Raw genomic sequence first — 104,683 nt, forward strand, 5'->3', positions numbered from 1 at the left:
TTGATACTTGTTTGATTGTTTTCAAGAGTTACCTCCCTGCAAATTGTCTCCTCTTTATCAGGGTCGAGCCGTTCAAAAACTGTTGAATTCCTTTTTGCGCTAGTTCCACATTGAAAAGGCCAAATAATTACAGATGGTCATTTATAGAGTTAATATCGCTTCTTGCCGTTTGTTATTCTCTTGAAAACGTTTGGTTATGAACTGTACATTTCTCATTTAACACGTCAAACGAGACTGTTCGTTTCGCAAAGCGCCATTCTACAGCTATACACGTATCTCTGCCTGAGAAATGCCCCGGACTTAAAGTCGAATCTCCAATTTTAAATTCATGGGGATAATTGTGAAAGTAGTCAACTGTTAATGAACGAAGAGTGGGAATGTCATATCATAACGATGTAAAAGGTGTCGGTGTCACAATTTTACAATTCGAAATCCTGCTGAGAAATATTTGGGGAAGTGGTATGTGTGTGTGGTGGTGGTGGTGGGGTGTGGGAGGGGGAGGGGGCAGGGGATGCAGAGTACCAGAGAGAAAACGCGATGGGATAGGATGGCCACATGGCTCGGTATCAGACATTACGAGCCAATATCATCTTTTTAAGAAAATACTGAAGATAAAGAAATAAGAAATATATTCAGACTTATGGGAGAGAATCGGTGCTATCTTAAGTTAATCTTGGGCGAGGCAGCTACAAGTCTGGATTCTATCTGGCGACAGGGGGGGTGGGGTGGGGTGGGGGTGGGGGGGTGGGGGGCTAAACGGGGAAGGGGGTGAAGTGGCTGAGGGACAGGGTGAAAGGGCCGTTGTAGAAGGAGGGCAATACGATATATAGAAGTTACTAACTGCATTGATTCCCCAACCGTATCTCTTTACTCAAACAGCAAACACAGCATCTAAGATATCGAGAAAGTAGCCGTCATTTGGAACCTTCATTGTGTAAGAATGTACTGTTTATTTAATGCATTTGTATCTTATAACAAAGGCTGTAAAGTACTAAAGTTAGCTGTTGAAATGACTTGGTCCCAGTTTCATGAAGCAATCTTAGCGTTACGACTGACGCACATGTGGGGCTTTGTTAAGCTATGGCAATTAGAACAGTGGCATTGCTATCATTGCTTTAGGCTGCGTTCACAGAGTGCGGATTATAGCTCCCGTTTGAGATCAGACAGCGCTACGACACGAAAAGTGAAAAAGTTTGATTACAAGCCTCAATGATGTAGGTGTCCTATCATTGGCTGAACGCAGTCGTATACGTTCGTAACAGAGTCCTGTGGATCGGGAAAGGTTCAGAGAGGTCGGCCAAGCACTCCCAACAGTTTGGTGCGTCCCGTAACATTCGGGAAACTCAGCCGATTTTGTCTAGTCGGATTACAATCGTGACTATGTCGTGACAGATTCTGCTGTATCGGATCAAAATCGTAACAATGTCCTGTGTTGTCTGGACGGTGTCCTGTGGATCGGGACGCTGTCGTGATGAAGGGGCATCATTTTGAGAAATTGTTCATTGCCGTAATTTGTTGATTGAGTCCAGATTGCGTTCAGATCTTGCCGAATGCGAACCGTCTTTGTCGGTTCACTGTCCGGTCACTCTCTGATCTCTGTTGGATCGCATTCGGGAGAATCGGGAAGCTGTCGGGAGAGATTCGGTCGTTTTTTACCATGCGGAAGATACAAATGGGATCAGTTTCGGATTGAGAACTGGAGAATCAGGACGAATTCGGCTTCAAACGACTGAATCGGGACGCTTCCTGAAAAATATCTGATTGTTGTCGTGATTAAAAAAATGTTCTTACAAATTTGTGAATTTCCGCCACGAATCATAGGATCTTGACCCGACATTTGACAGATTTAAATCGGGAACGGTCCTATCAAGGATAGCAGTAAAAATCCTGAATGTGTGACTGAGCCCTTAGAAATGGTCCTATCAAGGACAGCAGTAAAAATCCTGAATGTGTGACTGAACCCTTAGGAATGGTCCTATCAAAGACGGCAGTAAAAATCCTGAATGTGTGACTGAGCCCTTAGGAATTGTCCTATCAAGGACAGCAGTAAAAATCCTGAATGTGTGACTGAACCCTTAGGAATGGTCCTATCAAGGACAGCAGTAAAAATCATGAATGTGTGACTGAACCCTTAGGAATGGTCCTATCAAGGACAGCAGTATAAATCCTGAGTATGTGACTGAACCCTTAGGAATGGTCCTATCAAGGACAGCAGTAAAAATCCTGAATGTGTGACTGAACCCTTAGGAATTGTCCTATCAAGGACAGCAGTAAAAATCCTAAATGTGTGACTGAACCCTTAGGAATGGTCCTATCAAGGACAGCAGTATAAATCCTGAATATGTGACTGAACCCTTAGGAATTGTCCTATCAAGGACAGCAGTAAAAATCATGAATGTGTGACTGAACCCTTAGGAATGGTCCTATCAAGGACAGCAGTAAAAATCCTGAATGTGTGACTGAGCCCTTAGGAATGGTCCTATCAAGGACAGCAGTATAAATCCTGAATGTGTGAATGAGCCCTCAGGAATGGTCCTATCAAGGACAGCAGTAAAAATCCTGAATGTGTGACTGAACCCTTAGGAATTGTCCTATCAAGGACAGCAGTATAAATCCTAAATGTGTGACTGAACCCTTAGGAATGGTCCTATCAAAGACGGCAGTAAAAATCCTGAATGTGTGACTGAGCCCTTAGGAATGGTCCTATCAAAGACGGCAGTAAAAATCCTGAATGTGTGACAGAGCCCTTAGTTTAAGTATTTTAGATGATGCCAAGCTAATTCATCACTGACAACATACTACGGTCCAGTTACCGATAAATCACACATACTGATTATGTCAATTAAGCTAAAAGTACATGTCTCAGGATATTGGGAATGGCTGTCCCTCGATTGTCTCCTGGCTTAATTGAAAGCAGCACTAAAAAAACAAAGATGTCTTTGATTGTTTCATGGTTTTTTTTCATCAAGTGGAGTTTTCCGCATAAACATGGTGAAATACACAGTCACATTATTTAATGATTTAAAACCAACCATAAAACTGACGTAGGGACGCCACTGGACGCGGAGACAACAATCAAGTAAAGCTGAAGGAGATGCGTCAGACATGAAATCGATCACAGGTCAAAATGTCTGCAATAATGTTTAACATCCGTGGTAAATATTTATGAACGCCCAAACGTGCCTTGACACACATTTAACACAGAATATCATTTATATTAAGAATTTGTTTTATTTACCTCTGTGTTATATTGTGCATGTTTTGTATGATTGCATAAATTGTTCCTATGGCTTTATGGCTGAAATATTGCCGATATGATGTTTATTAAGTCACTGTCAGAAACACAAACACGGCCATTAAGAGAACTAAGAACCAAAACTACATACAATATATCAATAACCAACACGGCCGGTTATGTAAGCTTAATAAGAGAACTTTGAAATAAATGCACGAAAGATCTTCAACACGACAAACAGTTGTTCCAATTAATTATGTGAAATACAATTCATTTATGTTTTCCGCATATACAGAGTTGACGACGTCTGTGAGTGAATACATGTTTAACGCTATCGCCACACTAGTCAAACACAGCAAGCGAAATACCCGTTGTAACCTACATATACTTCATGTTATCACACACATGTCCATATCTCATACAGATCTTGTGATGCTCCAAACGGAAACCAAGTAGTGCGCATGTGTATGACCGGAGTTCAGTATACGCCCCACTCCTGTAGACAGTCAAAGGTTCAAGTTTGTATAACACAGAAGGTGAGGACAATTTATGCTGGAGTAACATCACTAGGTGAGTGGCGTGTTGTTGTTGAAGGCCACACTTAGGTGCTATTCCAGCTTTATGCTTGTATGCTTGTTTGTTTTTTTGTTTAGCGACATCCCCGGCACTATTCCAGCAGTAGGTTTGTTTGTTGTTTAACAACTACCTACTGACAGACCACGTGTAATAACTGGGACAACGAGCAGGCTCTGTAGCTGACAGACCACGTGTAATAACTGGGACAACGAGCAGGGTAATAACTGTGGCAACAAGCTGGCTATGTAGCTGACAGACCACGGGTAATAACTGGGACAACGAGCAGGGTATGTAGCTGACAGACAACGTTTAATAATAACTTGGGCAACAAGCTGGCTATGTAGCTGACAGACCACGTGTGATAACTGGGACAACGAGCAGGATAATAACTTGGGCAACAAGCAGGCTATGTAGCTGACAGACCGCGGGTAATAACTGGGACAACGAGCAGGGTATGTAGCTGACAGACCACGGGTAATAACTTGGACAACGAGCAGGGTATGTAGCTGACAGACCACGGGTAATAACTGGGACAACGAGCAGGGTAATAACTGGGACAACAAGCTGGCTATGTAGCTGACAGACCACGTGTGATAACTGGGACAACGAGCAGGATAATAACTTGGGCAACAAGCAGGCTATGTAGCTGACAGACCACGGGTAATAACTGGGACAACGAGCAGGGTATGTAGCTAACAGACCACGGGTAATAACTGGGTCAGCAGGGTATGTAGCTGACAGACCACGGGTAATAACTGGGTCAGCGAGCAGGCTATGTAGCTGACAGACCACGGGTAATAACTGAGACAACGAGCAGGGTATGTAGCTGACAGACCACGGGTAATAACTGGGACAACGAGCAGGGTATGTAGCTGACAGACCACGGGTAATAACTGGGTCAGCGAGCAGGCTATGTAGCTGACAGACCACGGGTAATAACTGGGACAGCGAGCAGGGTATGTAGCTGACAGACCACGGGTAATAACTGGGTCAGCGAGCAGGGTATGTAGCTGACAGACCACGGGTAATAACTGGGACAACGAGCAGGGTATGTAGCTGACAGACCACGGGTAATAACTGGGACAACGAGCAGGCTATGTAGCTGACAGACCACGGGTAATAACTGGGACAACGAGCAGGCTATGTAGCTGACAGACCACGGGTAATAACTGGGACAACGAGCAGGGTATGTAGCTGACAGACCACGGGTAATAACTGGGACAACGAGCAGGCTATGTAGCTGACAGACCACGGGTAATAACTGGGACAACGAGCAGGGTATGTAGCTGACAGACCACGGGTAATAACTGGGACAACGAGCTGGGTATGTAGCTGACAGACCACGTGTAATAACTGGGACAACGAGCTGGGTATGTAGCTGACAGACCACGTGTAATAACTGGGACAACGAGCAGGCTATGTAGCTGACAGACCACGTGTAATAACTGGGACAACGAGCACGGTATTTAGCTGACTGACCTAGGACTGAACGTGTTCGCCTTACCCGCTGTGATATTCCACATTACACCGGAATTTGATCATAGATATGCCAAGATTTAAAGTCAATAATTGTTCCTCGACTCGTCATCAGTCAGTAGTTGGGAGTTGTACTTTCTTTCCTGGAACACTGATTTTGATTACCTACACTGATTATCAAAACAAAAGCAGATAGATGAAAAGAGAGACATCATATATTCTAATTATACAGTTCTTAAGTTAACTTGTTCTCCTAACTCGGTGGATATTGCACCACCTTCCCCTGACACTAGCGATATGAAGCTGTTTATCAACTGTCTCGGACAGCCACACGTTTATCGGTCTGTAAGAGGCCTCACTGTGCTGATATGTGACCACTTGTATCAACGACACCCCACATGGTTTGATCGAAGTCCGATGTTTATATCTGACCTACTTGTCTATCGTATGAGACACACATCATGTTAATTTGTCATAACGGATGGTTCTAATGAAAGTAGCTCCTGCGCATGTGCAGATAAGGCGTAGGTCTCTGTCATGTGTGTAGACGTCTCCTGTATAGCCCTCTCTACTGTCATTTCTCGTGAAGTAAGAACGTTTATCAACCTGATGATAATTACTTGTCTTTGTGAAGGGATTAAACAACGTTTGTTTTTTGTAGCATCATTACTTTTTGAATAGTGATTTAAAAGGTTGATATGAATCTCGAGTGACATCCTGCTATGTGTCTCTGTGTTTGGATTTACATGATTTCTTTAGATGTTTTTGTAAAATTTAATAAATAGGATTGACTCTGTGTCTGTTTTTCTGTTAACTGAAGTATGAATCAAATAATCGATGTGAAGATATTTGTAAGAATCTGCTATGGATTCATACAGTTAGCACACAAGTATTTCTATTCATTCCTCAAAGACTTGAAACAAATATGCTGTCAATCCTTAAGTACTTTAGTATGAAAATAATGTTTTATGGATAGATCATACATTGTCTGTCAGAAACTACCACACTCATACCTTGTAAATATAACATACTGTAGTATTGCCGTTTTCTGGTAAATTAAACAATTAAAAACAAACCTTTTAAAAAACACAATGACGTATTCTGCAAGAGAATGTTCTTGTGAGATAACGTGAACTGGAGCGAATATGTTGCAGGTAAATTGTGAGTGAGTGAGTGAGTGAGTGAGTATGGTTGTATGCCACTTTATGCAACATTCCGGATATATCAAGGCAGGGGACACCAAATAATACCTTCACACCTTGGAATCGTTCTGTACGGTGGTAACAAAGGACACAGTTAATGATCTGTCCATGAAACAAAATTTTCACAAAGTGGTCTTTTGGGTATTTTACACCACAAGCGGAAACTGTTTAAAAAGGGCTCTTCTCCGACTTAAGTTACGCCAGTGAGACCGGTATCTGTGGTATTACAGAATATTAGTAAACATGTTAATTCGTCAGTCATTTTGCTTTTTTTTACAAAAACGTTGTTTTTTATCACCCAAGAAGGAACTAAGTTAATCACGGAAGGCTCTCCAGGAGGGAGGATGGAACCATTGCAAGACCAAGACCAAACTGATCGTGATGTTGGTCTACTTCTGACAGAAGTTTTAGACGAAATAGATAGAGGCCCACAACAGGGGCGACACCCCACTTCTACATCTTCCACACAACACAACTATTGTAAGTTCTTGTTTGTCATGACACAACAGGTTTAAAAACAAGTTATTAATCATCTTTTTGATTGTGTGCGTACAACAGTGTGCGTTGTATTGTAATCTCCATGATAGTAAACTCTGTACTTGTGACATGGCACATCTAAATAAACTACATTTTCGTGTGTAGTTTTAGGGCAACTGAAAATTAAAAGTAATATTTGTAGGAATATGACTTTCTGAACGTGCTATTATTACATTTGCATTTGCTCTCATATATCCAACAATGTCAGCTGTGTTTGTAACCGGGAAGGAATGGTTTCTGTGTTCCAGATCAGTGTCCAGTGTCCCAGACTAACATCTCTAATGCCTCTAATGTTTCTGTTGGGGATCTGGCACACAGGGGTTGTCTCTCACAGGGTAAGAACGTTAGTACTCTCAATGATAACTGCAGAAGTAGTGTGCACTGGCAATAAGTACTATATATTTGTAATGTATCATTTTTCTTCTTCTACAAACACTTGTTATCACAGTGTCATATCAAGAATGTTTGTACGCTATCGCAGGCTTCCTGGTGTTTGATATCAGTACTGCAAGTCGCTTTTCTTTTCTTGATGAGATGGTTTTTAATACTCTTTCTTCACAGAATATGTATGGTTTGATACATGAATTTTCACTTATCGTAAGGCAAACAGTAGCACTGTGACTCTTCAGAATGATTTTACAAAAAGATCTCTGTTCACTGCAAAGAGGTTACCAATCAGAACAAAGAGTTTTTCATTCACAAGTCTCTTTCAAATGTACACAAAAAGGATGCAAAACAATACGTATGCATGAAATGTATGGAATCTAAAGATATATGTTCATTTAAGACCTGTCTACTCCCGTTAGTAAGTGAGAGAGAGTAGTAAATATACACTGCTTTAAACATTTAAATAAGTTATACCACACGTCAGCTTTATTTAGGACACACGTCCATAGAGATGTAAATCTTAGAAGTTTACACCTTTTGTGAAACCCACGAGCAAGACACGTTCTTCTTTATTTCTTCATTTGATTCCTCATAAGTAGAATAGAATTACAGACAGCATGATACAAAATTGTGAGAAAGAGGGAAGTTTAATTAAATCCGCCACTTTCTTTTCAGAAAACCTCACAACAAGGATAGACAATCTGAAAAAGGAATTTATTCACGTCCATGCTCTAGAAGTGGCAGAGGAGTTGCTGAAAAAGAACAGACATATTGCCATCAACGGAGCTCCAGGGGATGGGAAAACCAGCATCGCTTTAATGCTTTGTGATACATATCTAAAGAAAAGTCATAGCGTATTGTTCGTAGAAAACGTTGACCACTTTGATGTTAACCTGATCATCAAAAGGAACAATGATATGCTTGTTGTCTTTGACGACATGTTTGGTTCTGTTACATTACCGTCAAGTTTAGAAGCTATCCACAAAGTGTTCAGCGCCCTGGTTGAATCTCTGTGTGTCTTGAGTGTGTCACAACCAGATAAAATTACTTCAGGACAGACATTCAAGCTTCACTTTCTTTTCACATCACGAACCAACAACTGGAATGAGGGATGTTCAAGACTGCATCAGTTCAAAGGCAGCCTCTTCAGTTCACAAGTTGTCGTTGATTTGACAAAAACAGGCCTTTCAGAAAAAGAAAAGGAATCCATTCTCACATCCTTCATGAGGGGAAATTCACATTTCGACATTTCTCAGGAGGATATGAAAGCTATTACACAGATACAAAACAGCATGTTTGGATTCCCATTGACCTGTAGACTGTACGTCCAGAACACAGTCTTCCACATGAAGACTCGAGACTTTTTCCAGCACCCTGTGACCTACTTGAGAGGCGACCTTGACAACATTGTCAGAGAACAGAGTAGCAGATCATTTGCTCTTATTCTTCTCATCCTGTGTGGTGGGAAACTGGACCTTGTTTCCTTTCAACTAGGAACTAGAGGAGCCTACACCGCCCTGTTTCATGCTGTACAGGAGGTGGTGCCATTGTGTACTCCAACGGACATTGGTAACGAAATCAGAAATTTCATTGGCTCCTACTGTAGAGTGGAGAATAATGTAGCTTCCTTCTCACATCCATCCATCTATGATGCGGCAGCATGTGCCCTTGGTAATATCAACCCTGTGTTGTTGTTAAAGCATTGTTCTATGAAGTTTTTGTATGAAAGAGTAAGACAGGGTAAGAACGATCAACAACTGTCAACAGACACCAATGATGTCACAAATATGATCTACATCACGTCTCGACTATTCCCAATAGTAGTGAACAGGCTGGTGGAAGGCATACAACAAGGATGTTTCAGATGGACACTCACCTATCCTCTTTTGAGGGATGCCCGATTTGCCTCCTTACTTCAACAAGAACTGGCTGATCACTTGCAACACATAGTTACAAAGAAGGACAATGATTCTGGAGAATGTTTCTTTTATTATGTGTCACTGTCAGATAATGATATTCTTTTTACCAAGTCATTGGAAATACTTGGTAGAAGGGAAAACATCCAAGTTCTTTCAGTGGAGAATAGAAACTACCTCTATGATGGTTTATTTGCCTGTGTGCTATGGTATAAGCTCAGACACCTTCAAGATATTATAAATATGCTTCAGGAAGGTCATAGGTTCGATGTCAACTGGAGAAAGGGAGATAGAACCCTGCTGATGTTTGCTGCAGAGTCAGGGCATTTGGATGTGTTCAACGTATTGTTAAACTTGAAAGCAGACGTTTTACTTACTGACAAGAATGGATATACTTGTCTTCACCACGCTTGTAAATCAGGGAGCAAAGATGTCAGTATAGCTATTGTAAAGCTTTGTCCTGATTTGATGAATGTATTTGCCGAGAAAGGCCTGACAGCTGCTATGTTGTGTTGTTTGTCAGGTCAGAATGAAGTTCTGAAAGAACTTGTGCGGCTAGGAGCAAATCTCAGTCTCACCGACAACAAAGGTAGAAACTGTCTTCATTTGGTTTGTGAAAGTGGACCCCCATCTACAGTGAAATATTTGATGTCTCTGAAAACAACTGATATCAATACTAAAGGATGGCTCGGGCAGACACCGGCGATGATTGCAGCACTAAATGGGCATTTTGATGTCTATAACCTGCTTGTATCAGAGGGTGCTGATCTGTCACATACTGATGGTAACAACAATGATTGTCTGATGTTGGCATGCATGGGAGGCAGCATGCCTATTGTGAAACACCTCTTGCCCTTGAAACTGTTTGACATCAATAAGAGAGAAGGGTTAAACAAGACAGTTTTGTTGGCAGCAGAGAGAGGACACTCAGATGTTTATAATCTTCTTGTGTCAGAGGGGGCTGATCTGTCGCTCACTGATGATTACAAACATGATTGTCTGATGTTGGCTTGTATGGGAGGTAGCATGCCTATAGTGAAACACCTCTTGTCCTTGAAAACATTTGACATCAATGCAAGACAATGGTGCAACAAGACACCAGTTATGTTGGCAGCTCAGAGAGGACATGTAGATGTTTATAATCTTCTTGTATCAGAGGGTGCTGATTTTATGAACAAAGATTGTTTGATGTTGGCATGTGAGGGAGGTAGCATGCCTATTGTGAAACACCTCTTGTCCTTGAAAACATTTGACATCAATAGGAAAGGAAAATTTACCAAGACACCAGTTATGTTGGCAGCAATGAGAGGACATTTAGATTTATATAATCTTCTTGTATCAGAGGGGGCTGATCTGTCACTTACTGATAAGGAGACCAATGATTGTCTGAAGTTGGCTTGTGAGAGAGGTAGCCTACCTATTGTGAAACACCTCTTGTCCTTGAAAACATTTGACATCAATAGGACAGGCTGGTTCAATCAGACACCAGTTATGTCGGCAGCATACAGTGGACATTTAGATGTATATAATCTTCTTGTATCAGAGGGGGCTAATCTGCAACTTACTGATGCGCTGGGCAAAGATTGTCTGATGTTGGCATGTGTAGGGGGTAGCATGCCTATTGTGAAACACCTCTTGTCCTTGAAAACGTTTGACATCAATAGGAGAGGAAGGTCTAACCAGACACCAGTTATGTTGGCAGCAGAGATGGGACATGTTGACGTAAGCAACCTTCTTGTATCAGAGGGGGCTGATCTGTCACTTACTGATGATTACAACAATGATTGTCTGATGTTTGCTTGTGAGGGCGGTAACATGCCTCTTGTGAAATACCTATTATCCTTGAAAACATTTGACATCAATAGGAGAGGAAGGTCTAACCAGACACCAGTTATGTTGGCAGCAGAGAAAGGACATGTTGATGTAAGCAATCTTCTTGTATCAGAGGGTGCTGATCTGTCACTTACTGATGATAACAACAATGATTGTCTGATGTTGGCATGTAAGAGAGGGAACATGCTTATTGTGAAACACCTGTTGTCCTTGAAAACATTTGACATCAACAGGAGGGGATGGTTAAGAAAGACACCGGTTATATTTGCAGCAGAGATGGGACATGTTGATGTTCGTGATCTTCTTGTATCAGAGGGTGCAGATCTGACACTTACTGCAATACATATCCCCCATGAGTACTCTGTATAACTAAACTGATGTATTAAAGAGGACGTTGTCTTTCCAAGTTAAGTAAATGACGCTACATCTCCGAAGAAAATGAATACATGGTTAAACCGGACACCAGTTATGTTGGCAGCATCGGAAGGACATGTTGATGTGTATAATCTTCTTGTATCAGAGGGGGCCGATCTGTGACTTTCTGCATCACTTGTCCCCATTTGGCAACTCTGCATAACTGTAGAGAAGAAAAAGTATTGTCTATAGTAATTACTGTGTAATTAGCAAGCTGCCATCTTCAATACATATATGCTACAGAGGCCCGTTACATACAGTCTCACATTAAGAATCATTATGGATAGAACATATTGATAACTAGTTTGTTCTCCGACTGCCCACTGTTCTCTTGTGCACACACAGGAGCTCCACGAGATTGGCTCTTCTCTTAATAATCTACGGTAATGATTGAGTCATCCTAATTGTCTCACTGTCCAGCTTTGTTTAGCCTCGTTTGAGACAAGGAAAACCACAACCGAGATGTGGGGATAACTATCCAGACAAATACGGTCTCAAGATGATTGTCTTAGAAGATAATGATAATAAAAGCACTAAAACCCTTTCCATATTCAATAGCTAAAAGCTGAGTCGATTGCACCATTCCGACTATATCAAGAGCTTTTGTTAATGAATCACTCTCAAATAGTGATGATACCAGGTGTTCTCGAAAAGGCGAGTGTAATCTGCTCCAAGGGTGGAACCTGTCACAAACACATGACAACACAAGTCAACACGAGAACAGATGGTACAAGTCAAGTTCTTCCGGAAGTTGTCCCTTACTGATCCGCTCACTGATGATTACAAACATGATTGTCTGATGCTGGCTTGTATGGGAGGTAGCATGCCTATTGTGAAACATCTCTTGTCCTTGAAATCATTTGACATCAATGCGAGACAATGGTTCAACAAGATGCCAGTTATGTTGGCAGCACAGAGGACATGTTGATGTTTATAATCTTCTTGTATCAGAGGATGCCGATCTGTCACTAACTGATTTGATGAACAAACATTGTCTGATGTGGGCATGTGAGGGAGATAGAATGTCTATTGTGAAACTCCTCTTATCCTTTAAAACATTTGACATCAATAGGAGAGGATAGTTTAACCAGACACCAGTAATGTTGGCAGCAAAGAGAGGACAGATTGATGTTTTCAATCTTCTTATATCAGAGGGTGCTGATCTGTCCCTTAATGATGAAAACAACGATGATTGTTTGATGTTGGCATATGAAGGAGGTAGCATGCATATTGTGAAAAAGCTCTTATCCTTGAAAACATTTGACATCAATAAAAAAGGAACGTTTAACTTGACACCTGTTATGTTGGCAGCAGTGAAACAACATGTTGATGTATATAATTTTCTTCTATCAGAGGGGTCAGATCTGTCAATTACTGATTTCTTCATTGATTGGCATTTAGAAGTTGGAGTACTAAGTAAGGAAAAGAATTTATGGATAAACAACTTCTTTATTACAATTAAGAGCGACGTTTCGGTGTAGGTTCTAACATCGTTATCAAGCAAGTGATATACAGATAGATATTGTTATACTGGAGTAGAGAAGCCTGTTATGTATATACAAGGGTAGTGATGACAATCATCAGTGAAGTCAGTAACATAAATAAAGGATGAAACCAGTAATATAAACAATCGGATTTTGGCTGATTGGGGTCTTTGATATCGGGGGTATGTAATAGCCTTGGTCACGTTTGATTGGCGACTGGGATCTTTTGATGTTGATGGCTTCTTGTAGTTTCCTGATCTTGAAGTCTTTGAGGTTGGTGGTAAGGGCTGTGACTCTCTCCCACTGAATGCTTAGGCTTGGATTGTTACGTATGTGGTCTGATAGAGCTGATTAAGAGTCATATTTGGAGACTGAGCTTTGCTGTCCTTTTATTCGTGTTTTTGCGGGGCCTAGATGTTTCTCCTATGTAAGCTGTCCACATTTGCACAATTGAGAGAGTTGCGTTTGGATGCCGAGCAGTGCAGACGTGTTTTCCTGGCTCTCGCGATTGAGAAGTTACGTGGCGTAACTGGGCTAAATGGTGCAGCGAACTGGTCATATCTCTATAATATAGACAAATCGCCCTGATTATGACATCTCTAACATCCCAAGGATTTACTCAACAACTGACTACCCCACCAATAACACTGGGAAATACACAGGACATGGACCAGTCAAGCCAGTTGAACATATCGGGATCTCAGAGTCAGGTCAGTGTTGATCCGAATAGTACTAGCTGGGTCAAGACATTGTTTGATCAGATGCGTCACCTGGCTAGCATGGTACACTATGTACAGCAGAAAGTGCAGCGAGTAGACAGCATTGATGATAAACTCACAATGATTGATGGTAAACTGACCTTGCTTGAAAATAACCTGCAGCAGACCATCACAAGGGTAAACTTGTGTCTTGTGTCCAGAATTGTGTCTCAGCAAACCTAGAACTTAAATCTGAAAGCACTAAATAACGAAAGCGGCTGACAGAGCATATATCGTCGTAATGTACTAGAATCGGTAGTTGTTGTTGCATTAAGTGTTCAAGAGGTCGCCTTCTGCCTAAGCAATTTCGGCTGACCTGTCCCTCTTTGGGACTCCTGTGTGTGAGTAGGGTACACATATCTATTGTTTGGTATTCACATAATTTCTGTTTTTGTATTGATATGACTTCTATTTTCTTATATTGATATGACTTCTATTTTCTTATATTGATATGATTTCATTTTTATCCTTGGCTGCTCTGTTTATATACGTTAGAGTAGCTGTCCATCTCTCAGAAATAAAGTTAGTTTGGTCTTCGCTATTGCATCTCTTGGCTTTGGGAGATCTATGACAGATAGCAGATCTAACTGCAATTCTTGTTTTAACCTAGCCCGGGCTGGGGCATGGTCTTGACATTCTAGTAACACGTGATCAATGGTTTCAACCTATTTGCAAGATGAACAAACCTTGTCACAGTGCTTTTTGTGACCGAGTCTGAGGCGTGAAATAGTAATTTCAATTTTCCTTTCATTTGAGTATTTGTTTGGCTTTTGTCGGACCTTGGGTTGAATTTTGTATAGCCATCTGCCGATCTTACTTGCGTCCCATTCGGCTTGCCATCTTTCTGCCATGGAGGCTTCGATTTTACTTTTTATCTCTAGTTTACTAAAGGGAATAGGCTGTATATCCGCTTTGTCTAGAGCTAGCTTCGCCAGTGAGTCTGCTTTTTCATTTCCATGAATATCTATGTGAGAGGGGATCCAACACAGTTCCCCCTGGGATTTTTACAGCTAGGGCTTTATCTCGAGTGTTTTTGTCTTGACATATCTTTTTAACCAAAGGGTTTGATGTTCGTCCCCAGAACGATAATATTGCCTGCTCTCTTCTTAGTTTCAATGGGAGTTCTCCCGTTACTACTTGTAGTGCTTCTAGTGAGGTGCCTGTTGCTGCGCCTGTGGCCAGCATTAGGGCTTTGTATTGTATTCTGTCTAGGCACCTCAAGACAGTATTTGATGCTGAATGAAAGGCCTCACAACCATAGTCAATTTTTGATCTGATAAGAGATTTGTAGAGGTCCAGCTGAGTTTCCCTCAATGTGCCCCAAGATGTGCCTGAAATTGCCCGTAATACGTTTAGGTCTTTTTGGCATCTATTTTCCACATATTCTATATGTTTACGCCAAGTGAGGTGTTGATCAAGGATCACCCTAAGAAATATTGCAGATTTTTCGAATTTGATAGGTTTGCCTTTCATGGAGACACGGGGTATCATAGCATCTTTCCCCCGGCGTTTGAACATAACTCCAACAGGTTTTTTTTCACTTGAAAGGGAACGATCGGTAGGGATGTGGATGATATATATTACGATGTAGACTCCCCATACCAACAACAGAGGGATATGAAAGAGGCTGTAGTGGATCTCAAAGTGAGCTTAATGAGAGACAACCTCCTGTTTCATGGTATACCAGAAATGATTGGTGAAGAGCCGAAAGATATCATAAAGGACTTCGTTAAGCGGAAGATGAAGTGTAACACAGAGATTAACCTTGTGAGAGTTCATAGAATGGGACCACGAGATGGAACGTTCTAACCAGTGCGAAGAACCTCAAGGACACAAAGTTTGGTGTTAGTGAACAGTTCCCACCTGAAATTGTTGAACGGTGACGAGAGCTTCTCCCTTTGCAGAAAGAGGCTAAAAGCGGGGGACTTAAGGCAAGTCTAACTGTTGATAGACTGTTTATTAACAATAGAAGGTGTTTCCCTGGTGAGAATCAGTTCGAAGATTCGAGACAGTCTATGTGGTCACTATGACCTTTGTATGCCAATGTTGTTGAACATTCCCGAGATAAACAACCATGCAAGACGCGACGAATCGAAGAGGATCGTGACATAACACATCTCTAGGCATACAATGAACGTAGACCGAACACTGTAAATGCAAATGACAATGTAAATATTTCGCTAAATGTTGTGTGTGAAGACCATTGTGATGTGTATGTTACAAATAACAATAATGTGTCACCCATCAACAAAAAAGCATGTGAATCTAATTATGACGATATTCGGGTACATGCACAACAGAGCAGCCTGTGTATGAGCCCTCGCCAACAGACGCTTTCATATCACATAACAGTGAGGGTTCTCATTTTAAACTGATTTACTTAAATGTGTGTGGTTTGAAATCGAGATTACTTATTCCTGAATTTACGAATTTGATTTCAAACTATGAAATGTTATGCTTTGTTGAAACAAAACTAGATGAATTTGATTGTATTGACATTCCTGGATATGCAATGTTTTATAAACCTAGAATTACAAGTGCAGAAAATCAGGCGGTATAGCCGTTGCTATGAAACATGAATATGTACAGCATTTCCAAAGAATAGCCGAATCCTCGGAATATGCTATATGGTTTCTCGCTTCCCATGAAATATTAAATGTACCCTGTAATGAAGATATATATATATATATTGGTATCTCATATATCCCACCAGAGGGTTCACCATATTACTCTGACGAAACATTTCCCAAACTACATAATGAAATCTCGTGTAAATTATCAGTAGATTGCGACAATAGTATTTTTATATTTGGTGACTTCAATACAAAAACATGTACTTTGTCAGATTTTATTACAACTAACCCAAGCTCTATCAACGAAGATATATTCCCCGACGATTTTGTTGACTATATGAATGATGTTGAAAGATTAAAATATGCTAATGTTTTGTTAGAAAGGTCAAGTCAGGATGTTAGGATGCCAACCTCACATGGTTATAAGCTAGTTGATTTATGTAAAAACAACAATATATACATTGTTAATGGCCGAGTTGGACATGACAAAAACGTTGGCAAAGTTACATGTAAAGGAGTAAGCTTGGTTGATTATGCTGTAGCGAGCGCTAATGTTTTCCCAACAATAGAAGATTTCGAGGTCCTGGATTTGGAACCATTCTTCTCAGATATCCACTCACCTATCACTGTAACACTAACAAAAAACTTTGATAAGCCTGTTACAGCCCAAACGTTGAGACCAGAGAACGACACAAGCCCCCGCCTTAGAAAATGGAATAGGACGCTTGCTCCTGAATATGTCGACTCTATTGACAAGGAGGTTATACAATCCATTGATTCTGAGCTACTTTGTGCTGGTTATTGTAAGCTAACTGATGTTATAACAAACGTGAATGACAAAATAAGTGATGTGCTTCTTCGTACTGCTGGCAAAGTGTTCGGATTTGTTAAAAAGAGTAAGAGAAAATCAACACCCCACAAGCGCTCTAAAATTTGGTTTGGTAAACAAGGTAAAATCGCCCGTGGAAAATACTTTGAGGCCAAGAGATATTTCAAACGTAGTCAAACATTCCAAAATAAACAACGACTAGTTAATGCAAGTAAAATTTATAAAAAATGCATTCATAAATTGTCAAATATGCATTTAAAAAAACTTCAAGACAAAGTTTATAATGTTGATAGAAATGACCCCCGTTCATTTTGGAAACTTCTTAAGCGAAGGCAGTCTGGCGATGAAAACCTACCAGATAGTGAAGCATTATTCAGCTTTTTAAATCTTTAAATGAAGTTTCGGCAGATGACGACTTGATATTGATAATCTACATAAAGTAAACATGGACGAAAGCACAATACTTAATGCAGCTATAAAAAGAGGTGAAATTATAAACTGTGTGCAGAATTTAAAATATAACAAAGCAGCTGGTCTTGATAATATAATTAACGAATACATTTCAAGCACAATTGATGTCTTCATAGATATTTAAATCAAACTTTTTAACATGGTTCTTGATACTGGTACATTCCCAGAAAAATGGTTAATAGATGTTACCAAACCCATTTTTAAGGGTAAAGGTGACCCACAAAACCCCGAAAATTACACACCTATCACCCTGCTAAGCTGTTTTGGTAAGCTTTTCACAGCAGTTTTAAATAACCGTTTACAAACATTCATCAAAACGAACTCCGTATTGTCGGAAGCTCAGGCAAGTTTCAGAAGGGTTATTCTACCAGTGATCACATCTTTGCTCTATATAACCTCATGGAATTATTAAAAGGTAGAAAAAAGAAATTATTTTGTGCATTTGTAGATTTTCAGAAAGCATTTGACACAGTTTGGCGATTAGGACTTTGGCAAAAACTATTACAAAATAACATATCTGGAAACAGTTTTAACGTTATTTATAATATGTACCAGAATATCAAGTCATGTGTAATGGTTATTTAACAGGTTTCTTTTCATGTAAATCTGGAGTAAGACAAGGAGAAAACCTGTCGCCTGTCTTGTTTGCAAAATAGTCTTCAAAAGGCACAAGGTATAGTATCATAAACAATGAGTGCCTAAATTTTGAATATCATTTAAACGTACTGCAGGCGAGTCTTACTTAAGTTTAGAACTTGTAATCATAATCTACCTATTGAAACCGGGAGATGGATAAAAATACCTTTAACCGAAAGGAAATGCCAACTTTGCAAATTATCTGACATAGGTGATGAATTTCATTATTTGTTTATTTGTCCATCTTTAGAAAACGAAAGAAAACATTTTTTAAAAGATTCTACTTCATTAAACCCAATATGCATAAAATGAATTTACTTTTCAATAATTCACGACTAGGAACATTGAGAAAACTGTCCTAATTCTGTAAAATCATCATGTCATTGTTGCTACCATAGTAAATCTGTATAAATATGCATTCATACTCGGCAAATATGTTTTTGTATATCTTCTATATTTATATGTATATGTATTATGTTGTTGAAATAATTTTGTACCTCAGATGCCGCTGACAGCGGCCTGAGCGTAAATAAAGTTCAGTTCACGGGATGTGGTACACTGCTCCTGATGGTTCTAGCTTGTGGCTGGATGGTGGTTTCCCTGTGGCTTTAATTGTGTTCTGAATGGGATGACTTCTCTTGAAAACTACATCAATGTTGGTCTGTTTCTTTAAGAGTGTCTGGATTTTGTGGCTAACTATTCCAAAGTAGGGGAGGCTGATCACAAAGGGTGCAGACTGTTGACGTGGGGATTTCTGAGATTTCTTGGTGATGTAAACTTGACCAAACAACACTGTTTGACATTTTGATAGAGAGAGCTCGTTTGTACATGATTAATGGGATTGAGCTGTAGGAATATTGCTCGACAAAAAAGGTAAAGTTATTGGAAAGTTGAAGTCTGCCCTCTTTTCATACAGCCTTGCGGAGAGTGTTTTGTCACTCTGAACCTTTATAGATCTGAATAAAAGGGACAGAACAGAGGAAGCGGTCTCACTGGTCGCCTTTATTTCTAGTTCAGGTGCTAAATCAGGAAGAGGCTGAACACGGACGATTGCGGCCCACATTTCCTGCGGCGCCTGCTGGTTAAAATTTGCGTACAAATGCGCATCAAGATCATAGCTTCTTTTTCTGACAATGATTAAGCACATGCAGTTCTACTTTATTGAGATAATGTCATGTTCAATCATAAAGTGTATCCTCCTGATTTTACATCCATGACAATGAATAAATGTATAGTTTGATTTTCTTTAAATATCCACAAATTTGGCTGTATGTACAAGCGAGGGCACGTTCGTCTGGCTGCACTGGTGTATCGTCATACTCCGACATCGTGAATAAACATTCTTAATTTACAGGCAGCTGTTATTATTGTGTTTTATATAACCTTCAGATTTATAACGGCTTGAAGCACTTTAATGATACAATGTATTTATTACACGTGTTTAATAAAGGTACATGGTTGAAACTTACCTGTTCTTTAATTCTGTTGGTGGATTTGACGCTGGCTTGGCAACAGTCCATGACCCACTGTGCCATTGCTGCCTGCTGTCCAGCACGACGTCAATACAACTGTTGCCACGTGGCCTTGACCCGGAAAAAGATTGTCGGTGAACTCACGTAATTGTTGACAAGAATGATTTCATAATTTGAATGGTTATTTTATTAACACACGTTAAACACATTTGCTCACGCCTTCCTCCAATCCTTCCTTCCTTCATTCGTTTATTTACTCAAATCATAGATCACGTTTTCTTTAACCTTCACTAGTTTTGAGTAGAGCTGCATTGTAAAAGTGGTAATATCAGCCTCGTGAAAATTTCAGTATTTTGTCCTGAGTGTCCTTTGGTGCGTGCGTGCGTGCGTGTGTCCGTGCGTGCGTACCCCACTCAGACAAAGTACACTGACAGGTAGACGCTCGATCCACTAGGCCATGGAGACGGTCACCAAATCTGTCTGAATCTGAAACACAAACGTCAACATGTGGTACTCGACCAGTTGTGTAATGATGACTACCAGGCCGGATGATGTCTACCAATCGTAGGCCGGATAACAGTAGGTTTTTCAACGAGTAAATGAAAGGCATCGGCCCGAAGTCTACCACTGATGGAAATCATGGGTGAAGAGGCAAGACGTATCGCGTAACACTTTCTGGTTACAGTCATATCTGGAGAGAAAGAGACGTCTCTATCCACAGCCATGTAGACTGAATATTGTCACATTACGACACTTGATACTGGTCACATGTAGACTTGATACTGGTCACATGTAGACTTGATACTGGTCACATGTAGACTTGATACTGGTCACATGTAGACTTGATACTGGTCACATGTAGACTTGATACTGGGTATATGTAGACTTGATACTGGTCACATGTAGACTTGATACTGGTCACATGTAGACTTGATACTGGGTATATGTAGACTTGATACTGGTCACATGTAGACTTGATACTGGTCACATGTAGACTTGATACTGGTCATATGTAGACTTGATACTGGGTATATGTAGACTTGATACTGGTCACATGTAGACTTGATACTGGTCACATGCAGACTTGATACTGGGTATATGTAGACTTGATACTGGTCACATGTAGACTTGATACTGGTCACATGTAGACTTGATACTGGGTATATGTAGACTTGATACTGGTCACATGTAGACTTGATACTGGTCACATGTAGACTTGATACTGGGTATATGTAGACTTGATACTGGTCACATGTAGACTTGATACTGGTCACATGTAGACTTGATACTGGTCACATGTAGACTTGATACTGGTCATATGTAGACTTGATACTGGGTATATGTAGACTTGATACTGGTCACATGTAGACTTGATACTGGTCACATGCAGACTTGATACTGGGTATATGTAGACTTGATACTGGTCACATGTAGACTTGATACTGGTCACATGTAGACTTGATACTGGGTATATGTAGACTTGATACTGGTCACATGTAGACTTGATACTGGTCACATGTAGACTTGATACTGGTCACATGTAGACTTGATACTGGTCATATGTAGACTTGATACTGGGTATATGTAGACTTGATACTGGTCACATGTAGACTTGATACTGGTCACATGCAGACTTGATACTGGGTATATGTAGACTTGATACTGGTCACATGTAGACTTGAAACTGGTCACATGTAGACTTGATACTGGGTATATGTAGACTTGATACTGGTCACATGTAGACTTGATACTGGGTATATGTAGACTTGATACAGGTCACATGTAGACTTGATACTGGGTATATGTAGACTTGATACTGGTCATATGTAGACTTGATACTGGGTATATGTAGACTTGATACTGGTCACATGTAGACTTGATACTGGGTATATGTAGACTTGATACTGGTCGCATGTAGACTTGATACTGGATATATGTAGACTTGATACTAGTCATATGTAGACTTGATACTGGTCACATGTAGACTTGATACTGGGTATATGTAGACTTGATACAGGTCACATGTAGACTTGATACTGGTCATATGTAGACTTGATACTGGGTATATGTAGACTTGATACTGGTCACATGTAGACTTGATACTGGTCATATGTAGACTTGATACTGGTCACATGTAGACTTGATACTGGGTATATGTAGACTTGATACTGGGTATATGTAGACTTGATACTGGTCACATGTAGACTTGATACTGGTCACATGTAGACTTGATACTGGGTATATGTAGACTTGATACTGGTCACATGTAAACTTGATACTGGATATATGTAGACTTGATACTGGGTATATGTAGACTTGATACTGGTCACATGTAGACTTGATACTGGTCATATGTAGACTTGATACTGGTCACATGTAAACTTGATACTGGTCACATGTAGACTTGATACTGGGTATATGTAGACTTGATACTGGTCACATGTAGACTTGATACTGGGTATATGTAGACTTGATACTGGTCACATGTAGACTTGATACTGGTCATATGTAGACTTGATACTGGGTATATGTAGACTTGATACTGGCCATATGTACACAAAATACTTGCTACCTGCATGCAAGATACTGGTCATATATGATATAAAGACTTGATACTGGTCATATGTAGATATTATACTGGCTACATCTAGATCATAATACTGGCTAACACCATACTGCAGCATATCCTTAGAATCTGGAGTGATTTGCAACAGGACAAAACATGCTGAGAACATGACTATACTTTGATTAAGCCATATGGATAGTTCGATGCTAAACCTCACGGGCGTTGGCAGTTAGCATTTATTATATACTTCAGTGTGAAAGAAGTTGCGTAAAGTGATATTTCACTGCAGTGATCATAAGACTTTCACGGAACTATTGTTTTCAAGAGTTACCTCCCTGCAAATTGTCTACTCTTTATCAGGGTCGAGCCGTTCACAAACTGTTGAATTCCTTTTTGCGGTAGTTCCACATTGGAAAGGCCAAATAATTACAGATGGTCATTTATAGAGTTAATATCGCTTCTTGCCGTTTGTTATTCTCTTGAAAATGTTTCGTTATGAACTGTACATTTCTCTTTTAACTCGTCAAACGAGACTGTTCGTTTCGCAAAGCGCCATTCTACAGCTATACACGTATCTCTGCCTGAGAAATGCCCCGGACTAAAAGACGAATCTCCAATTTTAAATTCATGGGGAGAATTGTGAAAGTAGTCAACTGTTAATGAACGAAGTGTGGGAATGTCAGATCATAACGATGTATAAGGTGTCACAATTTGACAACTCGAAATCCTGCTGGGAAGTATTTGGGGAAGTGGTATGTGTGTGTGGTGGTGGGGGGGGGTGTGTGTGTGGTGGTGGGGGGGGTGTGGGAGGGGGAGGGGGCAGGGGGTGCACAGTACCAGAGAGAAAACGCGATGGGATAGGATGGCCACATGGCTCGATATCAGACATTACAAGCCAAAATCATCTTTTTAAGAAAATACTGAAGATAAAGAAATAACAAATATATTCAGACTTAGGGGGAAGAATCGGCACTCTCTGAAGTTAATCTTGGGCGAGGCAGCTACAAGACTGGATTCTATCTGGCGACAGGGGGTAGCTACAGGGGGTAGGGGGTGAAGTGGCTGAGGGACGGAGGAAAGGACCGTTGTAGGAGGGAAATACGACATCTAAATGTTACCAACTGTATCGATTCCCAAACCGTATCTCTTCACTGAAACAGCAAACACAGCATCGAAGATATCGAGAAGGTAGCCGCCATTTGGAACCTTCATTGTGTAAGAATTTACTATGTTTATTTAATGCATTTGTATCTTATAACAAAGGCTGTAAAGTACTAAAGTTAGCTGTTGAAATGACCTGGTCCCAGTTTCATGAAGCAATCTTAGAGTTACGACTGACGCACATGTGGGGCTTTGTTAAGCTATGGCAATTAGAACAGTGGCATTGCTGTCATTGCTTTAGGCTGCGTTTACAGAGTGCCGTTTATGGCTCCCGTTTGAGATCAGACAGCGCTGCGACACGAAAAGTGAAAAAGTGTGATTACAAGCCTCAATGATCTTGGTGTCCTATCATTGGCTGAACGCAGTCGTATACGGTCGTAACAGAGTCCTATGAATCGGGAAAGGTCCAGAGAGGTCGGCCAAGCACTCCCGACAGTATGGTACGTCCCGTAACATTCGGGAAACTCAACCGATTTTGTCTAGTCGGATTACAATCGTGACTATGTCGTGACAGATTCTGCTGTATCGGATCAAAATCGTAACAATGTCCTGTGTTGTCTGGACGGTGTCCTGTGGATCGGGACGCTGTCGTGATGAAGGGGCATCATTTTGAGAAATTGTTCATTGCCGTAATTTGTTGATTGAGTCCAGATTGCGTTCAGATCTTGCCGAATGCGAACCGTCTTTGTCGGTTCACTATCCGGTCACTCTCTGATCTCTGTTGGATCGCATGCGGGAGAATCGTGAAGCTGTCGGGACAGATTCGGTCGTTTTTTGCCATGCGGAAGATACAAATGGGATCAGTTTCGGATTGAGAACTGGAGAATCAGGACGAATTCGGCTTCAAACGACTGAATCGGGACGCTTCCTGAAAAATATGTGATTGTTGTCGTGATTAAATAAATGTTCTTACAAATTTGTGAATTTCCCGCCACGAATCATAGGATCTTGACCAGACATTTGACAGATTTAAATCGGGAACGGTCCTATCAAGGACGGCAGTAAAAATCCTGAATGTGTGACTGAACCCTTAGGAATGGTCCTATCAAGGACAGCAGTAAAAATCCTGAATGTGTGACTGAGCCCTCAGGAATGGTCCTATCAGGGACAGCAGTAAAAATCCTGAATGTGTGAATGAGCCCTCAGGAATGGTCCTATCAAGGACAGCAGTAAAAATCCTGAATATGTGACTGAACCCTTAGGAATGGTCCTATTAAGGACAGCAGTATAAATCCTGAATGTTTGAATGAGCCCTCAGGAATGGTCCTATCAAGGACAGCAGTAAAAATCCTGAATATGTGACTGAACCCTTAGGAATGGTCCTATCAAGGACAGCAGTAAAAATCCTGAATGTGTGAATGAGCCCTCAGGAATGGTCCTATCAAGGACAGCAGTAAAAATCCTGAATATGTGACTGAACCCTTAGGAATGGTCATATCAAGGACAGCAGTAAAAATCCTGAATGTGTGACTGAACCCTTAGGAATGGTCCTATCAAGGACAGCAGTAAAAATCATGAATGTGTGACTTAACCCTTAGGAATGGTCCTATCAATGACGGCAGTAAAAATCCTGAATGTGTGACTGAACCCTTAGGAATTGTCCTATCAAGGACAGCAGTATAAATCCTGAATGTGTGACTGAGCCCTTAGGAATGGTCCTATCAAAGACGGCAGTAAAAATCCTGAATGTGTGACTGAACCCTTAGGAATTGTCCTATCAAGGACAGCAGTAAAAATCCTGAATGTGTGACTGAACCCTTAGGAATGGTCCTATCAAGGACAGCAGTAAAAATCCTGAATATGTGACTGAGCCCTTAGGAATGGTCCTATCAAGGTCAGCAGTATAAATCCTGAATGTGTGACTGAACCCTAGGTCCTATCAAAGACGGCATTAAAAATCCTGAATGTGTGACTGAACCCTTAGGAATGGTCCTATCAAAGACGGCAGTAAAAATCCTGAATGTGTGACTGAGCCCTTAGTTTAAGTATTTTAGATGATGCCAAGCTAATTCGTCACTGACAACATACTACGGTCCAGTTACCGATAAATCACACATACTGATTATGTCAATTAAGCTAAAAGTACATGTCTCAGGATGTTGGGAATGGCTGTCCCTCGATTGTCTCCTGGCTGAATTAAGCAGCACTAAAAAAACAAAGATGTCGTTGATTGTTTCATGTTTTCTTTTCATCAAGTGGAGTTTTCCGCATAAGCATAGTGAAATACACTGTCATATTATTAAATGATTTAAAACAAACCATAAAACTTACGTAGGAAGCCACTGGACGCGGAGAAAACAATCAAGTAAAGCTGAAGGAGATGCGTCAGACATGAAATCGATCAAAGGTCAAAATGTCTGCAATAATGTTTAACATCCGTGGTAAATATTTATGAACGCCCAAACGTGCCTTGACACACATTTAACACAGAATATTATTTATATTAAGAATTTGTTTTATTTACCTCTGTGTTATATTGTGCATGTTTTGTATGATTGCATAAATTGTTCCTATGGCTTTATGGCTGAAATATTGCCGATATGAAGTTTATTAAGTCACTGTCAGAAACACAAACAAGTTTAATAAGAGAACTTTGAAATAAATGCACGAAAGATCTTCAACACGACAAACAGTTGTTCCAATTAATTATGTGAAATACAATTCGTTTATGTTTTCCGCATATACAGAGTTGACGACGTCTGTGAGTGAATACATGTTTAACGCTATCGCCACACTAGTCAAACACAGCAAGCGAAATACCCGTTGTAACCTACATATACTTCATGTTATCACACACATGTCCATATCTCATACAGATCTTGTGATGCTCCAAACGGAAACCAAGTAGTGCGCATGTGTATGACGCGTGTACAGGGCCGGAGTTCAGTATACGCCCCACTCCTGTAGACAGTCAAAGGTTCAAGTTTGTATAACACAGAAGGTGAGGACAATTTATGCTGGAGTAACATCACTAGGTGAGTGGCGTGTTGTTGTTGAAGGCCACACTTAGGTGCTATTCCAGCTTTATGCTTGTATGCTTGTTTGTTTTTTTGTTTAGCGACATCCCCGGCACTATTCCAGCAGTAGGTTTGTTTGTTGTTTAACAACTACCTACTGACAGACCACGGGTAATAACTGGGACAACGAGCAGGCTCTGTAGATGACAGTCCACGGGTAATAACTGGGACAACGAGCAGGGTAATAACTGGGGCAACAAGCTGGCTATGTAGCTGACAGACCACGTGTGATAACTGGGACAACGAGCTGGCTATGTAGCTGACAGACCACGTGTACTAACTGGGACAACGAGCAGGGTAGTAACTGGGACAACAAGCTGGCTATGTAGCTGACAGACCACGTGTAATAACTGGGACAACGAGCAGGGTATGTAGCTGACAGACCACGTGTAATAACTTGGACAACGAGCAGGGTATGTAGCTGACAGACCACGTGTAATAACTGGGACAACGAGCAGGGTATGTAGCTGACAGACCACGTGTAATAACTGGGACAACGAGCAGGGTATGTAGCTGACAGACCACGTGTAATAACTGGGACAACGAGCTGGGTATGTAGCTGACAGACCACGTGTAATAACTGGGACAACGAGCAGGGTATGTAGCTGACAGACCACGGGTAATTACTGGGACAACGAACAGGGTATGTAGCTGACAGACCACGTGTAATAACTGGGACAACGAGCAGGGTATGTAGCTGACAGACCACGTGTAATGACTGGGACAACGAGCAGGGTATGTAGCTGACAGACCACGTGTAATAACTGGGACAACGAGCAGGGTATGTAGCTGACAGACCACGTGTAATAACTGGGACAACGAGCAGGGTATGTAGCTGACAGACCACGGGTAATAACTGGGACAACGAGCTGGGTATGTAGCTGACAGACCACGTGTAATGACTGAGACAACGAGCAGGGTATGTAGCTGACAGACTACGGGTAATAACTGGGTCAGCAGGGTATGTAGCTGACAGACCACGGGTAATAACTGGGTCAGCGAGCAGGCTATGTAGCTGACAGACCACGGGTAATAACTGAGACAACGAGCAGGGTATGTAGCTGACAGACCACGGGTAATAACTGGGACAACGAGCAGGGTATGTAGCTGACAGACCACGGGTAATAACTGGGTCAGCGAGCAGGGTATGTAGCTGACAGACCACGGGTAATAACTGGGACAGCGAGCAGGGTATGTAGCTGACAGACCACGGGTAATAACTGGGTCAGCGAGCAGGGTATGTAGCTGACAGACCACGGGTAATAACTGGGACAACGAGCAGGGTATGTAGCTGACAGACCACGGGTAATAACTGGGACAACGAGCAGGCTATGTAGCTGACAGACCACGGGTAATAACTGGGACAACGAGCAGGCTATGTAGCTGACAGACCACGGGTAATAACTGGGACAACGAGCAGGGTATGTAGCTGACAGACCACGGGTAATAACTGGGACAACGAGCAGGGTATGTAGCTGACAGACCACGGGTAATAACTGGGACAACGAGCAGGGTATGTAGCTGACAGACCACGGGTAATAACTGGGACAACGAGCTGGGTATGTAGCTGACAGACCACGTGTAATAACTGGGACAACGAGCTGGGTATGTAGCTGACAGACCACGTGTAATAACTGGGACAACGAGCAGGCTATGTAGCTGACAGACCACGTGTAATAACTGGGACAACGAGCACGGTATTTAGCTGACTGACCTAGGACTGAACGTGTTCGCCTTACCCGCTGTGATATTCCACATTACACCGGAATTTGATCATAGATATGCCAAGATTTAAAGTCAATAATTGTTCCTCGACTCGTCATCAGTCAGTAGTTGGGAGTTGTACTTTCTTTCCTGGAACACTGATTTTGATTACCTACACTGATTATCAAAACAAAAGCAGATAGATGAAAAGAGAGACATCATATATTCTAATTATACAGTTCTTAAGTTAACTTGTTCTCCTAACTCGGTGGATATTGCACCACCTTCCCCTGACACTAGCGATATGAAGCTGTTTATCAACTGTCTCGGACAGCCACACGTTTATCGGTCTGTAAGAGGCCTCACTGTGCTGATATGTGACCACTTGTATCAACGACACCCCACATGGTTTGATCGAAGTCCGATGTTTATATCTGACCTACTTGTCTATCGTATGAGACACACATCATGTTAATTTGTCATAACGGATGGTTCTAATGAAAGTAGCTCCTGCGCATGTGCAGATAAGGCGTAGGTCTCTGTCATGTGTGTAGACGTCTCCTGTATAGCCCTCTCTACTGTCATTTCTCGTGAAGTAAGAACGTTTATCAACCTGATGATAATTACTTGTCTTTGTGAAGGGATTAAACAACGTTTGTTTTTTGTAGCATCATTACTTTTTGAATAGTGATTTAAAAGGTTGATATGAATCTCGAGTGACATCCTGCTATGTGTCTCTGTGTTTGGATTTACATGATTTCTTTAGATGTTTTTGTAAAATTTAATAAATAGGATTGACTCTGTGTCTGTTTTTCTGTTAACTGAAGTATGAATCAAATAATCAATGTGAAGATATTTGTAAGAATCTGCTATGGATTCATACAGTTAGCACACGAGTATTTCTATTCATTCCTCAAAGACTTGAAACAAATATGCTGTCAATCCTTAAGTACTTTAGTATGAAAATAATGTTTTATGGATAGATCATACATTGTCTGTCAGAAACTACCACACTCATACCTTGTAAATGTAACATACTGTGGCATTGCCGTTTTCTGGTAAATAAAACAATTAAAAACAAACCTTTTAAAAAAACACAATGACGTATTCTTCAAGAGAATGTTCTTGTGAGATAACGTGAACTGGAGCGAATATGTTGCAGGTAAATTGTGAGTGAGTGAGTGAGTGAGTGAGTGAGTGAGTGAGTGAGTATGGTTGTATGCCACTTTATGCAACATTCCGGAAATATCAAGGCGGGGGACACCAAATAATACCTTCACACCTTGGAATCGTTTTGTACGGTGGTAACAAAGGCCACAGTTAATGATCTGCCCATGAAACAAAGTTATCACAAAGTGGTATTTTGGGTATTTTACACCACAAGCGGAAACTGTTTAAATAGGGCTCTTCTCCGACTTAAGTTACGCCAGTGAGACCGGTATCTGTGGTATTACAGAATATTAGTAAACATGTTAATTCGTCAGTCATTTTGCTCTTTTTTTACAAAAACGTTGTTTTTTATCTCCCAGGAAGGAACTAAGTTAATCACGGAAGGCTCTCCAGGCGGGAGGATGGAACCATTGCAAGACCAAGACCAAACTGATCGTGATGTTGGTCTACTTCTGACTGAAGTTTTAGACGAAATAGATAGAGGCCCACAACAGGGGCGACACCCCACTTCTACATCTTCCACACAACAGAACTATTGTAAGTTCTTGTTTGTCATGACACAACAGGTTTAAAAACAAGTTATTAATCATCTTTTTGATTGTGTGCGTACAACAGTGTGCGTTGTATTGTAATCTCGCTGGTAGTAAACTCTGCACTTGTGACATGGCACATCTAAATAAACTACATTTTCGTGTGTAGTTTTAGGGCAACTGAAAATTAAAAGTAATATTTGTAGGAATATGACTTTCTGAACGTGCTATTATTACATTTGCATTTGCTCTCATATTTCCAACAATGTCAGCTGTGTTTGTAACCGGGAAGGAATGGTTTCTGTGTTCCAGATCAGTGTCCAGTGTCCCAGACTAACATCTCTAATGCCTCTAATGTTTCTGTTGGGGATCTGGCACACAGGGGTTGTCTCTCACAGGGTAAGAACGTTAGTACTCTCAATGATAACTGCAGAAGTAGTGTGCACTGGCAATAAGTACTATATATTTGTAATGTATCATTTTTCTTCTTCTACAAACACTTGTCATCACAGTGTCATATCAAGAATGTCTGTACGCTATCGCAGGCTTCCTGGTGTTTGATATCAGTACAGCAAGTCGCTTTTCTTTTCTTGATGAGATGGATTTTAATACTCTTTCTTCACAGAATATGTATGGTTTGATACATGAATTTTCACTTATCGTAAGGCAAACAGTAGCACTGTGATGACTCCTCAGAATGATTTTACAAAAAGATCTCAGAACAATCAGAACAAAGAGTTTTTCATTCACAAGTCTCTTTCAAATGTACACAAAAAGGATGCAAAACAATACGTATGCATGAAATGTATAGAATATAAAGATATATGTTCATTTAAGACCTGTCTACTCCCGTTAGTAAGTGAGAGAGAGTAGTAAATATACACTGCTTTAAACATTTAAATAAGTTATACCACACGTCAGCTTTATTTAGGACACACGCCCATAGAGATGTAAATCTTAGAAGTTTACAGCTTTTGTGAAACCCACGAGCAAGACACGTTCTTCTTTATTTCTTCATTTGATTCCTCATAAGTAGAATAGAATTACAGACAGCATGATACAAAATTGTGAGAAAAAAGGGAAGTTTAATTAAATCCGCAACTTTCTTTTCAGAAAACCTCACAACAAGGATAGACAATCTGAAAAAGGAATTTATTCACGTCCATGCTCTAGAAGTAGCAGAGGAGTTGCTGAAAAAGAACAGACATATTGCCATCAACGGAGCTCCAGGGGATGGGAAAACCAGCATCGCTTTAATGCTTTGTGATACATATCTAGAGAAAAGTCATAGCGTATTGTTCGTAGAAAACGTTGACCACTTTGATGTTAACCTGATCATCAAAAGGAACAATGATATGCTTGTTGTCTTTGTTTGGTTCTGTTACATTACCGTCAAGTTTAGAAGCTATCCACAAAGTGTTCAGCGCCCTGGTTGAATCTGTGTGTGTCTTGAGTGTGTCACAACCAGATAAAGCTACTTCAGGACAGACATTCAAGCTTCACTTTCTTTTCACATCACGAACCAACAACTGGAATGAGGGATGTTCAAGACTGCATCAGTTCAAAGGCACCCTCTTCAGTTCACAAGTTGTCGTTGATTTGACAAAAAAAGGCCTTTCAGAAAAAGAAAAGGAATCCATTCTCACATCCTTCATGAGGGGAAATTCACATTTCGACATTTCTCAGGAGGATATGAAAGCTATTACACAGATACAAAACAGCATGTTTGGATTCCCATTGACCTGTAGACTGTACGTCGATAACACAGTCTTCCACATGAAGACTCGAGACTTTTTCCAGCACCCTGTGACCTACTTGAGAGGCGACCTTGACAACATTGTCAGAGAACAGAGTAGCAGATCATTTGCTCTTATTCTTCTCATCCTGTGTGGTGGGAAACTGGACCTTGTTTCCTTTCAACTAGGAATTGGAGGAGCCCACACCGCCCTGTTTCGTGCTGTAAAGGAGGTGGTGCCATTGTGTACTCCAACGGACATTGGTAACGAAATCAGAAATTTCATTGGCTCCTACTGTAGAGTGGAGAATAATGTAGCTTCCTTCTCACATCCATCCATCTATGATGCGGCAGCATGTGCCCTTGGTAATATCAATCCTGTGTTGTTGTTAAAGCATTGCTCTATGAAGTTTTTGTATGAAAGAGTAAGACAGGGTAAGCACGACCAACAACTGCCAACAATCACCTATGATGTCACAAATATGATCTACATCACGTCTCGACTATTCCCAATAGTACTGACCAGGCTGGTGGAAGGCATACAACAAGGATGTTTCAGATGGACACTCACCCATCCTCTTTTGAGGGACGCCCGATTTGCCTCCTTACTTCAACAAGAACTGGCTGATCACTTGCAACACATTTTTACAAAGAAAGACAATGATTCTGGAGAATGTTTCTTTTATTATGTGATACTGTCAGATAATGATATACTTTTTACCCAGTCATTGGAAATACTTGGTAGAAGGGAAAACATCCAAGTTCTTTCAGTGGAGAATAGAAACTACCTCTATGATGGTTTATTTGCCTGTGTGCTATGGCATAAGCTCAGACACCTTGAAGATATTATAGATATGCTTCAGGAAGGTCATATGTTCGATGTCAACTGGAGAAAGGGAGATAGAACCCTGCTGATGTTTGCTGCAGAGTCAGGTCATTTGGATGTGTTCAACGTATTGTTAAACTTGAAAGCAGACGTTTTACTTACTGACAAGAAAGGATATACTTGTCTTCACCACGCTTGTAAATCGGGGAGCAAAGATGTCAGTATAGCTATTGTTAAGCTTTGTCCTGATTTGATGAATGTATTTGCCGAGAAAGGCCTGACAGCTGCCATGTTGTGTTGTTTGTCAGGTCAGAATGAAGTTCTGAAAGAACTTGTGCGGCAAGGAGGAAATCTCAGTCTCACCGACAACAAAGGTAGAAACTGTCTTCATTTGGTTTGTGAAAGTGGACCCCCATCTACAGTGAAATATTTGATTTCTCTGAAAACAACTGATATCAATACTAAAGGATGGCTCGGGCAGACACCGGCGATGATTGCAGCACTAAATGGACATTCTGATGTCTATAACCTGCTTGTATCAGAGGGTGCTGATCTGTCACATACTGATGGTAACAACAATGATTGTCTGATGTTGGCATGCATGGGAGGCAGCATGCCTATTGTGAAACACCTCTTGCCCTTGAAACTGTTTGACATCAATAAGAGAGAAGGGTTAAACAAGACACCAGTTTTGTTGGCAGCAGAGAGAGGACACTCAGATGTTTATAATCTTCTTGTGTCAGAGGCGGCTGATCTGTCGCTCACTGATGATTACAAACATGATTGTCTGATGTTGGCTTGTATGGGAGGTAGCATGCCTATAGTGAAACACCTCTTGTCCTTGAAAACATTTGACATCAATGCAAGACAATGGTGCAACAAGACACCAGTTATGTTGGCAGCTCAGAGAGGACATGTAGATGTTTATAATCTTCTTGTATCAGAGGGTGCTGATTTTATGAACAAAGATTGTTTGATGTTGGCATGTGAGGGAGGTAGCATGCCTATTGTGAAACACCTTTTGTCCTTGAAAACATTTGACATCAATAGGAAAGGAAAATTTACCAAGACACCAGTTATGTTGGCAGCAATGAGAGGACATTTAGATTTATATAATCTTCTTGTATCAGAGGGGGCTGATCTGTCACTTACTGATAAGGAGAAAAATGATTGTCTGAAGTTGGCTTGTGAGAGAGGTAGCCTACCTATTGTGAAACACCTCTTGTCCTTGAAAACATTTGACATCAATAGGACAGGCTGGTTCAATCAGACACCAGTTATGTCGGCAGCATACAGTGGACATTTAGATGTATATAATCTTCTTGTATCAGAGGGGGCTAATCTGCAACTTACTGATGCGCTGGGCAAAGATTGTCTGATGTTGGCTTGTGAGGGGGGTAGCATGCCTATTGTGAAACACCTCTTGTCCTTGAAAACGTTTGACATCAACAGGAGAGGAAGGTCTAACCAGACACCAGTTATGTTGGCAGCAGAGAGGGGACATGTTGACGTAAGCAACCTTCTTGTATCAGAGGGGGCTGATCTGTCACTTACTGATGAGTACAACAATGATTGTCTGATGTTGGCTTGTGAGGGCGGTAACATGCCTCTTGTGAAATACCTATTATCCTTGAAAACATTTGACATCAATAGGAGAGGAAGGTCTAACCAGACACCAGTTATGTTGGCAGCAGCGAAAGGACATGTTGATGTAAGCAATCTTCTTGTATCAGAGGGGGCTGATCTGTCACTTACTGATGATAACAACAATGATTGTCTGATGTTGGCATGTAAGAGAGGGAACATGCTTATTGTGAAACACCTGTTGTCCTTGAAAACATTTGACATCAACAGGAGGGGATGGTTAAGAAAGACACCGGTTATATTTGCAGCAGAGATGGGACATGTTGATGTTCGTGATCTTCTTGTATCAGAGGGTGCAGATCTGACACTTACTGCAATACATATCCCCCATGACTACTCTGTATAACTAAACTGATGTATTAAAGTGGACGTTGTCTTTCCAAGTTAAGTAAATGACGCTACATCTCCGAAGAAAATGAATACATGGTTAAACCGGACACCAGTTATGTTGGCAGCATCGGAAGGACATGTTGATGTGTATAATCTTCTTGAATCAGAGGGGGCCGATCCGTGACTTTCTGCATCACTTGTCCCCATTTGGCAACTCTGTATAACTGTAGAGAAGAAAAAGTATTGTCTATAGTAATTACTGTGTAATTAGCAAGCTGCCATCTTCAATACATATATGCTACAGAGGCCCGTTACATACAGTCTCACATTAAGAATCATTATGGATAGAACATATTGATAACTAGTTTGTTCTGCGCCTGCCCACTGTTCTCTTGTGCACACACAGGAGCTCCACGAGATTGGCTCTTCTCTTAAAAATCTACGGTAATGATTGAGTCATCCTAACTGTCTCACTGCCCAGCTTTGTTTAGCCTCATTTGAGACAAGGAAAACCATGCGGGGATAACTATCCAGACAAATACGGTCTCAAGATGATTGTCTTAGAAGATAATGACAATAAAAGCACCAAAACCCTTTCCATATTCAATAGCTAAAAGCTGAGTCGATTGCACGATTCCGACTATATCAAGAGCTTTTGTTGATGAATCACTCTCAAATAGTGATGATACCAGGTGTTCTCGAAAAGGCGAGTGTAATCTGCTCCAAGGGTGGAACCTGTCACAAACACATGACAACACAAGTCAACACGAGAACAGATGGTACAAGTCAAGTTCTTCCGGAAGTTGTCCCTTACTGATCCGCTCACTGATGATTACAAACATGATTGTCTGATGCTGGCTTGTATGGGAGGTAGCATGCCTATTGTGAAACATCTCTTGTCCTTGAAATCATTTGACATCAATGCGAGACAATGGTTCAATAAGATGCCAGTTATGTTGGCAGCACAGAGGACATGTTGATGTTTATAATCTTCTTGTATCAGAGGATGCCGATCTGTCACTAACTGATTTGATGAACAAACATTGTCTGATGTGGGCATGTGAGGGAGATAGAATGTCTATTGTGAAACTCCTCTTATCCTGTAAAACATTTGACATCAATAGGAGAGGATAGTTTAACCAGACACCAGTAATGTTGGCAGCAAAGAGAGGACAGATTGATGTTTTCAATCTTCTTATATCAGAGGGTGCTGATCTGTCCCTTAATGATGATAACAACGATGATTGTTTGATGTTGGCATATGAAGGAGGTAGCATGCGTATTGTGAAAAAGCTCTTATCCTTGAAAACATTTGACATCAATAAAAAAGGAACGTTTAACTTGACACCAGTTATGTTGGCAGCAGTGAAACAACATGTTGATGTATATAATTTTCTTCTATCAGAGGGGTCAGATCTGTCACTTACTGATTTCTTCATTGATAGGCATTAAGAAGTTGGAGTACTAAGTAAGGAAAAGAATTTATGGATAAACAACTTCTTTATTACAATTAAGAGCGACGTTTCGGTGTAGGTTCTAACATCGTTATCAAGCAAGTGATATACAGATAGATATTGTTATACTGGAGTAGAGAAGCCTGTTATGTATATACAAGGGTAGTGATGACAATCATCAGTGAAGTCAGTAACATAAATAAAGGATGAAGCCAGTAATATAAACAATGGGATTTGGGCTGATTGGGGTAAATTATCAGTAGATTGCCACAATAGTATCTTTATATTTGGTGACTTGGCACTCGTGAAGAGCAACCTCCTCGTGGTGAGTGCTGGGTAACGCTAATAGCTCTTCCCCCGTGTGGAACCGGGGTAGAATATTTCCACAGCACCCCATTGCTGGTCGTAAGAGGCGACCAAAGTGGGCAACCTGTTTGCCGTGGGTTGCGCCCCTGTGTCGGTGGAGGACGGGATTCTGGTGGTTGAGGGCATTGGAGCCAGGAACAAGTGTTCCTTTTGCCCAACACACCACTTTGACCCTTACTTCACCTAGACGGGTGGTAGAATGGGCCCGATTCTATCAATCGGCTGGTCACGCCATGCCCTGTGCATGGAATGCTTGATTATTTACAAATGTCATCTCAGACCATTTTTGAACAGGATATCTGTTGACCTTGATTATGTACATTTAAAATTTTGCCTAGAGTCCTATGCCAGAAGGCGGTGGCTCATGGGCCAATCTGGTGATATAGACCTCTGAATTCTGTGTTTTTATAGGAAAATGCCATGGGCCGAACCAGCCTGACATTTCTCCTTTTATTAACAACAGCTATCCATGTCTCTTTTTCTGGAGTATAACATCCCTGTAACCCTGATGTTGCAGGCTGGCTTCCACTGCAACATCGTCCTCGTTGACACTCGATGGCGGGTAGGGAGCAGGGGTGCTGAATATTCTTATTATACCATGGCTACCAATACATCTACTGGTTCATCTAAAGCAAACAAAAGAAGGCACCTTTCTTCATCATCTGATGAAGAATTATCTCAAATATTTCCTGAATCTTGGCCAAGATTCTTAGTGATTTCAACTGTTGATGAAAGTCCTTTAAAACTCAACCCGTTTGCGATCTCAAAGGGCATACAAAGTGCCTGTGGTGAGGTTAAAAATGTAACACGTCTCCGTGGTGGATCCATCCTAGTAGAATGTGCACGGAGACAACAATCTGTCAATCTGCTTGATCTTCAGCAGTTTGTAAACACACAGGTTGTTGTCTCAGCGTACAAGACGCTGAACTCAAGTAGGGGCATCGTTCGTGATCGAGCTCGCTGTCTGTCAGACATGACAGAAGGAGAGATAGCAGACGAACTTAAAAATCAAGGTGTCACCGCAGTTAAGCGGTTTACGAGAAAAACTCAAGATGGAACCATTGTCAATACCCAAACCTACCTTTTTACTTTTTCTGTGACAACTCTTCCAAAGTTCATAAAAGCTGGTTACTTTAACATCGGAGTGGAGGTTTATGTTCCAAATCCACTCCGATGTTACAAGTGTCAAAAATTCGGTCACGGGGCCAAAACTTGCACTAACAAGGCCAGGTGTTTCCGTTGCAGTGAAACTCACGAGAGTTCAGAATGCACAAATGAGATCAGGTGTGCCAACTGCAACGGGGAGCACCTATCCTCATCAAAATCCTGTCCTGCTTTTGATCGGGAAACAAAAATTTTAAGAATCAAACATACTAACAACATATCCTACACTGAAGCTAAAACGTTACTACTTCCATCTCAAACACCTTCTACTAAAAGTTATTCAGCTGCTGTCTCTTCCCCAGTGCAACTTCCCAAGGTAACTACGGTATCCACACACTGCCAGACTTCTATCTCCTGGTTAAAAGATGATATCATTACACTTGAGGACTCCATTCATATATCTAAGGAACTCCCACAGATATCATCATCTGCCACCCAAACTGAGACCATTCACACCCCACCTACTGAACCAAATGTAGCTGTAGCTGAAACACGTCAGGGCAATGCCCATTTATCAAATAAAGCGAAAAAGCAAATGAGGAGAAAGGCCAAAACACTCCAACACTTGGAGGTGCCTTCTCCTGTGACAACCACTGTAGAGGTTCATAATCCGTTTGAGCCTCTGGAGATGGACGTCACTCCCACACAACCAGTCCATGAGAGTGGACGTACCTCCCGCTCAAGATCCCCAGTTGAGCCGCCATGAGCTGCTCAAGTCACATCATTCAATGGAATTGCAGAGGACTTCGACATAATTATAATGATCTACATCTTTTACTACAAGATTTTAAACCATCAGCTCTTTGTCTTCAAGAAACCTACTTGAAAAACACCGATCACACCGACATCAGACAGTATAGTTCTTATCATTTCTTTCCCCCCCCAGGGGCTAAGGCCACTGGAGGTTCTTCAGTGTTGGTGAGGCAGGGTATCATCCACAGTACTGTTCCTCTTGATACTCCTCTCCAAGCCATTGCTGTCCGAATAACTTTACACATTGTTTTTACTTTGTGTTCTCTATATATCCCTCCATCTTCGTCTATTCAGCAAACTGATCTCCAAGCACTATATGACCAACTGCCTAAACCTTGTATCATAATGGGTGATTTGAATGGACATAATCCATTATGGGGTAGTGATCATACCAGCAGTAAAGGGAAGAGTATAGAAGATTTTATTTCCAACAATGCTTTATGTCTTTATAATGATGACTCCAGGACATATTTACATCCTGGTACAGGTACATACTCTTCCCTCGATTTGTCGATTACAGACTCTGATCTGTTGAATGAATTTGAGTGGTCAGTCCATGATGACCTCTGTGGAAGTGACCACTTTCCAACCATTCTGAAAACGGTTAACCCTTCTGATATTCAGCCATCATCACGATGGAACTTTACTAAAGCAAACTGGCCTTTGTTTGAATTACTGTCCTCCAACAAATTAACGCCTAATTTGTTTATCAACGCTCCTGATCCTATTCAACTCTTCTCTGATGAGCTTCTCAAAATTGCTGATGAATGTATTCCGAAGTCCTCTGCAAATCCACACATCCGTAAACCATGGTTTAACAATGACTGCAAGCAAGCTAGGAAGGCACGGAAAAAGGCTGAACATTATTTCCGTCACCATCCAATGGTCCGTAATTTGAATAAATTTAAAATGTTAAATGCTAAAGCACGACGTACTTTTAAGCAAAATAAACGCCAATCGTGGCAAACTTATGTTTCAAAAATCAATTCACGTACTCCAATGTCTAAAGTTTGGAACATGATTCAGAAAATTAAAGGTAAGGGTTCCAAATCCAGCATCCGCCATCTCCAAAATGGGGATGTACTACTCACTGATAAATCTGATATTGCAAACAAACTTGGTGAAACTTTGGCTAAACATTCTTCCTCAACTAACTATGATCCTACATTCCAAAAATATCAAAAACAGCAAGAAATGAAAACTATTAATTTCAATTCAGATAACGGGGAAGATTATAATGAACTTTTCTCTATTAATGAACTCCATACGGCACTTGAACAAGCCCATGATACGGCTGCCGGAGCTGATAACATTCATTATCAACTCCTGAAACACTTACCAGAATCATCTTTAGTAACATTATTGACTATTTTTGATCACATTTGGACGTCTGGGACATTTCCTCCTTCATGGCGCGATGCTGTAGTTATTCCAATACCCAAACCTGGGCGAGATCATACAGACCCTTCAAATTATCGACCGATATCACTAACAAGCTGCGTCTGCAAAACCATGGAACGCATGATTAATAATCGATTAGTTTGGTACTTAGAAACCAACAATCTCATTACTAACATACAATGTGGTTTCCGGAAAAACAGAAGTACCATCGATCATTTGGTTCGATTAGAATCATTTGTTAAAAATGCAATAATAAATAAACAACATGCAGTGTCTATCTTTTTCGATCTCGAAAAAGCATACGACACTGCATGGAAACATGGTATTTTAAAAGATTTACACGATTTTGGATTACGTGGCCGTTTGCCACAATTCATATCTGAGTTTTTAACCGACAGGCAATTTCAAGTCCGCGTGGGTTCTACCCTGTCTGACCATTATCATCAGGATCAGGGTGTCCCACAAGGCAGTATTTTGTCTGTCACTTTATTTAGTATTAAAATTAATAGCCTTTCAAAGGTGTTAAGCGATTCCATTGATGGATCACTGTTTGTTGATGATTTTAATATTTCATGCTGTGGTAAAAATATGAATACTGTCGAAAGGCAACTGCAATTATGTCTAAATAAAATTCATAAATGGGCATTAGAAAATGGTTTTAAATTTTCAAAATCTAAAACAAACTGCATTCACTTTTGCAGAAAATACAAACCTCACAAAGACCCTGAACTAGTTTTAGCTGGCAATCCTATTAAAGTTGTAAAGGAGGCCAAGTTTTTGGGCATCATTTTCGATCACCATTTGACCTTCTTACCGCATATAAAGTATTTGAAAAATAAATGTCTGAAAGCACTTGACTTGCTGAAAGTTGTTTCAAATTCCAAGTGGGGAAGGGATCAGAAAACCCTCCTCCAACTTTACAGAGCCCTTATCCGATCTAAACTGGATTATGGCTCCATCATTTATGGTGGAGCCTGTAAAAGTAATTTAAAATTATTGGATACAATTCATCATCAAGGTCTGAGGCTTTGCCTTGGTGCCTTCAGGACTTCACCAATATATAGTCTGTATGTGGAGGCTGATGAGCCATCCCTAAAACACCGTCGCATAAAATTGTCTTTACAATATATCTCTAAATTATATTCTAATAACTCGAATCCAGCATATGACTGTGTTTTTAATCCACTTTACGAAAATCTCTATAACAAAAAATCATCTCTTCTTCCACCACTTGGAATAAGATTACAATACCATATTTCTGCTGCTAAAATAAATCTTGACACTATAGCCCCTACTCAGCTTTTGTCTTCTCCGCCATGGCAGCTAGTGAAACCAGAGGTGGACCTAACCTTAACTAAACAAAAGAAATCTGAAACAAACCAGCTGGTTTATCAACAACAATATAATGAATTAAGAAACTCATATGATACTTACAAATCAATCTTTACAGATGGATCCAAGGATGGTGACACCGTTGCCAGTGCCACTGTCATTGGATCCAAGACTATCTCATCCAGATTACCTGATAACTGTTCTATTTTCACAGCAGAAGCCAATGCCATTCTAGTAGCTCTCAAATATATTAGTAAACAGTCCAAATATCAGAGGTTTATTATATTTTCTGATTCTCTTTCGTGCCTGCAGGCTATTCATAGCATGTCACATCAACATCCACTTTTAATCGAAATTATTGAATTGTATAATTCTCTAGCTACTGGCCAATACGACATCGTTTTTTGTTGGTTACCCAGCCATGTCGGAATTGTTGGTAACACCATGGCCGATGCTGCTGCAAAAGCAGCTCTCAACGAATCTGTGACACCACTTCTTGTTCCATACACTGATTACAGGCCCGTGATTGGATCATATATACGAGATCTGATGCAAAAGAAGTGGGACACCCAAGTAGGTATCAATAAATTACATGAAATCAAACCAAATATTGGTTACACCTACTTGGGCTGTCAGTCCAGATTTGAGGAGGTCATAATGCGCCGATGTCGTATTGGCCACAGTAGATATACACATGAGTATATATTAAAAGGTGAGGATCCTCCGTTTTGTGTCCCTTGTGATGAAAGAATCACGGTCAAGCATGTCCTGCTTGACTGCATTGATTTTTCCATCACAAGGGATAAATATGTCAAAGTGTCATCTATGAAGGATCTTTTTAATCAAGTACATGCTCATTTAATTATCGGTTTTTTAAAGGAAATAGAATTAATTAATAAATTTTGATGTACAAAGATATATATTTTATAAATTGGTAGTATATGATACTTAACGGAGATTGTTAGTGGCTATATCCTCGAAGGGGGTTGAAGTAGCGTAAAATTATTGTCCCCCTAAGAGGATATGTAAGCCCACATAAATCAAAGTAATTTTATATCTGCCAGTGTTTTAATCGTAGCATATTTGTTGGTTTTAAATCTCCGGCTAAACCCTGTCAACGGTCGCCAGTGACTAAAGGGATGGTTTAAATCCTGCTGGGGTCCATGCAGGTAGCAAAGGTACTGTAAGTCCCCATGGTCCTCAGTATGGTGTCCTCACTTTAGTTGCTGGTGATATATAGCCCAATTTTATCTATTGTAATGTTATGAATTGTTATATTTTATGGTTCTGTACTAGTTTTAAACATATAATCTGTGATAATCTAGTTGTTTTACTGTCCTTCGTCGACGGAATTTTATACAGTTTACATATATGTTATGAAAGTCACATTTTCTCTCGTCACGATATGGCTGCAATATTGCCGATGTGACGTTAAATCTTACTCACTCACTCACTCACTATTTGGTGACTTCAATGCAAGGACACGTACTTTGTCAGATTTTATTACAACTAACTCAAGCTCTATCAACGAAGATATATTCCCCAACGATTTTGTTGACCATATGAATGATGTTGAAAGATTAAAATATGATAATGTATTGTTAGAAAGATCAAGTCAGGATGTTGGGATGCCAACCTCACATGGTTATAAGCTAGTTGATTTATGTAAAAACAAACAATATATACATTGTTAATGGCCGAGTTGGACATGACAAAGACGTTGGCAAAGTTACATGTAAAGGAGTAAGCTTGGTTGATTATGCTGTAGCGAGCGCTAATGTTTTCCCAACAATAGAAGATTTCGAGGTCCTGGATTTGGAACCATTGGTCTCAGATATCCACTCACCTATCACTGTAACACTAACAAAAAACTTCGATAAGCCTGTTACAGCCCAAACGTTGTGACCAGAGAACGACACAAGCCCCCGCCTTAGAAAATGGAATAGGACGCTTGCTCCTGAATATGTCGACTCTATTGACAAAGAGGTTATACAATCCATTGAATCTAAGCTACTTTGTGCTGATTATTGTAAGCTAACTGATGTTATAACAAACGTAAATGACAAAATAAGTGATGTGCTTCTTCGTACTGCTGCCAAAGTGTTCGGATTTGTTAAAAAGAGTAAGAGAAAATCAACACCCCACAAGCGCACTAAAATTTGGCTTGGTAAACAATGAAGAATCGCCTGTTGAAAATACTGAGGCCAAGAGATATTTCAAACGTAGTCAAACAGTCCCAAATAAACAACGACTAGTTAATGCAAGTAATAGTTAGAAAAACTGCATTCATAAATTGTCAAATATGCATTTTAAAAAACTTCAAGACAAAGTATATAATGTTGATAGAATTGACCCCCGTTCATTTTGGAAACTTCTTAAGCAAAGGCAGTCTGGCGATGAAAACCTACCGGATAGTGAAGCATTATTCAGCTTTTTTAAATCTTTAAATGAAGTTTCGGCAGATGACGATTTTGATATTGATAATCTACATAAAGTAAACATGGACGAAAGCACAATACTTATTGCAGCTATAACAAGAGGTGAAATTATAAACTGTGTGCAGAATTTAAAATATAACAAAGCAGCTGGTCTTGATAATATAATTAACGAATACATTTCAAGCACAATTGATGTCTTCATAGATATTTAAATCAAAGTTTTTAACATGGTTCTTGATACTGGTACATTCCCAGAAAAATGGTTAATAGATGTTACCAAACCCATTTTTAAGGGTAAAGGTGACCCACAAAACCCCGAAAATTACAGACCTATCACCCTGCTAAGCTGTTTTGGTAAGCTTTTCACAGCAGTTTTAAATAACCGTTTACAAACATTCATCGAAACGAACTCCATATTGTCGGAAGCTCAGGCAGGTTTCAGAAGGGTTATTCTACCAGTGATCACATCTTTGCTCTATATAACCTCATGGAATTATTAAAAGGTAGGAAAAGGAAAGTATTTTGTGCATTTGTAGATTTTCAGAAAGCATTTGACACAGTTTGGCGATCAGGACTTTGGCAAAAACTATTCCAAAATAACATATCTGGAAACTGTTTTAACGTTATTTAGAATATGTACCAGAATATCAAGTCATGTGTAATGGTAATTTAACAGGTTTCTTTTCATGTAAATCTGGAGTAAGACAAGGAGAAAACCTGTCGCCTGTCTTGTTTGCAATGTTTGCAAAATAGTCTTCAAAAGGCACAATGTATAGAATCATAAACAATGAGTGCCTAAATTTTGAATATTATTCAAACGCACTGCAGGAAAACGCGTGGCGAGTCTTACTTAAGTTTAGAACTTGTAATCATAATCTACGTCTTGAAACTGGGAGATGGAGAAAAATACCTTTAACCGAAAGGAAGTGCCAACTTTGCAAATTATCTGACATAGGTGATGAATTCCATTATTTGTTTATTTGTCCATCTTTAGGAAACGAAAGAAAACATTTTTTTACACAGATTCTACTGCATTAAACCCAATATGCATAAAATGAATTTACTTTTCAATAATTCACGACTAGGAACATTGAGAATTCCAAATTCTGTAAAATCATCATGTCATTGATTAAACCTATCAAGTAACTCACATCTATTGCTACCATAGTAAATCTGTATAAATATGCATTGATGCTCGGCCAAGATGGTTTTGTATATATTCTTTATTTATATGCATATGTAATATGTTGTTGAAATACTTTTGTACCTCTGATGCCGCTGATAGCGACCTGAGCGTAGATAAAGTTCAGTTCAGTTCAGTTCAGTTCAGTTCAGTTCAGTTCCCTTGAAAACTACATCAATGTTGGCCTGTTTCTTTAAGAGTCTCTGGATTTTGTAGGTAACTTTTCCAAAGTAGTGGAGGCTGATCACAAAGGGTGCAGACTGTTGACGTGGGGATTTCTGAGATTTCTTTGTGATGTAAACTTGATCAAACAACTCTATTTTAAATCTTGATAGAAAAAGCTCCTTTGTAATTGACCAGTGGGGTGGAGCTGGAGGAATATTGCTCGACAAAAAGGTAAAGTTGACTATTGGAAAGTTGAAGTCTGCCCTCTTTTCATACAGTCTTGCGGAGAGTGTTTTGTCACTCTGAACCTTTATAGGTCTAAATAAAAGGGACAAGACAGATGAAGCGGTCTCACTGGTCGCCTTTATTTCTAGTTCAGGTGCTAAATCAGGTAGAGGCTGAACACGGACGATTGCGGCCCACATTTCCTGCAGCGCCTGCTGGTTAAAATTTCCGTACAAATGCGCATCAACATCATAACTTCTTTTTCTGACAATGATTAAGCACATCCAGTTCTACTTTATTGAGATAATGTCATGTTCAATCATAAAGTGTATCCTCCTGATTTTACAATCATGACAATGAATAAATGTATAGTTTGATTTTCTTTAAATATCCAAAATGTTGGCTGTATGTACAAGTAAGGCACGTTCGTCTGGCTGCACTGGTGTATCATCATACTCCGACATCGTGAATAAACATTCTTAATTTACAGGCAGCTGTTATCATTGTGTTTTATATAACCTTCAGATTTATAACGGCTTGAGGCACTTTAATGATACAATATATCTATTACACGTGTTTAATAAAGGTACATGGTTGAAACGTACCTGTTCTTTAATTCTGTTGGTGGATTTGACGCTGGCTTGGCAACAGTCCATGACCCACTGTGCCATTGCTGCCTGCTGTCTAGAACGACGTCAATACAACTGTTGCCATGTGGCCTTGACCCGGAAATAGATTATCGGTGAGCTGACGTCATTGTTGACAAGAAAGATATCATAATTTGAATGGTTATTTTATTAACACACATTAAACACATTTGCTCACGCCTTCCTCCAATCCTTCCTTCCTTCATTCGTTTATTTACTCAAATCATAGAGTTTGCTTTAGTCTTCACTAGTTTTGAGTAGAGCTGCATTGTAAAAGTGGTTATATCAGCCTCGTGAAAAGTTCAGTATTTTGTCCTGAGTGTCCTTTGGTGCGTGCGTGTGTGCGTGCGTGCGTACCCCACTCAGACAAAGTACACTGACTCTGAGCCTACCTGTCCTTGCTCAGCCCACTGCTGCCGAAGCGCCACGCAGGGTAACAACAAGTACCATATTTTAATCTCTTTTGGTATGACGCTGCCGGGGATCGAACCCACGACCATTCTCTCTCCGGGCAGGTAGACGCTCGATCCACTATGCCATGGAGACGGTCACATAATACCGTAGGGAGCCTGTCATTAGCACAGTGCACTGTTAAAAGTAGTTCTGTTAATGTAAATGACTTTAGCCTGGTCTGCCATAGGGTGGGTTCCTAGTCAAAGCCATCAACAAATCTGTCTGAATCTGAAACACAAACGTCAACATGTGGTACTCGACCAGCTGTGTAATGATGACTACCAGGCCGGATGATGTCTACCAATCGTAGGCCGGATTACAGTAGGTTTTCAACGAGTAAATGAAAGTCATCGGCCCGAAGTCTACCAGTGATGGAAATCATGGGTGAAGAGGCAAGACGTATTGCGTAACACTTTCTGGTTACAGTCATATCTGGAGAGAAAGAGACGTATCTATCCATAGCCATGTAGACTGAATATTGGTAAGAGGCAGAATTGATACTGGTCACATGTCGACACTTGATACTGGTCACATGTAGACGTGATTGATACTGGGTATATGTAGACTTGATACTCGTGACATGTAGACTTGATACTGGGTATATGTAGACTTGATACTGGTCATATGTAGACTTGATTGACTTGATACTGGGTATACGTAGACTTGAAACTGGGTATATGTAGACTTGATACTGGTCACATATAGACTTGATACTTGTCACATGTAGACTTGATACTGGTCACACGTAGACTTGATAAAGGGTATATGTACACTTGATACTGGTCACATGTAGACTTGATACTGGTCACATGCAGACTTGATACTGGTCATATGTAGACTTGATACTGGTCACACGTAGACTTGATACTGGTCACATGTAGACTTGATACAGGTCACATGTAGACTTGATACTGGTCACATGTAGACTTGATACTGGATATATGTACACTTGATACTGGTCACATGTAGACTTGATACTGGTCACATGCAGACTTGATACTGGTCACATGTAGACTTGATACTGGTCACATGTAGACTTGATGCTGGTCACATGGAGACTTGATACTGGTCACATGTAGACTTGATACTGGATATATGTAGACTTGATACTGGTCACACGTAGACTTGATACTGGTCACATGTAGACTTGATACTGGATATATGTAGACTTGATACTGGATATATGTAGACTTGATACTGGTCACATGAGGACTTGATACTGGTCACATGTTGACTTGATACTGGTCACATGTAGACCTGATACTGGTCACATGTAGACTTGATACTGGTCACATGTAGACTTGATACTGGTCACATGCAGACTTGATACTGGTCACATGTAGACTTGATACTGGTCACATGTAGACTTGATGCTGGTCACATGTAGACTTGATACTGGTCACATGTAGACTTGATACTGGTCACATGTAGAATTGATACTGGTCACATGTAGACTTGATAATGGTCACATGTAGACTTCATACTGGTCACATGTAGACTTGATGCTGGTCACATGACGACTTGATACTGGTCACATGTAGACTTGATACTGGTCACATGTAGACTTGATAAAGGGTATATGTAGACTTGATACTGGTCACACGTAGACTTGATAAAGGGTATATGTAGACTTGATACTGGTCACATGGAGAATTGATACTGGTCACATGTAGACTTGATGCTGGTCACATGGAGACTTGATACTGGTCACATGTAGACTTGATACTGGTCACATGTAGACTTGATACTGGTCACATGTAGACTTGATAAAGGGTATATGTAGACTTGATACTGGTCACACGTAGACTTGATAAAGGGTATATGTAGACTTGATACTGGTCACATGTAGACTTGATACTGGTCACATGTAGACTTGATACTGGTCACATGTAGACTTGATACTGGTCACATGTAGACTTGATACTGGTCACATGTAGACTTGATACTGGTCACATGCAGACTTGATACTGGTCACATGTAGACTTGATACTGGTCACATGTAGACTTGATGCTGGTCACATGTAGACTTGATACTGGTCACATGTAGACTTGATACTGGTCACATGTAGAATTGATACTGGTCACATGTAGACTTGATAATGGTCACATGTAGACTTCATACTGGTCACATGTAGACTTGATGCTGGTCACATGACGACTTGATACTGGTCACATGTAGACTTGATACTGGTCACATGTAGACTTGATAAAGGGTATATGTAGACTTGATACTGGTCACACGTAGACTTGATAAAGGGTATATGTAGACTTGATACTGGTCACATGGAGAATTGATACTGGTCACATGTAGACTTGATGCTGGTCACATGGAGACTTGATACTGGTCACATGTAGACTTGATACTGGTCACATGTAGACTTGATACAGGTCACATGTAGACTTGATAAAGGGTATATGTAGACTTGATACTGGTCACACGTAGACTTGATAAAGGGTATATGTAGACTTGATACTGGTCACATGTAGACTTGATACTGGTCACATGTAGACTTGATACTGGTCACATGTAGACTTGATACTGGTCACATGTAGACTTAATACTGGTCACATGTAGACTTGATACTGGTCACATGTAGACCTGATACTTCCTAGACAAAATAATTCCTACCTGCATACAAGATACTGGTCATATGTAGACTTGATACTGGTCACATGTAGATATTTTACTTGCTACATGTAGATCATAATACTGGGGGAGGGGGAGGGGGTAGGGGGTGCACAGTACCAGAGAGCAAACGCGATGGGATAGGAGGGCCACATGGCTCGATATCACACATTACAAGCCAAAATCATCTTTTTAAGAAAATACTGAAGATAAAGAAATAACAAATATATTCAGACTTAGGGGAAAGAATCGGCGCTATCTTAAGTTAATCTTGGGCGAGGCAGCTACAAGTCTGGATTCTATCTGGCGACAGGGGGTAGCTACAGGGGGTAGAGGGTGAAGTGGCTGAGGGACGGAGGAAAGGACCGTTGTAGGAGGGAAATACGACATCTAAATTTTGTCTGGTCGGATTACAATCGTGACTATGTCGTGACAGATTGTGATGTATCGGGTCAAAATCGTAACAACGTCCTCTGTTTTCTGGACGGTGTCCTGTGGATCGGGATGCTGTCGTGATGAATGGGAAGATTTAGAGAAATTGTTCATTGCCGTTTCTTGTCGATTGAGTCCAGATCTTGCCGAATGCGAACCGTCTTTGTCGGTTCACTGTCTGGTCCTACTAAGAACGGCAGTAAAAATCCTGAATGTGTGACTGAGCCCTCAGGAATGGTCCTATCAAGGACGGCAGTAAAAATCCTGAATGTGTGACTGAGCCCTCAGGAATGGTCCTATCAAGGACAGCAGTATAAATCCTGAATGTGTGACTGAACCCTTAGGAATGGTCCTATCAAAGACGGCAGTAAAAATCCTGAATATGTGACTGAGCCCTTAGTTTAAGTATTTTAGATGATGCCAAGCTAATTCATCACTGACAACATACTACGGTCCAGTTACCGATAAATCACACGTACTGATTATGTCAATTAAGCTAAAAGTACATGTCTCAGGATGTTGGGAATGGCTGTCCCTCGATTGTCTCCTGGTTGAATTAAGCAGCACTAAAAAAACAAAGATGTCGTTGATTGTTTCATGGGTTTTTTTCATCAAGTGGAGTTTTCCGCATAAACATGGTGAAATACACTGTCATATTATTAAATGATTTAAAACAAACAAACAAAACTTACGGACGGAGGCCACTGGACGCGGAGAAAACAACCAAGTAAAGCTGAAGGAGATGTGTCAGACAGTAAATCGATCACAGGTCAAAATGTCTGCAATAATGTTTAACATCCATGGTAAATATTTATGAACGCTCAAACGCACCTTGACACACATCTGACACAGAATATTATTTTTATGTTGAATTTGTTTTATTTACCTCTGTGTTATATTGTGCATGTTTTGTATGATTGCATAAATTGTTCCTATGGCTTTCTGGCTGAAATATTGCCGATATGAAGTTTATTAACTCACTGTCAGAAACAGAAACACGGCCATTGAGAGAACTAAGAACCAAAACTACATACAATATATCAATAACTAACCCGGCCGGCAATGTGAGTTTAATAAAAGAACTTTAAAATAACTGCACGAAAGATTTCCAACACGACAAACAGTTGTTCAAATTAATTATGTGAAATACAATTCATTTATGTTTTCAGTAACAGTTTATCTTTCCGCATATACAGAGTTGACGACTTCTGTGTGTGAATACATGTTTAACACTATCGCCACGCTTATCAAACACAGCTGGCCAAATACCCGTTGTAACCTACATATACTTCATGTTATCACACACCTGTCAATATCTATTACATATCTATTACAAATCTTGTGATGCTCCAAACGGAAACCAAGTAGTGCGCATGTGTATGACGCGTGTACAGGGCCGGAGTTCAGTATACGCCCCACTCCTGTAGACAGTCAAAGGTTCAAGTTTGTATAACACAGAAGGTGAGGACAATTTATGCTGGAGTAACATCACTAGGTGAGAAATACTCCTGCAGACATCAGTAAAAGGTTCAAGTTTGTGTAACACAGAAGGTGAGTACAGTTTATGCTGCAGGGCGTGTCGCTGACAGACCACGGGTTATAACTGGGACAACGAACAGGGTAAGTTGCTGACAGACCACGGGTTATAACTGGGACAACGAACAGGGTAAGTTGCTGACAGACCACGGGTAATAACTGGGACAACGAGCAGGGTAATAACTGGGACAACGAGCAGGGCGTGTAGCTGACAGACCACGGGTAATAACTGGGACAACGAGCAGGGTAATAACTGGGACAACGAACAGGGCGTGTAGTTGACGGACTACGGGTAATAACTGGGAGAACGAGCATGGTAATAACTGGGACAACGAACAGGGCGTGTAGTTGACGGACTACGGGTAATAACCGGGACAACGAACAGGGCGTATAGTTGACGGACTACGGGTAATAACTGGGACAACGAGCAGGGTAATAACTGGGACAACGAACAGGGCGTGTAGTTGACGGACTACGGGTAATAACTGGGACAACAAGCAGGGTAATAACTGGGACAACGAACAGGGCGTGTAGTTGACGGACTACGGGTAATAACTGGGAGAACGAGCATGGTAATAACTGGGACAACGAACAGGGCGTGTAGTTGACGGACTACGGGTAATAACCGGGACAACGAACAGGGCGTATAGTTGACGGACTACGGGTAATAACTGGGACAACGAGCAGGGTAATAACTGGGACAACGAACAGGGCGTGTAGTTGACGGACTACGGGTAATAACTGGGACAACAAGCAGGGTAATAATTTGGACAACGAACAGGGCGTGTAGTTGACGGACTGCGGGTAATAACCGGGACAACGAACAGGGCGTGTAGTTGACGGACTACGGGTAATAACTGGGAGAACGAGCATGGTAATAACTGGGACAACGTTTAGGGCGTGTAGCTGACTGACTACGGGTAATAACTGGGAGAACGAGCATGGTAATAACTGGGACAACGTTCAGGGCGTGTAGTTGACTGACTACGGGTAATAACTGGGACAACGAGCAGGGTAATAACTGGGACAACGAGCAGGGTATGTAGCTCACAGACCCAGTTTAATACCCGGGACAACGTTTAGGGTGTGTAGCTGACAGACTACGGGTAATAACTGGGACAACGAGCAGACTTTCTCCCTTCCCTGTGACGTATATATGATAGTTTTAGATCAAAAGGATGAACGTGTTCGACTTACCCGCTGTGATATTACATTACACCGGAATTTGATCATAGATATGCCAAGATTTAAAGTCAATAATTGCTCCTCGACTCGTCATCAGTCAGTAGCTGGGAGTTGTACTTTCTTTCCTGGAACACTGATTTTGATTACCTACACCGATTATCAAAACAAAAGCAGATAGATGAAAAGAGAGACATCATATATTCTAATTATACAGTTCTTAAGTTAACTTGTTCTCCTAACTCGGTGGATATTGCACCACCTTCCCGTGACACTAGCGATATGAAGCTGTTTATCAACTGTCTCCAACAGCCACACGTTTATCGGTCTGTAAGAGGCCTCACTGTGCTGATATGTGACCACTTGTATCCGCGACACCCCACATGGTTTGATCGAAGTCCGATGTTTATATCTGACCCACTTGTCTAACATATTAGACACGACCCGTGAAGATTCCGGGGTAGAATAGGTCTTCAGCAACCCATGCTTGCCGTAAAAGGTGACTATGCTTGTCGTAAAAGGCGACTAACGGGATCGGGTGTTCAGGCCCGCTGACTTGGTTGATGCATGTCATCGATCCCAATTGCGTGGATCGATGCTCATGATATTAATCACTGGATTGTCTGGTCCAGACTCGATTATTTACTGGACAGCTGGAATATTGCTAAGTGCGGCGTTAAACAACAAACCAACCAACCAACCAAATCATATGAGACACACAACATGTTAATTTGTCATACCGGGTGGTTCTGATGAAAGTAGCTCGTGTCTGTGTCATGTATGTAGACGCCTTCTGTACAGCCTTCTCTACTGTCATTTCTCGTGAAGTAAGAACGTTTATCAACCTGTTGATAATTACTGGTCTCTGTGAAGGGATTAAGCAACATTTGTAATGAAGGTGAGTTGAAATTGGGTTTAACGTCGCGTCCAAGATTATTGCACTTATATAGCGACGTGCATGCACGTGTATGTGTGTGTGTGGCTGCTTGTACTAGTCCGGACTGATGCCGATTTATAGTGCTAGCTCACTGAGATACCATGCCGGAGTTTAACATGAATACCCCACTCAGACACAGTATACTGACTCCGAGCCGACCAGTCCTTGTTTTAGCCCCTTAATGCCGAGCGCCAGACAGGGTAACAACAAGTACAATCTTTTAACGTCTTTTTGTATGACGCGGCCCGGGATCGAACCCTGGACCTTCCGCTCTCCGGGCGGACGCTCTACCACTGGACCACGGAGGCGGTCCATTTGTAATGAAGCAGCATTTCTCTTTGAATAGTGATTTCAAAGGGTTGATGGGAATCTCGAGTGACATCCTGCTTGTTATCAACACCTGACAGATATAGGTCGTTCTTGTTCCCCGTCAAAGACACTCAATCTCAGACGCAAGGAATCAACGCAGCGTTTCACAGCATCCATACAGAACATAAAATTAAGGTCATGACACATTTTCGACACTCTAATGGGATGAAAGTTATTAGAGTTGTCTGCCCTTGTTGTGCACTAAGATCCGGTAAATGTACATGAAAGCTAAAGCAAAGCAACAACACACGAACACGAAATGATCTGGTGTGTGTTCAGGATTTATTAAGTTGATCAGTTAGTGACAGTACTAGTCCACGCATGTAACAGGTAATATTGACCACTTGAAATATCACACAATGACAGTTTGGGAGCATTCAGTGGATTTTTAAAAAAAATAAGTTTGAAAGTTTGTGTAACATCTGCACACTGGGTTGTGCACTAATGTCTGTTGATTCTGTTGGTTGTTTTCAGTTAATTGACGTATGAATCAAATGGTCGATGTGCAGATTTTTGTAAGAAACCACTATGGATTCATACAGTTAGCACACGAGTATTTCTATTCATTCCTTAAAGAATAGAAACAAATATGCAGTTAATCCTTAAGTACATTAGTATAGAAATAATGTTTTATGTATAGATCATACATTGTCTGTCAGAAACTATCACACTCATACCATGACGCATTCTACAAAGGAATGTTCTTGTGAGATAACGCGAACTGGAGTGAATATTTTGGAGATGAATTCTTTAGAGTGAGTGAGTGAGTAAGTGAGTATGGTTTTATGACACTTTTAGCAACATTCCAGAAATATCAAGGCGGGGGACACCAAACATGACCTTCACACCTTGGAATCGTTTTGTACGATGGTAACAAAGACCACAGTTACTGATCTGCCCATCAAACAAAGTTATCACAAAATGTTTTTTTGGTATTTTACACCACAAGTGGAAACTGTTTAAATAGGGCTCTTTTCCGACATAAGTTACGCCAGTGAGTCACGTCTCTGTGGTATTACAGAATAGTAAACATGTTAATTCGTCAGTCATTTTGCTTTTTTTTACAAAAACGTTGTTTTTTATCTCCCAGGAAGGAACTAAGTTAATCACGGAAGGCTCTCCAGGAGGGAGGATGGAACCATTGCAAGACCAAGACCAAACTGATCGTGATGTTGGTCTACTTCTGACTGAAGTTTTAGACGAAATAGATAGAGGCCCACAACAGGGGCGACACCCCACTTCTACATCTTCCACACAACAGAACTATTGTAAGTTCTTGTTTGTCATGACACAACAGGTTTAAAAACAAGTTATTAATCATCTTTTTGATTGTGTGCGTACAACAGTGTGCGTTGTTTTGTAATCTCGCTGGTAGTAAACTCTGTACTTGTGACATGGCACATCTAAGGAACTACATTTTCGTGTGTAGTTTTAGGGCAACTGAAAATTAAAAGTAATATTTGTAGGAATATGACTTTCTGAACGTGCTATTATTACATTTGCATTTGCTCTCATATATCCAACAATGTCAGCTGTGTTTGTAACCAGGAAGGAATGGTGTCTGTGTTCCAGATCAGTGTCCAGTGTCCCAGACTAACATCTCTAATGCCTCTAATGTTTCTGTTGGGGATCTGGCACACAGGGGTTGCCTGTCACAGGGTAAGAACGTTAGTACTCTCAATGAGAACTGCAGAAGTAGTGTGCACTGGCAATAAGTACTATATATTTGTAATGTATCATTTTTCTTCTTCTACAAACACTTGTTATCACAGTGTCATATCAAGAATGTTTGTACGCTATCGCAGGCTTCCTGGTGTTTGATATCAGTACAGCAAGTCGCTTTTCTTTTCTTGATGAGATGGTTTTTAATACTCTTTCTTCACAGAATATGTATGGTTTGATACATGAATTTTCACTTATCGTAAGGCAAACAGTAGCACTGTGATGACTCCTCAGAATAATTTTACAAAAAGATCTCTGTTCACTGCAAAGAGGTTACCAATCAGAACAAAGAGTTTTTCATTCACAAGTCTCTTTCAAATGTACACAAAAAGGATGCAAAACAATACGTATGAATGAAATGTATGGAATCTAAAGATATATGTTCATTTAAGACCTGTCTACTCCCGTTTGTAAGTGAGTGAGAGTAGTAAATATACACTGCTTTAAACATTTAAACAAGTTATACCACACGTCAGCTTTATTTAGGACACACGCCCATAGAGATGTAAATCTTAGAAGTTTACACCTTTTGTGAAACCCACGAGCAAGATATTCTTCTTTATTTCTTCATTTGATTCCTCATAAGTAGAATAGAATTACAGATAGCATGATACAAAATTGTGAGAAAGAGGGAGGTTTAATTAAATCCGCCACTTTCTTTTCAGACAACCTCACAACAAGGATAGACAATCTGAAGAAGGAATTTATTCACGTTCATGCTCTAGAAGTAGCAGAGGAGTTGCTGAAAAAGAACAGACATATTGCCATCAACGGAGCTCCAGGGGATGGGAAAACCAGCATCGCTTTAATGCTTTGTGATACATATCTAAAGAAAAGTCATAGCGTATTGTTCGTAGAAAACGTTGACCACTTTGATGTTAACCTGATCATCAAAAGGAACAATGATATGCTTGTTGTCTTTGACGACATGTTTGGTTCTGTTACATTACCGTCAAGTTTAGAAGCTATCCACAAAGTGTTCAGCGCCCTGGTTGAATCTGTGTGTGTCTTGAGTGTGTCACAACCAGATAAAGCTACTTCAGGACAGACATTCAAGCTTCACTTTCTTTTCACATCACGAACCAACAACTGGAATGAGGGATGTTCAAGACTGCATCAGTTCAAAGGCAGCCTCTTCAGTTCACAAGTTGTCGTTGATTTGACAAAAACAGGCCTTTCAGAAAAAGAAAAGGAATCCATTCTCACATCCTTCATGAGAGAAAATTCACATTTCGACATTTCTCAGGAGGATATGAAAGCTATTACACAGATACAAAACAGCATGTTTGGATTCCCATTGACCTGTAGACTGTACGTCCAGAACACAGTCTTCCACATGAAGACTCGAGACTTTTTCCAGCACCCTGTGACCTATTTGAGAGGCGACCTTGACAACATTGTCAGAGAACAGAGTAGCAGATCAGTAGCTCTTATTCTTCTCATCCTGTGTGGTGGGAAACTGGACCTTGTTTCCTTTCAACTAGGAACGAGAGGAGCCTACACCGCCCTGTTTCATGCTGTACAGGAGGTGGTGCCATCGTGTACTCCAACGGACATTGGTAACGAAATCAGAAATTTCATTGGCTCCTACTGTAGAGTGGAGAATAATGTGGCTTCCTTCTCACATCCATCCATCTATGATGTGGCAGCATGTGCCCTTGGTAATATCATCCCTGTGTTGTTGTTAAAGCATTGTTCTATGAAGTTTTTGTATGAAAGAGTAAGACAGGGTAAGAACGATCAACAACTGTCAACAGACACCGATGATGTCACAAATATGATCTACATCACGTCTCGACTACACCCAACAGTACTGACCAGGCTGGTGGAAGGCATACAACAAGGATGTTTCAGATGGACACTCACCCATCCTCTTTTGAGGGACGCTCGATTTGCCTCCCTACTTCAACAAGAACTGGCTGATCACTTGCAACACATAGTTACAAAGAAGGACAATGATTCTGGTGAATGTTTCTTTTATTATGTGTCACTGTCAGATAGCGATATACTTTTTACCCAGTCATTGGAAATACTTCGTAGAAGGGAAAACAACCAAGTTCTTTCAGTGGAGAATAGAAACTACCTCTATGATGGTTTATTTGCCTGTGTGCTATGGCATAAGCTCAGACACCTTCAAGATATTATAGATATGCTTCAGGAAGGTCATATTTTCGATGTCAACTGGAGAAAGGGAGATAGAACCCTGCTGATGTTTGCTGCAGAGTCAGGTCATTTGGATGTGTTCAACGTATTGTTAAACTTGAAAGCAGACGTTTTACTTACTGACAAGAAAGGATATACTTGTCTTCACCACGCTTGTAAATCAGGGAGCAAAGATGTCAGTATAGCTATTGTTAAGCTTTGTCCTGATTTGATGAATGTATTTGCCGAGAAAGGCCTGACAGCTGCCATGTTGTGTTGTTTGTCAGGTCAGAATGAAGTTCTGAAAGAACTTGTGCGGCTAGGAGCAAATCTCAGTCTCACAGACAACAAAGGTAGAAACTGTCTTCATTTGGCTTGTGAAAGTGGACCCCCATCTACAGTGAAATATTTGTTGTCTCTGAAAACAACTGATATCAATAGTAAAGGATGGCTCAGGCAGACACCAGCTATGATTGCAGCACTACATGGACATTTTGATGTCTACAACCTGCTGGTATCAGAGGGTGCTGATCTGTCACATACTGATGATAACAACAATGATTGTCTGATGTTGGCATGCATGGGAGGCAGCATGCCTATTGTTAAACACATCTTGCCCTTGAAACTGTTTGCCATCAATAAGAGAGAAGGATTAAACAAGACACCAGTTTTGTTGGCAGCAGAGAGAGGACACTCAGATGTTTATAATCTTCTTGTGTCAGAGGGGGCTGATCTGTCGCTCACTGATGATTACAAACATGATTGTCTGATGTTGGCTTGTATTGGAGGTAGCATGCCTATAGTGAAACACCTCTTGTCCTTGAAAACATTTGACATCAATACGAGACAATGGTTCAACAAGACACCAGTTATGTTGGCAGCTCAGAGAGGACATGTTGATGTTTATAATCTTCTTGTATCAGAGGGGGCCGATCTGTCACTAAGTGATTTGATGAACAAACATTGTTTGATGTTGGCATGTGAGGGAGGTAGCATGCCTATTGTGAAACACCTCTTGTCCTTGAAAACATTTGACATCAATAGGAAAGGAAAATTTACCAAGACACCAGTTATGTTGGCAGCAATGAGAGGACATTTAGATTTATATAATCTTCTTGTATCAGAGGGGGCTGATCTGTCACTTACTGATGAGGACAACAATGATTGTCTGATGCTGGCATGTAAGAGAGGTAGCCTACCTATTGTGAAACACCTCTTGTCCTTGAAAACATTTGACATCAATAGGACAGGCTGGTTCAACCAGACACCAGTTATGTCGGCAGCAAACAGTGGACATTTAGATGTATATAATCTTCTTGTATCAGAGGGTGCCGATTTGAAACTTACTGATGTGATGGACAAAGATTGCCTGATGTTGGCATGTGTAGGAGGCAGCATGCCTATTGTGAAACACCTCTTGTCCTTGAAAACATTTGACATCAACAGGAGAGGAGGGTTTAACCAGACACCAGTTATGTTGGCAGCAGAGAGGGGACATGTTGATGTAAGCAATCTTCTTGTATCAGAGGGTGCCGATCTGTCACTTACTGATGATGGCAACAATGATTGTCTGATGTTGGCTTGTGGGGGCGGTAACATGCCTCTTGTGAAATACCTATTATCCTTGAAAACATTTGACATCAATAGGAGAGGAGGACAGTTTAATCAGACACCAGTTCTGTTGGCAGCAGAGAGGGGACATGTTGATGTTTATAATCTTCTTGTATCAGAGGGGACAGACCTGTCACTTACTGATGATAACAACAATGATTGTCTGATGTTGGCATGTAAGAGAGGGAGCATGCTTATTGTGAAACACCTGTTGTCCTTGAAAACATTTGACATCAACAGGAGGGGATGGTTAAGAAAGACACCGGTTATATTTGCAGCAGAGATGGGACATGTTGAAGTTCGTGATCTTCTTGTATCAGAGGGGGCTGATCTGACACTTACTGCATGACGTATCCCCCTTGACTACTCTGTATAACTAAACCGATGTATTAAAGAAAACGTTGTTTTTCCATGGTGTGAAGTAAAAGACGCTACATCTCCTAAGAAAGGTTTTGATTTACAATGACACAACGACAAAAGGGGCACTCAATGAGAGAAGTTAAAATGTCACTATCAAAACATCTGTCCAATGACGGTATTGCAAGGCACTAACACCTGATCAATAACGAGTTCGACTACCTCGTGCATCAATCAACACCACAACACGTCGCCGTACTGATGACGTCAAACGTGGGATGACTTAAGCAGGCACCCTTTGTCTTTCGTCTAGTAGAGCTTTTCCATGCCCGGACGGTTGACTGGTGGTATTGGTCGCCTTCTGATTTGTCTGTCAGGATGATTCCATAAACGTTTGATGGGGTATCATGCCACAAGGTCATGCAACACAGGAATGTTCCTGTTGTTCAGGAAGTCTTGCGGTATTCATGCTGTATGGGATCTCGCGTTGTCTTGCTGAAAGAGAATACTGCATGGTCGTTGTAGCAGAAAAGGATGAATAAAGGGACCTAAACGTCATATTGATACCACTGTGCATTCAGGTTATGGTGAATGATGACATACCTTTATCCATGATACACTGGGAGATTCCTGAGACAGCCAAGTGTGAATCAGACCTGTACAATGTAAAATACGCTGAATTCCATTTTCTTTATTAAACTTCACTTTGTATATTATACCTGATAAGTTGCTTTCTGGTAGATTTAATTTACGCCAGTATGATACCATTCTAAACTTTTTAAATGTTAAATTGATATTTACTCCCCATGTACCATGATATCAGAGTAGTTTGCTTAACCTTCCACATATATATTTGCAATAGCTTAACTGAACACGTTCCAGTATAATGTAGAATTTTTGAAGCTTTATACCTCAGATCCATACAACAATCCAGTGGGTCAAATATTTTTTAGTTGTCAGTTATTTGGTACTTCTAACAATCGTATTTATTATTTGAATAACCCGGAATCAAATGATCAATATCAAGTACAAACATTTGTTGGCTGTTAAACAAAAGTCCATTCTTATTAACTGTGCTAAATGTGTCTTAAAAGCTAAAATGTATTTGTAATATTGCTAACTGTCACTGTATAATGGCCTTTCAACTGAATAAACCATTAAGACAGTATCACTGGCATAGAGAATTTACTAATCGTTGAATAAAACTTCCAATTTCAATTAAAATATGATCATTTACTTTTTCCATACCGATACTGTCATTATCTGACAAAAATGACACGGTGTCATTCAGATAAAGAGCAAAGAGAAATTGGGGCAAGTTTTCGCCGTGCCTTACTCCAATGTTACGAGGAAAAAATCTCAATTACACTGCCATTATGAGAATGACATGATTGTATCTGTTTGTACATGTTATTTACATTAAAACATTTACCAGTGATTTTACTTTTAATCATTTTTTACCATAAGCCATAACGCCAGACCGTATCAAAGGCCTTAGTAAAATCAACAAATACACAATACAGTTACTTATTTGGGTTTATGTATGCATTGGTGCATCTTTTAAAATATACATATTATCAGTAGTTGACTAGTTGTTTTTGTGCTGAACCCGGCTTGGACTTTCCCGACAAGTTCAACTTGGTCACAGTTGTCAGTGTAGTCAGTTATTCAAAATGGGGGTGAGTGAGTGAGTGAGTTGGGTTTAACGCCGCTTTTAACAGTATTCCAGTTATATCACGGCCTGTCAGCTTAATGTGGGAGGAAAGCCCGAAGTGATGCAGGTCTCAGACGTTTACCACTTCGGTGAAACCCACGAGCACGGGTATGGTGCTGACAAACCTAGAAACATAAACGGGGCGAACCGGGATTCGAACCCACAATCATAGGTTTCTGGCGTGCCTAAGGGACAAAATGGGGGTGAATACTACAGAAGTGGTTATCGAATTCTCATAAGGTTCTAGAGAGAATTCCATCAGAAGACAGAGCATCTGAAGTTAACCTGAGCAAAGGTTACTTACCTTCTATGAAAACATTGGGGTTGTTGTGGATTGCTGAAACGGATGTGTTCATGTTGAAATCTGAACTACCTGATACTGGTGCAAAACTCACAAAAGGAACCTTCTTGAGCAATGTTGCAAAACTCTTTGATCCATTAGGGTTTGTTGCTCCATTTACCATCACTGCCAGGAAACATGGACAGCTGATCTTGACTGGGACGATGAGATAACTGGAGACCTGAAAAACAAACTATCAAGGTGGTTAGAAGTGAAGGAAATGCATACTTTAAATGGAGCTAGGTGTTTGTGCTTAGGTCACAATTACCTTGTCTCATATCATGCTTTTGTGGATGCATCGCAGGAGGCGTATGGGGCCGTTGTGTATGTGGTTCATCCATTTCTTACGAGCAGATCTAGTAGATTAGTGGCAGCTAAAAGTTGCGTAGCACTGCTTAAAGCTGTGAGCATACCTCGATTGGAATTGATGGCTGCCATAGTTGGTCTGAGGTTAGTTTTGACAGTGGCAAATGCACTTAACTTTGAAATCCAAACTGTTAAGTTCTGGTCAGACAGTTTGAATGTCCTATGCTGGATAAAAAGCAACAGTAGATATTTCACAGCATTTATAGCTAACAGGGTTGGGGAAATAGTCTGTTACTAATCCGTTTCAGTGGACCCGTGTTCCCTCTGAAATGAACCCAGCTGTCATGTTGTCTCGGGGCGTATCTGCAACACAACTAGCAAACAACAAGTTCTGGTGGTCAGGTCCTGAATTCCTAGAAAAAGAAGAAACAAAATGACCAGAGCAAAAACTGTCACGGTACAATAATGATAATGACATAAGGAATAAAGAAAAACATAAAAAGATATCTGCTTTACTCGCTGTTGGCACTGAACAGACCAGGGTCCACTTGCACAAAGCGATCTTAGCGCTAAGATGATCGTAACTCCCATACTTTAACATAGGCTTACAATAGTCGTAGCGCTAAGATCGCTTTGTGCAAGTGGGCCCTGGAGACTTGAACCAACAAGATACTCAAGTTGGCAAAGAATGCAAGGATCTATCGATTTCTACACAACTGTTCATCACAAAAGAAGGTGAGGACAACAGGTGAACTGTCTTCAGATGAAAAGTATTGTCTCCAAATTCCAAACACCTTAGTCTTCAACCGGTAATTGATGACCAGGAACTCATGAGAGTAAATGGTCAGTTATGAAAAGCTGCATGTCTTTCTTTTGGAGCAAGATTCCCAATTATCCTCCCATGACATAATTGGGTAACGAAACTCATTGTTAAGCACTATCATGAAGCAGGAAATCATGTCATGGGAACAAACCAGACATTATCAGCCCTATTGTCAAAATTCTGGATCATCTCTGGAAGAGAAGAAAATGGGACCATGAGTGTGCTAAGTGCAAACGAAACAAAGCAAAACCAGCATACCTAGTGTTGGCACCATTACCGAAGTTCAGAGTACAACCATCACTTCGACCAATACTGATGCAGGTGTAGGTTTTTTTGGTCTGTTCTTGAAAGTACAATGAAGGAATAAGACGAGACAAAAACGTTATTTGTGTTTGTTCACGTGTCTCAAGGCCAGGGCTGTGCATCTCGAAGTTGCATATGGTCTATATACAGACTCGTTTTTGAATGCATTCTATCGCATGGCGAGCAGAAGAGGTCTTCCTAAGTCATGGTATCAGATAATGGTACAAACTTTGTGGGTGCAGTTAAAGAACCGAAGGAGCTCGTACAACAAATGGATCGAGATGTTGTTAAGATATATGTAGCAAATAAAGGAGTAAAATGTTTTTTTCAATCCTCCACACACTCCTCATTTCGGGGGAATATTTGAAACCACGATTAAGGCAGCAAAGTGCGCAATCCATGCCATCCTTAGCAAAGGTGACATCACATATGAGGATCTTATCACAGCAATGGTGGGAGCAGAAGGTCTCATAAATTCCAGGCCTCTCACGTACCAGTCAGCTCACCCTCAAGATGACACACCACTCACACCAAAACACTTCCTTCATGGACAAGCTGGAGGTGTTTTTGCACGTGAATGTGTGGACACAACAGACTTCAACCGCAGAAGACGTCGGCGCAGGATACAGGAACACTTTTGGAAAGATGGATGCGAGAATGATTGCCAAGTCTCAACACGCGCAAAAGGTGGAACAGACAAGATCGAGATTTGCAAAAAAAAGACGTGGTGCTGGTGATCTCGCAAAACACGCCCAGAGGACACTGGAAGCATAAAGACTTACCCTGGAGCTGACGGTCACGTTCGGGTAGTGGATGTTAGGGTTGGTCAGACTGCACTAACCAAATCTATAAAGAACATCAGCCCACTGGAATGGAACGACTCAGAAGAAAACTCAAAAGACCAAAGATCGGGTTTCAAGGATAAGGCATTCAAGGATAGGATCAAGTTGGTGCAAAGAACTGTGCAAAGAACTGTGAAATAAACTGTACATAGTGAACTGTGTCGTTATTTTTTTTGATAGACTATAGTCCATGAAAATGGACAGAAGGACTGTGTGCCAAATCGCAACAGTAAAACAGTGCGCCAAACGCACCCGAACGAAAATGTTGTGTTTCATGTGCCAGATGAACTTAACATGTAACGCGACTGTGGTTTTCAGACTTTGTTGTGCAAAAGTTGTCAGGTGGCAACATGTGCTTATAGTTTCGTCCCAATTTAGAATAGAAACGTGGTTATAACACAACATAGTAACAGAGTTCACATAAAAAAGTGAACTTATTCACTTGGTCCAGTGAATAGAACGTCTGACCAGAGACCATATCTGTTGTCACACACACACACACACACACACACACACACACACACACACACACACTCACGGATATACAGCTCGGCTGTAGCAAAATGTTGGTGTATTGGCCGATAAACTGAGGAAGATCTATTTCACGGCTTTCAAAAGAACAGTCTGTTTGACTCCAAATGAGAACGATGAATTGCAAAATAACTCGAAATCCAGAAAAGTGTATGAAACATCAATACGGTACTTGACCATGAATACCCTGTACCCAACAAAATCTGAATTTTGTTTATTTGAAGACCCATGACGGATGAAGTTCTTTAAGAAACTATTATGTAATTTTGTATAGAAATGTGTACATGACACGTAGAGGGGACAAACCGTGGAAGGCACAGCGCAAGCACGGTCTGCACGTGCTACACAGTGACCGTGTTCATTCAATGACAAGACTCAGCAGATGTGAACGTGGGATGCCGACCAACATCATAAACATGACATGTCAGCCATTTATACTTTTACTTTAACAACCAAATCAACATGTTATATTGGTATGTAACATTTCTTTTAACATTTAATAAATAGGGATGGTTGCCAACCGGAGAATAATGGCAGTGTAATTGAGTTTTTTCCTTGTAACATTGGAGTAAGGCACGGCGAAAACTTGTCCCAATTCCTCTTTGCCCTTTAACTGAATGACATCGTGTCATTTTTGTCAGATAATGACAGTATCGGAATGGAAAAAGTAAATGAACATATTTTAATAGAAATTGGACGTTTTATTAAACCATTGGTAATTCTCTAACCCGATGATACTGTCTTAATGGTTTATTCAGTAGAAAGACCATTATACAATGACAGATAGCAATATTACAAATACATTTTTCTTACAGCAAGAGCTTTAAGTCACATTTAGCACAGTTAAACCGCCAACAAATGTTTGTACTTGATTTTGATTATTTAATAGTTCCGGGTTATTTATAGATATATGTATATTTAGGGCTCCAAGCCGAAAGGCTGTAGAGCCCTATTGTAATCGTTCGATTTATTAGGGCTCCAAGCCGAAAGGCTGTAGAGCCCTATTGTAATCGTTCGATTTATTATTAGGGCTCCCTGCCATCCTGGCAAGAGCCCTATTGTAATTGTTAGATTTATTATTATTATTCTTTATTATTATTATTATTATTCCGGCCGATTTTGTTCCAATCCTACCTCCAAAACTACTGCTCAGGATCTCTTCAAAATTTCCACAAAGATAGCTTAGCTACTGAAGTTATGCCCACAAAAATCTCAAGACTCTAGACTCAAAGACTAAGGGCAGATAACTCAAACCAACTTTAAAAATCGCAATTTCAACAGCTAATAACTCCGCCACGAAAGCTCCAAAGACATCCAAAATTCTTGAGCTGGTGCGCATTCAGATGGCCAACAAATTCTCTACACATCCAATGTAGCGAAATTGCTTCGTTTGGCCTCCAGATCGGATTAAGTGTTTTTGCACTGTTTTTTAGCAGATATCTCAGTACTTGACTCCCAAAATCTGCTCAGCTCAAACTACCAGCTCAAAAGCTTCCAAACTCTCCACACTTTGGCTCCAAGTACCATACTAACAACTTCGCAAGAAAGATACGTATGTGATATGTTGACCTGATAGCCCTTGTCCTGGCGATTCCAGAACACCAAACAGATTAACTCTAGCTCAACAGACAACGAAACTACAGAGAGTTGAAAATAGCACTCTTTGGCCCAGGTCCATAAACTTTAAACTTGCCATATAGAAGAACTCTAAACTTGCCAAATAGCTGAACTCTAAATACCCGTAACTCCGAAACTACTTGTCCGATTTCGACCAGATTTTGTATATGTATATTGAGTGGGGATGTCTGTTATCACGACCAATTGTAGCGACATAGGAAATAAGACGACGGGACGAGAAATGATGCATAATTTATGTATAACAACATCTTTCAGCATCTTGCTCCTAACCAGATCATTCTATAACTGGCAGACTAGGCAATCTTTAGTATTTACATGTGCAATTCGATATTAAAATGCAGTCACAAATCACAAATCCTACATACATCAAACTCTTATTTCACATGTTCTGGAAATGTCATTTAGTGGGGATGACATGGGTGCTTTACGAACTCTTCAAACATTTTTTAAAGTAAAAGACACTGAAAGAAGCAGCCATAGAATGACAAATAAGTCCCGTTCACTGCACTTCAATCGACAGCAATACTCGTGCATACGATTCCGTTCTCTTGGCGCTATACGCTACACTATTGTCGGTATAGGTTTATTTATATAACAAACTACAGTTTGCAGTACGTGAGCTTTGTGTATAGTTTTCGGCTGTGGACTACAGAAATCAGTTACCAGGGTCAATGAGGTACAGTGTTTATACAGCTGATGGATAACGCAAGCAGAAACGGACTATAGAAATAGATTTACGTTTGCGCTCGTTTGTTCAACGGTTCTGCATAGAAAACAGTGTAGCTTGGAGTAAATAACGACATTGTGTTTTGTTATGTGAAAGCTCATATCTGCATCAATTGGCGCGAATTCACAATACACATTGTCAACAGACTTAAGCAAAGAACTGCGCATACATGTGTATTGGCCTCACAGCGTGCCAGCGTACCTCAGTCCCATGCGGCTGGGTCGGTCGGTCGGTCGGTCGGTTGCATATTGGAACGTGATCCACGTGCACGGGAATGGTATGGTGAGACAGCTATAGCGGGGTCGTCCGAGAGCCGCGTGTGGGGTGCTTGAGTCAAAACATGACCTACATCCCGCCCGAAGTGTTGCCTCCTTCATAAATGCTGTTCAGACTGTGGGATTTACGGTAGGTTTGTGATTGAAAGTTTGATATCGCTGAACTCTCCGATTAATGTACTATCTTTTAAACGTACTTGTCATAATTTTCTTACTACAACAGACAGGTTCACTTCATGTTTCGACGATAGCGATTTCTATAGTCTGTTTCATTATGGATTTTCTTCACGCTGTTTTCAGTAGTCTCTGCTAGCAGAAAGCACGCATTTTGTACGTTTGTGATTTAATATCGCTGAACTCTCCGTTTAATTTACTGGTACTTGTCATAATTGTATTACCGCAACTTCCAAGTACAGTAACCGACGGGTTATATGTTAACTTCATGTTTCGATAGCAGCGATTTCTATAGTCTGTTTCATTATGGATTTTCTTCACGCTGTTTTCAGTAGTCTCTGCCAGCAGAAAGCACGCATTTTGTACGTTTGTGATTGAAAGTTTAATATCGCTGAACTCTCCGTTTAATTTACTGGTACTTGTCTTAATTGTATTACCACAATTTCAAATAATAACAGACCATTTATATGTTCACTTCGTTTCAATAGTAGCGACTTCTAGTCTGTTTCTGTATAGATTCTCTTCACGCTGTTTGTAATACATTCTGCCAGTGGAAAGTGCACAGTTTCCCGTACTTGTACACTAGATCCATTCAGTTGCTCCCTGTCTAAAAGGATCGTTGTACAACATGTTTGGTATTCTTCTTATAAAATGCCTTATTTTCCTTGGAACGGATTTCCGCACTATCAAATTAGCTTTTAATAATACGAACCTGTTCATTTTTGATAATTCCATTTTTTCCTGAAAGATCCCAGATATAATGCCAACTTTAAGGAGTATTATTTACCCAAATCATTATGGTTTAGAAACCAGTCCCTTTCTCATCTCCATTGTGTTTACAGCTAATCTTCTTTTAAACTTTGATCACAAACGCTTGGAAGACTTGTTGTTTTCTTAGCTGATTGGTTGAATTGCTTCAACAAGGAGATGACAAGAGGTGACCGACATGTGTTGTTACTGTTAGATAATGGTCTAAGCCATCTCATCCCTGAGCACGGGTCAAATTACAAGATCCATTTCCTGAATATTACAATAACAAGTCACCAACACCTCTGCATGCTTGTATCTTCCATCCTGAACAGACCCAGGGACAAAATGGGAATTCTTTTCTTGGTCAAAACGGACCGGTGAAATTTCCTATTGATAATTCAGATCAGCTTATACTCGTACACAGTATAGCACATATCCTTCCGCATATCCGAATGCTTTTATATAACAAGAAGAGAAAATGCCTTAATGGTAATAAATTAGTTTAATTAAGAACTCAGTTTCAATGATTTTTAGTACTCTGTATAACCAAAGTACAATTTTGCAAAAGTACTTCTATGAATAGAACAGGATCCGCTTCTACAATTCCTAACCAGCGGGAGCCCGACATCGCTGCTTGCAGCTATATTTATTATTATTATTATTATTTATTATTATTTATTATTCCGCCGATTTTTGTACCTGCCCTAGCAAAATAACCACTGACTCGATTTTGTTCAAATTTTGTGTGGGTTTGTAGACCGTTGGGTACTAGTGCCCGCCAAAAACCCAAGGCCGTAGGCCCAAAGGCCAAGGGCAGATAACTGAATAACAAGTATTTTTTGACGATATATTTTGCCCTGCTGCTCCACAACCGTTTGTCCGTTTACTTTCAAACCTTGCATGTATCTGCTGCTTCAGTTCTTTGATATTTTTTGTTCTTTGACTTTGGTCATTGATCACGTGGTTTGGCAGCCATATTGGATTCAAGGTTTTGACAGGTTTTTTTGGGTACCTGTCTTGAAATACTATCTCCTCTGAATCCACTGCATGAAATGCTTTCAAACTTTCTGAGGATTGTCTCCATACAGAACACAACAAATAAGCATAGCCGTTTTTGGATATCTTTTTTAGTTGCGGTCATATTGGATTTTGATTTTGATCATTTCTTTTTACCGAAAATTTACTTTTAAGATCATAGCTTGTAAGGTTCTTAACAGAAACTATTGAAAGTTTGCATGAAGCTTTGAGACTATGTGTAGCTCATTTTGTCCTGGGTTACATACTGAAAGCACCACTGCTTGGTGTGGTATTATTTGATTTAAGAAAAAAAATCAGACTTGAGTACAAATATTGAAGGAAGCGTCTCATAAATCTACCATACACCCCCATTCACTGGCTTTGCAGATATCCAAGCGTTCTCCACAGTCTTGTTCAGTATTATGTGTACTACCCTTGACGACCAGGATTAGAATTGGCCTTTTTCAACCGATGCTTGTCTCAAGAGGCAACTATGCTTGTCACAGGAGGCGACTAATCGGATTGGGTGGTCAGACTCGCTGGCTTGATTCTTCATTTCTCAATTGCCAATTGCTAGGGTACCTTATTTTTGACGGCGTTGTTTAAAGCAAACCATTTGCGGATTAGAATATGGTCGAGGTCGGAAATTGTTTAGTACACTCTGGGAAACTGTGGCACACGCCAATTTGGTAGCGGCAATGTCCTGCAAACGGTGACTATCTTTTGACAGAGTTTGTACAAGCAAACTATATGCGGATTCGAACATGGTCGAAGTCAAACATGGGTTAAGTACACACTGGGACACGTGTGGTGATGTCTCACAAGCGGTTCATTACATTTGATGGCGTTGGTACAAGCAAACCATATGCGGATTCGAACATGGTCGAAGTCAAACATGGGTTAAGAACACACTGGGACACATGTGGTGATGTCTCACAATCGGTTCATTACATGTGATGGCGTTGGTACAACCAAACCATTTGGGGATTCGAACATGGTCGAAGTCAAACGTGGGTTTAGAACACACTGGGATACGTGTGGTGATGTCTCACAAGCGGTGCATTACATTTGATGGCGTTGGTACAAGCAAACCATATGCGGATTCGAACATGGTCGAAGTCAAACATGGGTTAAGAACACCCTGAGACACGTGTGGTGATGTCTCACAAGCGGTTTATTACATTTGATTGCGTTGGTACAAGCAAACCATATGCGGATTCGAACATGGTCGAAGTTGGAAAATGGTTGAAACATCCTGGGACACCCAAGCACATGTCAATTTAGTAGTGGTGATGTCTCACAAGAGGTTCCTTACATTTGACGGCGTTGGTACAGGTAAACCCTTTGAGGATTCGAATATGAACGAGGTCGAAAACAAGTTTAGCACTTTATCTCAGCAATGCGACAGGAACCCGGGGCCCGGACGAACGCAGAACGCTAATCCGTTTGACTGGAGCCCAACTGACAAAGAAGTTACAGCCTGTTAAAGAGTCCCCAAGCCAAAAGGCTGAAGAGTCCCAGTGTTAGCATTTGATTTAATATTATTATTATTCCGCCGATTTTTGTACCAGAGCTAGCAAAAAAACCACTGGCTTGATTTTGTTCAAATTTTGTATGTGTATGAAGACCGTTGGGTACTAGTGCCCGCCAAAAACCCAAGGCCGTAGGCCCAAAGGCCAAGGGCAGATAACTAAAAGACAATAATTTTTTTGAAGATGTATTTCGCCCTATTGCTCCGCAACCGCTTATCCGATTACTTTGAAAACTTGCATGTATCTGCTGCTTGAGCTGCTTGACATTTTTTGTTCTTTGACTTTGGTCATTGGTCACGTGGTTTGGCAGCCATATTGGATTCAAGGTTTTCACAGTGTCTTTTGGGTACCTGTCTTCAAATACTATCTCCTCTGAATCCACTGCATAAAATGCTTCCAAATTTTCTGAGAATTGTCTCCACACACAACACAGCAAACTCTCATAGCCGTTTTGGGATATCTGTTTTAGTTGCGGTTGTATTGGATTTTGATTTTGATAACAAAAATTACCGAAATTTTACTTTAACGATCATATCTTGTTAGCGTGTTGACAGAAACTATTGCAAGTTTACATGAAGTTAGTGTATCATATGCATCTTATTTTCTGTTCTTGGGTGCATGGAAAAAGTAACAACACTTGGTGGTAATATTTGATTAGAATTTGGGACACCCCTGGAACACGCCAATGTCCTGCAAACGGTGACTATCTTTTGACAGAGTTGGTACAAACAAACCCTTTGAGGATTCGAACATGTTTGATGTCGGAAATGGGTTTAAAACAGACTTAGCACACGCCAATTTCGTAGCAGCAATACCCTGCAAGTTGTGCCTACATGTGACGGATTTGGTACAAGGAAACCCTTTAAGGATTCGAACATGGACGTTTGTGCACAGTGTAACTTGGAGCCCGCCATTGCTGCTTGCAGCTTTAATTATTATTTATTATTATTATTTATTATTCCGCCGATTTTTGTACCAGGCCTAGCAAAATAACCACTTGCCTGATTGTGTTCAAATTTTGTATGTGTATGTGGACCGTTGGGTACTAGTGCCCGCCAAAAACCCAGGGCCGTAGGCCCAAAGGCCAAGGGCAGAAAACTGAAAAACAAGTATTTTTTGACGATATATTTTGCCCTGCTGCTCCACAACCGTTTGTCTGTTTAATTTCAAACCTTGCATGTATCTGCTGCTTCACTTCTTTGATATTTTTTGTTCTTTGACTTTGGTCATTGGTCACGTGGTTTGGCAGCCATATTGGATTCAAGGTTTTGACAGGGTTTTTTGGGCACCTGTCTTCAAATACTATCTCCTCTGAATCCACTGCATGAAATGATTTCAAACTTTCTGAGAATTGTCTCCATACAGAACACAACAAATCAGCATAGCCGTTTTTTTATATCTTTTGTAGTTGCGGCCATATTGGATTTTGATTTTGATCATTTATTTCACCGAAATTTTACTTTTAAGATTATAACTTGTAAGGTTCTTAAGAGAAACTATTGAAAGTTTGCATGAAGCTTTGAGACTATATGCAGCTCATTTTGTCCTGGGTTGCATAATGAAAGCACCACTGCTTGTAGTGGTATGATTTGATTTATGTAAAAAAATCAGACTTGAGTACAAATACTGAAGGAAGCGTCTCATAAATCTACCATACACCCCCATTCACTGGCTTTACAGATATCCAAGCGTTCTCCACAGTCTTGTTCTGTATTATGTGTACTACCCTTGACGACCAGGATTAGAATTGGCTTTTTCAACCGATGCTTGTCTCAAGAGGCAACTATGCTTGTCACAGGAGGCGACTAATCGGATTGGGTGGTCAGACTCACTGGCTTGATTCTTCATTTCTCAATTGCCAATTGCTAGGGTACCTTATTTTTGACGGCGTTGTTTAAAGCAAACCATTTGCGGATTAGAATATGGTCGAGGTCGGAAATTAAATTGGTTAAGTACACTCTGGGAAACTGTGGCACACGCCAATTTCGTAGCGGTAATGTCCTGCAAACGGTGACTATCTTTTGACGGAGTTGGTACAAGCAAACCATATGTGGATTCGAACATGGTCGAAGTCAAACATGGATTAAGAACACCCTGGGACACGTGTGGTGATGTCTCACAAGCGGTTCATTACATTTGATGGCGTTGGTACCACCAAACCATTTGGGGATTCGAACATGGTCGAAGTCAAACATGGGTTCAGAACACCCTGAGACACGTGTGGTGATGTCTCACAAGCGGTTGATTACATTTGATTGCGTTGGTACAAGCAAACCATATGCGGATTCGAACATGGTCGAAGTTGGAAATAGGTTTAAACATCCTGGGACACCCAGGCACATGTCAATTTAGTAGTGGTGATGTCTCACAAGAGGTTCCTTACATTTGACGGCGTTGGTACAGGTAAACCTTTTGAGGATTCGAATATGAACGAGGTCGGAAACAGGTTTAGCACTTTATCTCAGCAATGCGACATTAACCTGGGGCCCCGACGAACGCAGAACGCTAATCCGTTTGACTGGAGCCCAATTGACAAAGAAGTTACAGCCTGTTAAAGAGTCACCAAGCCGAAAGGCTGAAGAGCCCCAGTGTTAGCGTTTGATTTAATATTATTATTATTCCGCTGATTTTTGTACCAGAGCTAGAAAAAAACCCACTGGCTTGATTTTGTTCAAATTTTGTATGTGTATGAAGACCGTTGGGTACTAGTGCCCGCCAAAAACCCAAGGCCGTAGGCCCAAAGGCCAAGGGCAGATAACTAAAAGACAAGAATTTGTTAAAAGATGTATTTCGCCCTATTGCTCCGCAACCGCTTATCCGATTACTTTGAAAACTTGCATGTATCTGCTGCTTGAGCTGCTTGACATTGTTTGTTCTTTGACTTTGGTCATTGGTCACATGGTTTGGCAGCTATATTGGATTCAGGGTTTTCACAGTGTCTTTTGGGTACCTGTCTTCAAATTCTATCTCCTCTGAATCCACTGCATGAAATGCTTCCAAACTTTCTGAGAATTGTCTCCACACACAACACAGCAAACCCTAATAGCCGTTTTTGGATATCTGTTTTAGTTGCGGTTGTATTGGATTTTGATTTTGATTAAAAAAAAATACCGAAAGTTTACTTTAACGATCATATCTTCTTAGCTTGATGCCAGAAACTATTGCAAGTTTACATGAAGTAAGTGTATCATATGCATCTTATTTTCTGTTCTTGGGTGCATGGAAAGTAACAACATTTGGTGGTAATATTTGATTAAAATTTGGGACACCCCTGGAACACGCCAATGTCCTGCAAACGGTGACTATCTTTTGACAGAGTTGGTACAAACAAACCCTTTGAGGATTCGAACATGTTTGATGTCGGAAATGGGTTTAAAACAGACTTAGCACACGCCAATTTGGTAGCGGCAATACCCTGCAAGTTGTGCCTACATGTGACGGATTTGGCACAAGGAAACCCTTTGAGGATTCGAACATGGACGTTTGTGCACAGTGTAACTTGGAGCCCGCCATTGCTGCTTTGCAGCTATATTTATTATTATTTATTATTCCGCCGATTTTTGTACCTGCCCTAGCAAAATAACCACCAGCTCGATTTTGTTCAAATTTTGTGGGTGTTTGTAGACCATTGGGTACTAGTGCCCGCCAAAAACCCTAGGCCGTAGGCCTAAAGGCCAAGGGCAGATAACTGAAAAACAAGTATTTTTTTAAGATGTATTTCGACCTATTGCTCCGCAACCACTTATCCGATTACTTTGAAACCTTGCATGTATCTGCTGCTTTAGTTCTTTGATATTTTTTGTTCTTTGACTTTGGTCATTGATCACGTGGTTTGACAGCCATATTGGATTCAAGGTTTTCACAGGGTTTTGGGGGTACCTGTCTTCAAATACTATCTCCTCTGAATCCACTGCATGAAATGATTTCAAACTTTCTGAGAATTGTCTCCATACAGAACACACCAAATTAGCATAGCCGTTTTCCGATATCTTTTTTAGTTGCGGCAATATTGGATTTTGATTTTGATAATTTTTTTCACCGAAATTTTATTCTTAAGATCATAGCTTGTAAGGTTCTTAACAGAAACTATTGAAAGTTTGCATGAAGCTTTGAGACTATTTGTAGCTTATTTTGTGCTGGGTTGCATACGGAAAGCACCACTGCTTGGTGTGGTATTATTTGATTTAAGTAAAAAAATCAGACTTGAGTACAAATACTGAAGGAAGCGCCTCATAAATCTACCATACACCCCCATTCACTGGCTTTGCAGATATCCAAGCGTTCTCCACAGCCTTGTTCAATATTGTGTGTACTACCCTTGATGACCAGGATCAGAATTGGCCTTTTTCAACCGATGCTTGTCTCAAGAGGCAACTATGCTTGTTACAGGAGGCGACTAATCCGATTGACTCGCTGGCTTGATTCTTCATTTCTCAATTGCCAATTGCTAGGGTACCTTATTTTTGACGGTGTTGTTTAAAGCAAACCATTGGCGGATTAGAATATGGTCGAGGTCGGAAATTGGTTTAGTACACTCTGGGAAACTGTGGCACACGCCAATTTGGTAATGTCCTGCAAACGGTGACTATCTTTTGACGGAGTTGGTACAAGCAGACTATATGCGGATTCGAACATGGTCGAAGTCAAACATGAGTTAAGAACACACTGGGACACGTGTGGTGATGTCTCACAAGCGGTTCATTACATTTGATGGCGTTGGTACAAGCAAACCATATGCGGATTCGAACATGGTCGAAGTCAAACATGGGTTAAGAACACCCTGGGACACGTGTGGTGATGTCTCACAAACGGTTTATTACATTTATGGCGTTGGTACAAGCAAACCATATGCGGATTCGAACATGGTTGAAGTCAAACATGGGTTAAGAACACACTTGGACACGTGTTGTGATGTCTCGCAAGCGGTTCCTTACATATGATGGCGTTGGTACAAGCAAACCATTTGAGGATTCGAACATGGTCGAAGTTGGAAATTGGTTAAACCATCCTGGGACACCCAGGCACATGTCAATTTAGTAGTGGTGATGTCTCACAAGAGGTTCCTTACAATTGACGGCGTTGGAACAGGTAAACCCTTTGAGGATTCGAATATGAACGAGGTCGGAAACATGTTTAGCACTTTATCTCAGCAATGCGACAGGAACCCGGGGCCCGGACGAACGCAGAACGCTAATCCGTTTGACTGGAGCCCAACTGACAAAGAAGTTACAGCCTGTTAAAGAGTCCCCAAGCCGAAAGGCTGAAGAGCCCCAGTGTTATCGTTTGATTTAATATTATTATTATTCCGCCGATTTTTGTACCAGAGCTAGCAAAATAACCACTGGCTCGATTTTGTTCAAATTTTGTATGTGTATGAAGACTGTTGGGTACTAGTGCCCGCCAAAAACCCAAGGCCGTAGGCCCAAAGGCCAAGGGCAGATAACTAAAAATCAAGACGTTTTTAAAGATGTATTTCACCCTATTGCTCCGCAACCGCTTATCCGATTACTTTGAAAACTTGCATGTATCTGCTGCTTGAGCTGCTTGACATATTTTGTTCTTTGACTTTGGTCATTGGTCACATGGTTTGGCAGCCATATTGGATTCAAACGCAAACAACTCCGAGTCCACTGCATGAAATGCTTCCAAATTTTCTGAGAATTGTCTCCACACACAACACAGCAAACTCTCATAGCCGTTTTGGGATATCTGTTTTAGTTGCGGTTGTATTGGATTTTGATTTTGATAACAAAAATTGCCGAAATTTTACTTTAACGATCATATCTTGTTAGCTTGTTGACAGAAACTATTGCAAGTTTACATGAAGTTAGTGTATCATATGCATCTTATTTTCTGTTCTTGGGTGCATGGAAAAAGTAACATCACTTGGTGGTAATATTTGATTAGAATTTGGGACACCCCTGGAACACGCCAATGTCCTGCAATCGGTGACTATCTTTTGACAGAGTTGGAACAAACAAACCCTTTGAGGATTCGAACATGTTTGATGTCGGAAATGGGTTTAAAACAGACTTAGCACACGTCAATTTCGTAGCGGCAATACCCTGCAAGTTGTGCCTACTTGTGACGGATTTGGTACAAGGAAACCCTTTAAGGATTCGAACATGGACGTTTGTGCACAGTGTAACTTGGAGCCCGCCATTGCTGCTTGCAGCTTTAATTTTAACATATTTTGATTCAATGAATCTGGATCGGTAAACAAGCCAAAAGGCTTATGTTAATACCTCTCCAGTACAACTTATATATTCATGAGGGCATTGAACAAAACAAAACATGATGATAATCTAAACAGAAACACCCACCCCCACATCCCAACCTCCCATCTGAATTGCTGTCCATCTAAATTCAAATCTGAAGGGCCCAAGTCACAATGACAACTAAGATTAAAACAGAACTCTGTTAGTGCTGCCCAAAACAAGATGAGCTTTAAGATGCTGATGCATGTTAACGTGAGTGAGTGAGTATGGTTTTACGCCGCTTTTAGCAACATTCCAGCAATATCACGTCGGGGGACAACAGAAACGGGCTTCACACATTGTACCCGTACGAGCGAACGCTTTAAACACTAGACTACCCCATCGCCCCTTGATGCGTGTTAAATGCTGTTAAATTTACTTATGATGTTAATAAAGATACACGTAAAGCAGCGTTCGAAATACCTGCCTGCCCGACCGTCCGAGGTGGGTTGATTTCAACTCGGGCTGCCAGATTTTCAAATCCCCCGACGGTCGGGTAATATTTCATGTGTGAAAATATTCTAAATATTTCCCGATGATATGCATTAATTCACATGTAAAGATGAATGATAAAATGTAACCAAAAAGAAACCCCGTTAGCTTTCAGACAACATAAAATTTAGGCCCTATTTAGGAATAAGGATATTTACATGATGTATATTGGGATATTAAATACAAATCTGACCTAAAAAGTGTTTGCTATTTCTTTTATTGCATTACTTCATGTTCAATGAATTCGATTTAAAGTTTTAATTAAATTATCCTGAGAAACATATGATTATAGTGGGCAGGCGATTTTGGGCAGGGCTGGCAAGTATTTCAGCTAGCCAGTCCTGTGGTCTGGCTGAAATCTTTGGGAGTTTCATACCCTGCATAGAGATATAAAACATTCAAAAAGTATACTTTATATTTATAACGTCTCCACTTTTGGTTCGTGGCCCTTTTGACTCATTGATGTGGTGGCCCTTCTGACTTTTATTGCAGCCCTTTTGACCAATGTGCTTGTGGCCTTTTGGACTATAACCTTTACAGATATACCACTGGATATAAAGCTGTATATATCGTAAAAAACGATACAAGCTACACGTCAAAATAGGACCACATTTAAATGGAAGAATCAGAAAACAAAAGAAGCGCAAGCCCCATCATGTCGCATTGGTTTGATTTGATTGTTTGTTGTTTAACGCCGCACACAGCAATATTCCACCTATATGTCGGCGGTTGTATTGGTAGTCCATTTGACAGTGTTTTTTAAAGGGAGCAACGATTTGATTTTTTTGGGTGGATGCATTTCATGACATATTGTTTTAATGTTTTGGGGATCAATTTATATTTCAAACATAAAGAGATGCTCAGTTATTCTTTCTTAAATAAATTAAAATACCGAATTTAACTCTGCTCTTTCACATAGAATTTTGTACAGGATGGTCAGATGGCAAATAAGCAGGTTAGGGACCTTTGAAAAGGTCACAATTGTTTCAATAGCTTGTGGGGGTGTAAAGCCCACATCAAAGCAAGAGAGTGAGAGAGAGCTAGGTTCGGCAGTCTTACTAACGGAAGTGCATAGTACAGTAAAATCCGGACAGGCCATAGCTCCATGCAGGGTACCGTTAACCGGGCCGTGGCAGATATTGTAACATCCTCCCCTTTTTGAAAAGCTTTAAAACTTTAACGTAGAACAGGAGCAAATAAAGCATCACTTGTACTAGTGATTAATACAATGATTAAGATTACCATGAAAGGTAATGAACTTAATGAGTTATTACTTCTTAACTGAAGAGCTTATTCACCGAAGATTAACACAAGTTACAGTCTTTTGCAAATTCTTGAACGCTGAACACAATTATCAATTAACAGTCAATTTGAACAGGAACATCAGGTCTTTGATCTACTTCATGGACACCTCAAAGTCTTTGAGGTAGGCAGGCGTCTTGCTGTGTCTGGTAGATCGTCTCTGGTTGTCTGGAACTTCAGGTACAGGTATTACCTGAGATTTGGACCTGCTCGTCTCATGTACTGAGACAGGGTCAGGTGACTTCACATTTGTTAAAGGTTGAGTCACGTGTGTAGCATCTGGTCTTACACCGGTCTCCGCTGCAGGAATCAGCTTTGGGAAAGGAGTAGGAGGATTGGTCTCACTTGATTTTCTCAAGTGTACTCTATTTCTTCTATAGGAACCATTCCCCCCCTCGATTTCATAAGAGCGTTCGTCAAGTCGTTTACTCACAGTTCCTTTCTCCCACTCTTTCTGTCTTAGTCGATAGGGTTTCATGCGAACCATATCTCCGACCTCCAAGGGAAATAAGTCTCTCGCATGTCTGTTGTAGGACTGAGATCTTTTTCTCTGGGCACTCTCTATTGATCTGTGATCATTCAGGTAGTCACTGTGGTTTCCAGGCATCAGCAGTTCTTCTGACATTGGCATTAGTGATCTAGTCCTTCGACTGAACAACTTCTGGGTCGGACTAGTCCCCGTGTTCTGAGTCGGAGTATTCCGAAGTTCAAGCAAACAGAGATCCATCTTCGAACTCTTGCACTTGCTCATCATTGTTTTGGCTGCTTTCACACCCGATTCTGCTTTGCCGTTTGGATGTCTAGGAGAACTGGTACAATGTACCATGTCCCATACTTTTGTGAATGATGAGAACTCTTCGCTCACGAACTGTGGACCATTATCAGAGATGAGCTGGTTTGGAATGCCATATCTTGAGAAGTGTATTTTCAGTGCCTTAATCACAGCTAAGGAGGTAGTTTTCAGAAGATAATCAACTTCCCAGAATCCACTGAAGTAGTCAATGGTAAGAAGGTATTCACGATCCTCAAACGTGAACAGATCTGTCCCTATTATCTCCAACGGATAGTTGGCTTCAATACTCATCAGAGATTCCTTCTGTTGAGCTCTACTATATGTCTGACAGGCTTCACAAGATTCTGTGATCTGCTTGATCTGGTCAGTCATGCCAGGCCAATACACACACTCTCGAGCTCTTCTTAGCATACTTTCTTTCCCGAGATGAGATGAATGGAGGAGAGATTTGACTTGTGTTCTCATGTTTTCAGGTACAACGATGCGTTCTCCTTTGAACACGAGACCATCGTGCACAGTGAATTCATCTCTAGCAGAGCAGTATGGAGCAAGTGATTCAGGTAATTCTTTCTTATTTTCAGGCCATCCCCTTAGGATTACAGACTTGAGAATGTTCATTGTCTCGTCTTGCGTTACGCAATTCTTCTAGTTTCTCAGGACTGACTCTCAGATGTCCGACTGCATTCACCGCTGAGAACGTGTCGGGTTTACTGGAACTTGTGATTGAGTTGGTGTATGCTGTGGAGAGCATATCCGACAGGTACATCTGTTTTCCTGGTCTGTACACAACATCTATGTCGTACTGAAGGAGTCTCAACATCATGGACTGAAGTCGTTTGGGTGCCTTGTACAGAGGTTTCCGAAGAATAGCCTCGAGAGGTTTGTGGTCTGAATGTCGATTGTTGGTCTGCCAAAACTATACTGGTGGAACTTCTCCAGGGCGAAGACAATGGCAAGACACTCTTTCTCGATCTGAGCATAACCACATTCAGTATCAGACAGTGCTCTACTAGCATACGCTAGCGGTCTCCCTTGTTGTAACAACGCTGCACCCAGTCCCTTGCTTGAAGCGTCACATTCGATGTGTAGCTCCTCTAGAGGATCATAGTACCTCAACACAGGTGCCTCAGTCAGAAGTTGTTTGATCTCCGTCATAGCGGTCTCTTGTTCATCAGTCCACTCCCACCTAACTTCTTGGTGAGTGAGTCTTCTTATTGGTTCCATGACGTCAGACAATCTTGGGAGAAACTTAGCGAGATAGTTGACAGTTCCTTGAAGGCGTCGAACTGCTTCAACATCAGTCGGAGTCCCCATTTCCAGGATTGCTTCAACTTTCTTTTTGTCTGTGTTTCACTGTCCTGTAATGCACAGTTCACAAACTTGACAGGGATAATGTTCACTGTTGAGCCACAGTCAACTTGGAATGTCACTGTTTTCTTGTCATCAACAATCATATTAGCTAGGATAAGATCTGTATCTGGTGTGTTAACTTTGTTAACATCTGTCTGTATTTCTGAGAGAGTAAATACATAGCCATCTTCTGATACATCTGTATTGTGAGAGCAATCATCTTGGACTTGTACCCCATGGACAGGTTTCTGGCTGAATGTGCAACATATGTCAAAGTCGTTTTGTCTCTTGCATAACTTACAGGTCTTTCCCCATGCTGGACAAAGTTCTTTGCGAAATACATGTTCTCTACCACAAAACTTGCAGGTGTTGAGTCGTGGCTGTTGTCCCTGGTAAGTATTTGACCTTTGACTGTTGTGTGTACCTCTGTAAGCAGGTTTGGGGTTATAATGTTGTTTGCTTTCTCTGTGGTGTTTGTCTTGTGACTTTGTTTACTTCACCAGATTGTGCTGCTGTTATTACTTTCAACTGAGATGCTGTGTTTTCATGACTTCGACAAATGTCTATGCATTTTGCAAGTGTCAGGTTGCGCTCCTGAAGTAAGCGTTTACGAGTATTGGCATCAGATATGCCCAGAACAATTCTGTCCCTAGTAAGAGAGTCTCTAAGGCAATTACAAAAGTTGCAAGTTTTCACAAGCTGCTTAATAGCTGCTACATAAGTATCAACATTCTCATTTGGTTGCTGAGTTCTAGTTTTCTAGTTTTAAACTTGTATCTTTCAAAAGTCTCATTGCTTTCACCAAGAATGTGTGAATCAATCTTCTCAATAATGTTCTGTACAGAGTCAGTTTCTGAAGGATCACATGAGTTGTAGATCTGTAGTCCTTCTACTCCCATGGTAGAAATTAAGTAAGATCTGAAGATTTTCATATTACAAGTTTCATCACTCTTACCGGTGATTACACAGTAATGACCCCACATTTGTTTCCATAATGTCCAGTTTTTAACAGGAGCATCCCCTAATTTCAGAGGTTCAGGCGGTCTAATATGACTCGCATCATTGACAGTAGTCGCCATGTTTTGACTAGACTGATCTTCCGTAGATTCGTCAGATGACATTTTCAAGTGTCAGAGTTAGAATTCATGTAATTGACTTGAATTTAAATGTTTCAAGTAAGATAAACATAACATTTACAGTTTATGTCAATAATCCAGTCAGATTCAATCAGTATTTACCACTTGATCCTTGAATATGCAACACATTCGATCCACGTGGGTTTTTTACACACGGTAAAACGCTCGTGTGAATTTGAGATAATTCGACACAGAGAGTCAATTGTCAATGAAAAGTAGGGTTAAACACAAACCACACAGTGAGTAAGATAGTTCTTTTCCACTGCCACCATGTTTCAATAGCTTGTGGGGGTGTAAAGCCCACATCAAAGCAAGAGAGTGAGAGAGAGCTAGGTTCGGCAGTCAGCCATTTACTAACGGAAGTGCATAGTACAGTAAAATCCGGACAGGCAATAGCTCCATGCAGCGCACCGTTCACCGGGCCGTGGCAGATATTGTAACAACAATATATTCCTACAATGCGAGGCATATAATTTTTTTTCATTCAGTTAAACCGGGGCTTGATTAATCAAATGGATGCGCCCTAAGTTATTACGTGGTACAAATAGTGGAAATAGTTCATGTAATTAGATCACCCCTAGCGGGCCTCAAGTTGTCAGTATTGGGCTTCTCGCAGCGTCACACCGTCTAATAACCGTGATCGTGGATATGTGTCACGCACTGGGATGGAGCTTGCACAGGTGTTTACCAAGGGAGTTAACCACGTAAACGTTTCCGGATTGTAAATTCGGATTCGGCTGACAGTAACGTAAACGAAGAACAATGTTCGCATAAATATCTGAAATGCAACGGTAAGAATTAGTAAATATTTGTTTTGCATATAATACATGTCATGCATATGTTGCTAACGTGTTTGTGAAGTGAACACGTAGCAGCGCATAGTTTTATCAGTGCTTGTCTGGTGCTGCTTTAGCCACAGGCCCCCGAAGACATATTTATATGGACCCGGTGTTTCAGCAATATCACTGTCCTGCTAAAGGGGCCTATGACTAATGCTTGTAGGAATATATTCGGCCACAAGTATTAACAAGCTACCATGAATTCCGACTCTGGTTAGGCGAAATCAGGGATCACTGGTTTGTTTGTTAATACTCAGCGCACTCAGCAATATACAGATATATGCAAGCAATATGACGGCGGTCTGAAAATAATCGAGTCTGGATTAGACAATCCAGTGATTGACATCATGAACATCAAACCACGCAATTGGGATATGGTGACATGCATCATCCAATTAGCATGATTAGTCGCCTCACACGACAGTGACAGCTTGTGATATGTTATGTATCTTATAAGTCTAAGTATTAAACTGTGGTGTAAATGGGCAATTAGTGTTTCTATATTGAAAACTGTCGAAATAATTACCCAAGACATCATCAATGGATATCAATGATGACTGTAATGTCAACAATGACCAGTTATGGCCAAGAACCAATTATTACCGAGGACCAATTATCACCAACTTCTCGTTAAAGCGCACACGTGATCATATTTCATTTTACTTTTGCTTGTATCCATTAGAAGAGAGAAGTATTTATCCAAAAATGATGAATAAAACTGACTCTTGTGAGGAAATATTTTTAAAAAACCCACCATAATCACCTTGCTCAATTTCAAATACAACTTTAGAATAGAAATGACGCGGGGGGAGATGTCACATAACTAATTCATGCAAAAAAATATATCAAACATGATGATGCACTTTCAGTACAGTCAATGCTTTCTATCTGTCTGTCATGTCTTCCCCAAAATACAATTCTGAAACCTATTTGAGGTATATTTCCAAAAATGCATAGCCTTAATATACCGCGAAATCCATAGGACACAGTGTTTAGGATAAGCATGTGTAGGTCAAATTTCGGGAATATTGTTTCTTGTCAGTTTGCTGACGACAAATTGATAATAGCACTTCTTATTAATTTTGATGAATAAAAAAGTGTGTGCGATACCCGAGATTTTGTACATCTGAAGCGGTGCGAGATCACGTTGCATGTGCTGTTAAGACAATGGCAATAACTGGTACAGTAAGTCGACAGGGAAGTTCTATTACCACTCTTTTGATTCCCTGTCATAGCGTTATAATAGAAATCAACTGAATCTCTTTCAACAGACAGAAAAAAACGAATTTGCTCATAGTTTCACAAAAATACAAGTTATTGGTACAATCAACTTTGTACTCGGAATATGTCAGAAATAACATGAAAAATATGGCAATATCCAGTCACTGACCAGTACACTTTGTTAAATTGTCCGAGCCCCGACCCCCGACCCTTATATATCAAATGTACTCATCCTTATGTAAGTACTGTTAACTTGGTTTAAGAGCAGACTTTGTCACTCAAACTTTTCCTCTTGCTCGGGACGTTTTGAATAAACCATGCCATTCATAGGGAGTCAGATTCGGATGGGAACCTAGCCATGATCACTATGATGTTCTTGGGACCGTCTCTTCATACTTTTATAAAAACTATTAGCATAAAAAATAAACTCCTTCCTCAATCCTACCCAGTCAATTTCATGAGAAACAAAATTATTATTAACTGGCTGTAACTTTTAGTGTAAGTTGAACATGTTGAAAGACAACAAATATCATCATTTACTCACTCCTCTAGGAGCTGAAATTACAATAAATTTACCTGAATTCTAACCATGAACATGGTGTTTCCTTTTCAGACCTCCCTGTTCCTGCCAGTCTTCACAGAAGGCAGATCACCCTCCCCCATTCAACAGGATCAAGCAGAACAAATGGTCTTAGATATAATGCAGTTTCTATTGTCGACTGTATAATGCAGTGTGCTGTTGAATCTCCGCCAACACAAGGGGATATATTACCCTTGAGCTATCAACAAAGGGAAACAACTCTGGGAGCAGTATCAACTGAGAAACATGGCTTAGATATTCTGTCCCTTGTGGCAGTTGATGTCCGCAACAAGCATGACCCCGAGGTCCCCATGATGGAGGACACTCTAGATGGTTCTCATCAGCATTCAGTTGGTCATCTTGACAATGTGTACCTTGATACTACGGACTATGCAACCAGTGACTCTCGAGCCCAGGTAAAGGCCCAGGGGCTTATCTCAGCCCAGAGAGTGAGTGAGGGCTTGGAGGATGATGAAGAAGAGGATGAGGACATCGGTGAGGATGACGACTCAGATGATGAGGACAGTGACCCAGATTATGAAGCCGAGGAGGAAGAGATTATCAATGAAATGCTTTCAAAGGGTGATAAGAAGGAGAAATCAGACAGATCAAATTCTGATTCAGAGGAAACTAAAAAGACACCAAAATTCAGAAGAATTACTCAATTTACCAAAGTAACCGATCCTTTGGACAGCAGCAAAGTCAAATATCAACCTCCAAAGAGAGTACCAGGGAACAAGCCATATAAGTGTGAAGTCTGTGGGAAATGTTTCTCCGTGTCCAGCCATCTGAAGACACACAACAGGATCCACACAGGCGAGAAGCCCTATAGTTGTGACATTTGCAGCCGAAGATTCTCGGAGACTGGAAGTCTGCAGAGACATGTCCGAACACACACGGGAGAAAGACCCTTTAAATGTGAACTATGCGGAAAGTGTTTCATGGAGTCAGGACATCTCCAGAAACACATCCGGACTCACACCGGAGAAAAACCCTACACCTGCTCCACCTGTAATAAGTCCTTCACAGAAAAGGGTAGGCTCCGGAAACACATTCGAGTTCACACGGGTGAAAAGCCCTATCAGTGTGATTTGTGCGGAAAAGCATTTAAAGAATCCGGCCATCTGAACGTCCATCTGAGAACTCATTCTGGGGTGAAGCCATTCAAATGTGGGATCTGTGCAAAGGAATTCAAGGCTTCAACCAGTCTCAATTCCCATATCCGGTTCCACACCGGGGAGAAGCCGTATCCGTGCGAAGTCTGTGGTAAGGAATTCGTGGATCTCCCTCACATGACACGGCATCGTAAGATTCACAACAAGGTCAAAGCATTTACATGTGACACGTGTGGAAAGGCTTTCACCGATGTGGAAAAGCTTTCCACACATTCACGAATCCACACAGGCTTGAAACCATACAAGTGTGAAATCTGTGAGAAGACGTTCACGGTAGCATCAAGTCTGAAAGCTCATGGCACCGTTCACACTGGAGAAAAACCATATTCGTGTCACATCTGTGAAAAGAAATTCCCATACTCCTCCAGCCTCCGACTTCACATCAAGAGCCACAGTGGCGAGAAGCAGTATAAGTGTCAGGAATGTGGGAAAGCTTTTGCCATCGCTGCTAGTCTGAAACGTCATGAACGGTCACACACAGGAGGGAAACCCTACATCTGTGATTTCTGTGGGAAAGAGTTTTCTGACTCCTCGTCACTTCAGAGACACTGCAGGTCTCACATTGTAGATAGAGGCTACAGGGACACTGCAGGTCTCCCATTGTAGATAGAGGCTAAAGGGACACTGCAGGTCTCACATTGTAGATAGAGGCTAAAGGGACACTGCAGGTCTCCCATTGTAGATAGTGGCTAAAGGGACACTGCAGGTCTCACATTGTAGATAGAGGCTACAGGGACACTGCAGGTCCTACATTGTAGATAGAGGCTACAGGGACACTGCAGGTCTCACATTGTAGACAGAGGCTACAGGGACACTGCTGGTCTCACATTGTAGATAGAGGCTACAGGGACACTGCAGGTCTCACATTGTAGATAGAGGCTACAGGGACACTGCAGGTCTCACATTGTAGATAGAGGCTACAGGGACACTGCAGGTCTCACATAGTAGATAGAGGCTACAGGGACACTGCAGGTCTCACATTGTAGACAGAGGCTACAGGGACACAGCCGGTCTCACATTGTAGATAGAGGCTACAGGGACACAGCCGGTCTCACATTGTAGACAGAGGCTACAGGGACACAGCCGGTCTCACATTGTAGATAGAGGCTACAGGGACACTGCAGGTCTCACATTGTAGACAGAGGCTACAGGGACACAGCCGGTCTCACATTGTAGATAGAGGCTACAGGGACACTGCAGGTCTCACATTGTAGATAGAGGCTACAGGGACACTGCAGGTCTCACATTGTAGATAGAGGCTACAGGGACACTGCAGGTCTCACATTGTAGATAGAGGCTACAGGGACACTGCAGGTCTCACATTGTAGATAGAGGCTACAGGGACACAGCAGGTCACTCGCTATAGACAGTTGCAAATGGTTTTGTAATGTTTGCCATAAAGAATTCAATGATGCTGATAGTTTGAAAACTAATCTGAATTAACAGACACATTATCATGCATTATTCCGAGAATCAAACATGCTTTCTTCAACGTTCAGTCAATTTGTACAAGATAAGTTGTGGCAGGAGCCTGAGTGGTACATAAGGTTTTAAAACACATAAAACCCATGTACCCCTCTTGATCCTTCTACAATAAATTTATCTTACAGACATGTTTTAATGTGACATTGAAAAAGAATTAACACAAATTCAAAATTGATAGAAAACAGCTGTTCGATTGAGATAAGGTTAACTCGTGCTAGGTCACGTGACTTCCATTGACTCGTAAAAAGTGTGCAGTCTTTTGCTTTGAATAGGGGATTTATTCTGCCTCTCAAAAATCCACGTGCAGTCTGTATTGCTTGTGGCGTGGTATAAGTGATTTATTCCCCCGCTGAGAAATGTATTAACCTCCTAGGCGGGTTCCACAGTATTTTATCAAGATCAGCCATCCGAATATTTTGCTAGTCAGTTTCCAAATTTTAAATTGAGAACTTTGACATAATATTCTGTAAAATGCATTGTCTGAAAGGGAAGTCACTAGTCTGAAACTAGTACAGTATTGCTTGAGAAAGCTGCTTTCTGATTGGTTAATGTCAACTTCCCGTTCGTCATTTCATTGGTTGCAAGTTCGCAAAAGGTTGTTCTGACATGGCATGTAGCGAGAACTAAAATCTGATTTTAATGAGATTGATGTCCATTGCCTTTAATAGAGCCTCTTTTACCCTACCTCTAGTTCATAGCTATAACTTTTTGAAATTCAAAACCTCACACTGTCATGCTTGTTTGAAATGTTTTTACGGGTGTAAATTATTATTGAAAACTTCTAAATCAAAAACAGAATGTTTGTTTCCTAAATATCTTGACACAGCTGATAAGGAATTCAGGATGCAGATACATGTAGTTCGAGAACCTGGACAAGTGTTACATCATGTGCAAGTTTTCGTTTACTTCAGTATTGTTTTAGACGACCAATTTTATACATTCGTCAATTCATGTTTTAAATGTGTATCATATTTCACAAGGAAATAGGGGCAGTGGGGGTAACCTAGTGGTTAAAGCGGTCGCTCGTCACGCCGGGTTCGATTCACCACATGGGTACTATGTGTGAAACCCATTTCTGGTGTCCCCCACCGTGATATAGCTGGAATAGTGCTAAAAGCAGCGTAAAACCATACTCACTCACTCACTCACATGGAAATATTTAAAATGTTACATACACAATAACCCATCGTGATTAGTGATAACTACTGGGGCTAGCATTACCGATACTACGTACTTTCTTGAAGCCAAATGCTAAATCTTATTGCATTATACTATTAGCATGCCTAGAGCATGCCTAACTTAACATGCTTAAGGCCAGAATTTATTTTTATTTCGTTCTTGTTTACAGATTTTAGTACAATTTTATTTGTATTGAAACATTTTGTTGGTAGGTCAAAATATATTTGTAAAAATGCATTGGACATGTTTGACAGGATTTTTTTTAAGCATCTTAAAGTTTGATTTGGATTAGTAGGCAATTAAAAAATTAAATCTTGGCATGGTACCCTCAGCTTTGACTAACATCTAGTCTCTGAAATAAGCATATTTTACAGTTGTTGAATTATAACTATAAAATATAATAAAAAAGGAGCCCAGAGACTTTCTTCATTTTCAGATGACACTGCAGTAATCTAGACTTGCATGGGCTGTATTGAATATATTTGCTTCAGGGTCTGTATGACAAACTACCCTTGGCTAGATGACTCAAAGAATATCCCCAGATGTGGTCCTCTCTGGAGATTTTATGACACTTCTTTCGTTTGTTTTGGATAATGTGCGCTTCAAGAATGACAGGTTATCACGTTTAGGCAGCGGCTCCATAAAGCAAGAGTAAGTCCTAACCTGTCATGTGATTTAGACCTAAGCTGGCTGATAAAATAGCTTCTTTATCCAGCACAAGAAACATGGAGAATATCATGCAAAAACAGTGCAAGTTAAGTATCACCTTACGTATCATACTGAGACTCAAGTATCATGGTACGTATCGATACATGAGGTAGGCCTATAATGACTAACAACCATGCAGTGTATCAATGTTGCCATGGCAACAGGCTTCACTCATCTACCTTTATTAGCATAATGGTACTATTTTTTACGTCTTTTTCAACTTTTGGAAAAAACATAGGGTTAAAGTTGTTAATTTTGTACTGTAATCATGGCAATGTGTTTTGTGATATTAAAGGAATACTGGTACCTGATACTTGTGTGAAATATTGTACATTAAAGTCAAGCTCCTAGATTCTGTTAACTTGGCTAATACCTGTACATGTATCTATTGTCATTGTTTTTTTCTATGGAGTATCTTGTTAAAGATCCAGACCTTATTTGTAATACATGATTTAATCCTTGTTATGACTGTATGAAAGTGGTACAGATCTTTGTAAGGAAGAGTGCATTGACTTAAATTATTGGTTTTGTTAGGGGATAAATATTTTTGAAGTAAGAATTCAGTCAATTATCAGCACCTAAGATGGATGAAAGTGTGCCACCACAATTACAAACACTGTAATAGGTTCTTTGTTTGTTGTTTAGCGCCACACCCAGCAATATTCCAGCTCTATGACAGCGGTCTGTAAATAATTAAATCTGGATCAGACAATCCAGTGATTGATATCATGAGCATCGATCCACGCAATTGGGATTCGATGCACTGTGTTCGAACCAGGAATTCAACTACACATGCTCAAAGGCCAATATTTGTCAGTAGCTAATGTTAAGGTCAGTAGAAATTCCCAATATGGAATAAAAAAACTTTCCAATGATTTTTATTGTATTGTCTAATGTGATGCTGTGTTGATATAATTTGTATTTCACTGATAATGGGATCAGTACAGGGGAACAGAATCTACCGTATTCGATGTAAAAAGCGCCCCACTCTAATAAGCGCCCACGGCGATATTTGATAATATATTGGCTAGTGAACAATTCCATTAGGCACCCTTTCGATTTATCAATATACACAAGACTTATTATTTTGCGTATAATACGCACTCGTGTGTTATATGCACCCTTAATTATGGGCAATTAAATTCTGGAAAAATATATCTATCGTATATAAACAGTTCAGGCCGTCAGCATAAACCTCGAAATTTATCTTTCAACTCTGTTTTTTTCACCAAAATTATATTCTAATAAGAGCCCCCTGTTTCTAATTTTGAAGGCACCCTGGGCGCTTATTACGTCGAATACGGTATGCTTTGTTTAACATTATTGCATTGAATGCAATGTTAAATACAATGTCAAATTCCTCTGAATTTAGTAAAATATAACCTTTTAGAAAAATTGCAATTTTGAACAGAAAAATGATGTTTATTATCAATTCGCCTGCCATGGGCCCTTGAATTTGAATACCAGATAAATTGTCACAGACAGCATCCATACTGTGTGTGAGGTAGATCCATAACTGTCCAAGTCAGACATGCTCGCTTGTCGCCTGATACTAGCCTGTTTCAAAACATGATTCTGTACCACTAGGGCTGTCACAGATACCATATGCTGCATTGCCTAATACATAAGCATGATAAGGGCACAATACAGTCATTCTTAGATTTTTTAAAATGTTGTCAGGAGGCGTTTTGATTATTATCCTTTTTTAAATTTTGTTCAAGCATTTGTTTTTTGATGCATGTGATTCACATGAAGCATGCATGTTTTGTACCTTATGTAAATTGAAAAGAGACACACAAGCGATTTTCTTCATCTGAAGATGTTTTTTGACAGGAAGAAGCTGCAAGTTTTGTAGTCAAAGCATAAGTAGGTGGTGTGTGGGGGTGGAAGCTTGAGGAATAGGGAAGTTAATATAGTAAGAATTACCTCCCTTCCGTTATTAACACGATCAGTTGAGATTCATCATAAGATGTAAAGTTTTTCAGTTTTTATTATACATTTTCAACAGGTTGTAATCATATTTTTTTAAATAATTTATTAATATTGACTGCTTTTGCATTTTTTAATTTATTTTTTATTTATGTCAGAGAAAGTAAATTTTACACACTGATGTTGAAAAATTGGTGTGGGGCGGTCGGGTAGCCTAGTGGTTAAAGCATTCGCTCATCACGCCGAAGACCCGGGTTCGATTCCCGACATGGGTACAATGTGTGAACCCATTTCTGGTGTCCCCCGCCGTGATATTGCTGGAATATTGCTAAAAGCGTCGTAAAATCATACTCACTCACTCCAAAATTGGTGTATTGAATTAATTTTTTACAGAGTAATGGCAGGGGCACGGGTGGCCCAGTCGTCTAAGGCACCGCAATTTGCTGTGCAGAGTTGCATCCCTTGGGCATGCCAGAAACCTATGATTGTGGATTCGAATCCCGGTTCGCCCCGATTATGTTTCTAGGTTTGTCAGCACCATACCCGTGCTCGTGGGTTTCACCGAAGTGGTAAACGTCTGAGACCTGTATCACTTCGAGCTTTCCTCCCACATTAAGCTATGCTGTGATATAACTGTAATACTGTTAAACGCAGTGTTAAACCCAACTCACTCACTCACTCACTCACTCACTCACTCACTCACACTTAAATCTTCTCCCATCTAATGACCCTTCTTCTTGACCAAAATAAAAGTTTAATTTTAACTGAAGCAAAACCCAATATTCACTCAACCACTTTGCACATTTGCACAAAGTTCCTGGCTCAAGGGACCAAAATATATATCAGCCATGAACAGCTGTGAAATCTTCATCTGTCTTTATTTCTGAGAAATGTGTTTTGATTACAAAATCTGTCCAGCTGATATACTGTTCTACTGTAGGAAAGAAGTTAATGAGGAAATTGACATGACTGAAATGTTAGAGTTGCCATCATTGTATGATAAACACCAGGCTGTAAGTATGGTTTGTTTGTTTGTTGTTTAACGCTGCACTCAGCAATATTCCAGGTTTATGATGGCGGTCTGTAAATAATCTAGTCTGGACCAGACAATTTTGTGATTGATATCATGAGCATCGATCCACGCAATTTGGATCCATGACATGCATCAACCAAGTCAGCGAGCCTGACCACCCATCCTGTTAGTCGTCTCTTACAACAAGCATAGTCGCCTTTTACGGCAAGCATGGGTTGTTGAAGACCTATTCTACCCCGGATCTCACAGCATGATGTCTCCACTCTGTTATTTATTTTAGTTGGTGAGAATGAATCATTAGTGATTTATCTCTTTTGAGAGAATTTTGTACAGTTGATTTTAGTACTGTTTATTTCAGTAATAAACAAGACTATTTCAGTTTGTTTTTTGGATTGGCAATGACTGGTTGTGGCACCTTAGATCATGGGGCCACCGTGCTCCTCTCTTAGTGGCTGGGTTTCAGTGGCAGGTCTGGGGGCATGGATGCTGGCAATGGCCCTTGTGATAAACCCATAAAACACTTTCATAGTAATTAAATACTCAGACATACTTGGTTGATTGTTGTCAACTTGACTGTCCACCAAGCACACACACACGCACACGGTAAAACCTCTAAATGTGACACCATACAAAATAGCGAGTCCCTCTGAAGTTAACATTTCAAAAATGGGACAAACCAGCTTCTTACAACATCGGACCGTAGTCTCCATAGTCTGGTGGTAGAGTGTCCACCCAGAGAGCGGAAGGTCCGGGTTTGACCCCAGGCCGTTCGGTCCATGTTAAAAGATGGTACTTGTTGTTACCCTGTCTGGTGCTCAGCATTAAGGGGCTTAAACAAGGATTGGTCGGCTCAGAGTCAGTATACTGTGTCTGAGTGGGGTATTCATGTTAAACTGCGGCATGGTATCTCAGTGGGCTAGCACTATAAATTGGCATTAGTCCGGACTAGTGCAAACACACACACACACACGCACACAACACACGCACACAACACACGCACACGCACACACACACACACACAATTTAAAGAAGAAGAAAACTGATTAGTACAACAGGAACGTGATTTAGAAACTTTAAAGTCCCTGTTAATTACAGTTGGATTCTGTTGTTTCAAAGATGAGTGAGTCGGTGAGGTGAAGTGTTTTGTTTGTTTGTTGTTTAACTCCGCACTCAGCAATATTCCAGCTATATGACAGCGGTCTCTAAATAATCGTGTCTGGACCGGACCATCCAGTGATTGACATCATGAGCATCAATCCACACAATTTGGATACGATGACATGAATCAACCAAGTCGGCAGGCCTGACCACCCTATAGTCAGGTGAGGTGAATATTTTCAGAATATAATATATTTACTATTGACTTTACATTTAACATATGTGGGATGAATTTCATTCTTAGACTTGAGTACCTTTCACACACAAACAATCCATGGGATCATTATCAATTTCACCACAATGGCCACAAGCTGCAGTAATAGGATTACGGAGAATATTAAAATTAAAATTATGAAGTGATATCCCAAAGTGATTCATCTTATAAGTCCCTCGGGGCGGTCGGGTAGCCTAGTGGTTAAAGCGTTCGCTCGTCACGCCGAAGACCCGGGTTCGATTCCCGACATGGGTACAATGTGTGAAGCCCATTTCTGGTGTCCCCCGCCGTGATATTGCTGGAATATTGCTAAAAGCGGCGTAAAACCTCACTCACTCACTCACTATAAGTCCCTCAGCATTATTCCAGCCATGTTATGGCGGTCTGTAAATAATTGAGTCTGGACCAGACAAACCAGTGATTGACATCATGAGCATCGATCTAGGTAATTGGGATACAATGACATGCGTCAGCGAGCCTGATCCGTTACTTGCCTCTTACAACAAACATAGTTGCCTTTTACAGTAAGCATGGATTGCTGAAGACCTATTCTACCCCGGATCTTCACAGGTCTAAAATGTCTAAATGTTTGACAGTTTGACAGAAGAACTCACTCAAAGACACACATGGCTGGGAATATAGTCAACCAGACTGCCTGCTAATCCAGAACTGGTCATTTTACTCCAAGACTGGAGACATTTTCTAAAATCTACCCGTTACTTGCCTCTTAGGACAAGCATAGTCGCCTTTTACTGCAAGCATGGGTTGCTGAAGACCTATTCTATATCCGGGATCTTTGATCTTCGGGTTTTATCTTATAAGTGAGTGTTGTATATTTCTGACCCAAATGAATTTATAGGAGCTGATATACATAGAAACAAGGTGAATATGTGATTGGAACCCACGACCATAGTGTCCACCACATCTAAGGGATACAGTCCTGCACAGCGAATTGCCCCCTTAGACAAATGGACAACCCTCCAATGGTGTCCTCCAATGGTAGAGCGTCTGCTTGAAGAGCGGAAGGTCGGTAGTTCGATCCCCGGCCACGTCGTACCAGACGTTAAGAGACGGTACTTGTTGTTTTCTTGCATGACGCTCGGCAAACGGGATAAAACAAGGACCGGTCGGCTTGAAGTCAGTATACTGTGTCTGAGTGGGATTCAGTGCTATCTATGTCAAACTGAGGCATAGAATCTCAGTGATTTAAGTACGTACTTCTGGCAACATTGTTTTTATTTTGGGGTCAAGTGAGAGAGCAACTCGTTTCCGTGCGGTAAATTGAATAAGTGGACCGGTTTCGCATGTCCATGACTGTTTTGTGAAAATTCAGAATATTTTATGAAACAAAAAATCAGATTGATGTATTGTTTTCAGCTTCTATTATTCTTTCATTGAGGCATTTTGGTCGTCCTCGATTACCCAAGTTGTATATTTATTAAATGCATTTATTAATATACATATTTTTTTGTATAACGGAATGAAGATATAATACCCTAGATGGTCGAAGATGCGTTTCAGCACAGCTCCAAGTACATATATCAAACAACCGTGAAGATAAGGGTTAGAATTGGTCTTCAGCAACCCATGCTTGTGAGTGAAAGGCGACTATGCTTGCCGTAAAATCGTGCAACGGTATCGGGTGGTCAGGCTCGCTGACTTGGTTGATGCGTGTCATCGTATCCCGATTGCTTAGATCGGTGCTCATTATGTCATTCACTGGATTGTCTGGCCCAGACTCGATTATTTATATTCAGACCGCCGTCATATAGCTGCAATACTGCTGAGTGCGGCGTTAAACAACAAACAAACATTTATCAATCGATAGTTATGTGTGGGAAATGGAACGTGTTATTAATAAAAAAAAAAATTTTTTTATCAAAATGTGTATTTAGACATAAGTGTCCATATGAACATGACTGGCATGCTATGTTGTTTAACAAGTCAAAAACAAAACACCGTTATACCTATTTAAAAATTTCAATTGGGGTCGAGCCCTATTTAAAATGTACAACTGTTTTTAAATTCAGATTTGTACAAGCAAGCTTTCGTTGCAGTTCAGATAATCTAAAAATCGAGAATGGTCGTTATCACAACTACTAAGGGAAGAGGGCGGTCGGGTAGCCTAGTGGTTAAAGCGTTCGCTCGTCACGCCGAAGACCTGGGTTCGAATCCCGACATGGGTACAATGTGTGAAGCCCATTTCTGGTGTCCCCAGCCGTGATATTGCTGGAATATTGCTAAAAGCGGCGTAAAACCAAACTCACTCACTTACTAAGGGAAGAAAGATGGTGTATAAATTGTAAAAGTATAAATATGTAGAAGATGAATACATCAAATGTGAAGACCATCAGACACTTAGCCATGTTTCGTCTACCAAGCAAACCACATGAGAGATGCTATTTAGCATCACTGACAAGATAGTCTTTTACATTTCCCCACAACACATTGAATAGTAGCTAGGCAGACATAACTCACAACAATGTTGATTGAACCAAACAACATCTTATATAAACCAAATGATACGATTGGAATTGACGCCACAGATCATATATAAATTCTATGACATAATAATCGTGTGTCAGTGTGTACAGCTACAGATATGTGTCCCATGAAGATCCAGGGTAGAATAGGTCTTCAACAGCCCATGCTTGTCGTAAAAGTTGACTATGCTTGCCGTAAGAGGCGACTAACGGGGTCGGGTGGTCAGGCTCGCTGACTTGATGCATGTCATCATACCTCAAGTGCGTGGATCGATGCTCATGTTATCAATTACTGGATTGTCTGGTCGGGACTCAATTATTTACAGACCGTCGTCATATAGCTGGAATATTGCTGAGTGCGGCGTTAAACAAACAAACAAACACGATTAATTCCCAATTGATTGTCTGGTGTACATGATGTACTTTGTCAACTACAGTGTAACAATGTTGTGTTCATGTCATAATGGACTGCCATTGTGAAAACGGGCCGATGGCCTACATTCTTCTTGAAGAAAGAACTAAGTCAGTAGTGCCACTTAGTACCACACAGTTTGATGTTGTTGAATAACGCCGTACTCAACAAACTTCCATCCATATGATGCCGGTCTGTAAATAATCGAATCTGGACCACATCGATCCACACAATTGGGATACGATGACATGCATCAACCAAGTCAGCGAGCCTGACCACCCGATCCTGTTAGTCGCCTCTTACGACAAGCATGGGCGCTGAAGGCCAATTCTTACCCGGATCTTCAAAGTTAGCTTGTATAAACTGGGGGCGCTAAAAAGCATACCGAGTTTATTTTCTATTCATTTTAAAATTGAAAGAACTGATGTTAAATTTGATAACGTCTATTTAACTATCACTCATTCCTGCAACAGTTTGTAACAAGTAATCTGTAGCTGGGTATAATACAAGGGCCAGTGCCACACAAAGGAAACTTCACTATTTGAAGAACAAAAGCAGTTAGATTCATATCACTAGCTTGATACTAAAGCTTCTACATGATACTTAAGGTAAGAGCACATAAAGGCAGGTCACTATTACACTAAAATATTTATATCTAGCTCATGTATGGCGTGGACGCTCGGTAACACCGGTCGCGCACTGTTGGTGTCATTCTGGTCCTATAGGGTCTTTTAGAAACCCCTAAGGATAATTAGACAGAGTTGTCTCCCCCGGAGCATTTACAATATGTTTGTTTGTTTGTTGTTTAACGCTTCATTCAGCAATATTGCAGCTATGTGACGGCGATCTGTAATAAATTGAGTTTGGACCTGACAATCCAGTGATTGACATCATGAACATCGATCTTGGCGATTGGGACACGATGACATGCATGAACCAAGTCAGCGAGCCTGACCACCCGATCCCGTTAGTCGCTTCTTACGACGAGCACGGGTTGCTCAAGCCCTAAAGGTTTGCTATCGTACAAAAATCTTATTTGCTTAAGTTTGGGAATTGGGGAGTTTTCCTTATGACAAAATCCACTTTTCGTGGGATTTTATTGGTCAAGTCAATAAATAACTGCAATAACACACATCAGTTTAATCGGAAATTATAAACGTCGCTATCGCCTGTTATATACGGTCGTAGGTAGAATAAATATCTACTTCGGTTTAATGCACAACATCTGTTTGTGCTGTGTTGATACATTGTATACAACGGTTTTATTATTTATCTTTTTCCCTCTGCAAAATATGAATATTTTGACAAATAAGTTCTAGTTCTTGTAACCGCCTCCGTAGTTTAGTGGCTACAGTGTCTGTCGGGAGAGCGGAAGGTCGGTGGTTCCCGACAGCGTCATAAGAAAAGGCGTTAAAAGATTGTACTTGTTGTTACCCTGTCTGGAGCTCGGCATTGACGGGCTAAAACAAAGACTGGTCGGCTCGGTGTCAGTATACTGTGTCTGAGTGGGGTATTAATGTTAAACTGCGGCATGTTATCTCAGTGGGCTAGCGCTATAAAACAGGCATTAGTCCGGACACACGTGCATGTACGTAGCCATATAAAGGAAATACTCTTTATTGCGACGTTAATCCCCATTTCATCCCTCCTCTTGTTGTTGTTGTTGTTGTTGTTGTTGTCGGTGGTGGTGGTGGTGGTGGTGTTTCTCTGTACATTCGTTATACATGGAATGCCCCACTGCACCATGGGATACACTGGCATGGCGGACACGAGTAGGACCGATCGCAAGGAAGAATGACTTATTACAAACAAATTTGCAAACGAAATAAACGCAAATACTTTCCCATAGTATTTGTCTTTGATCAATATTTAGCTCACATGGACTGAAGGTCCAGGTGAGCTTATGGTATGGGGTGTCTGTCTATCCGCCTTTCAGAGGCGGCTGAAGGCATGAACTTGAAAGGCAGAGAGCTATCGCTTTGGAGTAAAAAATCTGATTTTAATGACTGCTGAAACTTTAGGGGGGTGTCAAGCACCAAATTTTGGGAATTTTTTTTTTACAATCTACTAATTAAGAGACCTTAAGGCCCATGAAGCTGAAATTTGGCAAGTAAAATTAGAAAAAGACCTTTTCAACAATAAAATGGAAATTAATTTATAAATCGGAAATTTAGTTTCTCTCTGAAATATTTCACCATTCATATTTTTGATACACTGGCTTTCAGCGCACCTTGAATGTCAACATATTATTCTAATTTGCGTATAAGAGTTGAATCATAAAAATAGTTTATTTGAATTAGTGTTTTAAGTAGATGTACTCTAACTCAGATAAAATTTAAATTAAAAACAATTCCTTGAAAAGAGTGAGGCTATAGTTGAATATTCTGTTGCTGTTTGCCCGGGTTTGATGAAGTGCCCAGCATTCTGTTGTGTCGTAGGAGGTGACTGACTGGATCGGGCGGTAGGACTTGGTGACGTGGTTGATTGTATGTCATCGTACCCCGACCGATATCGGTTGGTATGGCTCAGACCATCTTCAAGAGGCAAGAGAGTTAACTGACTTTAAAAGTCAAGTTTCCACGTGGAAACTGGACTTTTATAGTCAGTTAATTCACTTGCCTCGGGAAGATGGGCCCAGACTCGATTATTACAATACTACGATAGTTTGGATGTGCATTTCTTCGTTTTGTTCACTGGGATGGGTGGTGGCGAGCATCTTCGTGAACGATCATGCAGTCGGACTCTCTGACGTTTTTCAGTGTGTGCTAAAACGCTGAGTTTAAGATTAAATTGTCTAAATGATCAGAAATAACGCTTCTGTAGCGATAGAAATTAGAACTAGTCCTATTGTCCTTGCCAAACTTCCAAATAGTTAGCATAAGATATAAGGACTGGTAGAAATATGCCCTTTATAAGGTTTTTGCTATATGTTATCATTATAAGGACTAGTGGGCTAAAACTGTTAGTTTCTATCGCTCCTTCTGCATGTTGGTTTGTTTTTTGTTAAACGCCGCACTCAGCAATATTCCAGTCTGTAAATTATCGAGTCTGGACCAGACAATCCAGTAATTAATATCATGCGCATCGATCCACGCAATTGGGATCGATGACATGCATCAACCAAGTCAGCCTAAGAGCGAGCCTGACCACCCGATCCCGTTAGTCGCCTCTTACGACAAGCAAAGTCGCCTTTTACGGCAAGCATGGGTTGCTGAAGACTTCCTCTACCCCGGATCTTCACGGGTCGCTTCTGCATGTATTCGTGCTAGGGATTTCCCAGGGGTTCCCCCAGGAATGTGGAAGTCATCCGGCAGTGTTTACGTCATTTCAAGAATACAGTCTCGTGAAATACATATGATTGTTTGTTTGGTTGTTTGTTTGTTGTTTAACGCCACACCCAGCAATATTCCAGCAGTATGACGGCGGTCTGTGAATAACCGAGTCCGGACCAGACAATCCAGTGATTGACACCATGAGCATCGATCTACGCAATTGGGATACGAGGACATCACCGAGTTACCGAACCTGACCACCCATCCCGTTAGTCGCCTCCAACAACAAGCATGGGCCCCTGAAGATCGTTTCTAACCCGGATCTTCATGCGTCGATATACGTATGAACGTCAAATTGTTTCGTTCATACAGTTATGGACCCGTGAAGATTCCGGGGTAGAATAGGTCTTCAGCAACCCATACTTGCCGTAAAAGGCGACTATGCTTGTCGGGATCGTGTGGTCAGACTCGCTGACTTGGTTGATACATGTCATCGATCCCAATTGCGTGGATCGATGCTCATGATGTCAATCACTGGATTGACTGGTCCAGACTCGATTATTTTACAGACTGCCGTCATATAGCTGGAATATTGCTGAGTGCGGCGTTAAACAACAATCATGCAAACAAAATCATACAGTTATGAACGTCAATTTCGCGTCATGTGACCGACCTCTCGTCCAATAGAAAAGCCGTATATCGTGTAAACTTCACATTAAAAAAATCAAACAAACAACGACATCAACAGCAACAACAAACGAACAAACCATCATTGAAAGTGACAACATGAACCATACAGTTTGCTGATTGGCTGATAACAAAAAAGTGTATTATTATCGGACAATGTCACTGATGTCGTATTGTCTACAGCTAATTTTGTGAAAGCCAGTGAAGTTATTATTGTTAACGTATTATTTATAAAGAGGTGACTTTAATCTTTTGTTGCAGTTATATGAAGGTGAATCTGCGTAGAAGCTTTTTTGTGTGTGTGTTTCTGATTGAATATAAGCACTCTGTGAAGTTATAATTTGTCGACTATTTATAACAAAAAATATCAACACAGCTTACCATAAACATACAGCGACATATCGTCATAACATTCTTGTATGGGTATGACGTCATCAATTGTTGGCTGTGTGACGTCATGTTAACAAACACTCGATTTTGATATAGTATCTTTAGGGAGGTATATTTTCTGTACAATGTATTAACAGTTTTACGAAATAACACATAGATTGGACGAAGAGAGAACTCTCTGAAACCGAAGTAGCGACATTCCGCACGAGTCAATAGATACGCACCTTGTACCCATTTCACTACACTTTTGTCATTCACAAATAGCCTTATGCTGGGAAATAAGACGCATGTTTGATTGCTACGTCATTGAACGTAATGAAACAAAATAGTTTGAACGAGCTGATAGCAATACAAGTCAAAATATGACGACTGACCAAATACATTAAAAAACGTGTTTGTAATATGACACATGCAATTGTGTCACTACAAACATTTTTTTATACAAAAAAAGAATGATTAAACACATAATGTTAAGATAAATTCCACATTAACACATATTTCTGAACCGAAAACAGACCAAGTTATAAATTTTGAAAAAGGCTATAGCACAGGCTATAATGTTCAGATGGCGCAGTCATGATGATAGTCATTATTATACACATTATCATGATCATTATCATAATGGTTATTGCCCTTATGACGAATACATCCTAGACAAAGGGTCTGACTCCGAAGGCAGTGCCCTGGAAGCTGTAAGACTATATTTGTCGGGATTTCCACCATTCTGGAGAACATTAGTCCACAACGTGGAGGATTTGGAAGAGAAAAACCTTATTTCAATGTTCCGACTTCGCATTTTCTTCGGGAGCTTTTACGCATTGACCCGGGCTCGGGCCGAACAAAGCGTCTGCTAAATTGGCTTTGTTTTTAGTTCGAACGACGCCAGTATGGATCCCAATATGTCCTGTGAATGACTATTGGGTGTCTAGTTGACATGGGGGATGGTTTGTGCTCCAGAAATAACCATAGTTTGAAGCATAATTCAAAACGGAATCTTTGATGGACACGACAGTTTCGTTTCGGACAGCGTTATACTTTTGATATTTCTGGGTGACCTGACATTTGAGTTCGGTGTCTGATTCAGAATTGGGCCGGTCAGGAAAGCAGAAGAGTTACTTTGTAAGTATATACGACAAATACCACATTTTACGTTTAGTTTAGTTCATCTGTTTTGTTTTAAATTGTCAAATGCCGTAATAAGGAAGAGCTCGTTAGCAATGTTACTAAAAGTATGTTGGGTACTAAAACGGATACGGATTCATAGGACTACACGAAGAATAAACATTACAAGTTACAGATATTTGTTTTTATTAATAATTCCCTTAGCTATGAATTTGGTACGGATGTTTGGATATAGACTCTATTTCAAAATTTTAATTCCGTTCTGCAACCTTTGCACTCTCAAACGATTTAAGCAAACTCCATAAATTCTTCTTACTGTCAGCATGTCAAATGTCAAATGAAAATTCTTCAATGAATATTTCAGATATATCAACAAAGTGAATAACAATCGTTTGAGGAAAGCTGGGTTCATTAACAATGGCAATTGCAATGATTTTGCTGGCTGTATGTAATTAATTTCTAAATGAAATTCATTCGTCATAAATTGTTCCATAGTGTATTGAAAACATTTTTTATGGATGTCAAGCATCTTTATTGTTGATAGGCACGCATTGTTGCAGACAGTGCACTTATTCCTTCATCAGATGAATGAATAATTAGGTTTGCCCCATGAAGGCTTAAGAACTGCAGAACATACATCGATCAACAATAAAGAAGTTGTCATCTATTAAGCGGTAGGTGCCAATCCATTTCAAAGATACTATCAGGCAAAGACAAATATTAATAAGAGTTGCAAAAGTTTTCATCAATTTCTGTTCACATTTTATTAACATTACATTAATATCCCAGTGTGACATTACATTTACATCTTGATGAAAAATGATATGACAACAGGTCTTTTTAAATGAATATCAGTTGTTTCCATGACAACAACAATGATAAATCTAAGCCAGAAATAATCAGAAACTCTATCTTACTGTAAGGGTGAAGATTTCTTTTGGTTTTATTGAGACACATTTGAGAAAAAGTACATTTTGAAGTGTGAGGAATTCCTTGAGATGTTTCGTTTTTCAAAACTTATGTTTTGGTGAAAAGTTGAGTTTTCAACATTTCGATTACTGAAGAAATGCAAGTGTTTGGAAAATATACTTCCTTGCCAATATGATTTGTTTGTTTATTTGTTGCTTAATGCTGCCCTCAGCAATATTCCAGCTATATGTCGGCGGTCTGTAAATTGTAGCTGTGACAGACAAAAGTTGGGGGTACTGGTAATTTTGCCAATCCACTAAAAAACTTGTATTTTCAAAAGCCAGTTGGGACACTGCTTTCCTCTCACATGAAGCTGACAAGCGATGATATCAATGCAATGCTATAGAGGCAATATTTTATATTATAACCAAACTTACTCACAATTTCACAGAACTGTGATCTGATTTTAAACATGGCAACCATTCAGCCATATTGAATATAGTTTGGAACTGTTTATTAGGGGTGTCACGATAAATGGAAATATCGATATATATTGCTATTGGTAAGCACTTAAAGTCAATAAATCGATTGTTAAATCAGTTTCCAATCAATATTATCGATTTCAGTTAGGAATATCGATAGTTTCGATTGTATTTACCATATCAATAAAAACATGCAATGCTGTTCAAATTTGTTTTTCTTTTGATCATGAGTGGTAGTAATTTACACATGGTAATGTTGAAGTTTCTTTTTCTTAAATTATTAGGGTAAAGAAAAAACAAATCAGTCATATCTCAAACTTTACTTTATATTTGTTGTTATGGTTACTACATTCAAAGGAAACGTCAGTTACAAGGTTTAATTAACTCTAAAATCCATCTAAAATGATACACTGAAAACTATTTATATTTATCGCAATAGTTGCTTGCAATATCAATAGTTATCACAATAGTTTCTTCCAGTATCAATAGTTATCGCAATAGTGATTTCCAGACCAATACTCACCCCTACTGTTTATTTATAGATATGATGTACAGGGTATATGTATCATGTAGATCTATACATATTTTCAAGGCTTCAAATGATTTTAGTTTCTTCCCTTGTATGACCTTGGACTAGTCTGAATATATTGACTACAATCCAACTCAAGTATCATGTAGATCTATACATATTTTCAAGGCTTCAAATGATTTTAGTTTCTTCCCTTGTATGACCTTGGACTAATCTGGATATACTGACTACAATCCAACTCAAGTATCGTGTGGATCTATACATATTTTCAAGGCTTCAAATGATTTTAGTTTCTTCCCTTGTATGACCTTGGACTAGTCTGAATATACTGACTACAATCCAACTCAAGTATCGTGTAGATCTATACATATTTTCAAGGCTTCAAATGATTTTAGTTTCTTCCCTTGTATGACCTTGGACTAGTCTGAATATACTGACTACAATCCAACTCCAGTCTAGAATGATTTCATCATATTGAAAGTCTAGATTGCCTCAGCCAGAAAATATGCTAGGCTCCATTTGGATTTTATTGTTTTATTTTGTAGGTATATATTTTAAAATAATATAACTTTATTTCTGAGACATTGAAAACTGTTTATTGAATGTTTCCTTACAACACATTTCTGAACCTGTTTATTTATTTATTTATTCATTCATTCATTCATTCATTCATTCATTCATTCATTCATTCATTCATTCATTCATTCATTCATTTATTTATTTATTTATTTGGTTGTGTTTGTTTATATAACTGCTGTTGTGATTAATTGAGTCTAGACCAGACAATCTAGTGATGTCAGTGAACGATGACGTGTTACAGCCTGACCACTGATCCATTAATTCGCCTCTTACTTAGGGGACCAGTTGTAACCAGGAATCTCCACGAAACTCCCGTCTTCAAAAATACTTGTCTGAGCTAACCTGAAAACTGTCCCTGTGACTCATGTATAATGCAACATGCATTGAGTGTGAAGGGCTGTTAAAAGGAAACTTTGAAATTAAGTCCTTACATTTTATTGTTTTAGGGTGTGGACTTCCTCAGAATATCTTGTAAAAAACATCAGCTTGTTTTAATTTATTTTATCTCACAGTTTTATCACTCTTGGGTCAGTCAGGATAAGTAAATAAATTGTTGGTTTTGAAATTCATTTGACAATTGTGTGACATTATTGGACTCACTTTCAAGTGAGTGTCAGAATTAGATGTCATACCATATTTGTTTTATATGTATATGCCAGTTTATTTTTTTAATAATTTTATAGACTCATGGAATCAGTCTAGTATAAAGAAATATTTATGTCATATATACTTTCTATAAACCTTTGTCATGGGCAGTAGGGCTGGGATGAGTCCAAATTTACTACCCAGGTACCCTACCCCTATTACCCGACCCTACCCAGGTACCCACTGTAGGTCTCAAGAGATACAAAATGTCTGATTGGAATTTTCTTTTAACCACACAGCACTTGCAAAACATTTTTAGATACATGTATTTAACAATCTGGTCACGCATACACTGAAGTTGACTTATGTTATATCTTTATTCAACCATATGAAAAGTCAGAAGGAGAATGGGTGCCTCATCAGAATGAAATGC

General features: G+C 40.4%; 5 protein-coding genes across 7 annotated transcripts in view; 4 read left to right on the forward strand and 1 right to left on the reverse strand.

The window, feature by feature from the left end:
* Nucleotides 1-6,804: 6,804 nt before the first annotated feature.
* On the forward strand, nucleotides 6,805-15,627 carry LOC125379938. The gene is made up of 6 exons (XM_048395836.1): nucleotides 6,805-6,969; nucleotides 7,275-7,361; nucleotides 8,089-9,084; nucleotides 9,853-9,918; nucleotides 13,673-13,956; nucleotides 15,367-15,627. The coding sequence occupies exons 1-6, from the start codon at nucleotides 6,834-6,836 to the stop codon at nucleotides 15,625-15,627; spliced, it is 1,830 nt and encodes a 609-aa protein (XP_048251793.1). The 5' UTR covers nucleotides 6,805-6,833.
* A 10,644-nt stretch (nucleotides 15,628-26,271) lies between these two features.
* On the forward strand, nucleotides 26,272-35,827 carry LOC124138739 (serine/threonine-protein phosphatase 6 regulatory ankyrin repeat subunit B-like). The gene is made up of 5 exons (XM_048395837.1): nucleotides 26,272-26,467; nucleotides 29,777-29,954; nucleotides 30,260-30,346; nucleotides 31,061-31,231; nucleotides 31,293-35,827. Exons 2-5 carry the CDS (start codon nucleotides 29,819-29,821, stop codon nucleotides 34,496-34,498), a joined length of 3,600 nt encoding a protein of 1,199 aa, XP_048251794.1. The 5' UTR covers nucleotides 26,272-26,467; nucleotides 29,777-29,818; the 3' UTR covers nucleotides 34,499-35,827.
* A 14,664-nt stretch (nucleotides 35,828-50,491) lies between these two features.
* On the forward strand, nucleotides 50,492-60,380 carry LOC124138676. Of its 3 annotated transcripts, none has more exons than XM_046505441.2 (4): nucleotides 50,492-50,672; nucleotides 54,236-54,413; nucleotides 54,718-54,804; nucleotides 55,533-60,380. In XM_046505441.2, exons 2-4 carry the CDS (start codon nucleotides 54,278-54,280, stop codon nucleotides 58,967-58,969), a joined length of 3,660 nt encoding a protein of 1,219 aa, XP_046361397.2. In that variant the 5' UTR covers nucleotides 50,492-50,672; nucleotides 54,236-54,277; the 3' UTR covers nucleotides 58,970-60,380. The 3 variants fall into 3 exon arrangements, with proteins under 3 accessions (XP_046361397.2, XP_046361398.2, XP_046361399.2); XM_046505442.2 differs by having other exon boundaries at nucleotides 50,492-50,616; XM_046505443.2 differs by having other exon boundaries at nucleotides 50,492-50,582.
* A 17,714-nt stretch (nucleotides 60,381-78,094) lies between these two features.
* LOC125379939 (uncharacterized protein K02A2.6-like) lies at nucleotides 78,095-79,411 on the reverse strand. Its single transcript, XM_048395838.1, has one exon. It carries the CDS (start codon nucleotides 79,409-79,411, stop codon nucleotides 78,095-78,097), a length of 1,317 nt encoding a protein of 438 aa, XP_048251795.1.
* Nucleotides 79,412-81,986: 2,575 nt separating this feature from the next.
* Nucleotides 81,987-104,683, forward strand: part of LOC124138675 (zinc finger protein 236-like) — a 29,865-nt gene continuing 7,168 nt past the window's right edge. Inside the window, exons 1-2 of the mRNA XM_048395839.1 lie at nucleotides 81,987-82,070; nucleotides 83,953-85,696. Of these exons, the coding sequence (XP_048251796.1) occupies nucleotides 84,066-85,696 (1,631 nt within the window). The 5' untranslated portion in view covers nucleotides 81,987-82,070; nucleotides 83,953-84,065. The remainder of the gene's footprint in view (nucleotides 82,071-83,952; nucleotides 85,697-104,683) is intronic.

Source organism: Haliotis rufescens, unplaced genomic scaffold (assembly GCF_023055435.1).
Source record: "Haliotis rufescens isolate VD_foot unplaced genomic scaffold, xgHalRufe1.0.p SCAF_15, whole genome shotgun sequence".
NCBI lineage: Eukaryota > Metazoa > Mollusca > Gastropoda > Lepetellida > Haliotidae > Haliotis > Haliotis rufescens.

Excerpts from the sequence above, each read along its gene's own strand:
- LOC125379938 (XM_048395836.1), top strand. The coding sequence starts at position 6,834 with ATGGAACCATTGCAAGACCAAGACCAAACTGATCGTGATGTTGGTCTA. Across the intron at positions 7,362-8,088 it reads CAGGGGTTGTCTCTCACAGG|AAAACCTCACAACAAGGATA; the intron begins GTAAGAACGTTA and ends CTTTCTTTTCAG. Across the intron at positions 9,085-9,852 it reads TGCGGCAGCATGTGCCCTTG|GTCAGAATGAAGTTCTGAAA; the intron begins GTAATATCAACC and ends GTTGTTTGTCAG.
- LOC125379939 (XM_048395838.1), bottom strand. The coding sequence starts at position 79,411 with ATGAACATTCTCAAGTCTGTAATCCTAAGGGGATGGCCTGAAAATAAG.
- LOC124138739 (XM_048395837.1), top strand. The coding sequence starts at position 29,819 with ATGGAACCATTGCAAGACCAAGACCAAACTGATCGTGATGTTGGTCTA. Across the intron at positions 30,347-31,060 it reads CAGGGGTTGTCTCTCACAGG|AAAACCTCACAACAAGGATA; the intron begins GTAAGAACGTTA and ends CTTTCTTTTCAG. Across the intron at positions 31,232-31,292 it reads TGATACATATCTAGAGAAAA|GAACAATGATATGCTTGTTG; the intron begins GTCATAGCGTAT and ends GATCATCAAAAG.
- LOC124138676 (XM_046505441.2), top strand. The coding sequence starts at position 54,278 with ATGGAACCATTGCAAGACCAAGACCAAACTGATCGTGATGTTGGTCTA. Across the intron at positions 54,414-54,717 it reads TTCCACACAACAGAACTATT|ATCAGTGTCCAGTGTCCCAG; the intron begins GTAAGTTCTTGT and ends TCTGTGTTCCAG. Across the intron at positions 54,805-55,532 it reads CAGGGGTTGCCTGTCACAGG|ACAACCTCACAACAAGGATA; the intron begins GTAAGAACGTTA and ends CTTTCTTTTCAG.